General features: G+C 48.8%; 3 protein-coding genes and 1 non-coding gene across 4 annotated transcripts in view; 2 read left to right on the forward strand and 2 right to left on the reverse strand.

The window, feature by feature from the left end:
* Window positions 1-1,017: 1,017 nt before the first annotated feature.
* Window positions 1,018-52,677, forward strand: RIMS4 (regulating synaptic membrane exocytosis 4). Its single transcript, XM_038750728.1, has 6 exons — window positions 1,018-1,114; window positions 39,718-39,859; window positions 43,506-43,618; window positions 46,862-46,963; window positions 49,378-49,517; window positions 51,103-52,677. Exons 1-6 carry the CDS (start codon window positions 1,018-1,020, stop codon window positions 51,319-51,321), a joined length of 813 nt encoding a protein of 270 aa, XP_038606656.1. The 3' UTR covers window positions 51,322-52,677.
* A 13,995-nt stretch (window positions 52,678-66,672) lies between these two features.
* Window positions 66,673-83,835, reverse strand: CCN5 (cellular communication network factor 5). The gene is made up of 4 exons (XM_038750614.1): window positions 83,778-83,835; window positions 78,275-78,491; window positions 70,251-70,523; window positions 66,673-67,628 (listed from the first exon to the last, which is right to left on the reverse strand). The coding sequence occupies exons 1-4, from the start codon at window positions 83,823-83,825 to the stop codon at window positions 67,399-67,401; spliced, it is 768 nt and encodes a 255-aa protein (XP_038606542.1). The 5' UTR covers window positions 83,826-83,835; the 3' UTR covers window positions 66,673-67,398.
* On the reverse strand, window positions 79,454-79,591 carry LOC119931861. The gene has a single exon (XR_005452168.1). It is a non-coding gene; the product is annotated as a small nucleolar RNA SNORA7 (small nucleolar RNA).
* A 37,827-nt stretch (window positions 83,836-121,662) lies between the features above and the next one.
* The window catches only part of ADA (adenosine deaminase), a 32,009-nt gene continuing 9,492 nt past the window's right edge, over window positions 121,663-144,179 (forward strand). Inside the window, exons 1-5 of the mRNA XM_038750509.1 lie at window positions 121,663-121,740; window positions 130,165-130,226; window positions 134,134-134,256; window positions 136,817-136,960; window positions 138,364-138,479. Coding sequence (XP_038606437.1) covers window positions 121,717-121,740; window positions 130,165-130,226; window positions 134,134-134,256; window positions 136,817-136,960; window positions 138,364-138,479 — 469 coding nt within the window. The 5' untranslated portion in view covers window positions 121,663-121,716. The remainder of the gene's footprint in view (window positions 121,741-130,164; window positions 130,227-134,133; window positions 134,257-136,816; window positions 136,961-138,363; window positions 138,480-144,179) is intronic.

Here is a 144,179-nt window from a genome sequence, read left to right on the forward strand (position 1 = left end):
TGGATGGATGGATGGATGGATGGGTGGAGGGAGGGAGGGAGGGAGGGATGGCTGGATTGGCGGATGTCTGTCTGTCTGTCTGTCTGTCTGTCTGTCTGTCTGTCTGTCTGAGTGAGCCCCCTCCCCCGCTCCGCCCCCCGAAGCCCCCCGGATTGGCTGACCCACTGATGGATGGATGGATGGATAGATTCGTGGATAGATGGATGGATGGGCGGTTGGGTGGATGGATGGAGGGATGGAGGGATGGATGGGTTGGTGGATGGATGGAGGGAGGGATGGAGGGAGAGAGAGAGGATGGCCGGCTGGCTGGCTGAATGAGTGAGCCCCCTCCCCCGCTCCGCCCCCCGAAGTCCCCAGGATTGGCGGGCCCGCTGATGGATGGGCGGATGGATGGATGCATGGGTGGATGGACGGATGGATGGATTGGTGGTTGGATGGAGGGAGGGATGGAGGGGGAGAGGGAGGGATGGCTGGCTGGTTGGCTGGCTGAATGAGTGAGCCCCCCTCCCCCGCTCCGCCTCCCGAAGCCCCCCGGATTGGCGGCCCCGCTGAAGGATGGGCGGATGGCTGGATGGATGGATGGGCGGATGGCTGGAGGGCTGGCTGGCTGGCCGGATTGGCGGCCGGCCGACTGTCTGTCTGTCTGTCTGTGTGAATGAGTGAGCCCCCTCCCCCGCTCCGCCCCCCGAAGCCCCCCCGGCTAGGAGGAGCGTCGTAGCGGCTGGCAGAGCCCGCCCCGCGCCCGGGCCCCGCCGCGCCTGGCTCAGCCGGCCTCGCCAGCCCCCGCGCCCAGCCCCGCGCCCAGCCCCGCGCCAGCCCCGGCCCCAAGCCCCCCGCCTCCGGCCGCCCCCTCCCCGGACCCCCACCCAGCCCCCCGGGCCGGACAGGGCCCCCCACCCCCTCGCCAAGACGCCGCGCGCAGTGCTGCGCGTCAAAAATGGGGCGGCCAAGCTGGGCAAGCACCCCCCCGCGCCCCCCCCGGCCGCCCCCGCCGACGGGCCCCCCGGGGGGCTCTTCATGGAGAGGTCCCAGAGCCGGCTCAGCCTCTCCGCCTCCTTCGAGGCCCTCGCCATCTATTTCCCCTGCATGAACTCCTTCGACGAGGAGGACGCCGGTGAGTGAGGCTCGGCCCCATCCCCCGCTCGGGGGAGGATGGAGGGGGCTGGGGGAGAAGGGGGGGTGGCCCGAGGGTCATTCACGCATTCATTCAATCGCATTTAGTGAGCGCTTAGTGTGCGCGGAGCACTGGACTAAGCGCTTGGGAGTACCCGTTGGCAACATCCAGAGATTGTCCCTACCCACCAGCGGGCTCACAGTCTAGAAGGGGGAGGCAGACGACGAAACATATTAACAAAATCAAATAAATAGAAGAAATATGTACAAGTAAATTAAATAGAGCAATAAATATGTACAAACAGGTGCTGTGGGGAGGGGAAGGAGGTAAGGCGGGGCGGGGAGGGGAGTCGGGGGAGACCCAGGGCAGGGATGGAGAGGAGAGAGAGACGGAGAGGCGTGGGAAAATTGCCTTTTTATTACTGGGATTGTGATGGATAGCGTTTACGGGGTGCAAAACGCTGCGCTGAGCGCTCGGGGGAGGACTCCAGAACGGCAAACGCAGCCCCTGTCCGCCACGGGCTCAAGGGCTGGAGGGATGAAGGGGGAGGGGGCGGGATGGACCAGAGGGAGGGAGGATGAAGGATGGAGGTAGGAAGACTGGGAGGGACCGGGAGGGACCCCCCCCATTCCCCCCAGGTGACCCCAAAGGGGTCCTGACCGGGAAAGAGGGGGACAGAAGGGTCGACCCTAAACCCCCAGTCACCCTCCCTTAGGCTGGAAGGGGAGACAGGGCCTGGAGGCGGTCAGAGAGGAGACCCTGCCCCTATTTCCCCACTGGCTTTTCAGATTTCTCAGGCTCGTGATCACCGGTGACATTTGATTAACTCATTCATTCATTCATTCGATCGTATTTACTGAGCGCCTACTGTGTGCAGAGCACTGGACTAAGCGCTGAGGAAGTCCAAGTCGGCAACATACAGAGACGGTCCCTCCCCAACAACGGGCTCACAGTCTAGAAGGGGGAGACAGACAATAAAACAGAACATGGAGACAGGTGACTTTTGATTAACTAAAGGCAGGGGGTGGGGGGGACCCCTAGATAAGGCATATTTGGGGGAAGCGGGGGGCACGCCTTTGCAACGGTTCTGGGGAGAAAATTCGCAGCTAAGGGGGAAAGGTTGGAGAGCGAAGAATCGGTGCCTTGGGCCGGAGAGGAAAGGCCTGGGTTTGGAGTGAATTAAATCAGTGGGATTTTTTTTTTTTTTGAGAGCCAGGGTCGTATTTGTGAAGTTCTTACTGTGTGCCAAACGCTGGGGTAGATACGAGATGGTTGGGCACCTTTCCTATAAGGGGCTCACTGGCTAAGTACAAGAGAGAACAGGTACCCCACCCTTAAGGCGCCTACGATTTTGTGCAAGAGACATATAAGCGCTCAGTACAGTGCTCTGCACACAGTAAGTGCTCAATAAATACGATTGAATGAATATTCAAAAGGATTCTAGGTAGGCGAAGCTATAGGGTCTAAGGCTATGTACATTAGTGGTGTGTGTGTGTGTGTGTGTGTCTGTGTGTTTTTGGGGGGCGGGTATCAAATTGCTTCAGGGGTACAGATCCAAGTGCGAAAGGACACGCAAAATAGTGTGTCACACTTCTAGCCTGTGAGCCCGTTGTTGGGTAGGGACCGTCTCTATATTGCCAGTTGTCAGCTGTGTGATTCTGGGCAAGACACTTAACTTCTTTGTGCCTCAGTTCCCTCATCTGTAAAATGGGGATTAAGACTGTGAGCCCCCCATGGGACAACCTGATCTCCTTGTAACCTCCCCAGCGCTTAGTACAGTAGTAAGAGCTTAATAAATGCCATTATTATTATTATTACTGCTGACTTGTACTTCCCAAGCGCTCAGTACAGTGCTCTGCACACAATAAGCGCTCAATAAATACGATTGAATGAATGAATGAATAAGGGCCGAGGAGGCAGAAGGGTTTTGCTCTTCCCCTGCTCTCCCCGCCCCACAGCACTTGTGTATATATGTACATATCTATAATTCCATTTATTTATATTGATGCCTGTTTACTTGTTTTGATGTCCGTCTCCCCGCCTCTAGATTGTGAGCCGGTCGTGGGCAGGGATTGTCCCTCTTTATTGCTGTATTGTACTCTCCAAGCGCTTAGTACAGTGCTCTGCACGCAGAAGCGCTGAATAAATACGATGGAATGAATTGAATGAATGAATGAATGAAAGGGTTTGGGAATGGTTTTTCGGCCTTTAGTGGGGAAGGGCTTCTCTAGGAGCTGGATGGGGGAAGAGAACCACCTCGTTTGGAGAAGCGGCGTGGCTTGGTGGAAAGAGCCCGGGTTTGGGAGTCAGAGGACGTGGGTTCTAATCCCGGATCCGCCACTTGTCTGCTGTGTGACCTGGGGCAAGCCACTTCACTTCTCTGTGCCTCAGTTCCCTCACCTGCAAAATGAGGATTACGACTGTGAGCCTCACATAGGACAACCTGATGACCTTGTATCTACCCCAGTACTTAGAACAGTGCGTGGCACATATTAAGTGCCTAACAAATACCCTCATTATTATGATTGTTATTGTAGGGAAAGGGGTGAAGCCAGAAGACCTATTAGCTCTTTCCATTTCACTCGAGGAAGGGCAGGGAGAAAGGACAAAGGCAAATCTGCTGTGAAATAAGCTCTTGAAAACGTTTCCACCTGCCCATTTGGGATTATAAAGTTGTATGGAAATGTCTCTCGGGAGGGTCGGGGGCAAAGATGGGGATTCACTCATTCAGTCGCATTTATTGAGCACTTACTGTGTGCAGAGCACTGTACTAAGCGCTTATAATAATAATAATAATAATGGCATTTATTAAGCGCTTACTATGTGCAAAGCACTGTACTAAGCACCGGGGAGGTTACAAGGTGATCAGGTTGTCCCACGGGGGGCTCACAGTCTTAATCCCCATTTTACAGATGAGGGAACTGAGGCACAGAGAAGTTAAGTGACTTGCCCAAAGTCACACAGCTGATAATTGGCAGAGCAGAATTTGAACCCGTGGCCTCTGACGCCAAAGCCCGGGCTCTTTTCCACTGAGCCACGCTGCTTCTTTATAAGCTGTGAGGCTTATATAAAGTGGGGGTCGGGTGACAGACATCCCCGTTCTCGGGGGATGGGGCAAGAGAGTAGCCCAGTGTTAGGGCCCAAGCTGGGGCAGATGGACGCCCAAGGGTGCCGTCCCTATGGTTGGTTGGGTTGGTGGAGGAGAAGCAGCGTGGCTCAGTGGAAAGAGCCTGGGCTTTGGAGTCAGAGGTCATGGGTTCAAATCCCGGCCCCACCAATTGTCAGCTGTGTGACTTTGGGCAAGTCACTTCACTTCTCTGGGCCTCAGTTCCCTCATCTGCAAAATGGGGATGAAGACTGTGAGCCCCACATGGGACAACCTGATTACCTTGTAACCTCCCCAGCGCTTAGAACAGTGCTTTGCACATACTAAGCGCTTAAGGTTGGCGGCGGTTCCAAGTAGCTGGAAACACGGGTTTGGTACCCAGTTAGGGGAGACGGAGGAGGGTGCAGAGAGCCTCGTTACTCACTTCCAGGCCTGAGAGAGGGAAACGGGGAGGGGGCTGTTTTGTTTCCTTCCCTTGGGGGAGTGAATCTCCAGTAATGGCATGTTTGGCGATGGCCAAAACTGACCTCTGGGGAGGGTGACCCCACCACCGATGGGCGAGTAGGATGTTGGAGAGGGTGCCCCGTTCGGTCTTCAACCCTCCAAAGTGGCAGGGGGGCGAACTAGGGACCAGGAGAGGACGAGGACTCATGTGTGACCTTGGGCAAGTCACTTAACTTCTCTGTGCCTCAGTTATCTCAACTGTACAATGGAGATGAAGACTGTGAGGCCTGTGTGGCCCAGGGGCGGTGTCCAATCTGATTAACTTGTATTTATCCCAGCATTTACTACAGTGCCTGGCACGCAGTAAGCGCTTAACGATTATCATTAAAAAAAAACAGAAAAAGCGTTCAGTTGCAAAAGGGCAAGTGAGGGAGGAAACCGCGGAGTCCAGAGGCGAGGAAACTGACTCTCTCGCCGTTTTCTTGTTGTGCTCTTATAGAGCACGGGCCTGGGCGTCGGAAGGTTTTGAGTTCTAATCCCGGCTCCACCTCTTGTCTGCTGTGTGTGACCTTGGGCAAGTCACTTCACTTCTCTGGGCCTCAGTTTCCTCATCTGGAAAATGGGGATTGAGAGTGTAAGCCCCACATGGGACAGAGAAGCAGCGTGGATCAGTGGAAAAGAGCACGGGCTTTGGAGTCAGAGGTCATGGGTTCAAATCTCGGCTCTGCCAACTGTCAGCTGTGTGACTTTGGGCGAGTCACTTAACTTCTCTGGGCCTCAGTTACCTCATCTGTAAAGTGGGGATTAAAACTGTGAGCCCCCATGGGACAACCTGATCACCTTGTAACCTCCCCAGTGCTTAGAACAGTGCTTTGCACATAGTAAGTGCTTAACAAATACCATCATCATTATTATTATTATTTCAGAGACTGTGTCCAACCTGATTTTCTTGTATCCAACCCAGCGCTTAGTACAGTGCCTGGCACATAGCAAGCGCTTAACAAACGCCATAATCATTATTATTATTTTCACGGATGCCATATGGGTGGAGGGGGACAGAGAAGGAAAGAGTCGGGGGGAGGGCTTCGCCATCACCTCCCCGGGAGAGCATGTTACCCACCCTTCAGCTGCCTGTCCCGAGGCAGCAGGGAATGAGGGGAATCAGTTAAATTTTCCGAGCCTCGTGAGTAAAAACGTCGCCATAGCCCAAGGACCTGAATCAGAGCCAGCTCTTGGGGTATTGATGGAACCAAGACTTACTCCTCTGAAAAAGGCCCACCTGAAAAGGGGTCTGCCTAAAAGGGAATCCACGGTCCAGAGAGCTTAGTGGGGAGAAACTCGGGGTGGGGGGGTCCCCAAAAGGGTGCATAGTTGGCGGGTGATGGCAGGTTGCATGGGGTTTAGAGGAGGAACAGTTGCCTAGTGAATATCAGAAGTAATGGGACGCTTTTGTTCGATGCTCTCCACTGTCTTATTTTTTTTAAAGCGTGTTGGACTGAATAAAAAAATCCGAATCGAATTGTACCAGATTCGATCTAAAACAGCTCTTTTACCTGGGTTCAATTTTCTTAGGACTAAAATACCACTGATGGGGGGAGAGATTTTTTAAAATTGCAAACTGCAGTGTGCATTCATAAATGGCTTGGCTTCTCCTCTTCCCTTTCCTTAACATCATTTCATTTTAAATGGGTTCACCTAGAAGAGTCTGTTCCTGACCAGGTTTCCGGTTACGAAGGCCTCCTTCCCTGCCCTATTATCGCCACTTCTGAGTCATGTCGAGTGAATCTTTCCATAAAGTGGATCAGACCAGAAACCGCTTTGACAGTGAAAGTCCTTTCGTTCCGTCGCGCTAGCGTTTGCAATATATTGATGATGAATGTGGCTTCTCCAGCTCTCTCTGTCTCTCTGTTTCTCTTTTTCTCTTCTCCCCCATTTCTCTCTTCCTCTCTTTCTTTTCCCCTCTCTCGTTCTTTTACTCCCTCTCCTTGATTGTATTTGACAGTTCCAGAAACGATTACTCTTAATTGGACCAAATCTCTTATTTGGCAGTGCTCTGCGTACAGTAAGCTCTCGATAAGTACGACTGAATGAATGAGAACTCACTTGTTTTTGGGTCACACCCGCAAACACCAAGAAATAAAGCAGAAGAAACCAGCAAACCACCTCTCTTTTCCTCATTCGAACTTCCGATCCTTCCCGGAGGCTACTATCCCAGTTCTCTGGCTTCTGATCTCTGTGCAAGTCTAAACCTTGAATTATTTTTGCTCCTGACCCATTAGTACGTTTAAGTACTGTGAGAAGCAGCGTGGCTTAATGGATAGAGCACTGGCCTGGGAATCAGAAGGACCTGGGTTCTAATCCAGACTTTGCCACTTATCTGCTGAATGACCTTGGGCAAGGCACTTCACTTCTCTGCACCTCGGTTACTTCATCTGTAGAATGGGAATTAAGACCTTGAACTAGAAAAGCAGTGTGGCTCAGTGGAAAGAGCCCGGGCTTTGGAGTCAGAGGTCATGGGTTCAAATCCCGGCTCTGCCAATTGTCAGCTGTGTGACTGGGCAAGTCACTTAACTTCTCTGTGCCTCAGTTCCCTCATCTGTAAAATGGGGATTAAGACTGTGAGCCCCACATGGGACAACCTGATCACCTTGTAACCTCCACAGCGCTTAGAACAGTGCTTTGCACATAGTAAGTGCTTAATAAATGCCATTATTATTATTATTATTATTATTATTATGTGGGACATGGACTGTATCCAGCCTGATAAACTTGTATCAACCCTGGCGTTTAGTACTGGGCCTGGCACGTAGTAAATGCTTAACAAATGCCATAAAAAAAAGGATGGTGTTCCTTGGGCTTAGTTTACTTCCCCCAATCAGCTCTCCTGCCACAAAGATAAGATCGCTGTGAAATCTTCCTATACCTGGGAACACTTTACAGTTTTTTAAAAATAGTATTTGTTAAGCACTTACTGCATGTCAAACACCGTTCTAAGAGCTGAGGTAGGGACATGTTAAGTAGACCAGACACCGTCCCTGTTCCACATAGGGCTCACAGTCTAAGTAGGAAGAAGAATAGGTATATAATCCCTAAGTTATATTTGAGGAAACTGAGGCACAGAGAAGTGATTCACCCAAGGTCACACAGCAAGCAATTGACAGTGTCAGGATTAGAACCCGGGTCCCCTGACTCCCAGCCCTATGCTCTTTCCACTAGGACATGTGACTTCCCCAGTTGAAAAGCAAGCCAGTGTTCCGTCCGCCCTGGGAAGCAGTGGGATGAGAGGCACGGAGAGTTGGCTTGGATGTGATATCAAGTGCTCAATAAATATGATTGAATGAATGAATATCAGAGTAGGGGACAGAGCCCAGGGCCATGAGAAGCAGCATGGTCTAGTGGATAGAACTCGGGCCTGGAGTCAGAAAGACCTGGGTTCCAATACTGACTCCACCACTTATCTGCTGTGTGACCTTGGGCAAGTCACTCAGCTTCTCTGTGCCTCAGTTACCTCATTTGTAAAATAGGGATGAAGTCTGTGAGCCCCGTGTAGGACAGGGACTGTTTCCAGCCTGATTAACTTGTATCTCCCCCAGCGCTTAGTACAGTGCTTGATACATAGCAAGCTTTTAACAAAAACCATTAAAAGAAGTGCCTCGATCCCACTCTAGTTTCTCCGGAGATCCGATTCTGTCTCGCTCCCTGGGCTGGACTGCCAAACCTCTGCTTCATCTGTTGAACTTCTGGAGGGACCTGGCTCATCCCTGTCCTCCCTTTCCACCCTTCCTTGGCTTCCCAGATTCAAAAGGAGGTGATGGGGGGAGCACCCCCTAAACTTAATCCCCCTGAACTGCTTCCAGGGGCGGGCGAGCCCTGCCCCTTTCTCACGGAGCTGGACACTGATGATGATGATGATGATGATGGCATTTGTTAAGTGCTTACTATGTGCAAAGCACTGTTCTAAGCACTGCAGAGGATACAAGGTGATCAGGTTGTCCGACATGGGGCTCACAGTCTTAATCCCCATTTTCCAGATGAGGTAACTGAGGCCCAGAGAAGTGAAGTGACTTGCCCAAAGTCACACAGCTAGCAAGTGGCGGAGCCGGGATTGAAACCCATGATCTCTGACTCCCAAGCCCGGGCTTTTTCCACTGAGCCACGCTGCTTTTCACTGACCTGAAAACATAGGCCTCGGCTCAATCAGGGACCGCCTGGAATTGGGGGCTGAAGCCAGAGCTCCAGGTTAGGAATTGGGGAGGGGGCTTTCAGAGGCTGAGGCCGTGCGGGATAGCAGCCACTCCCAGGACCCTGGATGCCTCCTGTGAGAGAGGCGCCAGGATGCTCTACGCAAGAGGGAAGAAGTTTCCATGGCAACAGCCAGGCCATTTTGGTCCTTCTCTTGGCCAGAGCGGACTGCTCTTATCCGCTCCCAGGCATGGATGGGAGGCTCTCTCTCTGTCTCTCTCTCTCTTTCTCTGTCTCTCTGTCTCTCTGTCTCTCTCTCTCTCTCGGGAGCAGTTCCCTTGGGGGGCTCCCGGTTTCTTGCTTTTTGGGGCGACCCCCTATCCATCCACGCCTGCGGCTTAAGGAATCGGGCCGTGGGAGCGGAGGGGAAGATCAAGGATGGAGAAGCCTGCAGGACAAAGACAGAAGGGCTGGAAGAAATAACGGGCTTTGTTTGGGGAGAGGGGACCCCCAGACAGATTACTACCCTTAATTCTCCCCCCTTTTTTCCCCATCCGATGCCGGGGAAGCGTGGACAGTTGGGATCTGGAATAGGAGTAGACGATTTGGGATTCTCTCCCCCTCCTCGCGGAGGCTGTCCCTCACCATTTTTCGCCTCCAGTTTGGGGCCCAGTTTCCTTCCCCACCGGAACACGTGTTCGTTTTTTGTCCTTGACAAGTGAGCTGGAATTTTCCTGCAACAGCCGCCCGGCTGGACCCCCTGCCCGCGATAATATTGAGTAATTAATAATGACGGTATTTGTGAAGTGCTTACGAGGTGCCAGGCACCGTACTAAGCGCTGGGGGTGGATCCAAGCAAATGGTTGGATGGGATGTGAGGATGCCCCTTCCCCGCAAGAGACGGGAAGGTGGGGTGCGGACTAGCTGGGGGTGTCTCGCATCCCTCAGCCTCCAAGTCCTCCCGGGCTTTCTCTGGGGCCATTCGTTTCTTCGGAAGCAACATGGCCTAGTTGATACAGCCCGGGCCTTGGAATCAGAGGACGTGGCTCCACCCCTTGTCTGCTGTGTGACTTTAGGCAAGTCACTTCACTCCTCTGGGCCTCAGTTCCCTCATCTGTCAAATGGGGATGAAGACCGTGAGCCCCACGTGGGGCAACCTAATTACCTTGTATCTATCTCAGTGCTTAGAACAGTGCTTGGCACATAATAAATACTTAAAACATCACGTGGCTTTAACCACACCTCTAAATCGCTGATTCCACCTCCTCACCCTCAACCTCTAATTTAATCTACAATTCTGCAATTGCCTCAAAGGCATAGCTACTTGGATGTACTTAAACTCAGCATGTCAGAAGCTGAACTTTTCATCTTTCTTTGCCAAGATGAAGCAGCGTATCTCAGTGGAAAGAGCCCGGGCTTTGGAGTCAGAGGTCATGGGTTCAAATTCCGGCTCTGCCAATTGTCAGCTGTGTGACTTTGGACAAGTCACTTCAATCAATCAATCAATCAATCAATCGTATTTATTGAGTGCTTACTGTGTGCAGAGCACTGTACTAAGCGCTTGGGAGGTACAAGTTGGCAACATATAGAGACAGTCCCTAACTAACAGTGGGCTCACAGTCTAAAAGGGGGAGTCAGAGAACAAAACCAAATGTACTAATAAAATAAAATAAATAGAATAGATATGTACAGGTAAAATAAATAGAGTAATAAATATGTACAAACATATATACATATAGTACATATACATATACTTCACTTCTCTGGGCCTCAGTTCCCTCATCTGTAAAATGGGGATTAAGACTGTGAGCCCCCCGTGGGATAACCTGATCACCTTGTAACTTCCCCAGCGCTTAGAACAGTGCTTTGCACATAGTAAGCGCTTAATAAATGCCATTATTATTATTATTATACTATAAGTATTTATTATTATTATTTCTTCCCAGGCCCCTGTGCTCTCCCGAGAGCCTCCAAGCTCTGATGCTAGACAGAGATGCTCCAGCAGCGTGGCATAGTGGGATACAGCCCAGCCCTGGGAGTCTGAAAGTCATGGGTTCTAATTCCAGCTCTGCCACTTCTCTGCTGTGTGGCCTTGGGCAAGTCACTTCACTTCTCTGGGCCTCAGTGACGTTATCTGGAAAATGGGGATGAAGACCGGGAGCCCCAGGTGGGACAGGGATTGTGTCCAACCCAATTTGCTTCTATCGACCTCAGCGCTTAGTACAGTGCCTGGCACATAGTAAGCACTGAACAAATAACACAATTATTACACCTATTCCAGATCCCAATCGTCGACGCTTCCCCAGCATCAGATGGGGGAAAAACGGGGGGGAGAATTCATTCATTCATTCATTAAATCGTATTTATTCATTCATTCACTCAATCGTAGTTATTGAGTGCTTACTATGTGCAGAGCACTGTACTAAGCACTTGGGAAGTACAAATCGGAAACATAGAGAGACAGTCCCTACCGAACAACGGGCTCACAGTCTAGAAGGGGGATACAGACAAAAAAAAAAAAACCAAAACAAGGAATCAGGTGTCAATACCATCAGAATAAATGGAATTATAGCTATATACACATCATTAATAAAATAGAGTAATAAATATGTACAAATATACACAAGTGCTGTGGGGAGGGGAAAGGGGGAAAGGCAGAGGGAAGGAGGGGGGATGGGGAAAGGAGGAGGAGGAGGAGGAGGAGGAGGAGGAGGAGGAGAGGATGTTTCAGAATTTTCTCAGGTCGATTAGCGGAATTATAACCTCCCCGTTAGTTCAGAAGAAAACCCCACCATTCCACCTGGTCTCTGCACAGAGTAGGCGCTTAATAAATACCACTGATAGACTGATTGGTTTCCTTTGAGGAATTCGGACGGGTTTCCAAGCCCCATGTGGTTGCCTGACTCCAATCTAGAGAAAGCCAGGCTTTTTTCATTCATTCAATCGTATTTATTGAGCGCTTACTGTGTGCAGAGCACTGGACTAAGCGCTTGGGAAGTACAAGTTGGCAACATATAGAGAAGGTCCCTACCCAAAAATGGGCTCACAGTCTTTTGCCTGAATCAATCAATTAAATAATCAATCGTATTTATTAATGCCAGTCTCGCACTCTAAATTATAAACTCCTTATGGGCAGGGAACGTGTGGTAATGCCCTCTCCCAAGCGCTCAGTACACTGCTCTGCATACAGTAAGCACTCAATAAATGCCACTGATTGACTGAATACTTACTGCGTACTAAACACGAGGAAGAGTACAATACAAATAAAGTTGAGAAGCAGCATGGACCAGTGGGTAGAACTTGGGTTCTAATCCCGGCTCTGCCACCTGCCTGTGGTGTGACTTTGGGCAAGTCAACTTCTTTGTGCCTCAGTTATCTCATCTGTCAAATGGGGATGAGATAACTGTTATCGCTCCCTTTCAGACTGTGAGCCTCATGCGGGACAGGGACCCAGTTTGATTTGCTTTACCTCAGTACTTAGTACAGTGCTTTCCGCATGGTAAGCACTTAAACACCACAACTATTATCAACCAATAGTATTTATTGAGCTCTTAGGGCAGAGCACTGAACTATTACTCTATTTATTTTACTTGCACATATTTACTACTCTATTTTGTTAATGATGTGCATATAGCTATAATTCTATTTATTCTGACAATTTTGACACCCGTCTACATGTTTTGTTTTGTTGTCTGTCTCCCCCTTCTAGACCGTGAGCCCGTTGTCGGGTAGGGACCATCTCTATATGTTGCCGACTTGTACTTCCCAAGCGCTTAGTACAGTGCTCTGCGCACACACAGTAAGCGCTCAATAAATACGATTGAATAAATGAACAATAATGTAGGTTGACACAATCCCTGCCCACATGGAACTTAAAGGAGGAGTTATTTGGCAAGAAGAAGGTCACCGGTGACCTTAGAGAGGGCCGTATTTTTGGCAAGAATGGTATTTATTGAGCGCCTTATGTACAGGTTGCTGTACTCAGCACTTGGGAGATTACCATAGAGTTGGTAGACCGTAAGCCTCTGGACTCTAAGCTCCTTGTGGGTTGCTTAGTACAGTGCGCTGCACACAGTAAGTGCTCAATAAATTGATGGATTGTTTGACATGATCCTTGCCCTCAAGGAGCTTTGTGGCTCAGTGGAAAGAGCCCGGGATTTGGAGTCAGAGGTCATGGGTTTGAATCCTGACTCCACCCCATGACTGCTGCGTGACCTTGGGCAAGTCACTTAACTTCTCTGAGCCTCAGCTACCTCATCTGTAAAATGGGGACTAAGATTGTGAGCCCCACGTGGGGCAACTTGATCACCTTGTATCCCCCCCCAGCGCTTAGAACAGTGCTCTGCACGTAGTAAGCGCTTAACAAATGCCATCATTATTATTATTATTATTATTATTATGGTCCAGTGACTTTTAAGTTAGGCTGCCCTGACTAATCCATAAACTTCTTCTTGGCCACTCTAGGGTCATCTCTGCTTCCCCTTCTCACCACCCACCCTGCTCCTTTTGTGTAGATGTTAGGGGCTCTACGCCCCCTCTCCCTCCTACCACTCCTCTACAAACTTCTTGAGTGAGTTTGTCTACCGCCTCCACTTCCTCTCCTCCAGTTCTCTCCTCGATCCCCTCCAGTCTGACTCCACCCCAACCTTGCCAAAAATACGGCCCTCTCTAAGGTCACCAATGACCTTCTTCTTGCCAAATCTAATGGCCTCTACTCCAACCTACTCCTCCTGAATTTCTCTGCTGCCTTTTTTTTAATGGCATTTATTAAGCGCTTACTATGTGCATAGCACTGTTCTAAGCATGACATTGTGGACCATCCCCTTCTTCTGGAAACACGTTCTCACCTTCTGCTTCACTGACACTGTCTTCTCCTGATTCTCCTATCTCTCTGTCCGCAACTTTTCTGTGTCTTTTGCAGGCTCCTCTTCTCTAACTCTCTAAGCAGATGGTCCTTAAATCCACCTCTCCAGTTCCAACCTCTCTCCTTCTCTGTAGTCTTGCATTTTTTAAAAAATGGTATTTAAGTGCTAACTATGTGTCAAGCACTGCACTAAGCACTGGGGTAGCAAGTTAATCAGGTCAGATACAGTTCCTGTCTCACATGGGGCTCACAGTCTAAGTAGGAGGGGGAATAGAGATCGAATCCCCATTTTACACTTGTGGAAACTGAGGCACAGAGAAATGAAGTGACTTGCCCTTGGTCCCCAGCAGGGAAGTGGTGGAGTGAGGATTAGAACCCAGGTCCTCTGATTTCCCCTAGGCCACAATACTTCCCACAGGATGGCTACAGGATATCTCTACTTGGCTGCCCCACCGACTCCTCAGATTTAACATATCCAAAACAGAACTCCTCATCTTCCCATCTCTCTCCCTGACACTCCTATCATAGTAGACAACACTACTATCCTCTCTGTCTCAAAACCACATAGACCTGTCATTGTCTGTAACCTATCACCCTTATTCAACCCACATATTCAATTGTGTCACCAAATCCTGTTGCTGTACCTTTGCAAAATATTTAGAATAATAATAATAATAGCATTTGTTAAGAGCTTACTATGTGCAAAGCACTGCTCTAAGCACTGGGGAAGTTACAAGGTGATGGGTTGTCCCACGGGGGGCTCACAGTCTTCATTCCCATTTTACAGATGAGGTAACAGAGGCACAGAGAAGTTTAGTGACTTGCCCAAAGTCACACAGCTGACAGTTGGCGGAGCCGGGATTTGAACCCATGACCTCTGACTCCAAAGCCCGGGCTCTTTCCACTGAGCCACGCTGCTTCCCTAATCCCTTTCCTCTCCAAACTACTACCACGCTGATCCAAGCACTTATTCTATTTATAATAATAGTAATAATGATGGTATTTGTTAAGTGCTTACTATACGCTAAGCACTGTTCTAAGCGCTGGGGTAGAGACAAGGTCATCAGGTTGTCCACCTTGAGTACTGCATCAGTCTCCTCATTAACCACCCCCACCTCCTGTCTCTCCCCTTTCCAGTCCACATTTCATTCTGCTGCCTGCCTCATATTTTTTTTCTAAAAAAACCACTCAGTCCACATCTCCCCACTCCTCAAAAAACTCCAATGGCTGCCTATCTACCTCAGCATAGAACAGAAACTCTTTATCAACTGCTTTATCAACTGCACTCAATCACCTCTCCCCCTTCTACCTTATTTCTACCTGGTTACTTTCCCCCTTCTACCTTTCTTACAGTGATCTTCTACTGAAACCCAACCTACGCACTCCATTCCTCAAACGCCAATCTTCTCTCTGTCCTTCAATCTCTCTATCTCATCCCCAAATCCTTGCCTACGCCCTCTCTCTGATCTGGAATTCCCTCCCCTTTCAAATCCGACAGACCTTCTCACTTGCAAGGCCCTCCTAAAAATCCCATCTCCTCCAAGAAGCCTTCCTCGACTACAGCTGTCATTCCCCCTATCCACCCTTCCCTCTATGTCATTCATTCAATAATATTTATTGAATATTTCCTGTGTGCAAAGCACTATACTAAGTGCTTGGGAGTGTACTTTCCAAGCACTTAGAAGAGTGTTCTGCATACAGTTAGTGCTCAATAAATGATTGAACGAATGAATGAGTACAATAGAACAATAAACAGTTACATTCCCTGCCCACATCCACCTTACAGTCTAGAGAGGGAGACAGATATTGAAATAAAGTACAGATATGTACATAAGTGCTGTGGGGCTGGGAGGGGGGATGAATAAAGGGAGCAATCAGGGTGAGGCAGAAGGGAGTGGGAGAAGAGGAAAGGTGGGTTTAATCAGGGAAGGCCTCTTGGAGGAGATGGGCCTTCAGTAAGGCTTTGAAGGGGGAGGAGAGTAATTTTCTGTTGGCTACGTGTTTGGCTCTGTACCCTTCATTCATTCAATCCTATTTATTGAGTGCTTACTGTGTGCACAGCACTGTACTAAGCGCTTGGGAAGTACAATTCAGGAATAAATAGAGACAATCCCTGCCCACAATGGGCTGACAGTCTAGAAGGCATAAAGACAGGCAAAAAATAACAGGCAGAGGAAGAGAGAAAAGCTAAAGACGGAGACAGACGGGAAGGGAGAGAATAGGCAGAGGCATGAAAAGAGAGGAGAGACAGAAAGAGATAGGCAGAAGGGGGACAGAATCAAGCTGTCGATCATTGGCGTCTATTAAGTACTTACTGTGTGCAGAGCACTGTAAGCACTTGATAGTTACCCCAGCCTCAGCCCCACAGTGCGGATGTCCATATGCATCACTGATTTCAATGTCAGTTTCCCCCTCCAGACAGTCAGCTTTTCATGGGCAGGGATCATGTCTAGCAACTCTGTTATTCTGTATTTCTGTATTCTTTGTATATCGTACGTGAGAAGCAGTATGGCATAGTGGATAGATCACGGGCCCTGGAGTCACAAGGTCATGGGTTCTAATCCCAGCTCCGCCACTTGATAATGATGGCATTTGTTAAGAGCTTGCTCTGTACGAAGCACTGTTCTAAGCGCTGGGGGGGATACAAGGTGATCAGGTTTGTCCCACGTGGGGGCTCACAGTTTTCATCCCCATTTTACAGATGAGGTAACTGAGGTTCAGAGAAGTTGCAAGTCACAGAGCAGACAAGTGGCGGAGCCGGGATTAGAACCTCTGACCTCTGACTCCCGAGCCCGTGCTCTTTCCACTGAGCCACTTGTCTGCTGTGTGACCTTGGACAAGTCACTTCACTTCTCCGAGCCTCAGTGAGACTGTGAGCCCCACAGGGGACAAGCAGTTCGATTTGCTTGTGTCCACCCCAGCACTTAGCACAGCGCCTGGCATATAGTAAGCGCTTAACAAATACCATCACTATTATTATCATCTCCCAAGCCCTCAGTGCAGTGCTCTGCACACACTAAGCCCTCAATAAATGCCACCGACCGCCTGATTGATGCATCCACCGGGCCCTGTCCCACCTCAATCCCCCCACTCTTCCTGGTGAAGAGGAGAGTTGACCTCTTCTGCCCTCTCGGCTCCTCTCCTCCCGGCCTGTCAGGGCCCAGCTCCTCCTGCCTCTGTACCCGAATCTAGGCCAGTTCCGGATTATATTTAACGCTGTGCTATTTCGACTTGACAGGCAGCGAGCTCTCCCCCTCGCCCTCCTGAGCCAGCGGCACTGATTCACTCGGAAATTGACAGGGCTGATGTCAGTGCGTATTCTTAGCCCCGTAATTGTAACCGCTTTTAGCAGCGCGCTTCATTAACAGCTTCGGAAACAGCGGAGGAGTCGTGTTCTAGAGGAGCTGCTGTGCTGAGGGTTGGGGAGGAGAGAGAAGAAGGGAGTGGGAGGAGGGGAAAGATGGGTTTAATCAGGGAAGGCCTCTTGGAGGAGATGAGCCTTCAATAAGGCTTTGATGGGGGAGGAGAGTAATTGTCTGTTGGCTATGCGTTTGGCTCTCTACCCTTCATTCATTCATTAACTTGCTCATTTGATTCCCTGGGGATCCAACTAACTCACTGTACCTAGATCTTGTTGCTGACCCCTTGCCCGGTCCTGCCTCTGGCCTGGAACACTCTCCCTCTTCATATAATAATAATTATTAAGTGCTTACTATGTGTCAAGTATTATTCTAAGTGCTGGGGTAGATACGAGTTAACCAGGTTGGACACAGTCCCTGTCCCACATGACTGTGAGCCCGCTGTTGGGTAGGGAGCATCTCTATATGTTGCCAAATTGTACTTCCCAAGCGCTTAGTACAGTGCTCTGCACACAGTAAGTGCTCAATAAATACAATTGAATGAATGAATGAATGGGGCTCACTCTTAATCCCTATTTTTTGTAACTGAGGTAACTGAGGCACAGAGAAGTAAAGTGACTTGCCCAAGGTCATGCAGCAGACAATTGGTGGAGCCTGGATTAGAATCCATGACCTTCTGATTCCCAGGCCCTTGCTCTAGCCAGTACACCATGGACAGACAATTAATTTCTCCCGCTTCAAAGCCTTATTGAAGGTACGTCTCCTCCAAGAGACCTTCCCTGACTTAAGTCCTCCTTTCCTCTTCTCCCACCCCACTCTGTGTCTCCCCGATTTACTTGCTTTATTCATCTCCCCCTCCCAGCCCCTCAGCACTTATGTACATATGCATAATTTATTTATTTAAATTCATGTCAATGGATCAATCATTTTTAAATGCTTACTGTGTGCCGAGCACTAGACTAAGCGCTGGGGAGAGGACAATGAGACAGAGTTAGTAGAAACGTTCCCTACCCATGAGGAGCTTACAGTCTAGGGGGATGTGAACATGTTTATTCTATTTATTTTATTTTGTTAATGTGTTTTGTTTTACTTGTACATGTTTATTCTATTTATTTTATTTTGTTAATATGTTTTGTTTTGTTCTCTGTCTCCCCTTGCTAGACTGTGAGCCCACTGTTGGGTAGGGACTGTCTCTATGTGTTGCCAACTTGGACTTCCCAAGCACTTAGTACAGTGCTCTGCACACAGTAAGCGCTCAATAAATACGATTGAATGAATGAATAAATTAGAGAAACAGTGTGGCTTAATGGATAGAGCACTGCCCCAGGAGTCAGAAGGACCTGGGTTCTAATCCTGGATCCTCCCTGTCTGCTGTGTGACCTTGGGAGGGTCACTTCTCTGGACCTCGGTGACCTCATTTGTAAAATGGGGATTAGAAGCGTGAGCCCCATGTGGGAAAGGGACTGTGTCCAACCAATCAATCAATCGTATTTATTGAGCGCTTACTATGTGCAGAGCACTGTACTAAGCGCTTGGGAAGTACAAATTGGCATCACATAGAGACAGTCCCTACCCAACAGTGGGCTCACAGTCTAAAAGGGGGAGACAGAGAACAGAACCAAACATACCAACAAAATAAAATAAGTAGGATAGAAATGTACAAGTAAAATAAATAAATAAATAAATAAATAGAGTAATAAATATGTACAACCATATATACATATATACAGGTGCTGTGGGGAAGGGAAGGAGGTAAGACGGGGGGATGGAGAGGGGGACGAGGGGAGAGGAAAGAAGGGGCTCTGTCTGGGAAGGCCTCCTGGAGGAGGTGAGCTCTCAGCAGGGCCTTGAAGGGAGGAAGAGAGCTAGCTTGGCGGATGGGCAGAGGGAGGGCATTCCAGGCCCGGGGGATGACGTGGGCCGGGGGTCGATGGCGGGACAGGCGAGAGCGAGGTACAGTGAGGAGATTAGTGGTGGAGGAGCGGAGGGTGCGGGCTGGGCAGTAGAAGGAGAGAAGGGAGGTGAGGTAGGAGGGGGCGAGGTGATGGAGAGCCTTGAAGCCCAGGGTGAGGAGTTTCTGCTTGATGCGCAGATTGATCGGTAGCCATTGGAGGTTTTTGAGGAGGGGAGTAATATGTCCAGAGCGTTTCTGGACAAAGATAATCCGGGCCGCAGCATGAAGTATGGATTGAAGTGGAGGAGAGACACGAGGATGGGAGATCAGAGAGAAGGCTAGTGCAGTAGTCCAGACGGGATAGGATGAGAGCTTGAATTAGCAGGGTAGCGGTTTGGATGGAGAGGAAAGGGCGGATCTTGGCAATGTTGCGGAGCTGAGACCGGCAGGTTTTGGTGACGGCTTGGATGTGAGGGGTGAATGAGAGAGCGGAGTCGAGGATGACACCAAGGTTGCGGGCTTGTGAGACGGGAAGGATGGTAGTGCCGTCAACAGAGATGGGAAAGTTAGGGAGAGGACAAGGTTTGGGAGGGAAGACAAGGAGCTCAGTCTTCGACATGTTGAGCTTTAGGTGGCGGGCGGACATCCAGATGTAGATGTCCTGAAGGCAGGAGGAGATGCGAGCCTGGAGGGAGGGGGAGAGAGCAGGGGCAGAGATGTAGATCTGGGTGTCATCAGCGTAGAGATGATAGTTGAAGCCGTGGGAGCGAATGAGGTCACCAAGGGAGTGAGTGTAGATTGAGAACAGAAGGGGACCAAGCACTGAACCTTGGGGAACCCCCACAGTAAGAGGATGGGAGGGGGAGGAGGAGCCTGCAAAAGAGACTGAGAAAGAACGACCGGAGAGATAAGAGGAGAACCAGGAGAGGACGGAGTCAGTGAAGCCAAGGTCAGATAACGTGTTGAGGAGAAGGGGGTGGTCCACAGTGTCAAAGGCAGCTGAGAGGTCGAGGAGGATTAGGACAGAGTATGAGCCGTTGGATTTGGCAAGCAGGAGGTCATTGGTGACCTTTGAGAGCGCAGTTTCCGTGGAATGAAGGGGACGGAAGCCAGACTGGAGGGGGTCGAGGAGAGAGTTAGGAATTCTAGGCAGCGCGTGTAGACAACTCGTTCAAGGAGTTTGGAAAGGAATGGCAGGAGGGATATGGGACGATAACTAGAAGGTGAGGTGGGGTCAAGAGAGGGTTTTTTTAGGATGGGAGAGACATGGGCAGATTGTCTTGTATCTACCCTGGTGCTTAGAACAGTTCTTGGTACTTAGTAAGTGCTTAACCGGTACCATTATTATTATTATTATTATTATTATTATTATTATTATTATTATTATTATTATCATTATAAGTTTTGTGGGGCTAAGAGTGAGGTAAATAAAAGGTACAAATCCAAGTGCGAAGGTGTTGCAGAAGGGAATGGGAATAGAGGAAATGAGGGCTTAGTCGGGGAAGGCTTCTTGGAGTCGATGTGATTTTAATAAGGCTTTCTAGGTGGGGAGAGTGATGATCTGTTAGATATGAAGGGGGAGGGCGTTTCAGAGCAGAGGAGGACGTGGGCGAGACAGAAGAAATCAGGGTACAGTACGCGGTCTGGGTTGTAGTAAGAAATCAGCCCGGTAAGAGAGGAGTGGGCAAAGCGATTGAAGGCTTTAAAGCCAATGGTGAGGAATTTCGGTTTTATGCGGGGGTGGATGGGCAACCACTGGAGGTCCTTGAGAAGCGGGGAAACATGGACTGAACTTTTTTTAGAAAAAACGATGCAGGCAGCAGAATGAAATGTTGCCTGGAATGGGGAGAGACAGGAGGGGAATGGGAATATTTAGCTACTGGCAGATGCTGATGTGATTTTTAGCTAAGAACGGTGGATTCTAATAGAGGTGGTCTGGGGTAACTAGGCTTGGGATGGGCAGAAGATGTCAGGATGAGGTTAGTGGAGCTTCTGTTGGGTCCAAGGTTTTGGGAACCCATCTTTGAGACTGACTGTATGCTTACCCCACATGAACCTTCAGACACATTTCTCCCCCACCCCCATTTTTTAAACCGCACTTGGTAAGTATGAGGCACTGTACTAAGCTCTGGGGTAGAGACAAGTTAATTAGGTTGGACACAGTCCCCGTCCCACATAGGGCTCACAGTCTTAATCCCCATTTTCCAGATGAGGTCACTGAGGCCTAGAGAAGCAAAATGACTTGCCCAAGGTCACAAAGCAGACAAGTGGTGGAGGCAGGATTAGAACCCAAGTCCTCTGACTCCCAGGCATGGGCTCTTTCCACTAGGCCATGTGACTTCTCTTAAATAATAATAATAATAATAATAATGGCATTTATTAAGCGCTTACTATGTACAAAGCACTGTTCTAAGTGCTGGGGAGGATACAAGGTGATCAGGTTGTCCCACGGGGATCTTACACTCCTAATCCCCATTTTACAGATGAGGGAACTGAGGCCCAGAGAAGTTAAGTGACTTGCCCAAAGCCACACAGCTGACAATTGGCAGAGCCGGGATTTGAACCCATGACCTTTCACTCCAAAGCCCGTGCTCTTTTCCACTGACCCATGCTGCTTCCCTTAAAAAAAATTTGCTTGAAGGCCGAGTCACAGATTTTTTAAATGGTATTTGTGAAGTGCTTACTATGTGCCAGGCACTGCGCTAAACTCTGGGGTAGATACAAATTAATCACATTGGACACTGTTCATGTCCCACATGGGGCTCACAGTCTTAATCCCCATTTTACAGATGAGGTAACTGAGGCCCAGAGAAACAAAATGACTTGCCCAAGGTCACCTATCGGACGCCTGGTGAAGCCGGGATTAGAACCCAGGTCCTTCTGTCTCCCAGGCGCGGGGTATATCTGCTAGGCCACAGTGCTTCTCAAGCCACCATTTAAAAACATCCTGAAGGAGTTAGGCAGTCTCCCTCCACTTCCATCCAGGGTGTGAAAAATGTAGTTAGGAACGGGGCACTAGGGCCAATCCTCAACTCCACCTCCTCAACAAGCTCGTCGCCCCCGGCCCTGGATCCCGGCCACGGTCCACTTCCTCCGCTCCTGGGCCCGTGCGGCTGGCTGTTCGCGGCTGGCCGACATCCAGGCTACGAGTTCACTTCTGCCTTACAAATATACTCTTTCTTCCTAAAGCTCAACTCTATTTTCTGCTCGACAGCTCTACTACTCCTCCCTCGTCGCCTCTCACACCCACAACTCCCATCGACTTTTCCGGAGAAGCAGCGTGGCCTAGTGGAAAGAGCCCGGGCCTGGGAGACAGAGGGCCCGGGTTCTAATTCCGGCTCTGCCGCTCGTCTACTGTGTGACCTTGGGGAAGTCACTTCACTTCTCTGGGCCTCAGTTATTTCATCTGTAAAATGGAGACTAAGACTGTGAGCCCCACGTGGGACTGCGTCCAACCTGATTAGTTTGTATCTACCCCGGTGCTTAATTTAGTGTCGGCCAGGTAGTAAAAACTGAACAAATATAATTTTTTTTTTAAAAAGAGGACCTAGTGGTAATATAAAATCATCAGCCACCTCTAGCATTGATGTACTCATTTAAATAATAATAATAATAATAATAATAATAATAATAATAATAGCATTTGTTAAGTGCTTACTATGTGCAAGGCAGTTTTCTAAGTGCTGGGGAGGATACAAGGTGATCAGGTTGTCCCACGTGGGGCTCACAGTCTTAATCCCCATTTTACAGATGAGGTAAATGAGGCCCAGAGAAGTTAAGTGACTTGCCCAAAGTCACACAGCTGACAAGCGGCAGAGCCGGGATTAGAACCCATGACCTCTGACTCCCAAGCCCGGGCTCTTTCCACTGAACCACGCTGCTTCCCCTATCCATCCTTAGCACTTAAGCTTTTTCAAGTATTCATCTTGACCACTGTATTTGTAGATATTTCTGTCTCTCTCCCTTATTAGAGTGTTATATCTTTGTAGGCAAGCAAACAAATCACTTCTCTATATTTTGTTCTTCCCAGGGACTTAGTACAGTACAATGTACTGAACAAATTGCCAAATGCTGGGGTAGCTATGAATCAGTCAGTTACGATGATGAGTCTGTGATCTTATACTTTAACTCGGTGCTCAAGGGATGTTATCTTGGAACACAGCATGTAATGTAACATATCTAGCAGGGCCCAGACCCAGGCTAATCCGAAAGGGATCATGAATAAACTTGGTGCTTTTAGCTACCCTTAATGTTCTACCCGGCTCTCGACACCGTTTCTTGTATTTTCTCCCTGGGATTCATTCCCTGCCAGGGTGAGAATTTAAATATGAGAAGCAGAAGGTTTTCTATCACAAGGAAGAGATCTTCACAGGCTATTTATACCTCAGCCAGTAACATCAGCATTAATTTGCAGTTGCCTCTCCCTCTCCAGCACATAACCCCACCTCCCCACTGGTGACCTTGATTAATCTCCGCATTTGGTTGATGTGGGGTCATTAGTTCCCTGAAGTGTTCTTGGGTTCCTTTTGGCAGGCAAGTTCATTAATTTTCCTCAGCACTAAACGGGGATTTGGGTTCTTGGTTGCTATTTTAGGACCAATTAATCAATCAGTGGTATTTATTGAGCACTTACAGCAGGCAGAGCACTGTACCTTAGTACTTGGGAGAGTACAGTTATGTTGGGAGGCAGTGATCCCTGCCTTCAGGGAGCTTGCAACCTAGCAGACCCTGTTTCCTTGTTTTTTTAAAAAATAGCATTTGTTGAACGCTTACTATGTGCCAAGCACTGTTCTAAATACTGAGGTAGATACAAAATAATCAGGTTGGACACAGTCACTGCCCCACAGAGGGACTAAATACTGAGGTAGATACAGGAAAACCAGGTTGGACACAGTTGCTGCCCCACAGAAGGATCAGTCTAAATCAGAGGGAGGAGGATTTAATCCCCATTTTACAGATGAGGTAGCTGAAGCACAAAGTTAAGTGAATTGCCCAAGGTCATTCAGTAGACAAATGGCAGTGTCTGAACTAGAAGCCAGGCCCTCTGTCTCCCAGGTCTGTGCTCTTTCAACAAGGCCATACTGCTTCTCTATCTATAATTTATTTAAATGTCTGTCTCCCACTGTAGACTGTAAGCTCCTTGTAGACAGGTACCGTCTTCCAACTCTATTGTACTTTCCCAAGCGTTTAGAATAATGCTCTGTACACAGTAAGCACCCAAATATCATTGATTGATCGATTGGGACATGACCCCTGCCCTTGAGGTGGCTGGGAAACCCTTTGTGCATCTCACAAAATAATAATAATATTAACTATGCTATTTATTAATAATTGTGGCATTTGTTAAGCACCTACTATGTACCAAGCACTGTACTAAACGCTGGGATACATATAAGATAATCAGGACCCACACGGGGCTTACAGTTTAAGGAGGAGGGAGCACAGCTTTTGAATTCCCATTTTGAAGATGAGGGAACTGAGTCACAGAGAAGTGAAGTGACTTCCCAAAATCATACAGCAAACAGGTGCTGGAACCGGGAATAGAATCCAAGTCCTCTGGCTCCCGGGCCCATGCTCTTTCCAATAAGCCATGCTGTTTCCCTTAGTTAGTGCCAACCACTGTACTAAGTGCTGGGGTAAATACAAGAGAATCGGGTCTGACACAGTCCCTGTCCCACATGGGGAAACAGTCTAAAGGAGAAAACAGAACTTGCAAAGGTGGCGGGGGAGTGGCTGGTGAACCGATGAGCTGACAAGGTCCAAGATGAGGGAGATGCCACCTTTTAAGGGGTTCAGCGGAACTTTATCGCTTCAACTCGTTCTACAAGAGGGGATGGAATAGCAGGTATCTATCTGCTTAGATAGCAGATATCAGGTATTAGATATTATATATTAGGTATCAGGTATTAGATAGCAGGTATCTATCTGGCCCCTGCTTAGGAAGCTCTACGTTCAGCCGTCCTGCTGCATTGTGGAAGTCTGCATGCAGTTCACAGAGGGTCAAGGGCCTCTTCTGTTCTGTGGGTTCATCTCTGCTCTGGCTTCACTGGGTTCCTGGGCCGGACCACCCCCATTTTCAGCCTCAGCATTTTTCCTCTCCATATAGGGAGGAATATAGAAGCAGCATAGCTTCTCTTCTAGACTGTAAGCTTGTTGTGGGCAGAAAATGTGTCTATTTTTCTATTGTACTCTCCCAAGCGCTTACTGCAGTGCAGGAAACATTCAATAAGTACGATTGACTGACTGACTGATAGAGCACAGGCTTGGGAGTCAGAAGGGCCTGGGTTCTAATCCCTGCTCCTCCACTTGTCTGCTGTGTGACCTTGGGCGAGTGACTTCACTTCTCTGGGCCTCGGTTACCTCAGCTGTAAAATGAGGATTAAGATCATGAGCCCCATGTGGGCCATGGACTTTGTCCGGTCTGATTAGCTTGTATCTTCTTCAGTGCTTAGTGGCTCGGCCTTCCACAGTAAGTGTTTAATGAATACCATTAAAAAAAGATAGAGTGGGCCAGACATTTTGTAGAATGGACAAAGACAGAAGCCATCTGGCTCCCTTGCCAGGAAGGCAATGTCTGTTTATTAACAGATGATTATTATTAATATGTCTGTTTCTTGTTACATTATACTCTTCCAAGCGCTTAGTGCAGTGCTCTGCACACAGTAAGCACTTAATAATAATAATAATGGCATTTATTAAGCACTTACTATGTGCAAAGCACTGTTCTAAGCACTGGGAAGGTTACAAGGTGATCAGGTTGTCCCGCGGGGGGCTCACAGTCTTAATCCCCATTTTACAGATAAGGGAACTGAGGCCCAGAGAAGTTAAGTGACTTGCCCAAAGTCACACAGCTGACAATTGGCAGAGCCGGGATATGAACCCATGACCTCTGACTCCAGAGTCCGTGCTCTTTTCCACTGAGCCACGCTGCTTCTCTTAATAAATATGATTGAATGAAAAGGGGAGGTGGGGCTGATGGGGAAAAAGGGCTGATTTCAGTGGGCTCTCTGGTCTGCTCTGGGGCTGAGGAAGGGCTGGGTCAGCTGATAGAGTCCCTTATTGATTTGGACCTCAACGGTCCTAGTGGCTGCGGGGCTGTCCCTCCTGGGACCCTGGCTAGGCCTCATTCCTGCTTCTCCTCCATCCACATTACTCCCGCTACCCTCGCCCTCAGCCCTCCTCACTCAGCAGGAGCCCCGGGCCCTTCCCAACTCTCTCCTCTGCCAAAAAAGAGGCCATCCAGTCATCCTGGGATGAGTCGGGGCCTCCTTCCGGCTGAAGCCCAACTTGGGATTCATTAATTCAATCATATTTATTCATTCATTCATCATCATCATCATTAACATCATCAATCGTATTTATTGAGCGCTTACTGTGTGCAGAGCACTGTACTAAGCGCTTGGGAAGTACAAGTTGGCAACATATAGAGACAGTCCCTACCCAACAGTGGGCTCACAGTCTAAAAGGGGGAGACAGAGAACAAAACAAAACATACTAACAAAATAAAATACATAGAATAGATATGTACAAGTAAAATAAATAAATAAATAAATAGAGTAATAAATATGTACAAACATATATACATATATACAGGTGCTGTGGGGAAGGGAAGGAGGTAAGATGGTGGGGATGGAGAGGGGGACGAGGGGGAGAGGAAGGAAGGGGCTCAGTCTAGGAAGGCCTCCTGGAGTAGGTGAGCTCTCAGTAGGGCCTTGAAGGGAGGAAGAGAGCTAGCTTGGCGGATGGGCAGAGGGAGGGCATTCCAGGCCCCGGGGGATGACGTGGGCCGGGGGTCGATGGGGGGACAGGCGAGAACGAGGTACGGTGAGGAGATTAGTGGCAGAGGAGCGGAGGGTGCATGGTGGGCTGTAGAAGGAGAGAAGGGAGGTGAGGTAGGAGGGGGTGAGGTGATGGACAGCCTTGAAGCCCAGGGTGAGGCTTCAATCGTATTTATTGAGTGCTTACTGTGTGTAGAGCACTGTACTAAGGGCTTGGGAAGTACAAGTTGGCAACATATAGAGACGGTCCCTACCCAACAATGGGCTCACAGTCTAGAAGATGGAGACAGAGAGCAAAACAGAACAGGTAGATAGGTTTCAATACCATCAAAATAAATAGAATTATAGCTGTATACATATCATGAATAAAATAGAGTAATAAATATGTACAACTATACACAAGTGTGATGGGGAGGGGAAGGGGCAGGGCAGAGGGAGGAGTAGCAGGGGATAAGCGGGGGGGCTCAGTCTGGGAAGGCCTTCTGGAGGCTCCTGGAGATCCACCACTGGCCTGACTGGAGGGTCTCTGTGGGTCTGCAGGCCCTGGTTCTCCATGTTCTTGCTTTCCAACTCCATCAGCTTGGGGGTCCCAGCTCGGAGGGACTATGGATTAGCCATCTGCATTGATTCATGTGGTACATTAAGCTCTTGTCACAAATAGGTTCTGTGCTACCCAGCGGCCTAGATAATCGATACTAATCTTTCATTCAATACTAATTCATTCCCGAGGAACTGGTTGCATCATCCGGGGACTCCATATAGATTCTTGTTGAGGTTGAGCCAGGTAGTAATAATAATTGTGACAGTTATTAAGCACTTACTAAATGCCAGATACTGTTCTAAGTGCTGGGGTAGATACGAGATAATTGGGTTGGACACGGGGCGGAATGGAGGCGAGAAATGGCATGACACAGAAATGGAAGGGGAGAGAGAGAGAGGGAAAGAGAGAGAGAGAGAGAGAAAGAAAAAGGAGTAAGAGTGATGTGGTTTAGTGAAAATAGCATGGACGTAGGAGTCAAAGGACCTGGGCTCTAATTAATTTATTCAGTCCATTTATTAAGTGTCTACTATGTGCAGAGCACTGTACTAAGCACTTGGGAAATTACAATACAACAATAAACAGTGACATTCTCGGGCCACAACGAGTTCACAGTCTAGAGGTGGCATCAATACAAATCAATAAAATGACAGATAAATACATAAGTGGTGTGGGGCTGGGATGAAGGGGGGAAGAGCCAAGGGATCAAGTCAGGGTGACACAGAAGGGAATGGGAGATGCCTCTTAATCTTGCCTCTGCCATTTGCATGCTGTGTGACCTTGAGTGAGTCTCTCAACTTCTCTTTGATTCAGTCCCCTCATCTGTGAAATGGAGATTCAAAAACCTGTTCTCCCTCCTACTTAGACTATGAGCCCCATATGGGACAGGGTCTGTGCCCTATTTGCATATACTGTATTTATCCCAGTGCTTAGCACATTGCTTGGCACAGAGTAAGCACTTAAATTATTATTATGGTATTAAGTGTTTCTATGTGTCAAGCACTTCTCTAAATGCTGAGGCAAATACAAGATAATAATAATCATAATTTTGGTATTTGTTAAGTGCTTACTGTGTGCAAAACACTGTTCTAAGCACTAGGGAGGATACAGGTGATCAGGTTGTCCCATGTGGGGCTCACAATCTTAATCCCCATTTTACAGATGAGGGAACTGAGGCACAGAGAAGTGAAGTGGCTTGCCCAAGGTCACACAGCAGACAAATGGAGGGGCTGGGATTAGAACCCACGACCTCTGGCTCCCAAGCCCGTGCTGTTGTCACTAGGCCATGCTGCTTTTCATAATAATAATAATAATTCATTCATTCATTCATTCAATTGTATTTATTGAGCGCTTACTGTGTGCAGAGCACTGTACTAAGCGCTTGGGAAGTACAAGTTGGCAACATATAGAGACGGTCCCAATAATAATCATAAAGATAATCAGTCCGGTCACAGTCCCTTACCACTTGGGGCTCACAGTCTGAGGAGGACTGGTATTTAATCCCCATTTTACAGTTGAAGAAAGTGAGGCACAGAGAAGTTAAGTACCTTATTTAAGGTCACACAAGTGGTGGAACAAGCATTAGAACCCAGGTCCTCTGCCTTTCAACTTCATGCTCTTTCCATTAGGGCACAAGGCTCTTCAGGCTCTTCAATACCACAATTATTACTACTGATAATTATTAGCTGGAAATGAGTTCGCATGGGTACCGGAAGTCAGCTCGGAAGAAGGGGAAGTCTATTGGTGTGGGGAGGAACAAGGCAGCCGTGAGGAAAAGAGAAGGACAGGGTGGGGACCCAGCCATTAATGAGAGCCTAGCTCCTTCATGCTGACATTGAGAAAAAACTGGGGTCAGGTACAAGAACTGGCCTTGGGAGGAGGAGAGGGAAGGAATAGCCGATGTTCCCGTGTGTCTCTGCAAAATCTAACTCCACAGTTGGTTATTTTTGGTGGGGGAAGGGGGAGGTTTTACGTACCCAAGGCAAAGCCAGCCCTGGCTGGCTCTCAAGGGGAGGTAGATGAGGGTGGGTAGGAGGGTGGGAGGTCTGGGCTGCTTCCAGACAAGAAGGGAGGAGCACGCAAGGTTGGTCTCACCATGGCCAAGTTAGGCAGGGATTATGGACAAGTGACCATAGTGGCAGGTAACCCCCTCGTCCCCCAACCTACTACCAGGAGAGGCTCCGGTCCAGTGGTCAACCCAATAATAATCATAATTATTGAGGTATTTGTTAAGCACTTACTATATTCCAGGCAGTGAAATAAGCGCTGGGGTAGATACAATCAAATTGAGCTGGACACAGACCCTGTCCGATGGGGGCTCACAGCCTCAATCCCCATTTTACGGATGAGGGAACTGAGGCCCAGGGAAGTGAAGTGACTTGTTCAAGGTCACACAGCAGATGAGTAGTGGAGCCGGAATTAGAACCTATGACCTTCTGAATTCTAGGCCCTTCCTCTCTCCGTTAGGCCGTGCTGCTTCTCTAGGGGCCTGGGGCAGAAGGGACAAGAAGTGGGATTTCACACTTTCCCTGTGGTCCTACCTCTGTCCAGGCGTGTGGAGGAAGGTCGCAGAAGGAGTCAATCATTTTACCCCTTCTTACTTCACCTCGCTACTCTTCTACTACAAGCCAGCCCACACACTTCACTTTAATCCTCACCTTCTCACCGTAACTCGATCTCGTCTATGTCGCTGCGGACCTCTCGCCCACATCTTGCCTCTGGCCTGGAATTCCCTCCCTCCTCAGATCTGACAGACAATGACTCTCCCCGGCTTCAAAACCTTACTGAAGGCACATCTCCTTCAAGAGGCTTTCCCTAAGCCCTCTTTTCCCTTTCTTCAACTCCCGTCTGCGTTGCCCTGACTTGCTCCCTTTATTCATCCCCTCCCGCCCAGCCCCATGACACATATACTTATCTGTAATCCATTTATTTATATTAATGTCTGTCTCCCCGTCTAGACTGTAAGCTTGTGGGGGCAGGGAATGTGTCTGTTTATTGTTATATTGTATTTGTCCAAGCGCTTCATAAACTGCTTGCGCATATTTACTACTCTATTTATTTTGTTAATGATGTGCTTCTAGCTTTATTTCTATTCATTTTGATGACTTGACACCTGTCCACATGTTTTGTTTTGTTGTCCGTCTCCAAGCGCTTCATACACTGCTTGTACATATTTACTATTCTATTTATTTTGTTAATGATGTGCTTCTAGCTTTATTTCGATTTATTTTGATGACTTGACACCTGTCCACATATTTTGTTTTGTTGTCTGTCTCCCCCTTCTAGACTGTGAGCCCATCGTTGGGTAGGGACCATCTCTATATGTTGCCAACTTGTACTTCCCAAGCACTTAGTGCAGTGCTCTGCACACAGTAAGCCCTCAATAAATACGATTGAATGAATAAATACGATTGAATGAATGAATGAATGAATGAATACAGAGAGCGCTCGACAAATGCCATCGACCGACTGACTGACTGAGTCCACAGCTGCCTTGGGGGAGAGAATCCTTCCCCTTTTCTCCTGTCCTTCCCCTCTCCATCCTTCTCTCTTTGACCCCTTTCTGAGGTGACCTGCCATTTCCTCCCACAAAAAGGCTGCAGTGGGCGGTGAAAGGTTCCTGGCATGGGCCTTTTCCATGCCTTATTATGAAACCAGTGATAACCATCTCTGGAATCAATATATCTCGTCCCTGGTCAGGGCAGGCGTGCGGTCTCTGATTGCTCTGTGAGGATCCAGAGCTAGATGAGCTTCCTCTTGAGGCCTCTGCCAGCCGAGTGGAGTTCTGCCTCAGCTTCTGCCATTCCTCACGTCGGCCTCCTCTGCCCTCCAAGGGCTCCTCTCACTGACTAGCCCTGCCAATTTTATTGCCTAATTAGACAGCGCTCAGAAAATACAATCACTCTTCCTCCGGATGCAGCAAACAGCAGTAATAAGTGAAAACTTCCAGCCTTCCTGGGGAGAGATGGGCATTCAGGTCAGGGTGTCGATAAATATCGCTGCTACTGCTATTATGTGGACTCCCCGACGTTCAAACTGAAAAACAGACCTCACTGGGGTTTTCTCTTAGCTCCCTTTTCCAGACACTGATCTCCTTCTTTTTTTCCACACCTGCCTTTCTCTTCTTGCCACTGAATCTGTCCTTCACATGCTAGGTGTCATATACAGACCCGAGGTCCAGCCTAGTGAATTCCCACACCCTCCACAGCCTGTAAGCCTTCTTCACCCTCCCTGTTTCACAGGTAGAAACTTTCTACCTCAGCACAGTGCTCTGTTCACCATAGGTGCTTGATGAACATGATTGATTGATTGATTGATTGATTGGAAAAGAGGGCTCTGTGGCAGCATGGAGTGGTGAGACGCTCTCCCCTCACAGGGAAGCAGTGCAACCCAGTGGGAAGTAACTGGGAGTAACCCTGGGCAAGCCTCTTAACTTCTTTGTACCTCAGTTTCCTCATCTGTAAAATGGGGATTCAGTGGTTGTTCTCCCTGTTACTTAGACTGTGAGCCCCATGTGGGACAGGGACTGTGTTTGATCTTATTATCTTGTATCTAGCCCAGCGTTTAGATCAATACTTGGCATATAGTAGGCTCTTAATAAATGCCATAATTATCAATAATTATTACCTGGCTCCCTGCTTTGTAAGCCTAGGCAAATCTCTTCACTTCTCTGTGTCTCAGTTTCCTCATCTGTAAAATAGTGATTCAGTGGTTGTTTTCCTCCCTTATTTAAACCATGAGCCCCATTTAGGGACAGGGATTGTGATTGACCTTATTATCTTGTATCTACCCCCGTGTTTGGTACAGTACTTAGCATATGGAACAGTACTTGGTATGTAGTAAGCACTTAACAAATACGAGAATTGTTATTATTATATAGTAAGCGCTTAATGAATGCCATAATTATTATTAATTATTACCCATCCCCAATCTCACCTCTTTGAGATCCTGGGATAGGCATCGCTCCCCTCCCTTCCTAAGTCTAGAGGGGGGACAGACATTATTATAAATAAATAAATTACGGATTCATACATAAGAGGTGTGGGACTGAGAGCGGGTGAATAACGGGTGCACATTCATTCATTCATTCATTCAATCGTATTTATTGAGCGCTTACTGTGTGCAGAGCACTGTACTAAGCACTTGGGAAGTACAAATCAGCAACGTATAGAGACGGTCCCTACCCAACAACGGGCTCACAGTCTAGAAGGGGGAAAATCCAAGTGCAAGGCGACACAGAAGGGAGTGGGAGTAGAGAAAATGAGGGCTTAGTCAGGGAAGGTCACTTAGAGGAGATGTGCTCTTATTAAGGGTCTGAAAGTGGGGTGAGAGTGATCATATGACAGATATGAAAAGAGAGGGTTTTTCAGGCCAGACGCAGGATATGGGCAAGAGGACGATGATGAGAGATAGATACAGCGAGTAGGTTGGCATTGGAGGAATGATAATAATAATAATAATAATGGCATTTATTAAGCGCTTACTATGTGCAAAGCACTGTTCTAAGCGCTGATGTGCAGGCTGGGTTGTAATAGGAAAGAAGTGAGGTAAGATAAGAAGGGACAAGGTGACTGAGTACTTTAAAGCCGATGGTAAGGAGTTTCTATTTGATGCTGTCTGTTGACACAGATTTATATCCTCAGATCTGCCCTCCCTACCGATCTCAACTCCCTCGCTTCTCTGTCCTCCTGTCTATCTCGTACCATCGACTTGCAGCCCTGGATTACTTTCCCAGTTCATTTCCTCCACTCTTACGCACGAGCTGCAGAGTACGGCTGGAAAAAATCCGGACATCAGGCAGATCTCAGCCTCATCCTCACTTGCTCTAACACTGCTCTTTCTAACTCTGCCCAGCAACAGTACATCTCCATCTTTATTGACTCTCATGCCCATTGACTATGCCAGATGATTCAGATGTTTAACTCCTTCCTCAAGTCCCCTGCCTCCTCATCTCTCCCATTCCTTCCCCCTAATGACCTTGCCACAGATTTCATAAAGAAATTGAAATTGTCAGGTGTAATATCCCTAAAATCTTCCCTGCATCTCTCCAGTTGCACCAAATTTCTGCTCCCTCTTCAGCACTCTATCCTTCTCAGCAGTTTTGTCAGAGAAAATCTCCCATCTTCTCTTAAAATCTACCCTCTAACCTGGACCTCCAACCCGATCACTTCATGGCTTATTAAAACACTGCCCACTCCCTTCTTCCTTCCCTGACTGCCATCTTCAACTGCTCACTTTCCAGAGGCTCCTTTCCCACTGCTTTCAAACATGCCCACGATTCAGGTATCCTAAATAACCTCTCCCTAGACCGCACGGCTCCATCGGTTATTGCCCCATCTTTCTCCCACTTTTCTCTCCAAGCTCCTTGAGTGGGTTGTCTAAACCCTCTGCCTCCACTTCCTCTCTTCCAATTCCCTCCTCAATCCCCTCCAATCTGGCTTCTGCTCCCTTCACTTCACCAAAACTGTCCCCTCAAAGGTCACCAGTGATCTCCTTCTTGCTAAATCCAACAGCCTCTAATCTCTTCTGTTCCTCCTCGACCTCTCTGCTGTCTTCAACACTGTGGACCATCCAACCTTGGCTTCACTGACAATGTCCTCCTGGTTCTCCTCCCATCTCTCTGACTGCTCCTTCTCAGTCCCTTTCGTGGGCTCCTCATCTACCTCCCACCCCCTAACTATGGGGACCCCTCAAGGCTCAGTTCTGGGTCCACTTCAATTCCCCATCTAAGCTCACTCCCTCTGAAAACTCATTCACTTCCATGGCTTCAAGCACCTTCTCTATGCAGATGGTTCCTTAATCCATCTCTCCAGCCTTAACATTTCTTCTTCTCTCCATGCTTACCTCCTGCATAGTGGTAATTTCTACTGGGATATCCTGCCGACCACTCAATATTTCCAAAACAGAACTCCTCATCTTCCTGCTCCTCATCTACCTTCTCAAATCCTGTCCTCCCCAAGACATTCCCATAACTGTAGACAACACCACTGTCTTCTCTGTCTTACAAGTCCATAAACTTGGCATTATCCTCCACTCAACATCCTCATCATCATCAATGGAATTTGAATGCTTATTATGTGCAGAGCACTGTACTAAGCATTTGGTACAATACAACAGAGTTGGCGGACACGGTCTCTACTCACAATGAGTTTACATTCTAGAGGGAAATCTAGAACAGTCATTCAAGTCACATATTCAGTCTGTCACAAATCCTGTCGGTTCTACGTTCACAACATCTCTAGAATCCACTCCTCCCCCTCCATCCAAACTGCTACCAAGTTGATCCAAGCACTTATCATTTCCCACCTTGACTTTTGGATTGGCCTCCTCGCTGACCTTCCTGTCTCCTGTCTCTCCCCATTCTAGTCCATACTTCATGCTGCTGCCTCGATCGCTCTTCTGAAAAACTGTTCTGTTCATAACTTTCCACTCCTCTAATATCTCCAGTAGTTGCCCCTCTATCTCCGCATCAGACAGAAACTCCTTACTCTTGGATTTAATACGCTCAATCAGCTCTCCCCCTCCTACCTTACCTCGCTGACTTCGTACTATCACCCAACCGGCGTATTCGGTTCCACTAACAACCTACTCACTCTACTTTGATCTCATCTTTCGCACCATCCACCCCTTGCCCACGTCCTCCCTCTGAATTAAATATCTTACAGCCCACTACTCTCCTGATCTTCAGAGCCTCCCTAAAATCGCCTCTCCTCCGAGAGGACTTCCCTGGCTAAGTCCTCACTTCTCCATATTCACCCTCCCTTCTGTACGACCAATGTACATGGGTCTGTACCCCTTAAACCTTTTATTATTCACCCCAGCCCCTCAGCACTTATGTACATATCCACCTGTAATTTATTTTCACGTTTGTCTCCTCTAGTCTGTAAGGTCCTCGGGAGCAGGGATCATGCCTACCAACTCCAATGTATTGTCTTCTCCCAAGCACTTACTACAGTGTTCTGCACACAGTAAGCACTTAATAAATGCCATTGATGGTTGATTAATATTGGGGGTGGATTTTGTCCTGGGGCAGTCAGCGTATGGAAAGATGACTGGGACCTAGGTTCTAGTCTTGTCCACATCACTTGCCTGCTGTGTGATCTTGGGCAAGTCACTTAACTTCTCTGTGCCTTAGTTTCCTCATCTGTAAAATAGGGATTCATTATCTATTCTCTCTCCTACTTAGACTGTGAACCCTGTGTGGGACAGGGACTGTTCAATCTGCTTAGATCGGCCAATCTATCTCAGTGCTTAGTCCAGTGGTTGATGTAGAATAAGAACTCAAGAAATACCACAATTATTATTGTGAGCTTGTTATTTCCTCTCCTCCTAGAACAGCCGCAGGGATTTGTCTGACTTGGAGAAGGTGTGGGAGGGTCAGAGCCTTGGGTGAGTGGGAACACTGGTAAGGTTTGTTTACCAAAGCATCATTTTCCTTACTGGCAAGAAGCTACTGTTGGCAGTGCCATAATTCCCCTTCCTGGATCCCCCATAGCCCACTGGAGCCCACCTGAAAGTGTTGGTGAGGGGGTTGGCTTGTACTGCATTATTCACACTCTCTCACCCATTGTCCCTGAGTCACCCAAATGGTGCTTAAGTCTAGGGACGGTAGCTTTTGGCAAACGGGGTTGGCTGCTACAATAAGCAGCTGCTGGGCCCCAGTGTCATGATGACTTCTTGTCATCAATCAGTGGCATTTATTGAGCACACTGAACTAAATGCTTCAGAGAGTACAGTACTAGAAGCAGCTTAGTGGAAAGAGCTTGGGGCTGGAGCCAGAGGAAGGAGTATAGTGTAGCGGACCATACACGGGCCTAGGAATCAGAAGGTCATGGGTTCTAATCCCTACTCTGACATTTGCCTGCTGTGTCATGCTGGGCAAGGCACTTCACTTCTCTGTGCCTCAGTTCCCTCATCTGTAGAGTGGGGATAGAGATTACGAGCCCCATGTGGGACAGGGACTGTTTCCAACCTAGTTTGCTTATACTTAGTGCTTAGTATTGTGCCTGGCACACAGTAAGTGCTTAACAAAGACCATCATTACTATCATTCTAATCCTGGTTCTGCCACTTGTCTGCTGTGTGAAATTGGGTAAGTCACTCTGCACCTCAGTTTACCTCAATTGTAAAATGGGGATTAAGACTGTGAGTCCCCTGTGGGATATGGACTGCATCCAACCTTGTACAGCGCTTAGTACAGTGCCTGGCACCTAGTAAGAGCTTAACAAACACCATTTTAAAAAATTGAATAGAATTAGTGGACATGATCCGTGCCCTCAAGGATTTTGCAATCTAGTCATGGGATTACAGACTGAGGCCCATTTTTCCACATCTTCCCCTCCCTTCTGCTTCACCCTGACTTGCTCCCTTTTCTCTTCCCCCCTCCCAGCCCCAAAGCACTTATGTATATCTCTTTCATTTAATATATTTTTCTTGATGTCTGTCTTCCCCACTCTAGCCTGTGAGATCATTGCGGGCAGGGCCCTGGCCTCCTGGATTTGTTTTGTTCCAAAACAAATGTGATGGTAGTGTGATGATAATAGTAGTAGTAGTAAAGCTGCTTACTGAACATCCTCTGAGTGTGATGTACTGTACTAAGTGCTTGGAAAAGTATAGTAAAAACAGAAGAACCATTCCCTGAGCAACTGTAGAGTGTACCGTACAGTGGGAGACCGAGACATGCGGAATATTTACAAATAATGGGAGCGGGAGGCAGATAAAGCGTCCGATGGGGAGTGGAATGAATATACCAGGATAACAGACTGAATAAAGCAGAGCAAATCCTGGAATGTGTGATTGAATATACATAGATTCATAAGAGCCGAAGACAGTATAAATACACGGATGCTAGGGGTGGCGATCACACTGATATGACCCGAGATGCTGGGAATTAATTGGGCAAGGCTTGCTGGAGGAGGTGGGATTTTAGGATGACTTTGAAGATGGGGCGATCTAGATCCAATCACCTTGCCCCCTCTTACCTTACCTCACTGCTCTCCCTCTACAACCCAGCTGGCACACCTCGCTTTGCAAATGCCAACCTACTCACTGCACGTTGATCTCATCTATCTCGTCACCAACCTCTCGCCCACATCCTGTCTCCGGCTTGGAACACCCTCCTTCTGCGTATCTGACAGACGATCACTCACCCCACCTTCAAAGCCTTATTGAAGGCGCATCTCTTCCATGAGGCCTTCCTGACTAAGCCCTCCTTGCCTCTTTTCCCACTCCCTCCTGCATCAGAAGGTCATGGGTTCTAATCCCAACTCCATCATTCATTCATTCATTCAATCATATTTATTGAGCACTTACTGTGTGCAGAGCACTGTACTAAGCACTTCGGAAGTACAAGCACCTGGGAAGTGCAGACAAATACCACTTGTCTGCTGTGTGACCTTGGCTAAGTCTCTTCACTTTCTCAGTGACTCAGATATCCCATTCGTAAAATGAGGATTGAGAATATGAGTCCCACATGGGACAAGGACTGTGTCCAACTCGATTTGCTTGTATAATGATAATGACGGGATTTGTTAAGTGCTTACTATGTGTCAAGCACTGTTCTAAGCACTGGGGGGGATACAAGGTAATCAGGTTGTCCCACATGGGGCTCACAGTCTTAATCCCCATTTTCCAGATGAGGGAACTAAGACACAGAGGAGTGAAGTGACTTGCCTAAAGTCACACAGCTGACAAGTGGTGGAGCCAGAATTAGAACCCATGACCTCTGACTCCCAAGCCCGGGCTCTTTCCTCTTAGCTATGATACACTCCAGCGCTTAGTGCAGTACCTGGCACATAGTAAGTGCTTAACAAATACCATCTTTTTTTTTTTTAGTCTTCTAGGTGGTTAGTACAGTGCTCTGCACACAGTAAGCGCTTGATAAATATGGTTGATTGATTGGGTTGGGGGAGACGGATTAAGAGTCGTCACTAGAGGGACAGAATGATCAAGGACATAGATGGAGGTGAGTGTTCACATAGCAAGCAAGCAGCAGAACCAGGAATAGAACTCAGGTCCCCTGACTCCGAAGCCTGGGCTCTTTCCCCTAGGCCCCCCTACTTCATTCAAAGTATCAGGTTTCATTCATTCCTTCAATCGTATTTATTGAGCACTTACTGCCTGCAGAGCACTGGACTGAGCGCTTGGAAATTACAATTCGGCCACAGATAGAGACAATCCCTACCCAAAAACGGGCTCACATTCATTCATTCATTCATTCATTCATTCAATCGTATTTATTGAGTGCTTACTGCCTGCAGAGCACTGGACTAAGCACTTAGAAAGTACAATTTGGCCACAGATAGAGACAATACCTACCCAAAACAGGCTCACAGTCTAGAAGGGGGAGACAGACAACAAAACAAACCAAGTAGACAGGCATCAGGTTTTGAGTGTCTCACCCCCAGCATGGCCAGAGATGATCAGCTAGCCTCCTCCCATTTTCTCCTCCTAACCATCCCTAATCTTATCTCCATTTGCCTCCCTATCACCTCTATCTGCGCCCATGTCCTACCTCTGGCCTGGAATGCCTCCCGTCCTCAAATCCGAGAGACGATTACTCTCTTCCCCCTTCAAAGCTTTACTGAAGGCCCATCTCCTCCAAGAGGTCTTCCCTGACTAAGCCCTACTCCCCTCTTTTCCCTCTCCCTTCTGCGTCACCCTGACCTGTTCCCTTCATTCATCACCCTCCTCCCAGCCCCAAAACACTTATGATCATATCTGTCATTTATTTACTTATAGTAATGTCTGACTCCCCTACTAGACTGTAAGCTCATTGTGGGCAGGTTCAAATCCTGGCTCTGCCAATTGTCAGCTGTGTGACTTTGGGGAAGTCACTTTATATGTTGCCAACTTGTATCATCATCATCAATCATATTTATTGAGCTCTTACTGTCTGCAGAGCAATGTACTAAGTGCTTACTTGGGAACTTGTACTTCCCAAGCGCTTAGTACAGTGCTCTAGACACAGTAAGCGCTCAATAAATACAATTGAATGAATGAATGAATCCGTTACCTCGTCCGTAAAATGGGGATTAAGACTGTGAGCCCCCTGAGTGACAACCTGATCACCTTGTAACCTCACCAGTGCTTAGAACAGTGCTTTACACATAGTAAGCGCTTAATAAATGCCATGATTATTATTATTAATGAACATTAATACATTAATAAGCACTTGACACAGTAAGCACTTAATAAGTACGATTGAATGAATGTGTCTATTGTACTCCCCCAAATGCTTAACACAGTGCTCTGCACACAATAAGCGCTCAATAAATACAATTTAATGAATGAATATGAGTTCACTGTGGGCAGGGAATGTATCTGCCGACTCCTTTGTGCTGTGTGTACTCTCCCAAGAGCTTAGTACAGTGCTCTGCCCGTAATAAGTGCTCAGTATATCCCACTGATCGATTCCTCTCTCTGCCCACTCTCTTCCCAGAAGGGGACGGCCGGAGGCTGAAGGGAGCCATCCAACGGAGCACGGAAACGGGTCTCGCCGTGGAGATGCCCAGCCGGACGCTGCGTCAGGCCAGCCACGAGTCTATCGAGGACAGTATGAACAGCTATGGCTCAGAGGGCAAGTGAGTGAGAGGCGGCAAGAGCCCTCCTCTGGACCGTGAGCTCGTCTTGGGCAGGGAATGTGTCTATTTATCGTTCTAGTGTCCTCTCCCAAGCGCTTAGTACAGCGCTCTGCATGCAGTAAGCGCTCAATAAATAAAATTGAACGAACTGAATGAATGATTGCTTTGCCCTGCCCTGGGGCAGCCAGGAGCGCTTCCTGGAGGAAAGGAAGAAGGGCAGGCAGAAGGGATGGGGATGCAATGTATTAGCTGTGAGGAAACCTGGGACTGTGTTCTCTGCTGGGTCTCAGGAGCACTTCCAGGAGGAAAGGAAGAAGGGCAAGCAGAAGGGATGGGGATGCAACGTACAAGCCATGAGGAAACCTGGGACCATGTTCTCCGCCGGGTCTCAGCCAGCTGAGGTTTAGCCAGGCTTCCTGGATGACCCTCATGGACAGATAGGGGAAACTGAGGCCTAGAGAGGATGGGTGATTTGTCTAGCCTCACAGTAAATCAGAGAGAAAATGATCCAGCCTTCAGCTTCCTGGTTTGTCAGGCTAGTGATCTTCCCCTAATTGTGCCATTCTCCCTTTGCACTTGCTCTCTCTCTTTCTCTCTCTCCCTCCTCTGTGCATATTTTTCTGTTTCTTTTCCTTTCTCTCTGTTCCTTTGTTTGTTACTCTGCTTTTCTCTTTCTCTGTTTCTCTGGTTTTTCTGTTTATTATTCTTTCTCCTTCTTTCTCTCTTTCTCTGTTTTTTCTCTCTGTTTCTCCATCTGTTTATCTCTCTGTTTCTCTGGTTTCTCTCTCTGTTTTTTTCTCCCTCTGTTTCTCCGCTCTCTCCATTTCTCTGTTCTCTCTGTGTAGTAATAATAGTATTTATTAAGTGCTTCCTGTGTGCAGAGCTCTATCTCACTGTCTCTCTGTCCACTGCCTCTGTCTGCTGTGCCTATTTTTTGTTTTTCCCTTCTCACCCTCCCTCCCAGAAGGGGCTGAGTGACTCCAGTTCTCCGAACCTCAGCAGGATATTGGCATATATTACCGCTGTCCAAGCCATTCTCTGTCAACCTCTTAGTGAAGCTTCGTGGGGAAGATGAGAGAGAGGGAGGGAAGGAAGGAGAGAGGCCTTCTGCAACCTAGAAAAGTGGACAAAGAAGCGGCGTGGCCTAGGGGATAGAGAATGGACGTAGGAGTCGGAAGGAGCCATGTGGGACTGGGACGGTGTCCAACCTGATTTGCTTTTATCCTCCCCAGCGCTTAGTACAGTGCCTGGTACATAGGAAGTGCTTAACACATACCACAATTATTATTATTATTCTTTTGGAAATCTGGAACAATTGATCAGCCTGCCGGTCTCACCTCCGCAACATCGCCAAGATCTGCCCTTTCCTCTCTATCCAAACCGCTACCTTGCTGGTTCAATCTCTCATGCTATCCCGACTGGATTAGTGCATCAGCCTCCTCTCTGATCTCCCATCCTCCTGTCTCTCCCCGCTTCAGTCTATACTTCACGCTGCCGCCCGGATCATATTTGTGCAGAAACGTTCTGGGCATGTCACTCCCCTCCTCAAAAATCTCCAGTGGCTGACAGTCAACCTACGCATCAAGTAAAAACTCCTCACTCTCGGCTCCAAGGCAGTCCATCACCTCGCCTCCTCCTACCTCACCTCCCTTCTCTCCTTCTCCAGCCCAGCCCGCACCCTCCGCTCCTCTGCCGCTCACCTCCTCACTGTACCTCGTTCTCGCCTGTCCCGCCGTCAATCCCCGGCCCACATCTTCCCCCTGGCCTGGAATGCCCTCCCTCCGCAATCCGCCAAGCTAGCTCTCTTCCTCCCTTCAAAACCCTACTGAGAGTTCTCGTCCTCCATGAGGCCTTCCCAGACTGAGCCCCCTTTTTCCTCTCCTCCTCCCCATCCCCCCAGCCCTACCTCCTTCCCCTCCCCTCAGCACCTGTATATATGTTTGTACAGATTTATTACTCTACTTATTTTACTTGTACATATTTACTATTTATTTTGTTAATGATGTGCATCTAGCTTTATCTCTATTTATTCTGATGACTTGACATCTGTCCACATGCTTTGTTTTGTTGTCTGTCTCCCCCTTCTAGCCTGTGAGCCTGTTGTTGGGTAGGGACTGTCTCTATATGTTGCCAACTTGTACTTCCCAAGTGCTTAGAACAGTGCTCTGCACACAGTAAGCGCTCAATAAATACGATTGATTGATTACTAAACGCTTGGGAAGTACAAGTTGGCGGTCCCTACCCAACAGCGGGCTCACCTCCTGTCTTACTTCTCTTGTACTTTGCTATGTGCATAGCATAAGGCTTCTCACTCAGTAGACACTCATTAAGTACATGATGATTGATTGAGTAACAATTTGCAGGGTTGCAAGCAGAAGCAGCATCGCCTAATGGGTAGAGCAAAAGCTGGGTGTCAGAAGGACCTGGCTTCTAATCTCGGCTCTGCCGCTTGCCTGTTGAATGACCTTGGACAAGTCACTAAATTTCTCTCTGCCTCGCCTGTAAAATGGGGATTCAGTGCCTGTTGTCCCTCTGATATAGACTGTGAGTCTTAGAGTGTGTGAATCAGAGACTGTGTCTGACCCAACTATCTTTTGTCTACCCCAGGGCTTAGTGCAGTGCTTGGCATGGCATATTTTATTTGTACATATTTACTCTATTTATTTTATTTTGTTAATATGTTTGGTTTTGTTCTCTGTCTCCCCCTTCTAGACTGTGAGCCCACTGTTTGGTAGGGACTGTCTCGATATGTTGTCAACTAGTACTTCCCAAGCGCTTAGTACAGTGCTCTGCACACCATAAGCGCTCAATAGATATAATTGAATGAATGAATATAGTAAGCACTTATTATTATTATTATTATTATTAATAGAGAGCTAATAGTACAGTGCTAAGCACTTAGTACAGTGCTCTGCACACAGCAAGCGCTCAATAAATATGACTGAATGAATAGAGAAGCAGCATGGCCTAGTGGCAAGAGCCTGGGCTTGGGAGCCAGAGGTCCTGGGTTCGAATCCCAGCTCCTCCACTTGCCTGCTGTGTGAGCTTGGGGAAGTCACTTCACTTCTCTGGGCCTCTGTTACCTCATCTGTAAAATGGAGATTGAGACGGTGAGCCCCATGCGGGACATGGACTGTGGCCGACCTAATTACCTTGTATCTACCCCAGTGCTTAGAATAATAATAATAATAATTACAGCATTTGGTAGGTGCTTACTATGTGCCAGGCACTATACTAAGTGCTGGGGTGGATACAAGCAAATCAGGCTAGAACAGTACTTGGCACATAGTAAGTGCTTAACAAATACCGTAATAATAATAAGTAATAATGCCGTAATAATAATAATTCTAATCCCAGCGCTTAGAACAGTGCTTTGCACATAGTAAGTGCTTAACAAATACCACCATTATCAATTCTTATTATATGATTTTTAAGAGGGAGTCGTAGAGGGAATAATATTTACCGCTCCTTCCTTAGCCCCTTCTTGTAGAGGTGGTATTCCTTGGTCTGAGCGCAGACTCTTTTCTACCTTGTCTCTATATGTTGCCAACTTGTTCTTCCCAAGCGCTTAGTACAGTGTTCTGCACACAGTAAGCGCTCAATAAATATGATTGATTGATTGATTGATTGTCTTTTTGTCTTCCAGCCTCAACTATGGGGGAGTGTGCCTGGCCTCAGACGCCCAGTTCAGCGATTTCTTGGGTAGCATGGGACCAGCTCAGTTTGTGGGCCGCCAAACCTTGGCCACTACATCGATGGGTGAGTGTTGCGGCAGCCCTGGATGGGAATCTCAAGACCGCTCAGCAAGAGTGGCCTAGTGGATAGATAATAATAATAATGATGCCGTTTATTAAGCGCTTACTATGTGCAAAGCACTGTTTAAGCGCTAAGCACTGTTCTAACGGGCTTGGGAGTCAGAAGGACCTGGATTCTAACCCTGGCTCTGTCACGTGTCTGCCGTGTGACCTCGGGCAAGTCACTCCCCTTTGCTGTGCCTCAGTTCCCTCATCTGTAAAGCAGGGATTAAGATTGTGAGGCCTATGTGGGACGGGGACCGTGTCCGACCTGATTACCTTGTGTGTACCCCGGCGCTTAGTACAGTGCCTGGTGCATAGTAAGAGTTTCACAAATTTTAAGGGAAGCAGCGTGGCTCATTGGAAAGAGCCCGGGCTTTGGAGTCAGAGGTCGTGGGTTCAAATCCCGGCTCCGCCACTTGTCAGCTGGGTGACTTTGGACAAGTCACTTCACTTCTCTGGGCCTCAGTTCCCTCATCTGTCAAATGGGGATGAAGACTGTGAGCCCCCCGTGGGACAACCTGATCACCTTGTAACCTACCCAGCACTTAGAACAGTGCTTTGCACGTAGTAAGTGCTTAATAAATGCCATTAAAAAAAATACCGCAATTAATTGGGAATCCCTGACTAACCTCCCGAGTGGGCAACTATTTGGCTTCGCCTCCCTTCCCCCTCGTCATGCTTTCTTCCTAACAGGAAAGGAGGGGAAAACTGAACATTGTTGCCAATAACGGGTAGTCGTCAGCTGTGACTTCAGTCTCGGGGAGACAGCTGGGTTCTGTAGCAGACCTCTTGGGAGGGCTTGGGAATGCTGCTGCAAAGCGTTTGGGATGGGAATGCGGCTGCAAAGCTTGTGGAATGGGAATGCTGCTGCAAACCTTTTGGGAAGCGGCAGGCAACTGGACTTCTTTCTGTTGGCCTTCTTTAGGAATAAGGCATGCCCTGAGAGGCCCATCCTAAACTGGAAATAGTTCTGCCTGTCCCCACCTATATCCTGAGTCCATTAGAGAAGCAGCATGGCTCAGTGGAAAGAGCCCGGGCTTGGGAGTCAGAGGTCATGGGTTCTAATCCCCGCTCTGCCGCTTGTCAGCTGTGTGACTTTGGGCAAGTCACTTAACTTCTCTGTGCCTCAGTTCCCTCATCTGTAAAATGGGGATTAAGATTGTGAACCCCACATGGGACAACCTGATCACCTTGTATCCTCCCCAGCACTTAGAACAGTGCTTTGCACATAGTAAGCGCTTAACAAATACTAAAATTATTATTATTATCCTAGTGGAAAGAGCACAGACCTGGGAGTAAGAGGACCCGAATTCTAACCCCAGGTCCACCACTTGACTTCTGTGTAACCATGGGCAATCAATCGATCAATCAATGGTATTTATTAGGTGCTTGCTATGTGCAGAGCACTGTACTAAGTGCTTGGGAGAGTTCTGCCACATCTGCTGTGTGAGCTGGGGCAAATCACTTAACTTCTTTGTGCTTTAGTTACCTCATCTGTAAAATGGGGATTAAGACTGTGAACCCCACGTGGAACAGGGACTGTGTCCAACCTGATTTGCTTGTATTCACCCCAGCGCTTAGCACACTGCCTGCACATAGTTAGTGCTTAATAAATACTGTTATTATTATTGCTACTACAATAGAACAGAATTAGCAGACATATTCCCTGCCCATAATGAGCTTAGAGTGTAGAGGGGGAAACACATTAATATGAATAAATAATTGATAATATATCATTTAAAGATAAGTACCTAAGTGCTAATAATACTGTTATTATTATTACTACTACAATGGAACAGAATTAGCAGACATATTCCCTGCCCATAATGAGCTTAGAGTCTAGAGGGGGAAACACATTAATATGAATAAATAAGTAATTGATAACATATCACTTAAAGTACCTAAGTGCTAATAATAGTTATTATTATTACTACTACAACAGAACAGAATTAGCAGACATATTCCCTGCCCATAATGAGCTTAGAGTCTAGAGAGGGAAACACATTAATATGAATAAATAATTGATAATATATCATTTAAAGATAAGTACCTAAGTGCTAATAATACTGTTATTATTATTACTACTACAATAGAACAGAATTAGCAGACATATTTCCTGCCCATAATGAGCTTAGAGTCTACAGGGGGAAACACATTAATATGAATAAATAAGTAATTGGTAATATATCATTTAAATCAATCAAGCATATTTATTGAGCACTTACTGTGTGCAGAGCACTGTACTAAGCGCTTGAAGATATTTAAAGATAAGTACCTGAGTGCTGAGGGGTTGGGGATGGGGTGAATATCAAATGTCCAAAGGTCACAGATCCAAGTGCAAAGATGAGGCAGAAGGGAGAGGGAGCCGGGGAAAAAATGGACTTTATCGGGGAAGGCCTCTTGGAGGAGATGGGACTTGAATAATGCTTTGAAGGTGGAGAGAGTGGTTGCTTAATTTCTTTCTGCCTCCTTTACCTCATTTGTAAAATGGGGAGTCAATACCTGTTCTCCCTCCTACTTAGACCGTGAACTCTGTGTGGGAAAGGAACTGTGTCCGACATAATAATAATGATGGCATTTGTTAAGCGCTTACTATGTGCAAAGCGCCGGGGAGGATACAAAGTGATCAGGTTGTCCCACATGGGGCTCGCAGTCTTAATCCCCATGTTACAGATGAGGGAACTGAGGCACAGAGAAGTGACGTGACTTGCCTAAAGTCACAGAGCTGACAAATGGCAGAGCCAGGATTTGAACCCACGACCTCTGGCTCCCGAGCCCACGCTCTTTCCACTGAGCCACGCTGCTTCTCAGAATAATAGTGGCATTTGTTAAGTGCTTACTATGTGTAAAGCACTGTTCTAAGTGCTGGGGAAGATACAAGGTGATCATGTTGTCCCACGTCGGGCTTCCATCCTTCATCCCCATTTTACAGGTGGGGTAACTGAGGCCCAGAGAAGTGAAGTGACCTGTCCAAAGTCACACAGCTGACAAATGGTGGAGCCGGGATTTGAACCCACGACCTCTGACCCCCAAGACCGGGCTCCTTCCACTGAGCCACGCTGCTTCTCTAATGGTTATCTTCTACCTCCCATAGTGCTTAGTAGAGTTTTCGGCACATAGGAAGCACTTAATAAATACCGTAATTACCAGTCATTATTAGCGATGACCCTCTGATCTGTTCTCTCCCCTTCCTCATGCTCCGTAGGTGATGTGGAGATCGGGCTGCAGGAGCGGAACGGGCAGCTGGAAGTGGACATCATACAGGCCCGCGGGCTGACCGCCAAGCCTGGCTCCAAGACCCTCCCAGGTATCGCGGTGACTTGCTCTCCCCGAGTTCTTTCCCAGCAGAAACACCTGCTCTGAGACTTCAATCGATCGGTGGTAGTCATCAAGCGCTTACTGTGTGCAGAGAGCACTGTACAGTGCTTTGCACACAGAGAGCGCTCAGTAAATATGATTGAATGAATGAATGAATGAATGAGGCCTTCCCGGACTGAGCCCCCTCCTTCCTCTGCCCCTCCTCCCCCCGCGCATTACCTCCTTCCCTTCCCCACAGCACCTGTATATATGTATATATGTTTGTACTGATTTATTACTCTTTATTCATTTATTTTACTTGTACATATCTATTCTATTTATTTTATTTTGTTAGTATGTTTGGTTTTGTTCTCTGTCTCCCCCTTCTAGACTGTGAGCCCACTGTTGGGTAGGGACCGGCTCTATATGTTGCCAACTTGTACTTCCCAACTGCTTAGTACAGTGCTCTGCACACAGTAAGCACTCAATAAATATGACTGATTGATTGATTGATTTAATCTTATTTATTGAGCGCTTCCTGTGTGCAGAGCACTGTACTAAGCGCTTAATGAATGAATGCTAAGTGCTTGACAGACTACAGTATAAAGGAGTTGATGGACACATTCCCTGCCCTCAAAAAGCTTACAGTCTACAGTGGGAGAGGGATGTTAATATAAATAAATAAAGGACAGATATGGGCATAATAATAATAATAATGAAGGCATTTGTTAAGCGCTTACTATGTGCAAAGCACTGTTCTAAGCGCTGAATAAGTGTTGTGGGGCGGAGGGAGGGATGAATGAAGGGTGCAAATCCAAATGCAAGGATGACGTAGAGGCGGGTGGGAGGAGAGGAAATGACTTTACAGTAGGGCCTGTAGGTAAGACCTTTGGTCTCCATATGTGAGCAAACAAGGCCTCTCCTTCAGTCTCCATGACTCCCTTTCTACTTTCCAATCAGAGAGAGAGGGAGAGAGAGAGAGAGAGAGAGAGAGAGAAAATGAGAATAAGAATAACCAGGCCTCTTTGTTTATTGTTGATTTCTTGCCAGGTAGAGAAACATAGAAGCCCCGGGGCTGGGGGAGATGGGTGGTGGGATTAATAGTTTCTCAGGGCTTCTCCATGGTGAGGAGAGGAGTTTCCAAGACACAGAAGCCCCCCAGCTCCTAGTTCAGGTTTATCTCACCCATCATCCAACAAGTCTCCCCCTTTTAGAGTGCGAGCCCACTGTTGGGTAGGGACTGTCTCTATATGTTGCGAACTTGTACTTCCCAAGCACTTAGTACAGTGCTCTGCACACAGTAAGGGCTCAATAAATATGATTGATTATAAAAAGTTCAGCCCTCCATCCCTATCCCCCACTCCCCACCCCAACCACGTCACACTGACCGCTGACCTGAGACCAGTGACAACCTAGGCCAGGGGCATAATGGAGAGACCTGAGTTTCCTTATCCTCCCCCTGGGGAGGAGAGTGGGCTAGTGAAAAGCGAGGACGGGCTAGAAAATGATGATAATGGTATTTGTTAAGCGCTAAGTGCCAGGCACTGTACTAAGCGCTGGGGTGGATACAAAGCAAATCAGGTCGGACACAGTCCCTGACCCACGTGGGGCTCACAGTCTCAATCCCCATTTTGCAGGTGGGGTAACTGGGGCCCAGAGAAGTGAAGTGACTCGCCCAAGGTCACACAGCAGACGAGTGAAGCAGCGTGGCTCAGTGGAAAGAGCCCGGGCTTTGGAGTCAGAGGTCATGGGTTCAAATCCCAGCTCCGCCAATTTGTCAGCAGTGTGGCTTCGGGCAAGTCACTTAACTTCTCTATGCCTCAGTTATCCCATCTGTAAAATGGGGATTAAGAGTGTGAGCCCCCCGTGGGACAACCTGATAATCTTGTAACCTCCCCAGCGCTTAGAACAATGCTTTGCACATAGTAAGTGCTTAATAAATGCCATCATTATTATTATTATTATTATTAAGTGGCAGAGCGGGGATTAGAACCCATGACCTTCTGAGTCCCAGGCCCGTGCTTTAGCCAATAGGTCATACTGTTGCTACTTAGAAAAGCAAGGCTCCTTCCCAGCAAAACCGTTAGCTCATGTCGGAAATCCATCTGGCTCTGAGGGACGGATCCTGTCCGCCTCGCCGGCGAGGAGACAAGGAAAGAGGGGGCTGCGTAAGCTGGGTAATGATAATAATAATAATAATAATAATAATAATAATAATAATAGTCTATCAAGCGCTTACTACGTGCAAAGCACTGTTCTAAGCGCTGGGGAGGTTACAAGGTGATCAGGTTGTCCCACGGGGGGCTCACAGTCTTAATCCCCATTTTCCACGAGGGAACTGAGGCACAGAGAAGTTAAGTGACTTGCCCAAAGTCACACAGCTGACAGTTGGGTCACTCTGATTCTCCCGCCCTTCCTTTCCAGCCGCGTACATCAAGGCGTACCTGCTGGAGAACGGGGTGTGCATCGCTAAGAAGAAGACAAAAGTGGCTCGGAAGTCCTTGGATCCCCTGTACAACCAGGCCCTGCTGTTTGCAGAGAGTCCCCAAGGCAAGGTGCTGCAGGTGAGGATCGTTTCAGCCCGGGTTTGCTTGCATTTCAGATGAGAAGCTGCACGGCGTAGTGGACAGAGCATAACCGAAAGTCATGGGTTCTAATCCCGGCTCTGCCACTCAATAATAACAATAATAATAATAATGATGGCATTTATTAAGCGCTTACTAAGTGCAAAGCACTGTTCTAAGTGCTGGGGAGGTTACAAGGTGATCAGGTTGTCCCACAGGGGGCTCACAGTCTTAATCCCCATTTTACAGATGAGGTAACTGAGGCACAGAGAAGTTAAGTGATTTGCCCAAGCTGTAACAATAATAATAGTGATGGTATTTTTAAGCATTTACTATGTGCCAAGCACTGTTCTAAGAGCTGGGGTAGATGCAAGGTAATGAGGTTGTCCCACGTGGGGCTCACAGTTTTAATCCCCATTTTACAGATGAGGAAACTGAGGCACAGAGAAGTTAAGTGGCTTGCCCACGCTGTAACAATAACAATAATGATGGTATTTTTTAAGCATTTACTATGTGCCAAGCACTGTTCTAAGCAGTTTTAATCCCCATTTTACAGATGAGGTAACTGAGGCACAGAGAAGTTAAGTGGCTTGCCCACGCTGTAACAATAATAATAATAATGATGGTATTTTTTAAGCATTTACTATGTGCCAAGCACTGTTCTAAGCAGTTTTAATCCCCATTTTACAGATGAGGTAACTGAGGCACAGAGAAGTTAAGTGGCTTGCCCACACTGTAACAATAATAATAATGATGGTATTTTTAAAGCATTTACTACATGCCAAGCACTGTTCTACGCGCTGGGGTAGATACAAGATAATGAGGTTGTCTCACGTGGGGCTCACAGTCTCCATTTTACAGCTGAAGTAACCGAGGCCCAGAGAAGTTAAGCGACTCGCCCAAAGTCACAGAGCTGACAAGCGGCGGAGCCCGAATTAGAACTCTTGACCTCTGACTCCCAAGCCCGGGCTCTTTCCACCGAGCCAGGCTGCTTCTCGTCCCGGCCCCGTTGAATTTCATTCATTCATTCAATCGTATTTATTGAGCACTTACTGTGTGCAGAGCACTGTACTAAGCGCTTGGGAAGTCCAAGTTGGCAACATATAGGGACGGCCCCTACCCAACAACGGGCTCACAGTCTAGAAGGGAGAGATGGACAACAAAACAAGACACGTAGATGGGTGTCAAGTCGTCAGAACAGATAGAACTAAAGCTAAATGCACATCATTAACAAAATAAATAGAATAGTAAATATGTACAAGTAAAATAAGTAGTGATAAATCTGTACAGACATATATACAGGTGCTGTGGGGAGGGGAAGGAGGTTGGGCTGGAGGGATGGGGAGGAGGAGAGGAAAAAGAGGGGCTCAGTCTGGGAAGGCTGGACTGTGAGCCCGTTGTTGGGTAGGGACCGTCTCTATGTGTTGCCGACTTGTACTTCCCAAGCGCTTAGTACAGTGCTCTGCACACAGACGATTGAATGAATGAATGAATGAATGAAAAGTCCTTTTGGAGGAGGTGAGGGCTCAGTAGGGCTTTGACTGAGATTCAGTAGGGCTGAATGCCGCCTCCTCTCCCTCCACAGGTGATCGTGTGGGGCAACTACGGGCGCATGGAGCGTAAGCACTTCATGGGGGTCGCCCGGGTGCTGCTGGAGGAGCTGGACTTGTCGAGCCTGGCGGTGGGTTGGTATAAGCTCTTCCCCACCTCGTCCATGGTGGACCCGGCCACGGGCCCTCTGCTGCGTCAGTCCTCCCAGCTGTCCCTGGAGAGCACCACGGGCCCCTGCGGAGACCGCTCCTAGGGCCCGGCCCGGCCCCCCAGCTCGACTCGGCCGGACCCCGGACCCCTGGCCTCGCAGTCGGCCCCGCGCACGGGCCGCCCCTGGGGACGCCCACCTGGGCTTGGAGTTCTGGCCGGTGGGGCCCGACACCCGGTCAACCCTCCCACCCCCCCAGACACGATTCCCCCACCCCCACTTCGGGCCTAGCCCGAGAAGTCTCTGCCCCTCTCTTCCGGAATGAACGCTGGGCCCTTTCTACTCACCACTCTCCAAGGTCCATCCTAGGTGGGCACCTCGGGCGGGCGGCCTCGGGATCGGACCTTCTAAAGAGGGAGGGCAAAGGGGTCGCCAGCTTTTCTAAGACTTTTCACTCGTCGCCAAGATAACACAGCCCACCCAGCCTGCAGATTTTTCCCTTTGGGGGTCCGGGGCTGTTTCAGGGGCTGGTCTGGGGGCCTGCTGGGGGCCACCACCTACCCATCAGTGCCAAACCACCAGCAAGTGTCTTTCCCAGGGGGCTGGGCAGGGGACCGGGGATGCCTCCGGGACTCGGACACAAGCAAGGCGCATCTGAGGACCCCCGCCCAAAGAGGTGGTGGAGCCAGGGGCGATCTGTGTGAAGTCTGGGAGCTTTCGGGAAAGCCCCGAGAGTAGGCCTGAGTCTCCCAGCTTGCTGGCAAAGGGCACATCCCAGTTGGTCAGTCTGCCCATCTTTTGGTTGATGGTGGTGGTACCCTTTCTTCCCCTGGAAACTTGGGACTCTAAGCTGGCGAGGGAAGGAGCGGACTCTGAGGATGCTTAAGGCTCCTGTCAGGTGGATCGAATCCTCCAACACTGGGACGGAGGCCAGGGGATGGAGAGCGGCCCGAAGGCTCTCGCTCTTGACGGTTGGGTTGGGGCATGAGCGCAGTGAAAGCTACTTCCTCTCCGCTCCCCCTGGGGCGAGTATGCTGGCTGACCAGTAGCCCCAGCTTTTCAGAAACTGGGCAGGCCCTCTCCTTCCCTTCGCTCAACTTGTCTCCACCCAAGTTCTCTGCCACTCTGTACTTTCTGTGACTTTTCGAGGACCCCTCCCCCAGGAAGGAGATGGAGGTGACGGTCCTGGGGTCGGACAGAGACGGGAAGAGATAGGGTGGGTAGCGGCAGGCTGTGTTTTGGCTTGGGCTGGCAAGTTCTAATGGACGAGAACTCCCCCCACGTCCCCAGCCCCTCTCTCATTGCCGGGAATCATAGAGTTGGGAGCCGGAATTCTCTTAGGGGACTCAAGAGGGGTTGTCATCTCAGTAAGCTTCAGACACCCACTCCAGACCAAGGGGTGCCTGCCCTGTTCTGGGGGGTGGTATTTAGGGATAGAGCACCTTGGGGACCCTTTTTTTTTTTAAAAAAAATATTTAAAACAGTTCAGAAGTTGCTGCCAATACATCAGCAATATCTACTCTGAAAATATTGCTGGAGGGGGAGAGGGGGACGCCAACCCCCAACGGAGAGCCACTAAGGCCTTCTCTCCCAGGGCCCACCCCATTCTCTGGGCTACAGGAAGCCAGTTGCCTGCTGCCCTGGGGCATCGTGGCCCTTTTTAACAAAGCACACCCCCGGTCCTTCCTCAAGCTCCCTGTCTGTTCTCGGGATGTAGCCAAATCCCTCACCCCCTCATCCCCAAGTCCCTGCTCTGCAGGCACTAGGTAAGAGTAGGGAGGTAGACTGGATTGCACCAATGAGGGGGGAATGAAGGAGAGACACAAATACATTCCACAGGTGGGAACTGAGCAGCCGGAGGAAGGATGTCAGACTCTGGGTGCACTATCACCCTGGGGTCTGATTCCAAAGATCCCCATGGCAGAAAGGGGCAGGTCTTTCCTCCCCAACTTCACCCTGGGGTGGGCAGAGGAGCCCGGCAGCCTCTGCCCTCCTTCAAAGCCTGTGAGGCTGTTTTTTTGCCCCCCCAGCTCCAGACCATTACAAGATATTGCTCTGATTTATTACTGTTGTTACTGTTCTTAGGAAAAGGTATTTATTAAGCATCTGGGGCTCTGGGTCAAGGCTCAAACATAAAAGAAGGCAAGACCTCTCCCTCAGGGGGCTGCTTGGCTGGGCCAGGGCAGATGAGCAGGAAGATGAGCACGCTCTTGGGAGAAGGGTTTTAGAAAAACTCTCTCCCTAGTGCTCTGAGGGGGCAAGAGGTAGGGTCTTCTGTTGAATTTATGGGACTTCTGGGTCTGGATTGGAAAAGGGTCAAGTCTCCCACTCCCAGAGACTTTAAGTGTGAGGCCAGGGGCTCCAATCGGTTCGTGGTATTTATTGAGTGCCCACTGTGGGCCAAAAACTGTACTAAGCGCTCAGGCTCCCTTGGCGAGGGGCTGGCAGAAAGTGGAAATCCCTGGAAACAGGAAGCCGGCTCTCGTCTCCATTTCACAAGGACGGTGGGCCAGGGGTGGGGCTGAGCCAGCCCCTGTGTTCCCAAGAGGCTTCTTGGGGTTTTGCCTTCGCCGTGGCTTCCTTTTGGACTCGTGGCCTGCGGCTGAGCCGGGCCGAGGCCAAGAGTGGGACGCACCGGAGCCCCGCTCCCCAGGGTTTGTCATGGAAGGTCCTCTCTTATTCCATGTCCCCAAGAGGAGCAACCGGAGGCCAGAGGTCAGGCCTCTGGGGACCTCTGGAGAAAGAAGGGGCCCCAATCAGCAGGAACCCACGGCCCAGACTCCCTTTGATAGCTAAATATCCTTTTCCGCCCAACTCTCACCGTCCGCAGTCCTTGGAAGTGGTGGGAATCTTTCTCTTGAAAAGAAATTTATAAAGCGGGGAGGTGAGGAGAGATATCTCTGGCTGTGGACTCCGGGGGTCCTGGGTGACTGCCCTTCCCTTCCCCGGAATATTGTGCCCCTCCCGTGGGTCCTAGGGAAGATCTGCCCAGGGCCTGGGCGCAGAGAGACCCAACACAAGGGCTTTTTGCCAGACCCACTCAGATGGGGGGATGGAGACTGCTCGGTGGGAAAGGGAAGGGTGTGGGAGAGCTCTTCTCCCTTCTACTTTCTGAACAAACCCTTTCCGTAAGGGAGACCGGACCAGGTACGAAGCAATAATCCAGCTGGCGGTGGGAGAGGCTGCAATGGACTCTGGGAGCCCAGACTGTTTTCTCGTTCGGCCGTGTGTAGCCCCTTGGGACACGGGGGGAACCAAGACCCGATCACCTTCCTCCTCCCCTCTCCCACCTGAGCCCGGCCCACCCACCGACTGTCGTGTGTACGTGCGTGTGCGTATGTTTGCGTGCGTGTGTGAGTGGGCTCGCTCTGCATATTGTTGATCGTGTTTCGCCCCCTAAGAGGGGAAAAGTAGCTGCTTTCATCCCGCAACTGTAGTTCTGTCAAAGACTCCGCATTCGCTCTGCTGTCCACATGCCTCGCCCGCTCCCCCTTGGCTGTGGAAACAGAAGCCCCTCCACCGTCCCCTCCACAACAGGCCGGCTGGGTGGGTCGCGGCCTCTGGGATGGGCCCAGTGGGACCAAGTAGCAATGCTGTTTCTCCGGCCAAGAGAAAGGAATCGAGGGCTCCGAGGTGGAGGTTGAGGGGAGGTTGAGGGGAGGTCTCTGGGGAGTCTCTGAGCCGTGTCCTTTCCTCCCCCGAGGGCCCTGCTTGGGGAGTAGCCCGAACCCGCTCTGGAGTCTGGCTCCGCTGCCTTTGCGCGGACCCCACAGAGACGGCGTGTAGGCGTGGGCAAGGGCAGAGGACTAGTTCTGTTCCACTTCTGGCCACCATCTTCCGTTTCTCTCAATGTGGCCTCTCCCAGCCTTCTGGAAGCCCTATCCCCCACCTCCTTCTCCCTTCATCTTCCCATCCGGAGGCAGCTCACACAGACAGTCTGGGACCTCCCCCTTCTTGGCCTTTCCCTGTGGCACCGAGTTAAGCCGTTCCAAAGGGATCGGGAGAAGCCGGCTCGCCCCGGTGAACTTGGGAATGCCGCTGGCTTGGGCCAGACCAACTCACCTTGTCCCTAGGGCAGGGAGAAAATCGAGTTTCAGAGGGGCCTGGGCCCCAGGCAAGGGCCAAAGTCATCCACAGGTGGGACCTGCTTCCTCCTTCCCCACTCCTTTTGGGATGAAATTCCTCTCTGATCTTACTTCCCCCACCCGACTCGGGAGAGGTGGTGCAGGAAGGAAAGAATGTCAGATTGAGGTCCCAGATGAGCGGCTTTGACCCCCAGGGGAGAAGCAGAGTCTCGTGAAGCCCCTTTTTTATTTATTAAATACCAATTGTCCACCAATCCCAGAAAGTGGGGTGCCACCCAGTATTCTCCCTCGTCTTGAGCGGAGAATCCCCTGCTGGTGCCCGGCCTTTATTTCCAACCTTCCAACCCCACCTCGGGTGGGCGGCAGGGTCACCCCAGCCTCTACGGAGAGGGTGGGGCAACCGGCCACTTTGGGGGGAAGGGGATGGGGGGGGCGGGAGAGGGCTGGCTCCGGCCAAGGCGGCCGTTTGGGTCAGTGCGGCTGGTGGGATTGGCACGTCCTGTCTCAAACTCACACCGTTGTGGATGATGTTGAAAATTAAACTCTTCTTTTCTACCCTGGCCTGGAGCGCTTTCCCGACTTTGGACAGATTCTCTTCCCCTGTGGGGTCCAGGAAGATGTCCGCCGCTCCCCTGAAGGTTCCCCTGGCTGAGCTTCTCCCGGGGGCTCCCTCCGAGCGGGGTTCAGGAGGGCAGGGGCTGCTTGGAGGAGGAGCCTGGGGGTCCTGGCTGGGGTCCCTAGAAGCCCTAGCAGCAAGGTATTGGGGTGCAGTGAGTGTGTGTCCAGAAAGTGGGGTGTCAACCAAGTAGCAGCGTGGCCTAGTGGAAAGAGCTCGGTCCTGAGAGTCAGAGGACCCAGGTTCTATTCCTCTTTCTAGTTGGCCCTGCTGCCTCTGCCCCATTGTTCCCCCAAACCTTTGCCGGACTGCTTCTGGTGATTCCCGCAGGGAGCTGGCCCTCCTGGGTTTAATGTGTGTGGGGGGGAAAATCACCGGTTGCCATGGCAATGGCTCTGATGGTACAGATGTGGCACAGTGACTTCACCGCTGGATCAAAGTGGGAGTTGCCCGTTGGAGAGATGGATTGGCGGCGATGGATCATGGGGGAGAGAAAGGGGAGCCCACTTGCTTGGGGGCTTGGGGATGCAGTGTCCGAGGAAAATACACACATGAACAAACACACGCACACTCCCTAGCAATAATAATAATAATAATAACGGTATTTGCAAAGTGCTTACTATATGCCAGGCACTGTGGGCAAAGAGGGCCGGCTGTCCGCCCTCTCTGGCTCAGCCCTGATGGACTCCCCCACTTCCCCACCCTGCTTTCCTCTCCTTCCCCTCTCCCTATCTGCTTCTTTTTCTGCCTCGCTTCCAGGCTAACGTGTCAGAGAAGCAACTTGGCTCAGTGAGAAGCAGCCTGGCTTAGTGAACAGAGCAGGGGCCTGGGATTCAGAAGGACCTGGGTTCTACTCCCGGCTCTGCCACGTGCCTGTTGTGTGACCTTGGGCAAATCACTTCACTTCTCTGGGCCTCAGTTCCCTCATCTGAAAAATGGGGATTAAGAGTGTGAGCCCTGTGTGGGACAGGGACTGTGTCCAACCTGATTAACTTGTATCTACCTCAGCGCTTAAAACTTTGCTTGTCATGTAGTAAGTGCTTAACAAGTACCAAAATAATAATAATAATAGGGTGGATGAATAAGCACAGGCTTGGGAGTCAGAGGATGTGGGTTCTACTCCCGCCTCCACCACTTGTCTGCTGTGTGACCTTGGGCAAGTCACTTCTCTGGGCCTCAATTCCCTCATCTGTAATATGGGGAGTAAGACTGTGAGCCCCACGGGGGACAACCTGATTACCTTGTATTTACCTCAGCGCTTAGAACAATGCTTGGCACATAGTAAGTGCTTAACAAATACCATCATTATTTTTATTATAGTAAGCTCTTAACAAATACCATAAAAAAAGAAAAAAATAGGGATTCGGTGTCTGTTCTCCCTCCTACTCAGAGCCCCACATGGGACAGATTAACTGTATCTATCCCAGCTTTTAGAACAGTAACTGACACATAATAAAGGTTTAACTTAGTACAGTGCTTGGCACATAGTAAGCGCTTAACAAATACCATCATCATCATCATCAAAAAATATCGCAGCATGGCTCAGTGGAAACAGCCCGGGCTTTGGGGTCAGAGGTCATGGGTTCAAATCCGGACTCCTCCAATTGTCAGCTGTGTGACTTCGGGCAAGTCACTTGCCTTCTCTGGGCCTCAGTTCCCTCATCTGTAAAATGGGGATTAAGACTGTGAGCCCCCCGTGGGACAACCGGATCACCTGGTAACCTCCCCAGCGCTTAGAACAGTGCTCTGCACATAGAAAGCGCTTAATAAATGCCATTATTATTATTATTATAATCAAAGGGAGATTGAGGCAGTGGTGGGAGGGTATCTCACCTGCTTTGCACCCTTTCCTCCTGCAGAGGGCACTCTGCGCCCCACCGATGCAGCCATTCATTTGAATTTTATTTCTAAATTTTTCCTTTGAATGGTATTAATTAAGCGCTTACTATTCAGTCGTATTTATTGAGCGCTTACTGTGTGCAGAGCACTGGACTAAGCGCTTGGGAAGTACAATTTGGCAACATAGAGAGACGGTCCCTACCCAACAGTGGGCTCACAGTCTAGAAGTCACAGTGCGACCACGGGCAGGTGACTTCTCTTCTCTGGGCCTCGGTTACCTCGTCTGTTCAATGGGGATGGTGAGTCCTGGCTGGGACAAGGACTGTGTCCAAGCTGATTTATGTGTAACTACCCCAGCGCTTAGTACAGTACCTGCCACAAAGTAAGAGCTCAACAAGTACTGTACTTTTTTAAAAAAAAAAAAAAGCACCAGGTAAATACAAAATAATCCCATTTGGACACCAGGAGGGCTCACAGTCTGAGGGATAAGGAGAACGGGTATTTACTCCCTGTTGCACAGATGGGAATACTGAGGCCCAGAGAAGCAGAGTGACTTGCCCAAAGACACGCAGCAAGCGAGTGGAGCCGGGATTCGACCGGGGGATCTTCAAGGTTCGCTCCCACCCCCAAGACATTAACAGAACAGTGCTTTGCATAGTAAGCCCTTAATAAATGCCATTATTATTATTTATTATTGATAATAACGATGGCATTTGTTAAGTGCTTCCCGTGTGCCAGGCACTGGGGTGGATACAAGTTGATCGGTTTAGTCCCACGGGGCTCAAAAATCTTCCTCCCCCTTTTCCAGATGAGGTCACTGAGGCACGGGTCAATGAAGTGACTTGCCCAAGGTGACGCGCGGCAGACGAGGGGCAGGGCCAGGATTAGAACCCAGGTCCTTCGGACTCCCACGCCCGGAGGCCACGCGGCAGGGCAAACGTCGTGAACGCCTCCTTACTACACGCCAAGCACTGTCCTAAGTGCAGGAGAGATACAAGCTAATCAGGTTGGACACAGTCCATGTCCCACATGGGACTCACAGTCTCAATTCCCATTTTACAGATGTGGTAACTGAAGCCTGGCAAAGTTAAGAGACTGATCCAAGGTCACACAGCAGACAAATGGAAGAAGTGGAATTAAAACCCAGGTCCTTTTGACTCCCAGGCCTTTTAACTCTATTCACTAGGCTATGTTGCTTCTCACTAGGCCACCCTCCTTCTCAGGGTTAACCTGAAGCACGGCAATTATTTTGACGCCCCCGCAAAATTCAGTTAGGTTTGAACTCTGATGATGAGCTAAGGCTATGGGCTGACACCCGCAAAAACACCCTTCCTTCTTAATAATAATAATGATGATGGCATCTATCAAGCGCTTACTATGTGCAAGGCACTGTTCTAAGCACTGGGGAGGTTACAAGGTGATCAGGTTGTCCCACAGGGGGGCTCACAGTCTTAATCCCCATTTTACAGATGAGGTAACTGAGGCTCAGAGAAGTGCAGTGACTTGCCCAAAGTCACCCAGCTGACAAGTGGCAGAGCCGGGATTTGAACCCATGACCTCTGACTCCAAAGCCCGGGCTCTTTGAACTGAGCCACGCTGCTTCTCCATTAGCTTCTTCTTAGTGCCCTGTTTGCTCTTTCTCACCACCAGATCTCCAATTTTGCATGCATAGCTAATTGTCCTACTTACCAATTAGCTAAAGACTTGATGTAGGTGTATGTCCACACCCTAGCCACATTGTTTGCTTTATTTTATCAATCAATCAATGGTATTTTTTGAATGCTTACTATGTGCAGATCACTGTACTAAGCGCTTGGGAGGGCACAATGCAACAGAATTAGCAGATGCGTTTCCTGCGCACAATGGGCTTACAGTCTAGAGGAGGAGGGAAAGTGGTTCTAGACTGTGAGCCCTTCTAGACTGTGAGCCCACTATTGGGTAGGGACCGTCTCTATATGTTGCCAACTTGTACTTCCCAAGCGCTTAGTACAGTGCTCTGCACGCAGTAAGCGCTCAATAAATCCGATTGATTGATCGATTGATTGGATGAAGTGCCTTCACACTGCTTTCAGCCCTAGATGACATTCTCATGCTTTGTCATGTGTGCAAAAGCCTCGTTTCTTTAAAAAAGATGTTTGTTAAGCACTTACTATTTGCCAGGCATCATACTGAGCATTAGAGTAGATTCGTTTATTCATTAATTCGTTCGATAGTATTTATTGAGCACTTACTGTGTGCACAGCACTGTACTAAGCGCTTGGGAAGTACAATTCGGCAACAAATAGAGACAATCCCTGGCCACAGTGAGCTCAGAGTGTGTGGAAACAGCACAGGCTTGGGAGTCAGAGGAACTGGATTCTAATCCCGGCTCTGCCACTTGTCTGTTGTGTGACCTTGGGCAAGTCACTTCACTTCTCTGGGCCTCAGTTTCCTCATCTGTAAAATGGAAATTAAATACCCGATCTCCCTCCCCCATAGGCTGTGAGTCCCGTGAGGGACAGGGATTGTATCTGACCTGAATGTCTTGAATCTACCCAGCACTTAGTACAGTGCTTGGCACATAGTTAGTGCTTAATAAATGCCATGATCATTATGATTGTTGTTATTATGGTTACCACTATTAGTTATTATTAATATAAGATAATGTGGCAGTCCTTGTCCCACATCGGACTCACAGTCCTAATCCCCAGTTTGGGGATGAGGGAACTGAAGCACAATTAAGCGACTTACCCAAGGTCACAGAGCAGGTGAATGGTAGAGCCGGGATTAGAACCCAGGACCTTCTTACTCATTCATTCATTCATTCATTCAATCGTATTTATTGAGCGCTTACTGAGTTCAGAGCACTGTACTAAGCGCTTGGGAAGTACAAGTTGGCAACATATAGAGACGGTCCCTACCCAACAGCGGGCTCACAGTCTGGCCTGCTTTTCTAACATTTATTAGACTCCCACACATAGTCAGCACTTAATAGATACTATTACTGCTGAAAACCATAATAGTAATTGTGGGATTTGTTAAGTGTTTACTACATGCCAAGAACTGTGCTAAGTGCTGGGGTAGATGCGATCAGATGGGATGTAGTCCCTGCCCATCCCGAGGCACCTGGTGTAAACATCAGAATGAGCCACTCCTCCCCCTAAACCTCGGGCCCACATTCCACTTCCCGCCCAAATAGGATGTAGGATTTTCCAGAGGGCACGGGCCTGGATCCCTGACAATTGTGCTAACCTCAATTCCAGCTTCGGACTCCACAGGCGTTCTGAGGCCGGGCGCTTCCTGCTTGCAAAGCCACTGGCATCCCAGAAAGGAACGTTCCCTGCTCACAGAGGACTTTCCCTCTCGGAAACAGGGAAGAGGTCAGAGGGATATACTTCCAAAAGGGCAGACAGCTGCCCAACTACTCCCTCCCAGAATTCCTGCCCTCCAGCTGGAGCCAGCTGAAAGAGGGCTTCGCTTTCTTTCCCTTGGAACTACGCTGCAGATCTCCAACTGGATGTGGGAGAGGCCAAGAGCGGCAGGAAGGGTTGGTGAAAAAGAGGGAATTCCTTTAAGCTGATGCATCATGGTCTCATGGAAAAAGTATGGGTGACAAAGTCAGGAGATATAACATTCTGTCTTATTTTGTATGGTATTTGTTAAGCCCTTACTATGTGTCTTAACCGCTGGGATAGATATAAGTTATTCAGGTTGGACACGGTCCCTGCCCCACGTGGGGCTCACAGTCTTCATCCCCATGTTACAGATGAGGAAACTGAGGTTCAGAGGAAGTGAAGTGATTTGTGGGAAGTTACCAGGAAGACAGGTGGTGGAGCTGGAATTAAAACCTAGATCCTCTGGCTCCCAGGTCCCCCAGGGCTCTTTCCAGTAGGGCTTGATATTTGTTAAGCACTTACTATATGTCAAGCACTGTTCTAAGCCTTGGGGTAGATATTCATTCAATCGTATTTATTGAGCGCTTACTGTGTGCAGAGCACTGTACTAAGCGCTTGGGAAGTCCAAGTTGGCAACATATAGAGACGGTCCCTACCCAAGAGTGGGCTCACAGTCTAGAAGGGGGAGACAGACAACAAAACAAAACATATTAACACAATTAAATAGAGTAAATATGTACAAATAAAATAAATAAATAGAGTAATAAATACGTACAAACATATATACATATATCCAGGTGCTTTGGGGAGGGGAGGGAGGTAAGGTGGGGGGGATGGGGAAGGGGAGAGGAAGGAGGGGGCTCAGTCTGGGAAGGCCTCCTGGAGGAGGTGAGCTCTCAATAGGGCCTTGAAGGGAGATAGAAGATACAAGTTCATCAGGTTGGACACAGTCCCTGTTCCACATAGAGCTCACACTCTTATCCCCATTTTGCAGATGAGATAACTGAGTCACAGAGAAGCGAAGTGACTTGTCTAAGGTCACCCAACAGACACGTGCCGAAGGCGGGATAAGAATCCAGGCCCGTGGTCTATCCACTAAACCATGCTGCTTCTACCCCTTTGGGAATGCAGTGAGGGTAAAATGAATTAAACGTGGGGACAAGGCCTTGGAAAAATAAGTTCTGTATACATTTAGAAATCTGCAGGCATTCTGAGTTCTGGTGAGAAACATGATGTTTTTAAATTTACACCCTGTTTCAGCTTTACAACACATTGGTTTCAACTTTACAACAGTAGCCTCCTTTACAGCACTAGCTCTGGTGATGTGGGCAGTAGTGTGGGGGTCATGGGAGCCACGGCGAAAGGCTTTAAAAAGCTACAAGTTGGACAAGAAAAAGGGCAAAAACGAGAAACGAAGGGGTGGAGCAGAGTGGGAATGGCCAAGGACTAGGGAGGAGGGGAAGAGTCACCTGACTGGGTGGCCAGAGCCACCAGGGAGGGATTCATTCATTCAATCATATTTATTGAGCGCTTACTGTGTGCAGAGCACTGTACTAAGCGGAGGGATGACACATTCATTCTACTTCCGCAAAATTGAAGTTGGCTATCTTATCTCTCTGACTCCACCTGAGTACTTACTTGACCTGAGCACTGCACCAAGTGCTGAGGTAATAATACTAATAATTATGGCATTCGTTGAGCGCTTACTATGTGCCAAGCAATGTTCTAATCATTGGAGATACAAGATAATCAGATCCTATATGGGGCTTACAGTCAAGGGGGAGAACAGATATTGAATCCCCATTTTGCAGATAATAATAATAATAATAATAATGACATTTGTTAAGCGCTTACTATGTGCAAAGCACTGTTCTAAGCGCTGGGGAGGATACAAGGTGATCAGGTTGTCCCATGGGGGGCTCACAGTCTTCATCCCCATTTTACAGATGAGGGAACTGAGGCCCAGAGAAGTGAAGTGACTTGCCCAAAGTCACACAGCTGACAATTGGCAGAGCTGGGATTTGAACCCATGACCTCTGACTCCAAAGCCCGGGCTCTTTCCGCTGAGCCATGCTGAGGAACTGAGGCACAAAAAAGTCACACAGCAGACAAGTGAAGCACCTAGGTTTAGAACCCAGGTCCTCCCGGGCCCATGCTCATTCCACTAGGCCACGCTGCTCCTCTTGAGGATTGGGATCTTGTCTACGTACCCTATTCCTTCAGTCGTATTTATTGAGCGCTTACTGCATGCAAAGCACTGTACTAAGTGCTTAGCTACTCTCCCAAGTGCTTAGATCAGTGCTCTGCACACAGAAGGGGTTCAATAAAACCTTTGATTTCGGTGAAGTCTCTCTCAGCTCTCTCCCTACCCCCCCCCCCCCCGCCACCCCGCTCCATTTTTTGGTTTCTATTTCTTCATCCAGGAACATGTGATGAAAAAGGACCTGGCGTCGTTGGCTCTTTGCAGGGGCCTCGGGATCCTGTTTGTGTGTCCCAAGACCCAGAGCCAGGAGGACGGCCGGCTGTGGAATTTCCTGGGATTGGGAACTGCCCTGGCCGGGGTTGGGAGTGTGTGCATGCGGGGGGGAAGGCGGTTCTGTTAACACACGCAGATCTTCCCGAACTGGGACGGACCCTGGCACGAAGCCACCCCCGGGGGTCAAGTAGAAGAAGCAGGCCGGACACAGAGCACCCCTTCGGCCCTTCTGCTTCCAGCCCAGGCTGGGAGACCATCTCTGATCCCGGGTGGGGAGAGGGCAGGGCCGCCCCCCGACAATTTGGGGACCGGGCGGCGGCCCGAGGGCCCATCGCTTCGCTGGTTTGGCTCCCACGGCCCCGTGGGGCCTGGACCGCTGAGGCGTTGGCCTGTCCGCCGTTCCAAAACTCAGTCCGGCCAGAGGACGGCCAGCGGGTGGGCTGGGATGACTCGCCGGGTTTGCGGTTAGCCCAGCTGGCTATCCTTTTCGGACCTGGGGTTCTTTCGGGTGCGATGACCCCGGGGTTGGGACCGTTTCTAGTCGAGATCACGGGAAACCTATCCGCAGGGGTCTCCGTGGACGGCAGAGCAAAACCTCATGGTCGCCGTTGGCCACCACAGCGGGGCCCACCCCTCGTGGGGCTCCTTAGGTTTGGGGCCAGTCACATGGCCTAGTAGATAGAGCTCGGGCCTGGGAATCAGAGGTCGTAAGTGCTAATCCTGACTCTGCCGCTTGTCTGCTGTGTGACCTCGGGCAAGTCGCTTCACTTCTCTGGGCCTCAGTTCCCTCAGCTAGAAAATGAGGATTGAGACTGAGAGTCCCATATGGGATGGGGACTGTGTCCAACCCAAATTGGCTTGTATCCACCCCAGTGCTTAGTACAGTGCCTGGAACATAGGAAGCACTTAACAAATGCCATTATTATTATTATTATTATTATTATTATTATTATTGTTATTAAAACCCACCTACCACTTGTCAGCTGTGTGACTTTGGGCAAGTCACTTCACTTCTGTGGGCCTCAGTTACCTCATCTGTAAAATGGGGATTAAGACTGTGAGATGTGGGACAACCTAATTATCTTGTATCCCCCCACAGCACTTAGAACAGTGTTTTGCACATAGTAAGCGCTCAGCAAATGCCATCATCATCATCGTCATCATCATCCTTTACACTCCTGTAATTTTTTCCTAGTCTTTGCCTTTTTGTGTATCTGTACATTTTCATTAGCATGGCCTAGTGGAAAGAGCGTGGGCTTGGGAGTCAAAGGACCCGGATTCTAAACCTCGGCTCTGCTACTTGCCTGCTCTGTGACCTTGGATACTTAACTTTTCTGTGCCTCAGTTTCATTATTTGTAAAATAGGGATTAACACGTTCTCTCCTCCTTAGAATGCGAGCCTCATGTGGGTCAGGGACTGTGCTTGACTTGATTGTCTTGTGTCTAGCCCAGTGCTTAGTACAGTACGGAGTACTGTACTTAGTGCAGAGAAGCAGCGTGGCTCAGTGGAAAGAGCCTGGGCTTTGGAGTCAGAGGTCATGGGTTCAAATCCCGGCTCCGCCAATTGTCAGCTGTGTGACTTTGGGCAAGTCACTTGACTTCTCTGCACCTCAGTTACCTCATCTGCAAAATGGGGATTAAGACTGTGAGCCCCCCGGGGGACAACCTGATCACCTTGTAACCTCCCCAGTGCTTAAAACAGTGCTTTGCACATAGTAAATGCTTAATAAATACCATTATTATTGAGAAGCAGCATGGCTCAGTGGAAAGAGCCCGGGCTTTGGAGTCAGAAATCATGGGTTCAAACCCCGGCTCCGCCAATTGTCAGCTGTGTGACTTTGGGCAAGTCACTTCACTTCTCTGTGCCTCAGTTACCTCATCTGTAAAATGGGGATTAAGACTGTGAGTCCCCCGTGGGACAACCAGATCACCTGGTAACCTCCCCAGCGCTTAGAGCAGTGCTTTGCACATAGTAAGTGCTTAATAAATGCTATTATTATTATTACAGTATATAATACATAGTAAGCATTTAACAAATAACACAATTATCATTATTATTATTGTTCAGCAAATTCCCCCTTGGTCAAAGCCCTCTCCCACTTCTCCCCTCTCCCTAATACAATCTCACCAGAACAAGAGGCCGAGTCTTGTATTTGTTCTAGATCTGCTACCTAATAATTTCATTTAGTTTCAACCTTATTTCTTTTTGGTGTCTGGCACAGGTTAACTCATCTACTTTAAATTCTTGGCTGTTGCAGCCATGGGACGGATGACTAGAGTGGAGAACAGAGAGAGGGAAAGATAAGGGGATCGTTGTGGATGGGGGGCAAAGGGAGACAGAGAAAAGGAGAAAGGCAGACGAGGAGAAGGTCTAGGGATGAGGTGTTCGCTGATAGAAATGTCAACGCGCTTTTGAGCTCGTTGTGGGCAGGGAATGTGTCTATTTATTGTTCATTCATTCTTTCATTCATTTGTATTTATTGAGCACTCACTGTGTACAGACCACTGTACTAAGCACTTGGGCTTAGAGGAAAGAAGCAGCGTGGCTCAGTGGAAAGAGCACAGGCTTTGGAGTCAGAGGTCATGGGTTCAAATCCCGGCTCCGCCAACTGTCAGCTGTGTGACTTGGGGCAGGTCACTTCACTTCTCTGGACCTCAGTTCCCTCATCTGTAAAATGGGGATTAAAACTGTGACCCCCCCCGCCCCGTGGGACAACCTGATCACCTTGTAACTTCCCCAGCACTTAGAACAGTGCTTTGCACATCTTAAGCGCTTAACAAATACCATAAAAAAAAGAGCCCAGGCTTTGGAGTCAGAGGTCAAGAGTTCTAATCCCGACTCCGCCACTTGTTAGCTGTGTGACTTTGGGCAAGTCACTTCACTTCTCTGTGCCTCTGTTCCCTCATCTGTAAAATGGGGATTAAGACTGTGAACCCCACGTGGGACAACCTGACAATCTTAGCGCTTAGAACAACGCCTGGCACGTAGTAAGCGCTTAACAAACACTATCACTATAGCAAGCGCTTGACAAAGACCACAGTTGCGATGATGATGATGATGTTGATTATAATATTGTAAAATGCACACGAGTCAGGGCTACAGAAGCAAGAAGCCCAGGGTTCCTAGGCCCTGTGTTAAATAGGAACAGAACACCAGGGTGGTCAGGGCGAGAGGGACAAGGTGGGCACCAGAGAAGCCGCCCACTTCGCCACATCCAGTGCGAGGCTCCATCGTGTTCTGGACTTCGCTGGACTCTCCGGGTACCACCTTCATCTCCCAGACTGGTAGGAAGATGACCCCAGCCCTCAGCGGGGAGATAGCTGGTCTCTGGCGAGGCTCTCTTCATCCTATCAATAGCCCGGGCACCCGTGATTCTCTGGTCTGGAGACTTTCAGAAGTCAGCTCCACCTCCAGATTAAGCGCCTTCTGACCGGTGCCCTACCCGGGATTGGGTGGTGGCTAGTTGGGCCACCATGGTGGGGGGGATCTGGGGTTCTGGATCGTTCTAGGTCTGGTCCCGGTCTTTTCCCTGGAGGTCGCCGGGTGGTGTTCTTGCCGCGGTTCCCTCCGGCTGCTGAGCATGGTGTTCTTCCCCCCGGAGTGGTGGAAGAGGGGAGCGTGGGCTGGGCAACTGCTGCAGCGGCGGGTGGCGTGAGGAGGTCAGCGACCTTGGTGATGGGCCCTCGGGGTGACCAGGCCGGCCTTAGAGGCAGGGCGTTGACACCAGAGGAGCCGTTGCCCCGGGCGGAAGGCGCAGAGTTGGCTTGGCTCGGCCTCTGCCCCGGCTGCATCTAGAACGGGTCGCCCAGGGGGCCGGCGGCTGGCAGTGGGGACGATGGGCAGGGGCGCAGGTGGCACAGGCGGTGCTGGGGCTCCAAGCGGCAGTCGCGGTTCTGGTTGGTCAGGCGGGTGGCCACGCCGAGCCCACAGCTCGCTGAGCAAGGCCCCCAGGCCGTGCCCCACTCCTTACATTGCAGGCCGGGAAGCTGCGGGAGGGCCAGGCCCTGGGGTGGCCAGCCTCCTGGGAGGGAAGGAAGCAGGAGGGGGGCATCTCCGGGTCAAGCAGAAACTCCTCACCATCCTCACCAATCAGCTCTCCCCCTCTTAATAATAATAATAATAATGATAACATTGATTAAGCGCTTACTATGTGCAAAGCACTGTTCTAAGTGCTGGGGAGCTTACAAGGTGATCAGGTTGTCCCACGGGGGGGCTCACAATCTTCATCCTCATTTTCCAGATGAGGGAACTGAGGCACAGAGAAGTGAAGTGACTTGCCCAAAGTCACACAGCTGACAATTGGCCGAGTCGGGATTTGAACCCACGACCTCTGACTCCAAAGCCCGGGCCCTTTCCACTGAGCCACGCTGCTTCTCTTGACCTTACTGATCTCCTACCGCAACCCAGCTCTCACACTCCGCTCCTGTCATTCATTCACTCAGTTGTATTTATTGAGCACTTACTGCGAGCAAAGCACTGTACTAAGCACTTGGGAGAGTACAATATAACAATAAACAGGCACATCCGCCCCCTTGGTGAACTTACAGTTTAGAAGTAGCTTGCAATCTGCTCACCGTACCGCAATCTTGTCTCTCTCACCACTGACCCCTTACCCACGTTCTCCCTCCGGCTTAGAACTCACTACTCTTTCACATATGATTCCCCCACCTTTCCCCACCACCGAAACCCTCCCCAAAATCACATCTCCTCCAGGAAGCCTTCCCTGATTTGCCTCTCATCTCCCTACCCTGTCATCTCTCCCTTCTGAGTGAACCAGGCTCTTGAGGCCTGACCCCCATAGCACTTTGGTACCTCAACTTATGCTCCGCTGCCTCTCCTGTCGTCATTTATTTCAGTGCTTGTCTTCCCCCAGAAGAAAAACTCCTTGCGGACGGAGATTATGCCTGTCAACTCCATTTTATTGTGCTTCCCTAAGCGTTTTAGTACAGTGCTCGGCACACAGTGAGCGCTCAATAAATACCATGGACCGATTGGTGGTCTGAAGGGGAAGGAAGTTCAGTTCCGAGCAGACTGCAGTCGGTCAGGCACAACCAAAGCAACCTAATTTCCTAGCCTTTCTTTTCCCCACTTGCTCAAACCTCTCTACTTTCCCTGATGGGGCTTAGTGTAGAAGCAGCATGGCTTAGTGGACAGATCCCAGGCTTGGGAATCAGAAGGACCTGGGTTCTAATCCTGCCTCCGCCATATGTCTGCCATGTGACTTGGGACAAGTCCCTTTTCTCTGGGCCTCAGTGACCTCATCTGTAAAATGGGATTAAGACTGTGAGCCCCATATGGGACAGAGACTGTGTCCAACCTGATTAACTTGTATCTAATAATAATAATTATGGTATTTGTTAAGCGCTTACTACTTGTCAGGCACTGTTCTACGTGCTGGAGTAGATACGAGATAATCGGGTTGGACACGGTCCCTGTCCCACGGGGGGCTCACAGTCTTAATCCCCATTTTACAGATGAGGGAACTGAGGCACAGAGAAGTGAAGTGATTTGCCCAAGGTCACACTGCAGGCAAGTGACAGAGTGGGTTTAGAACCCACGACCATCTGACATGGCTCTATCTGCTAGGGTGGATAATGGATAGCGGGGAAGCAGCGTGGCTCAGTGGAAAGAGCCCGGGCTTTGGAGTCAGAGGTCATCGGTTCAAATCCCGGCTCTGCCACTTGTCAGCTGTGTGACTTTGGTCAAGTCACTTCACTTCTCTGTGCCTCAGTTCCCTCATCTGTAAAATGGGGATTGAGACTGTGAGCCCCCCGTGGGACAACCTGATCACCTTGTAAACTCCCCATCGCTTAGAACAGTGCTTTGCACACAGTAAGTGCTTAATAAATGCCATTATTATTATTATTATTAGGCCATTCATTCAATCGCATTTATTGAGTGCTTACTGTGTGCAGAGCACTGGACTAAGCGCTTGGGAAGTCCAAGTCGGCAACATATAGAGACAGTCCCTACCCAACAACAGGTTCACAGTCTAGAAGGGGGAGACAGACAACAAAATAAAACATGTAGACAGGTGACAAAACAAAACATGTAGACAAACCCTCCTTTCCACCCCTGGTCCCCCCTTAAAGACTGTTAGAGAAACCCTATTTCTCCCTGTTTCTTCTCAACTCTGTTGAGAAGCAGGGTGACGTACTGGAAAAAGCACAGGCCTGGGAGACGGAGGACCTGGGTTCTGATTCCGGCTCCACCATTTGCCTGCCGTGTGACCTCGGGCAGGTTGTTTAACTTCTCTGAGCCTCAAGCTACCTCGTCTGTAAAATGTGGACTCAAGCCCAGCTCCTCCAATTTGGACGGTGAGCCCCCATGTAGGAGAAGGGCTTTGTTCAGTCTGATGAATTGGAACCTACCCCAGTGCTTAGAACAGTGCCTGGCACATAGTAAGTGCTTAGACTGTGAGCCCACTGTTGGGTAGGGACTGTCTCTATATGTTGCCAATTTGTACTTCCCAAGCGCTTAGTACAGTGCTCTGCACATAGTAAGCGCTCAATAAATACGATTGATGATGATGATGATGATGCTTAGCAAATACCATAATTACTATATGGGGAGGGGCAAGCTTCCCTTCACCACCCCCATCGGGTTTGTGGCAACTCGGAGAGGGGTAGGGGATGGATATTACCTGTCCCGGGGACGGCCGGGAGGACCGTCTCTCCCCCCGTCCGGTCGCATACCCACTCCTGGCAGCACTTCCCGGGCACGGCTACCCGTCGGGGATGGGGGCAGTCCCAGCTGGGCAGCCGGACGTCCTCGCTGCAGAGGGGCACGCAGGTGAAGCCCCCTCCGGAGCAGCGGCACTGCAGCTTGCAACTAGGCCGGAACACCTCCCCGGCCCGGTAGATCCTCCCGTTCATCTCGCAGCCGCCGTCCGCATCCTCCGCCTCGTCCCCGTCGACTGGAGAGTCCGGAGTGGGGTGGGAAGGCGAGGCACAGGCACGTTAACCAGCCTGCCCTGGGGCCCTCCTCCTCCCCTGGACTGGCTAACCCATCTGCCTCCTTTATCTAATAATAGTCATAACTGTGGTATTTTTTTCAGCCCTTACTACGTGTCAGGTACTGTAGTAAGCACTGGGATGGAGACAAGAGAATCGGCTTGGACGCGGTCCCTGGCTTTTAGACTTTTAGTCTAAAAGTCTTTTAGACTGTGAGCCCACTGTTGGGTAGGGACTGTCTCTACATGTTGCCAACTTGTACTTCCCAAGCGCTTAGTACAGTGCTCTGCACACAGTAAGCGCTCAATAAATACGATTGATGATGATGATGATGTGGGGCTCACAGTCTCGATCCCCATTTTTACAGATGAGGGCACCGAGGCACGGAGAAGTCAAGTGTCTTGCCCCAAGTCACGCAGCAGACAAGTGGCTCCCCCTTCTAGACTGTGAGCCCGCTGTTGGGTAGGGACCGTCTCTATATGTTGCCAACTGGTACTTCCCAAGCGCTTAGTACAGTGCTCTGCAAACAGTAAGCGCTCAATAAATACCATTGAATGAATGAATGAATGAAAGTGACAGAGCTGGGATTAGAAGCCATGACCTTCTGATTCCCAGGCCCGGGCTCTATCCGCTAAGCTGTGCTGCTTCTCTGCTTTCCTTCTCTGATTCCCTCCACCTCGAACTCGTCTCTCCTGCTCCTCTTGATCACTGGAAGGGTGGTAGAGAAGCAGCGTGGCTCAGTGGAAAGAGCCCGGGCTTTGGAGTCAGAGGTCATGGGTTCAAATCCCAACTCCGCCAATTGTCATCTGTGTGACTTTGGGCAACTTCTCTGGGCCTCAGTTACCTCATCTGTAAAATGGGGATGAAGACTGTGAGCCCCCCATGGGACAACCTGATCACCTTGTAACCTCAGCACTTAGAACAGTGCTTTGTACTTAGTAAGTTCTTAATAAATGCCATTATTATTATTATTATTATTATAACCAGGGGGAGCGGGAGAAGGACAAAGCCATTCAGTCCACATCTCCCCTCTCCTCAAGAACCTCCAAAGGCTGTCCACCCACCTCTGCATCAAATACAAGCAGCATGGAGAAGGAGCATGGCAGCAGGATTAGAACCCATGGCATAGTGGATAGAACACAGGCCTGGGAATCAGAAAGTCATGGGTTCTAATCCTCGCTCTGCCACCTAATAAAAATAATAATAATAATGGCATGTATTAAGTGCTTACTACATGCAAAGCACTGTTCTAAGTGCTGGGGAGATTTCAAGGTGATCAGGTTGTCCCCACGTGGGGCTCACAGTCTCAATCCCCATTTTACAGATGAGGCAACTGAGGCCCAGAGAAGTGAAGTGACTTGCCCAAAGTCACATAGCTGACAAGTGGCAGAGCCAGGACTTGAACTCATGACCCCTGACTCTAAAGCCCATGCTCTTTCCACTGAGCCATGCTGCTTCTCTGCTGTATGACTTGGGCAAGTCACTTCCCTTCTCTGTGCCTCAATTACCTTATCTGTAAAATGGGGATTGAGATTGGGAGCCCCATGCAGGACATGGACTGTGTCCAACCTGAGTAACTTGTAACTTTTCCACCACTTAGAACAGTGCTTGGCACATAGCGTTTAATGAATACCACTTACAAAACCAAAAAAATCCCAGAAACTCCATTGCCTCGGCTTTAAAGCACTCCATTTTCTTGCCTCCTCCTACCTCAGCTCTTGTTCTCCCTCCTCCTAAGACTGTGAGCCCCAAGTGGGACAGGGGCTGTATAAAATAAATAAATAAATGATGGCATTTGTTAAGCGCTTACTATGTGTGAAGCACTGTTCTGAGCTCTGGGGGGAATACCAGGTGATCCGGTTATCCCATGTGGGATTCACAGTCTTAATCCCCATTTTACAGATGGGGTAACCGAGGATCAGAGAAGTGAAGTGGCTTGCCCAAAGTCACACAGCTGACAAGTGGCGGAGCTGGGATTAGAACCCATACTAATAATAATGGCATTTATTAAACGCTTACTAAATGCAGAGCACTGTTCTAAGCACTGGGAAGGTTACAAGGTGATCAGGTTGTCCCACAGGGGGCTCACAGTCTTAATCCCCATTTTACAGATGAGGGAACTGAGGCCCAGAGAAGTTAAAGTGACTTGCCCAAAGTCACACAGCTGACAAGTGGCGGAGCCGGGATTAGAACCCATGACCTCTGACTCCAAAGCGCGGGCTCTTTCCACTGAGACACGCTGCTGCTCTGTATCTGGCCTCATTCATTCATTCATTCAATCGTCTTTATTGAGCGCTTACTGTGTGCAGAGCACTGGACTAAGCGCTTGGGTGGTACAAGTTGGCAACATATAGAATCGGTCCCTACCCAACAGTGGGCTCACAGCCTGATCGTCTCCTTTCTACCCCAGTGCTTAGAACAGTGCTTGACACCGAGGAAGCCCTTAACAAATGCCATAAAAAATAAACTTACCGTCTAGAGGGGGAGGCAGACATTAATATAAATAAATAGTTTATAGTATACTATTTCCGGGCATACCTACCTCCTTACCTCATGTGTCTCCCAGCCCCCAGTCATCACTCCTCTAGTGCTAGTTTTATTCACCGCGAAACATCTCGCCAATATCATTCCTTCATTCATTCAATCGTATTTATTGAGCGCTTACTGTGTGCACAGCACTGTACTAAGCGCTTGGCTGCCGACACCTTGCCCCCATCCTCCCTCTGGCCTGAAACTCCCTCCCTCTTCAGACCCCCCACTCTTCCCACCTTCAAAGGCTTCAGCGTGGCTCAGTGGAAAGAGCCCGGGCTTTCGAGTCAGAGGTCATGGGTTCAAATCCCGGCTCTGCCAATTGTCAGCTGTGTGACTTTGGGCAAGTCACTTCACTTCTCTGTGCCTCAGTTACCTCATCTGTAAAATGGGGATTAAGACTGTGAGCCCCAGGTGGGACAACCTGATTACCTTGTATCCCCCCAGTGCTTAGAACAGTGCTTTGCACATAGTAAGTGCTTAATAAATACCATTATTATTATTATTAGCGCTTAACAAATACCACAATTAGAGGAAAGCAGCGTGGCTCAGTGGAAAGAGCCCGGGCTTGGGAGTCAGAGGTCATGGGTTTGAATCCCAGCTCTGCCATATGTCTGCTGTGTGACCTTGGGCAAGTCACTTAACTTCTCTGAGCCTCAGTTACCTCATCTGTAAAAGGGGGATTAAGATTGTGAGCCCCATGTGGGACAACCTGATCACCTTGTAACCCGCCCCACAGCTTAGAACAGTGCTTTGCATATAGTAAGTGCTTAACAAATGCCATTATTATTATTGTTATTATTATTAATAAGGTCATATCTCCTCCAAGAGGCCTTCCTTGATTAGACCTTCTTGTCTGTAGCTCCTTCTCCCTTCTGCATCACCTATGCACCTGGACCTTTGAGCCTTGCCCTCAGCCCCACAGCACTTACGTACGTATCTGTAAATAGAATACTATAAACTATTTATATTAATGTCTGCCTCGCCCTCTAGATTGTAAATTTATTTTTTTATGGTATTTGTTAAGGGCTTCCTGGGTGTCAGGCACTGTTCTAAGCGCTGGGGTAGATAGGAGATGATCAGGCCAGATACAGCATGGGGCTCACAGTCTTAGGAGGAGGGAGAACAAGTACTGAACACCCACTTTGCAGACGTGGGAACTGAGGCACAGAGAAGCTGAGTGACTCGCCCGAGTTCACACAGCAGACAAGTGGCGGAGCTGGGATCAGCGGGGCTCAGTGGAAAGAGCCTGGGCTCGGGAGTCTGAGGTCATGGGTTCTAATCCCGGCCCCGCCACCTGTCAGCTGGGTGACTTTGGGCAAGTCACTTCACTTCTCTGGGCCTTAGTTCCCTCATCTGTAAAATGGGGATGACGACTGTGAGCCCCCCGTGGGAAAATCTGATCACCTTGTAACCTCCCCAGCACTTAGAACAGTGCTTTGCACATAGCAAGCCACTTAATAAATGCCATTATTATTATTATTATTAATCCTGGCTCCGCCACTTGTCAGCTGGGTGACTTTGGGCAAGTCACTTCAGTTCTTTGGGCCTCAGTTCCTTCATCTGTAAAATGGGGATTAAGACTGTGAGCCCCATGTGGGACAACCTGATCACCTTGTATCCCCCCCGGTGTTTAGAACAATGCTTGGCACATAGTAAGTGCTTAACAAATGCTATTATTATTTTATTTTTATTATTATTATTATTATTATTATTATTATCAGAACCCAGATCCTCTGGCTTTATCCACGAGACCACACTGCTTCTCACGCTGCTTCCCACACTTACTGTGGACGGGAGCTGTCTCTATCGCATCTGTTGTATTGTACTCTCTGAAGCACTTAGTACAGTGTCTGCACATGGTAAGCGTGCAATAAATACCATCGCTTGCTAGATTGATTGACTGATCGATAAGGAGGGTAAGACTGCACGGGGCAATAACACAACAAGCCTTCAGAAGGGTGCCAGTTCCCGGAGCCAGCGTCTGAAGGCTGAAATTGTGAGCTAGCTACCCACCGAACGGGTAGCTCCAACCACCAAGGTGCTCAACCCCAGCCTCAGGGTTAAGGGAGGAGAGGAGGTCAGTCCCGGAATCATGGTGGAGAGGCAAAATCAATCAATCATCATCATCATCAATCATATTTATTGAGTGCTTACTATGTGCAGAGCACTGCACTAAGCGCTTGGGAAGTACAAATTGGCAACATATAGAGACAGTCCCTACCCAACAGTGGGCTCACAGTCTAAAATCAGTCAATCAATCAGTCAACCAATTGCATTTATTGAGTACTTCCAGTGTGAGGGGCACCGTACTAAACGCTTGGGAAAGCACAACAGAGATGTTAGAGAAATTCCCTGTCCACAATAACAACTCTGTTTTGTTTCGTTGTCTGTCTCCCGCTTCTAGACTGTGAGCCCGTTGTTGGGTAGGGGCCGTCTCTATATGTTGCCGACTTGTACTTCCCAAGCGCTTAGTACAGTGCTCTGCACACAGTAAGCACTTAATAAATATGACTGAATGAATATAGCTATAATTCTATTTATTCCAATGGTTTTGACGCCTGTCTACCTGTTTTGTTTTGTTGTCTGTCTCCCCCTTGTAGACTGTGAGCCTGTCGGTGGGTAGGGACTGTATATGTTGCTGACTTGTACTTCCCAAGTGCTTTGTACAGTGCTCTGCACACAGTAAGTGCTCAATAAATATGATTGAATGAATATAGCTATAATTCTATTTATTCTGGTGGTTTTGATGCCTGTCTACATGTTTTGTTTTGTTGTCTGTCTCCCCCTTCTAGACTGTGAGCCCATTGTTGGGTAGGGACCATCTCCATATGCTGCCGACTTGTACTTCCCAAGCGCTTAGTACAGTGCTCTGCACACAGTAAGCACTCAATAAATACGATTGAATGAATGAATGAATGAACTCTACGGCTGACAGCGCCATATTGCTCTGCGCTCCGACCATCTACAAGTGTGCCTGATGGGAAATCCGGAAAAGCAAGCCCTGTTGGAGAAGGTGTCTCTCTTTTACCTTTTGCAAAAGGCAATTGGCAGTAGAGGAGAGGCCAGATCAGGAATCAATCAATCTATCAATCAGTGGCATTTATTGAGTGCTTACTATGTGCAGAGCATTGTAGGAAGCGCTTGGGAGAGGACAACAGAATGAGCAGAAAAATCCCCTGTCCGTAACTAGCTTAAAGTCTAGAGGAATCCAGAGAAATCGTTGGAATGAACATGTCTTGAGAGGGTAATAACAATAATTATGGTATTTGTTAAGCGCTTACTATGTGTCAAGCACTGTTCTAAGCGCTGGGGTTGATGCAAGATAATGAGGTTGTCCCACGTGGGGCTCACAGTCTTAATCCCCATTTTACAGATGAGGTAACTGAGGCACAGAGCAGTTAAGTGACTTGCCCAAGGTCACGGAGCAGACAAGTGGAGGAGGCGGGATTAGAATCCATGTTCTCTGACTCCCAAGCCCGGGCTTTTTCCACTAAGCCACGCTGAAGAGCTCATCCAATGAAGAAGCCCCTGCATTGGAAGTGGCATAATAATAATAATGGCATTTGTTAAGCACTAACTATATGCCAAACATTGTTCTAAGCGCTGGAGTAGATACAAGGTAATCAGGTGTTCCCACATGGGGCTCACAGTCTTAATCCCCATTTTACAGGTGAGGTAACTGAGGCACAGAGAAGTTAAGTGACTCGCCCAAAGTCACACGGCAGACAAGTGGCGGAGCCAGGACTAGAACTCACGACCTCTGACTCCCAAGCACGTGTTCTTGTCACTAAGCCATGCTGCTTCTCTAGTAGCATAGCAAGCACTTAACAAATACCACAATAATAATAATGACAAATAATAATAATTGTGGTATTGGTTAAGTGCTTACTATGTGCCAAGCACTGTACTAAGCACTGGGCTCGATACAAGATAGTCAGATCCCTCATGGGGCTGGCAGTCTAAGTAGGAGAGAGAACAGATACTGAATCCCCATTTTGCAGATGAGGGAACTGAGAAGCAGCATGGCTTAGTGGGAAAAGCCTGGGCTTGGGATTCAGAGGATGTGGGTTCTAATCCCACCTTCTCCACTTTCATTCATTCAGTCGTATTTATTGAGCACTTACTGTGTGCAGAGCACTGTACTAAGCGCTTGGGAAGTACAAGTTGGCAACATACAGAGATGGTCCCTACCCAACAACAGTCACTTGGCTGCTGTTTGAGCTTGGAAAAGCTGCTTAACGTCTCTGTGCCTCAGTTACCTCATCTCTAAAATGGGGATGAAGACTGTGAGCCCCACGTGGGGCAACCTGATCACCTTGTATCTACCCCAGCGCTTAGAAAAGTGCTTGGCATATAGTAAGCGCTTAACAAATACCGTTAAATAAAAACAATAAACTGAGGGAAGTACAAATCGGCAACATATAGAGACGGTCCCTACCCAACAACTGTCACTTGTCTGCTGTCTGAGCTTGGGCAAGCTACTTAACGTCTCTGTGCCTCATTTACCTCATCTCTAAAATGGGGATGAAGACTGTGAGCCCCATGTGGGACAACCTGATCACTTTGTATATACCCCAGTGCTTAGAAAAGTGCTTGGCACATAGTAAGCACTTAACAAATGCCAATAAATAAAGACAATAAACTGAGGGAAGTACAAGTCGGCAACATATAGAGACAGTCCCTACCCAACAACATTCATTCATTCATTCATTCATTCAATCGTATTTATTGAGCACTTACTGTGTGTAGAGCACTGTACTAAGCGCTTGGGAAGTACAAGTTGGCAACATATAGAGACGGTCCCTACCCAACAACAGTCACCTGGCTGCTGTCTGAGCTTGGGCAAGCTACTTAACGTCTGTGTGCCTCAGTTACCTCATCTCTAAAATAGAGATGAAGACTGTGAGCCCCACGTGGGGCAAACTGATCACCTTGTATCTACCCCAGTGCTTAGAAAAGTGCTTGGCACATAGTAAGCACTTAACAAATAGCATTAAATAAAAACAATAAACTGAGGCACAGGGTTGTTAAGTGACTTGGCCAAGGTCTACGTGGCTGTGGATGTGACTGTGTGGTTTTGGCAGGGTGAACTCAGATCCCCTCTGTGGACTCCCTCTCCCCTCTCCCTCTGGCCCAGGGATGTTTCCACTCCCAGGCCGGGGTTTTCTATCAGCGGGCTTACAGTTGCAGGTGGCTCTTCTGCCCGCGAGAGTGGCACTGTGATCACAGACGAGCCCCTGGCTCCGGTCGCAGACATTGACCGGGTCACAGGGCTCCCCCAGCCTCCGCGCACACACTCTGCAGCATTGGCAGCCATCCAGGACCAAGGGGGCTCCAGGTGGGCAGTGAGGGGGCCTCCAGGGGCAGTGACATGGTCTCCGGCAGAACTGGGCACAAACCTGCAAAGACAGAGACCCCGTCCCCTAGAACCTGGTCCTGTTTTCTGCCGTCGAGTCGTCTCCGACCCATAACGATGCCATGGACACATCTCTCCCAGAACGGCCCACCTCCATCTGCAATCCTTCTGGTCGTGGAACCACAGAGTTTTCTTGGTCAAAATCTGGTCCTGTCTCTCCCCACTTCAATCCATACTTCACGCTGCTGCCCGGATCGTCTCTGTGCAGAAACGCTCTGGGCATGTTACTCCCCTCCTCAAAAATCTCCAGTGGCTACCAATCAATCTGTGCATCAGGCAGAAACTCCTCACCCTGGGCTTCAAGGCTGTCCATCACCTCGCCCCCTCCTCCCTCACCTCCCTTCTCTCCTTCTCCAGCCCAGCCTGCACCCTCCGCTCCTCTGCCGCTGATTTCCTCACCATTAGGCCTCGTTCTCACCCGTCCCGCCGTCGACTCCCAGCCCACGTCATCCCCCTGGCCTGGAATGCCCTCCCTCCACACATCCGCCAAGCTAGCTCTTTTCCTCCCTTCAAAGCCCTACTGAGAGCTCACCTCCTCCAGGAGGCCTTCCCACACCGAGCCCCCTCCTTCCTCTCCCCCTCCTCCTTCTCCCCATCCCCCCGCCTTACCTCCTTCCCCTCCCCACAGCACCTGTATATATGTTTGTATGTATTTATTACTCTATTTTATTTGTACATATTTATTCTATTTATTTTATTTTGTTAATATGTTTTGTTTTGTTGTCAGTCTCCCCCTTCTAGACTGTGAGCCTGCTGTTGGGTAGGGACCGTCTCTATATGTTGCCAACTTGTACTTCCCAAGCCCTTAGTACAGTGCTCTGCACACAGTAAGTGCTCAATAAATACAATTAAATGAATGAATGGAAGGGGTTGACCATTACCTCCTTCTGTGCAGTAAACTTGAGTCTTCCCTGTGCAGCTGCTGCCCAGCACAGGTGAGTTTTGACTTGTAACAGATGGCCTTCCACTCACTAGCCACTATTCAAGCTAGGAATGGATTGGGTAGGCCTCTGCTTGACTCTCCCTCCTGTAGTCGAGACTGGTAGAGGACTGGAAACTCTCCAGGTGAGACCCTGAGAGGGACCCTTAGCATCTAGGATAATAATAATAACTATGGAAGAGCTTACTATGTGCCAAGCACTATTCTAAGTGCTTGGGTAGATACGAGTTAATCAATCAATCAATTGTATTTATTGAGCGCTTACTGTGTGCAGAGCACTGGACTAAGCGCTTGGGAAGTACAAGTTGACAACATATAGAGACGGTCCCTACCCAACAGCAGGCTCACAGTATAGAAGGGGGAGACAGAGAACAAAACCAAACATATTAACAAAATTCAATAAATAGAATAGATATGTACAGGTTGGATATAATCCCTGTCCCATGTGGGGCTCACAGTCTTAACCCCCATTTTACAGATGAAGGAACTGAGACCCAGAGAAGTGAAGCGACTTGCTCAAGGTCACCCAGCAGACATGCGGCAGAGCCAGGATTAGAACACAGGTCCTTCTGACTCCAAGGCCCGGGCTCTTTCCACTAGGCTACGCTGCTTCTTCAGGAGAGCAGGTGGCCTGGCCTTCTCGGGAAAGAGGTTCATTCCATCCCTCTTCTCCCACCCAACTAGGCCGGGAGTCCCATGTGTGAGTATGTCTGGTCTCTATATGTTGCCAACTTGTACTTCCCCAGCGCTTAGTACAGTGCTCTGCACACAGTAAGCGCTCAATAAATACGATTGAATGAATGAATGAATCTCATTACCTTCGACCTACCTCGGTGTTTAGTTCGGTGTTGGTTGCATAGGAAGCTCACTGTGGGCTGGGAATGTGTCTGTTTATTGTTGTATTGCACTCTTTCAAGCACTTAGTACAGTGCTCTGCACATAAATACGATTGAATGAATTGGATGAATGAATGAATAGTAAGCGCTCAATAAATAGGATTGAGTGAATGAATGAATGAATGAATAGTAAGTGCCCCTCAAGACTGTAAGCTCACTGTGGATAGGGAACATGCCTTCCATCTCTGTTGTATGGTACTCTCCCAAGTGCTTAGTACAGCACTCTGGGCACAGCGAGCCCTCAATTAGTACAGTGCTTTGCACACAGTAAGTGCTTGATAAACATGATCAAATGAGCATTGATTAATTAACCAATATTATTGTTCTTATCATGTGTGGCTCAGTGGAAAGAGCCCGGGCTTTGGAGTCAGAGGTCACGGATTCAACTCCCAACTCCGCCAATTGTCAGCTGTGTGACTTTGGGCAAGTCACTTCACTTCTCTGGGCCTCAGTTCCCTCATCTGTAAAATGAGGACGAAGACTGTGAGCCCCCCGTGGGACAACCTGATCACCTTGTAACCTCCCCAGTGCTTAGAACGGCGCTTTGCACATATTAAGTGCTTAATAAATGCCATTATTATTATTATTATCATCATTATTACTTCAGAAAGAGAGAAAAAATGTCACCAGTCACCAGCTTAGTGGATAAAGCCCGGGCCTGGGAATCAAAAGGACCTGGGTTCTAATCCTGGCTCCGCCACTTTTCTGCCGTGGGACCTTGGGCAAGACATTTCACTTCTCTGTGTATATGTTAGTACATATTTATTACTCTATTTATTTATTTATTTATTTTACTTGTACATATCTATCCTATTTATTTTATTTTGTTAGTATGTTTGGTTTTGTTCTCTGTCTCCCCCTTTTAGACTGTGAGCCCACTGTTGGGTAGGGACTGTCTCTATATGTTGCCAACTTTTATTTCCCAAGCTCTCAGTACAGTGCTCTGCACACAGTAAGCGCTCAATAAATACGATTGATTGATTCTCTGGGCCTCAGTTACCTCAACTGAAAAATGGAGATTAAAACTGTGAGACCTTTGTGGGACAGGGACTGTGTCCAACCTGATTAACTTGTATCTACTCCAGCATTTAGTACAGTGTCTGGCACATAGTTAGCGCTTAGCAAATACCATTAAATAGCGACCTAAACTGTCGCTTCGTTTGGCATGAACGGTTGAGCTTGCCAGCGACTGACCACGGGCTCGGCCAGCCCGGAAACAGGAGGCCGGGCTCCGTCCGGGGAGAAGCTGGGCTCAGTCAGTCAGTCAGTCAGTCAGTGGTATTTGTTGAGCACTTGCTGTGTGCAGAGCACTGTATTAAGAACTTGGGAGAGGATAATAGAAGGATAGAACAGACACGGTCCCTGCCCAGCGGTTCTGCCGTTCCTGATGACCATGGCCTTTGGTCCCAGGGCGATGGTGGCCCAGCAGTTGCAGTCCTCGGGTTGTGGGTAGAGTTTCAAGGAAGCATGAAATTGCAATGATATCATGGCTTGTGGTGTGCCCAATTCCGGTGACTCCGGGAATGAGGAGGCAAGAAATTCCAGAGGCTGGAGGCATGGGAGGGGCTGGGATGCCCGGCACGAAGAGGCAGGGAGAGGAGGAAGTGCCGGCTCGTCTCTCCCAGCCAGCCTCGTTTCCATCGCCTCCAGTCTGCCCCATCAGCCCTGTCACATGCTCAATAAATACAATTGATGGATTGATTGACTGATTTCTCGCAGACCCTGTGGACAGTCGAATCGATCGGAGCATCTTCATTCATTCAGTCATATTTATTGAACACTGACTGTTTGCAGAGCACTGTATTAGGCGCTTGGGGGAGTACGATACAACAATAGACACATTCCCTGCCCACGATGAGCTTGCAGTCTGGAGCCGGGGGAGACAGACAACAATACAAAGAAATGTTGAGGATTTCTCCCCCTCCTCCCCCTCTCCACCCCCACCCCCCCCGCCTTACCTCCTTCCCTTCCCCACAGCACCTGGATATATGTATATATGTTTGTACGTATTTATTACTCTATTTATTTATTTATTTTACTTGTACATATCTATTCTATTTATTTTATTTTGTTAATATGTTTTGTTTTGTTCTCTGTCTCCCCCTTCTAGATTGTGAACCCACTGTTGGGTAGGGACCGTCTCTATGTGTTGCCAAGTTGTACTTCCCAAGCGCTTAGTACAGAGCTCTGCACACAGTAAGCGCTCAATAAATACGATTGATTGATTGATTGATTTCTCTTTTTTTATGGTATTTAAGTTCTTACTATGTTTCAAGCACTGTTCTAAGCTAACTCTCTCTATTCCTCTCTTTCTCTCTCACTCTCTATCCCTTTGTCTCTATCTCTCACTCTCTGTCCCTCTCTTTCTCTCTCTCTTTCTTTCTCCCTCTCTATCCCTCTCTTTCTCTCTCACTCTCTATCCCTCTGTCTCTTACTCTACCCCTCCTTCTCTCTAGGAGGGCACAAGGTAATCAGATCGGACACAGTCCATGTCCCATAGGGGCTCACAGTCTCCATCCCCATTTTACAGAGGAGGTCACTGAAGAACAGAGAATAATAATAATAATGACGGTTTTTGTTAAACGCTTACTATGTGCCGAGCACTGTTCTAAGCGCTGCGGTAGATACAAGGTCATCAGGTTGTCCCACGTGGGGCTCACAGTTTTACTCCCCATTTTGCAGATGAGGGAACTGAGACCCAGAGAAGTGAAGTGATTTGTCCAAAGTCACACAGCTGATAAGAGGCGGAGCTAGGATTAGAAGCCACTCCCAAGCTCGTGCTCTTTCCACTGATCCACGCTGCTTCTCAAACAGGGAAGTTAAGTGACCGGTTTAAGGTCACAGAGCAGAGTAGTGGCGAAGTTGGGATTAGAACCCAGGTCCTTCTGACTCGCAGGCCCGAGCTCTAACCATTAGTCCACGCTGCAGGGCCTGCAGGAGCAGCCAGAGACCCAGCAGCAGCTGCGGTTCCCCGTCCCTGGATCGGAGCATGGTGAGTAAGGCTGGTTCTGCCTGCCAAAGAGCACCAGATATGGGGTTTGCAGTTGCTGCCATTCGATTACACCCTGGTGAGATGCTACAGGTGGGTCTAGCCTCCACAGGGAAGGCACATATTAAATGCTACTATGTGCTAAGCACTGGGGTGGGTGCAAGATAACCCGATCAGACCAAATCCCCATCGCCCGCGGGGTTAACAAATTAGGAGGGAGGAAGGGCAAGTAACTCCCATTTCACAGAGGAGGAAATGAGGGCCAGAAGGGTAAGGAGACTTGACCGAGGTCACCCTGCGTGTCGGGGGTCAAGCTGGGGTGAGAACCCAGGGGTCCTGTCTCCCAGCCCCATGCCCTTCCCACCAGGGCATCTTGATTTCTTAGACTTTGAACCTGCAAAAGCACCGCAAGGGAGTTGGAGGCAATGCTAGACCGCTCCTTACCTTTGAGAGAATGCACAGGAGCGGGAAGGTGAGGAGTTGAATTCTCATCCTTTCCTCTGATCTCCAGCTCTACCATACCACCCTCCTGGCAGCCGGGAGTCCACGGTGAGTTTGCAGCTCTTAAAGTCTCTGAATCAAGTCCTGCTGGTGTTTATACTCTCGGTGCTGTGATGTCACTCACAGCCTCAACCCAAACATGAGGAGGTTTGGACCAGCCTCAAGATTCTTTCCAACCCCACATTCCAAGCTATTTCCATTCACCTCAAGGTGAGAACATCGAACCTACTGAGGATACGCACCAAAGGGAAGAAGACCCAGTTTTCCAAGCCATCGAAGGAGGAACAGGGGCTGAGTTGAGAGCAGCAGAGCAACAAAGGGTTTGAGGCAGTGGCTTCCCGGCTCCTGTTTAGGATGTTTTTGTTTGTTGCTGGTCCTTTGGCTGTCTCACTCACTCTTTCTCTCAGTCTCTCTATACCTCTGTCTCTTTCTCTCATGCTCTCTATCCATCTCTCTCTATCCCTCTCTCTTCCTCTCTCTCCCACTCTCTATCCTTGTCTCTTCCTCATTCTCTCTATCCCTCTGTCTCTTTCTCTATTCCTCTCTCTTTCTCTCTCACTCTATCCCTCTCTCTATTCCTCTCTCACTTTATCCCTCTGTCTCTTTCGCTCTCTATCCCTCTCTTTCTCTCTCACTATCCCTCTCTTTCTCTCTATTCCTCTCTCTCTATTCCTCTCTCTTTCTCTCTCACTCTCTATCCCTCTGTCTCTTTCTCTCACTCTCCGTCCCTCTCTTTCTCTATCACTCTCTCTTTCTCTCTCTCTATCCCTCTCTTCTCTCTATTCCTCTCTCTCTATTCCTGTCTCTTTCTCTCTCACTATCCCTCTGTCTCTCTCACTCTCTGTCCCTCTCTTTCTCTATCACTCACTCTTTCTTTCTCTCTCTATCCCTCTCTTTCTCTCTCACTCTCTATCCCTCTGTCTCTTACTCTACCCCTCCTTCTCTCTATTCCTCTCTATCTCTTTTTCTCACTCTTTTTATCCTTCTTTCTCTCAATTCCCCTCTCTCACTCTCTATCCCTCTCTCCCTTTCTCTCTTACTCTCTCTATTCCCCTCTCTCTCTATCCCTCTTTCTCTCACTCTTTCCATCCCTCTCTCTTTCTCTCTCACTTTCTATCCCTTTCTTTTCCCTTGCTCTCTATTCCTCTTTATCCCACTCTCTCACTCTCTATCTTTCTCACTCTGCATCACTTTCTTTCTCTCTCATTCTTTATCCCTTGCTTTTCCCTTTGCTCTCTATTCTCTTTCTCTAGACCACTGTTTTCTCACTTTCCATCCCTTTCTCTGTCTCACTATCTATCCCTCTCTCTCACCCTCACTCTCTCTCTCTTTGACATGCTCTCTTTCTCACTCTCTGCCACACTCTCTTTTTCACCCTCTGCCCTTCTCTCTCACTCTCTTTCTCTCTCTCACTCTCTTTCTCTCTCTCACACTATCTTTCTATTCCTCTCTCTCCCTCTCTCTGCTGGTCTGCATCAGAGTGTCAGAGTCAACATGAGTGGGATTCTCTGGTCCACTCCATTGCATGGTGTGAGCCCACTTTTAGGCTGTGAGCCCACTGTTGGGTAGGGACTGTCTCTATATGTTGCCAATTTGTACTTCCCAAGCGCTTAGTACAGTGCTCTGCACATAGTAAGCGCTCAATAAATACGATTGATGATGATGGTGGGAGCAGACACAATAGCTCGGTTGGTAAACTAGGAAAAGCTTCTTCCCTCCCCTCAGCCCCTTCATTCGTAACCTCTTGATCTCGGCACTCACCCCGGTTTCCTGGCGGCGATTTTGGAAGGCTGTATCCCAGAGGCGAGAAAACCAGCACAAAACATCCCTCGTTGCTACTAGCAACCAACATGTGACAGTCACTTTCTCCTGGTTTCCACCGGCCCCAGAGGCTTCTGGGAACCCGACTGAGACTGGGTTCATTTATTCATTCAATCGTATTTATTGAGCGCTTACTGTGTGCAGAGCACTGGACTAAGCGCTTGGGAAGTCCAAGTTGGCAACATATAGAGATGGTCCCTACCCAACAGTGGGCTCACAGCCTAGAAGGGGGAGATGGACAACAATATAAGACATATTAACAAAATAGAATAAATAGAATAGAATAAATATTCCTCAATAATAGAGAAGCAGCGTAGCTCAATGGAAAGAGCCCGGGCTTTGGAGCCAGAGGTCATGGGTTCAAATTCCAGCTCCACCAACTGTCAGCTGTGTGACTTTGGACAAGTCACTTCACTTCTCTGGGCCTCAGTTACCCCATCTGTAAAATGAGGATGAAGACTGTGAGCCCCCCATGGGACAACCTGCTCACCTTATAACCTCCCCAGTGCTTAGAACAGTGCTTTGCACATAGTAAGCGCTTAGCAAATGCCATTATTATTATTAATACATAACTTTAATATTAATATTAATATTAATACATAATATTATACATAATGTTATACATAATGTTGTACATAATACATAATATTAGTACATAATTTATACATATTTATTACTCTATTCATTTATTTTACTTGTACATATCTATTCTATTTATTTTATTTTGTTAGTATGTTTGGTTTTGTTCTCTGTCTCCCCCTTTTAGACTGTGAGCCCACTACTGGGTAGGGACTGTCTCTATATGTTGCCAACTTGTACTTCCCAAGCGCTTAGTCCAGTGCTCTGCACACAGTAAGCGCTCAATAAATACGATTGATGATGATGATGATTAATAATGAATAATTATGGTATTTGTTAAGTACTTCCTCTGTGCCAGGCACTGTACTAAGTACTAGGGCACTATACTAAGCGCTGGGGCGCTATACTGGGGTGATGGAGAAGCAACTTAGTGGAAAGAGCCCGGGCTTGGGAGTCAGAGGTCGTGGGCTCTAATCCCGACTCCGCCACTTATCAGCGTGTGACCCTGGGAAAGTCACAACTTCTCTGTGCCTCAGTTACCTCATTTTGTTTGGGGGCTGGCTTCTCCTCCTCTTTCTTCCAGTCCACCATCCAGCTGTTGACCTCCCTGTCAGACGTACCCCTCTGGGAAGACAGTGGAGAGGAAAGGAAGTCAAACTCAAATTGGTTTTTTGAGCGTCGCCCGGGTAGAAAGTTTGGGTAGTCATGATGATAATTGTGTTTCTCTTTATATTTGACAATCACTCTCTCCCACTTCAAAGCCTTGTTAGAGGCACATCTCTTCCAAGAGGTCTTCCCTGACTAGGCCCCCATTTCCTCTTCTCCCCCTCCTTTCTTCATCGTCCTCGTACTTAGATTTACACCCTTTATTCTCCTCACCCTCATCCCATGGCACTTATATACAGACACGAGAAGCAGCGTGGCTCAGTGGAAAGAGCCCAGGCTTTGGAGTCAGAGGTCGTGGGTTCTTGTCACACTTGTCAGCTGTGTGACTTTGGGCAAGTCACTTCATTTCTCTGTGCCTCAGTTACCTCATCTGTAAAATGGGGATTAAGACTGTGAGCCCCCTTCCTTCCTCTCCCCCTCGTCCCCCTCTCCATCCCCCTCATCTTACCTCCTTCCCTTCCCCACAGCACCTGTATATATGTCTGTACATATTTATTACTCTATTTATTTATTTATTTATTTTGCTTGTACATATCTAGTCTATTTATTTTATTTTGTTAGGATGTTTGGTTTTGTTCTCTGTCTCCCCCTTTTAGACTGTGAGCCCACTGTTGGGTAGAGACCATCTCTATATGTTGCCAACTTGTACTTTCCAAGCGCTTAGTACAGTGCTCTGCACACAGTAAGCACTCAATAAATACGATTGATTGATCGATTGATTGTGTCTTCCTCAGCACTTAAAACAGTGCTCGGCACATAGTAAGTGCTTACCAAATACCATAATTATTATTATTATATCTGTAATTATTTATTTATTTTAATAGCTGTCTCCCCCTCTAGACTGTAAGTTCAATCAATCAATCAATCAATCAATCAATCAATCGTATTTATTGAGCGCTTACTGTGTGCAGAGCACTGTACTAAGCACTTGGGAAGTACAAGTTGGCAACATATAGAGACGGTCTCTACCCAACAGTGGGCTCACAGTCTAGAAATTCATCTTGGGCGGGGAGTGTATTTACCATTCTCTTATACTGTACTCCACCAATTGTCAGCTGTGTGACTTTGGGTAAGTCACTTCATTTCTCTGTGCCTCAGTTACCTCATCTGTAAAATGGGGATTAAGACTGTGAGCCCCACGTGGGACAACCTCATTACCTTGCGTCTTCCTCAGCACTTAAAACAGTGCTCAGCACATAGTAAGTACTTACCAAATACCATAATTATTATTATTATATCTGTAATTTATTTATTAATTTTAATAGCTGTCTCCCCCTCTAGACTGTAAGTTCAATCAGTCAATCAATCAATTGTATTTATTGAGCACTTACAGTGTGCAGAGCACTGTACTAAGCTCTTGGGAAGTACAAGTTGGCAACATATAGAGATGGTCCCTACCCAACAGTGGGCTCACAGTCTAGAAATTCATCGTGGGTGGGGAGTGCGTTTACCATTCTTTTATACTGTACTCCTCCAATTGTCAGCTGTGTGACTTTGGGCAAGTCACTTAACTTCTCTGGGCCTCAGTTCCCTCATCTGGAAAATGGGGATGAAGACTGTGAGTCCCCCGTGGGACAACCTGATCATCTTGTAACCTCCCCAGCACTTAGAACGGTGCTTTGCACATAGTAAGCGCTTAACAAATACCATCATTATTATTACAGTTCTTGGAACATAGGAAACGCTTAATAAATATCATTATTATTAGTATTAGCAATAACGTATGGAAAACAGCACATTTGAGGTCAAGGACTGAAGAGGTGAAACAAAGTGTCTAATCAATAACGTGATGCAATAACCCAGCCGGAGAGACACTCAAGAGAAACATTTCATGATTTTGGTATAAAAGCTGAAATGTATTGAGTTAACATGGGCTAAGGACATTTTCCACTTAATGTATATGATCAGGCTCAACCTAATCCCCAATGACCTTTCCAGCTTTTCATATCTATTCACGAATCTCCCATGGAGTGGCAAAGCCGTTAGGAACCTGATCACCTTGTAACCTCCCCAGCACTTAGAACAGTGCTTTGCACATAGTAAGCGCTTAATAAATGCCATTATTATTATTATTATTATGTGCTGGAAGGGAGGATGAAAGAGGGGAGCAAGTCAGGGTGACGCAGAAAGTAGTGGGAAAAGAGGAGAGGAGGGCTTAGTTAGGGAAGGCGTCTTGGAGGAGATGGGCCTTTAATCAGGGTTTGAAGTGGGGGTGAGCAATTATCTGTCAGATATGAGAAGGGAGGCCGTTCCATCATCATCATCATCAATCATATTTATTGAGCGCTTACTGTGTGCAGAGCACTGTACTGAGTGCTTGGGAAGTACAAGTTGGCAACATATAGAGACCATCCCTACCCAACAGTGGGCTCACAGTCTAAAAGGGGGAGACAGAGAACAAAACCAAACATACCAATAAAATAAAATAAATAGAATAGATACGTACAAGTAAAATAAATAAATAAATAGAGTAACAAATATGTACAAACATATATACATATATACAGGTGCAGTGGGGAAGGGAAGGAGGTAAGATGGGGGGATGGAGAAGGGGACGAGGGGGAGAGGAAGGAAGGGGCTCAGTCTGGGAAGGCCTCCTGGAGGAGGTGAGCTCTCAGTAGGGCCTTGAAGGGAGGAAGAGAGCTAGCTTGGCGGATGGGCAGAGGGAGGGCATTCCAGGCCCGGGGGATGACGTGGGCCGGGGGTCGACGGCGGGACAGGTGAGAACGAGGTACGGTGAGGAGGTTAGCGGCGGCAGAGGAGCGGAGGGTGCGGGCTGGGCTGTAGAGGGAGAGAAGGGAGGTGAGGTAGGAGGGGGCCAGGGGATGGACAGCCTTGAAGCCCAGGGTGAGGAGTTTCTTCCTGATGCGCAGATTGATTGGTAGCCACTGGAGATTTTTGAGAAGGGGAGCAGCATGCCCAGAGCGTTTCTGGACAAAGACAATCCGGGCAGCAGCATGAAGTATGGATTGAAGTGGAGAGAGACACAAGGACAGGAGATCAGAGAGAAGGCTGATGCAGTAGTCCAGACGGGATAGGATGACAGCTTGAACGAGAAGGGTAAGGTTCCAGGCCAGTGACAGGATACAGGCGAGTGGTCAGTGGTGAGATAGACAAGATGGAGGGACAGTGAGAAGGCTGCCATTAGAGGAGCAAAATGAGTGGGCTGGGTTGGAGTAGGAGAGTAACGAGGTGAGACAGGAGGGGGTAAGGTGACAAAATGGGGCTAACTGGGACTAAAATACCAGATCTCCCTCCCCTTTAGACTGTGAACCCTGTGAGACAGGGTTTGAGTCCGCCCTGATGTTCGTGTATCTTCTCCACCGCTTAGTACAGTACTGGGCATATATTAAGCTCTTAACAGGTACCGCAGTGATTATTATAACTACTATTATTGTTAGATTCCTTCCCAGGACACTGGCGTCTGGGGCTTGGCTCTGAGGCTCAAGTCCCAGGAATGTGGACAGGAATCTCCCAACGCCCCCAGAGCAAGGGCCTTGAGCCCAGCCAGAACTGGGCCTTCCAACAGGGTGAGTTAACGCAGAAATCCCAGCTCTTTCCCCAAAGCCCTTCCTTCTGGGAAGGAATTCTGCTTGGGGCTTCCCAGGGGAAATGGCTCCAGCCCTTCCCAAAGGTGCCCGCCATGTTGATGGCAGATTATCATAATAATAACAATTATGGTACTTGTGAAGCGCTTACTATGTACCAAGCACTGTTCTAAGCACTGGGGGAGATCAGAGAAGCAGCGAGGCTTAGTGGAAAGAGCCTGGGCTTGGGAGTCAGAGGTCCTGGGTTCTAATCCCGGCTCTGCCACTTGTCAGCTGTGTGACGTTGGGTGAGTCACTTCATTTCTCTGAGCCTCAGTTCCCTCATCTGTAAAATGGGGACTAAGACTGTGAGCCCCACATGGGGCAACCTGATCACCTTGTATCCCTCCCAGCACTTAGAAGAGTGCTTTGCACATAGTAAGCACTAACAAATGACATCATTATTATTATTACAAGTAAATCAGGTTGGACACAGTCCCTGTCCCACCTTTGGGCTCACCCTCTTCTCCCCGTTTTACAGATGAGGGAACTGAGGCACAGAGAAGTGAAGTGATTTGCCTAAGGTCACCCAGCAGACAGGTGGTGAAGCCGGGATTAGAACCCAGCTCCCAAGCCCGGGCTCTAGCCACTAACTCATGCTGCTTCTCATATGGGCCACAGCTGAACTGGCCCCGAAACCCCTCCTTTCTGATCTCCCAGCCTCCTGTCTCGCCCTGTTTCAGTCTGCTGTCCGGATTATCTTTGTATAGAAACGCTCTGGGCATGTCACTCCTCTCCTCAAAAATCTCCAGTGGTTGCCTATCAACCTTCGAGTCAAGCAAAAACTCCTCACTCTGGGCTTCCAGGCTGTCCATCCCCTCGCCCCCTCCTACCTCACCTCCCTTCTGTCCTTTTCCAGCCCAGCCCGCACCCTCCGCTCCTCCACCGCTAATCTCCTCACCGTACCTCGTTCTCGCCTGTCCCGCCGTCGACCCCCGGCCAACATCCTCCCCCGGGCCTGGAATGCCCTCCCTCTGCCCATCTGCTAAGCTAGCTCTCTTCCTCCCTTCAAGGCCCTCCTGAGAGCTCACCTCCTCCAGGAGGCCTTCCCAGACTGAGCCCCCCTTTTCCTCTGCTCCTCCTCCCTTCCCTATCACCCTGACTCCCTCCCTCTGCCCTATCCCCTTCCCCACCCTAATAATAATAATAATAATAATAATGGCATTTATTAAGCGCTTACTATGTGCAAAGCACTGTTCTAAGCACTGGGGAAGTTACAAGGTGATCAGGTTGTCCCACAAAGGGCTCACAGTCTTAATCCCCATTTTACAAATGAGGGAACTGAGACCCAGAGAAGTGAAGTGACTTGCCGAAAATCACACAGCTGACAAGTGGCAGAGCTGGGATTTGAACCCATGACCTCTGACTCCAAAGCCCGTGCTCATGCCAATGAGCCACGCTGCTTCTCAGCACCTGTGTATATTTGTACATATTTTATTATTCTATTTATTTTATTAATGGTGTATATATATATATATATAAAATTCTATTTATCTATCCTGACGCCTGTCTACTTGTTTTGTTTTGTTATGTCTCCCCGTTCTAGACTGTGAGTCCATTGTTGGGGAGAGATTGTCTCTACCTGTTGCCGAATTGTACTTTCCATTCGCTTAGTACAGTGCTCTGTAATCAATCAATCAATCGTATTTATTGAGCGCTTGCTGTGTGCAGAGCACTGTACTAAGCGCTTGGGAAGTACAAGTTGGCAACATATAGAGACAGTCCCTACCCAACAGTGGGCTCACAGTGTAAAAGGGGGAGACAGAGAACAAAACCACACATATTAACAAAATAAAATAAATAGAATAGATATGTACAAGTAAAATAAATAAATAAAGAGAGTAATAAATATGTACAAACATATATACATATATACAGGTGCTGTGGGGAAAGGAAGGAGGCAAGGTGGGGGGGATCACTCAATAAAGACGATTGAATGAATAAATGAATAGAAGCATCTCTCCCTTCCCTCTCTTATTGCTGTCCGGGCGTCCTGGAGCCAGGTGTCCTGGAGTCCAGCACCGGGGAAGGGAGCAGCGGGGTGAAGCAGTGTGGTGCAATAATAATAATAATAATAATAATAATAATAATAAGAATGTTGGCATTTGTTAAGCGCTTACTATGTGCAAAGCACTGTTCTAAGTGCTGGGGGGGATACAAAGTGGTCAGGTTGTCCCATGTGGGGTTCACAGTCTTAATCCCCATTTTACAGATGCGGTAACTGAGGCTCAGAGAAGTTAAGTGACTTGCAATGGCTAGAGCAGTTTCCTCTTCCTCCGGCACGTTGAGCTGTTGTTCTCTAAAATGGGGATTGAAACTGGAACAGAAACTCTGTCTAACCTAATTATCTTGTATCTACTACAGTGCCTGGCCCATAGTAAGCACTTAACAAATACCACAATTATTATTATTAGGTGAGTTACCAAACCATTCTGGTGCCCTGCTTTTTTTTTTTAATGGTATTTGTTAAGCACTTACTATGGGCCAGGCACTGTACTGCTTCGGTAGAGAAGCAGCGTGGCTCAGTGGAAAGACCATGGACTTTGGAGTCAGAGGTCACGGGTTCAAATCCCAGCTCCCCCAATTGTCAGCTGTGTGACTTTGGGCAAGTCACTTTACTTCTCTGTGCCTCAGTTCCCTCATCTGTAAAAGGGGGATTAAGACTTTGAGCCCCCCGTGGGACAACTTGATCACCTTGTAACCTCCCCAGGGCTTAAAACAGTGCTTTGCACATAGGAAGCGCTTAATAAATGCCATTATTATTATTACAGCTGGGGTAGTTGCAGGATAATCAGGTAGATACAAGATAATCAGGTTTGACACAGCCCATGTCCCACTTGGGGCTCACAGTCTTAATCCCCATTTTACAGATGAAGGAATTGAGGCCCAGAGAAGCTAACTGACTTGCCCAGGGTCACACAGCAGACAAGTGGCGGAGCTGGGATTAGAACCCAGGCCCTTCTGGCTTCAAGGCCCACTAGGCCATGCTGCTTCTTGGGAGGTACTGGAGTCCAGTGGGACCCCTGCATCTTACCCCCAGGCCGGCTGCCTCCCCCAGCCCCCCTCACTCTGCCCCCTGAAATTGTCCCACGGTTCCCTAGAAAGCAGGATGTGGGTTGGGGGCTGGCAGAGGGCCACTCCCTCGAGTGCCCACGAGCCCACTGGACTATGGCTGCCCATGTGGACGGAGCCAAGGACATGACGGACGGCGCTGATTCAGACGCAGGAGAAGCAGCCTCCGCAATCACGGCGGGAGCGTAGCCCAGGCCCCGGACTCCGGCCGGGGAGCCCCTCACGGTCACTCCCACCCCACACGGTCACTCCCTCCCCTCCTGGCCACTTCTGCCCCTCTCACCACTCCCGTCCTTCACGGCCACTCTCGCCCCTCACGGTCACTCCCTCCCCATCTCTCCCGCCCTTCACGGACACTCAGCATCATCACTTAGTGCAGTGCTCTGCATACAGTGAGCAAGTCTTAATAATGGTACTTCTGTATGGCATTCAAAACTAACGTTTCAGAACTTCTGCTGATCTTAGCGGAACAATGGAGTCATTCACCTGTTCTTACCACCCAGGCTAGAAACCAATACCTCATATGCCTCCCCCAAATTGGGAGGGTCCTAGGAACCAATCCAAGAGCACTAGGAAAATACTGATAGTCTAGATAATAATAATGATGGCATTTATTAAGCCACTCTCACCCCTCTTGGCTACTCCTGCCTCTCTCATCACTCCCACCCCTCATGGCCATTCCCCCAACTCCCATGGCCCCTCCAAGCCCTCATGACCACTCTCACCCCTCTTGGTCCTTCTCACTCCTCACAGCCACTCTCATTCTCATGGCCACACTCTCCCCTCTCAAATATTCCCACCTTTTACGGTCACACCAACCCCTCGTGGCTACTCCTGCCTTTTATAGCCACTTCCACCCCTCACAGACACTCCCGCTGACCCGTGGGAATTGGCTTTGACCCTCAGAGAAGCTCCTGCCAGGGCTGATTCCTGGCCCAAAGTCTGGAGGGCAGGAAAGACGGCTACCAACTCCATAATATTGTACTCTTCCGAGGGAAGCAATGTGGTCTAAAGGACAGAGCCGGGGCCTGGAAATCAGAAGGACTTGGATCTTAATCCCAGCTCAGCTCACTTGTCTGCTGTGTGATTTTTGGCAAGTCACTTCACTTCTCTGTATCTCAGTTCCCTCATCTGTAAAATGGGGATTGAGATGGTGAAGCCCCTGTGGGACAGAAACTGTGACCAACCTTATTAGTTTGAATCTCCCCTGGCACTTAGTACAGTGCCTGACACTAAATAAGTGCTAACATATATCCATTGCAAAATGGTTATGCAGAGGGCTTGGATTCCCTGTGAAGCCCCCTCCCTGTGATCTCCGGGAACAGATAGCTGGAACCTAATTGTTTTCCAGGCAACAGGGAGAGTTCTTCCCAGGAAAATCTCCCTCCTGTCATCTCCCCAGTATGGTTGCATCAGAGAAGCAGCTTCAATCAATCAGTCATATTTATTGAGTGCTTACTGTCTGCAGGCCACTGTACTAAGCGCTTGGGCAAGTACAATGTAACAGAGTTGGTAGATGCATTCCCTGCGTGGAATTTACAGTCCAATTGTCAGCTGTGTGACTTTGGGCAAGTCACTTCACTTCTCTGTGCCTCAGTTCCCTCATCTGTAAAATGGGGATTAAGGCTGTGAGCCCCCCGTGGGACAATCCGATCACCTTGTAACCTCCCCAGCGCTTAGAACAGTGCTTTCCACATAGTAAGTGTTTAATAAATGCCATCATTATGATTATTATTATTAGAAGGGGAGACAGACATTAACAGAAGTAGATAAAATGACAGATATGTGAATAAGAGCTGAGGGGCTGGAAAGGGGGGATGAATAAAGGGAGCCAGTCAGGGTGACATAGAAGGGAGTTGAAAAAAAGGAAAAGAGGTCATGGGTTCCAAACCCGACTCCTCTGTCTACTGTGTGACCTGGGGTGAGTCACTTCACTTCTCTAAGCCTCAGTTCCTTCATCTGTAAAATGGGGATTAAGATTGTGAACCCCACAAGGGACAGAGACTATGTCCAGCCTGATTTGCTGGTATCCACCCCAGTGCTTAGTACAGTGCCTGGCACATAGTAAGCACTTAACAAGTGCCATTATTATTATTATTAGTCAGGGAAAGCCCCTTGGAGGAGACGGGCCTTCGATAAGGCTGGGGCTGGGGAGTGGGGCTTGGAGAGGGTGCCAGCAGCCCAGGACTGAATGTCCTCTGCCAGCAGAGAAAGTTCCGGGCCTGGGTCCAGACTTGCTGGGTTAGGGGTGAACAAAAGTTGTTGCCAACTTGTACTTCCCAAGTGCTTAGTACAGTGCTCCGCACGCAGTAAGCGCTCAATAAATATGATTGAATGAATGAATGAAAAGGGCACAAAATGCTGCTGAGAGTCCAGGCAGGGACCACCCCACCTCCCTGCTGGGCTACTGGGATATCATGTTTGGGTCCTGTCTCACCATCCTAGTAGGGACCCTCCCCTCCTCCTCCGCCACCCCGTCTGCCCTCACGGAGCCACTGGGAATGTCTGTTTATTGTTCTGGTGTACTCTCCTAGTGCTCTACACACAGTAAGCGCTCAATAAATCCCGTTGACGGACTGACTGCCTGGCAGATGTCGCACTCGGGTCCCGTCTCACTGGCAGTCCTAACAGGGACCTCGATGCCGTCTCCCCTCCCTGCCCTGCGGTGCTTCTGGGAATGTCTGTTGATTGGTATAGTTTCAGCTCCCGAGTGCTTAGTACAGTGCTCTGCACGCTGTAAGTGCTCAATAAATCTATTGGCTTGGGTCCTGTCTCACTGATAGTCCTGGCCACTCCGTCCGCCGCCCCCTCCGCTCCCCGCGGGGCGGCTGGGACGTTGAACTCGGGCCCTGTCGGGGAAATGTGACTGCTTTGAACTCACAGAGAGTGATTCCTGAGGTTTGACATCACGGCCTGGGATGGAGGACTCCTAGTGCCAGGGAAGTCAGGCGGGATTTCGGGGGGTGGATGGGGTGGAGAGGAGGGAGAGGGCCCTCAGCTCTGCTTCTCCTGGGATGCGGGTGAGACCCGGCTGGTGGGAGGCCAGCTCCACGGCTGGAAAACTGAAAAGCAATCAGCTAAAAGTGGCTAAAGGGAGAAGCTGTTTGGAGTTGGGGTTTAGTCAGGGAAGGCTTCCTGGAAGAGGTGACTTTTCAAGAGGGCTTTGTGGATGGGAAGGTCGAATACACATACCAAACTCCTGAGAGATTAGGAGCAAAAAGTCAGAATAATCTGGGTTCTAATCCCAGCTCTGCCATTTGTCTGTTGCGTGATCTTGGGCAAGTTGCTTCGCTTCTCCGTGCCTCAGTTACCTCATCTGGAAAATGGGTTAAAATCGTGAGCCCCATGTGGGACAGGGACTGTGTCCAACCCAATTATCTAGAATCTACCTCAGCGCTTAGTTCAGTGCCTGACACATAGTAAGCACTGAACAAATACATGGACTTCCACTGTTGGGTAGGGACTGTCTCTATATGTTGCCAACTTGTACTTCCCAAGTGCTTATTACAGTGCTCTGCACACAGTAAGCGCTCAATAAATACGATTGATGATGATGCTGATGATGGACTGTGTCCAACTCGATTATCTTGTATCTACCAGAACGTTTAGTACAGTGTCTGGCACATAGTAAGCTCTTAACAAACATATTAAAAAAAAGTTCCAAAGTGAAATCACCCGACCCCAGGTAACTGGTCATTCTGTAAGCTCACTATGGGTGGGGAATGTTTCTGTTATATTGTGCTCTGCCATGTGCTTAGTACAGTGCTCTGCACACAATAAGCGCTCAATAAGTACGATCCACTGACTGACTGCCCTCAGCTGTCCCATCTTGCCTCCTCCAAACTTCTAGTCTTGCCTAGTGGGTGGAGAAAGAAGGGGAAACAGGTATGAGAAAAGCTTTGCTCCACTCCCTGAAAAATTTAGGCTTGGAGAGCTCCCTAGAGGACTAGACTAGACGATTCATTCATGCAATCATATTTATTGAGCAGCGTGGCTCAGTGGAAAAGAGCATGGGCTTTGGAGCCAGAAGTCATGGGTTTGAATCCCACCTCTGCCACATGTCTGCTGTGTGACCTTGGGCAAGTCACGTAACTTCCCGGGCCTCAGTTCCCTCATCTGTAAAATGGGGATTAAGACTGTGAGCCCCATGTGGGACAACGTAATCACCTTGTATCCCCCCCAGCGCTTAGAACAGTGCTTTGCACATAGTAAGCGCTTAACAAATGCCATTATTATTATTGAGCACTTTTCATTCACTCATTCATTCAATCATATTTACTGAGCACTCACTGTGTGCAGAGCACTGTACTAAGCGCTTGGGAAGTACAAGTTGGCAACATATAGGGACGGTCCCTACCTAACAGTGGGCTCACGGTCTAGAAGGGGGAGACAGACAACAAAACGAAATTATTGTGCACAGAGCACTGTACTAAGCACTTGGGAGAGTACAATATAACGATAAATGGACACATTCCCTGCCCACAATGAGCTTACAGTGTAGAGGGGGAGACAGGCGTTAATAGAAATAAATAAATGGCAGATATGGATGAAAGTGCTGGGGGGCTGGGAGGGAGGATTAGACTGTCCTTTTTAGACTGTCTTAGACTGTGGGTTCACAGTCTGAAAGACTGTGAGCCCACTGTTGGGTAGGGACTGTTTCTATTTGTTGCCAATTTGTACTTCCCAAGCGCTTAGCACAGTGCTCTGCACATAGTAAGCGCTCCATAAATACGATTGATGATGATGAGGATGAATAAAGAGCTCATGTGGTGCTGTTATAAAGAGGCCCAGACTCCACAGGTCTTGGGGCGAGGGGCACAGCCCCACGTGTTGGGGCTACCATCACCCCCCAGCAGCATGTCTGGGGCTAGTGGAGAAGCAGCGTGGCTCAGTGGAAAGAGCCCGGGCTTTGGAGTCAGAGGTCATGGGTTCAAATCCTGGCTCCTCCAATTGTCAGCTGTGTGACTTTGGGCAAGTCACTTCACTTCTCTGGGCCTCAGTTGCCTCATCTGGAAAATGGGGATGAAGACTGTGAGCCCCCCATGGGACAACCTGATCACCTTGTAACCTCCCCAGCACTTAGAACAGTACTTTGCACATAGTAAGCACTTAACAAATACCATCATCATTATTATTATTATTACCCCAGGACTTAGAATAATGTTTGGCACATAGTAAGCGCTTAAGTACCGCAATTATGATTATTATTAGTGTTGGAGGCAAACACCGGGTGTGGTGTTGGAGGGTAAAGTGCTCTGGCACTTTGATCCCTTTCCCGCCCTTCTGTCCCACTGACCTTGGAAGCATCTTCAAGGAAATGGTGTGGAAGGAGTGTCAGGAAACCCTCGGTTTTCCTTGCTAAAATTGGAGGCTCTCAGACCTGCTTGCGGTGTCCAAAATAGCCAGGTGGGGAAACACTGCCGCTTCCTCTCTGCCACCTTCCCTGCCCATCGCGTGCTCTGAAGCGGGCACCAAACTTCCAGCCTCAGGAAGCCTGGCATCGGGCCCATTTCACCTTGAAGTTCTGCCAGCATCACCGTCTGGGAGATATATTATCCCAGGGGCAGAGGGAGGGAGGGAGGAAAGAAGGGAGGATGGAAGGAGGTTAGGTTCCAGTTCCATCTCACCAGGATGTGACTGACTTTCATCCGCTCGGCGTCTTAATTTAATCGGGGACTCATTTGGTGCAGAGTGCTGCTGTACTAGGGCTTCTTGTGGGAAGGGAATGTGTCTACCAAGTTTCTTACCGTTAACTCTCCCAATTGCTTTGTGCAGTGGCTTAGTGGATAGAGCTCGGGCCTGGGATGTGGGTAATAATAATAATAATAATAATGATGGCATTTGTTAAGTGCTTACTATGTGCAAAGCACTGTTCTAAGCGCTGGGGGGGATACAAAGTGATCAGATTGTCCCACGGGGGGCTCACAGTCTTAATCCCCATTTGACAGATGAGGTCACTGAGGCTCTGAGAAGTTAAGTGACTTGCCCAAGGTCACACAGCAGACATTTGGCGGAGCCGGAATTCGAACCCATGACCTCGGACTCGAAAGCCCATGCTCTTTCCACTGAGCCACGCAATCAATCAATCATATTTATTGAGTGCTTACTGTGTGCAGAGCACTGTACTAAGCGCTTGGGAAGTACAAGTTGGCAACATAAAGAGACGGTCCTTACGCAACAGTGGGCTCCAGTGTCTAGTACAGTGCTTGACACATAATGATGATGGCATTTATTAAGCGCTTACTATGTGCAAAGCACTGTTCTAAGCGCTGGGAAGGTTACAAGGCGATCAGGTTGTCCCACGGGGGTCACAGTCTTAATCCCCATTTTACAGATGAGGTAACTGAGGCCCAGAGAAGTGAAGTGACTTGCCCAGAGTCACACAGCTGACAATAGGCAGAGCTGGGATTTGAACTCATATTAGGGCCTTCACAGACACTCCCAAGCCCGGGCTTTTTCCACCGAGCCACGCCGCTTCTCCAGATGTTCCAGTGTCTAGTACAGTGCTGGACACATAATAAGGCCTTCACAGACACTATCGTTATCCTTACCGCGGGCCCGGCTCACAGCCCCCCTGCTCTCCAGAGACCACCCTTAAAATCTCCACCTGTCTTGTAAGGGGAAGCTTTCCATCGGCCCTGTGAAGAATTCATCTTCACCCAGACTGGCGCCGGGATTTGGGAATGACCGGGAGAGGAGCCAGGCAGCAGCAGAGACAGTTTTCAAAAAACCAAAATTGTTTTCTCCCGGTAATCTGTTTTCAATTTTTTTTTTCGTTCTCATTACTCCTCTCCGGCCAAGAACCAAAGGCACACGACAAGCCCTGTAGCCTGGCCTTGGGCGGGGAGGGACGCGACCAGTTTCCCTTCCCCAGCTGGGTCCTTCCATGGTCGGATTTCCCCTCATCATCATCATCATCAATCGTATTTATTGAGCGCTTACTATGTGCAGAGCACTGTACTAAGCGCTCGGGAAGTACAAATTGGCAACATATAGAGACAGTCCCTACCCAACAGTGGGCTCACAGTCTAAAAGGGGGAGACAGAGAACAAAACCAAACATACTAACAAAATAAAATAAATAGAACAGATAGGTGCAAGTAAAATAAATAAATAAATAAATAGAGTAATAAATACGTACAAACATATATCCATATATACAGGTGCTGTGGGGAAGGGAAGGAGGTAAGATGGGGGGATGGAGAGGGGGACGAGGGGGAGAGGAAGGAAGGGGCTCCAAGCCCCGACCTGGAGAGACCCTGTTCATTCACTCGTTCAGTCGAATTGATTCGTTCATTCAATCGTCTTTATTTATTGAGCGCTTACTGTGTGCGGAGCACTGTACTAAGCGCTTGGAAAGTACAACTGGGCAACAAAATTGTCGGCTGTGTGACTTTGGACAAGTCACTTCACTTCTCTGGGCCTCAGTTCCCTCATCTATAAAACGGAGATTAAGACTGTGAGCCCTGGGTGGGACAACCTGATCACCTTGTATCTACCCCAGTGCTTAGCACATAGTAAGCACTTAACAAATACCATCATTATTAAATAGAGACAATCCCCACCCAACAACGGGCTCACAGTCTAGAAGGGGGGAGCCAGACAGCAAAGCAAGTGGACAGGCATCAATAGCATATTAATAATAATAATAATAATGGCATTTATTAAGCACTTACTATGTGCAAAGCACCGTTCTAAGCGCTGAGGAGGTTACAAGGTGATCAGGTTGTCCCTCGGGGGGGCTCACAGTCTTAATCCCCATTTTCCAGATGAGGTAACTGAGGCACAGAGAATCAGTCAATCATATTTATTGAGCACTTACTGTGTGCAGAGCACTGTACTAAGCGCTTGGGAAGTACAAGTTGGCAACATATACAGACGGTCCCTACCCAACAGTGGGCTCACAGTCTAGAAGTTAAGTGACTCGCCCAAAGTCACACAGCCGGCAGAGCAGGGATTCAACCCCATGATCTCGGACTCCAAAGCCCGGGCTCTTTCCACTGAGCCACGCTGCTTCTCTTAATTGATTGTTGATTGTTATTGATTGTAGTGATTCTATTTATTGTACTGTACTAAGCACTCAGGAGAGTACAATCCACCAGTAAACAGGTACATTCCCTGCCCATGACGAGCTGACAGTTTAGAGGGGGGGATGGACGTGAATAGAGAGAAATAAATGATGGCTATGGACAGAAGTCCTGTGGGGCTGGGAGGGGGGAGATGAATAAAGGGAACAAGTTAGGGCGACGCAGAAGGGAGTGGGAGGATTGTTCAGGCTCCGCTGGCCGGGGATGGGAGGAACTGGCCCAGCTGACAGTGTTGCACAAGGTTCTTAGCACCGGAATATTTGGAGGGATTCGATGTTTTCTTTGCCCGGGCCCTCAGCCCTGGCTGGGAAGGGGCCACCTGAGACTCCCTCCTCCCTCAAATCTGCCAGACCACCGCTCTCCCCATTCATTCATTCATTCAATCATATTTATTGAGCTCTTACTTCATGCGGCTGCCTGGATTGTCTTTGTCCAGAAACGCTCTGGGCATGTTACTCCCCTCCTCAAAAATCTCCAGTGGCTACCAATCAATCTGTGCATCAGGCAGAAACTCCTCACCCTGGGCTTCCAGGCTGTCCATCCCCTCGCCCCCTCCTACCTCACCTCCCTTCTCTCCTTCTCCAGCCCACCCTGTACTCTCCGCTCCTCTGCCGCTAATCTCCTCACCTTTAGGCCTCGTTCTCGCCTGTCCCGCCGTCGACCCCCGGCCCCCGTCATCCCCCGGGCCTGGAATGCCCCCAATCCCTCTGCCCATCCTCCAAGCTAGCTCTCTTCCTCCCTTCAAGGCTCTACTGAGAGCTCACCTCCTCCAGGAGGCCTTCCCACACTCAGCCCCTTCCTTCCTCTCTCCCTCGTCCCCCTCTCCATCCCTCTCATCTTACCTCCTTCCCTTCCCCACAGCACCTGTATATATGTATATATGTTTGTACATATTTATTACTCTATTTATTTATTTATTTTACTTGTACATATCTATTCTATTTATTTTATTTTGTTAGTATGTTTGGTTTTGTTCTCTGTCTCCCCCTTCTAGACTGTGAGCCCACTGTTGGGTGGGGACTGTCTCTATATGTTGCCAACTTGTACTTCCCAAGCACTTAGTACAGTGCTCTGCACACAGTAAGTGCTCAATAAATATGATTGATTGATTGATTGATTGATTGATTACTGTGTGCAGAACACTGTACTAAGCACTTGGGAGAGTACAGTTTGGCAACAGAGACAATCCCTACCCAACAACGGGCTCGCAGTCTAGAAGGAATATTTCCCTTCATATTTGAATCCGTAAATGTTTTTCACATACGATTGTAAGATTCCACTGCCTCCCAAGATTGCTTGAAAATGAGTAGAATCCAGCTAATCAATGATATTTATAATTAATAATAATAATGGTATTTGTTAAGCGCTTACTATGCCAAGCACTGTTCTAAGCAATGGGGGAGATACAAGGTAATCAGGTTGTCCCACGTGGGGCTCACAGTCTTCACAGAGCTTAGAACAGTGCTTTGCACATAGTAAACACTTAATAAATGCCATCGTTATTATTATTATTCATCCCCATTTGACAGATGAGGTAACTGAGGCACAGAAAAGTGAAATGACTTGCCTAAAGTCACACAGCTGACAAGTGGCGGAGCCAGAATTAGAACCCACGACCTCTGACTCCCAAGCCTGGGCTCTTTCCACTAAACCACACTGCTTCTCTAATATTCTTCTAGACTGTGAGCCCACTGTTGGGTAGGGACCATCTCTATACGTTGCCAACTTGTACTTCCCAAGCGCTTAGTACAGTGCTCTGCACACAATAAGCACTCAATAAATACTATTGAATTAATGAATGAATATTCTCAGCACTCCTGAAATCCAAGTTCCTTAAGGAGACCCTTCCTGATTCATTTCTCATTCAATCAATCGTTCAATTAGAGAAGCAGCATGACGGAGTGGATAGAGCACGGGGCTGGGTGTCAGAAGGTCATGGGTTCTAATCCCGGCTCCGCCACTTGTCTGCTGCGTGACTTTGGGCAAATCATTTCACTTCTCTGGGCCTCAGTTACCTCATCTGCAAAATGAGGACTGTGACTGTAAGCCCCGCGTGTGTCCAACCTGATTTGCTTATATCCACTCCAGCGCTTAGTACAGTGTTTGGCACATAGTAAGCGCTTAACAAATACCACAATTATTATTATTATTCAATCAATGGTATATATTGAGCACTTACTATATGCATTCATTCATTCATTCAATCGTATTTATTGAGTGCTTACTGTGTGCAGAGCACTGTACTAAGCACTTGGGAAGTACAAGTTGGCAACATATAGAGACGGTCCCTACCCAACAGTGGGCTCACAGTCTAGAAATATGCAGAGCACTGTACTGTTCCTTACTCATTCATTCATTCATTCATTCAATCGTATTTATTGAGCGCTTACTGTGTGCAGAGCACTGGACTAAGCGCTTCGGAAGAACAATTCAGCAACAAAAGAGAGACCCTCCCTGTCCACAATGGGCTCACAGTCTACAAGGGGTGGGGGGGAGACAGACAGCAAAACATGTAACAGGCATCATTCGTTCTATTGTATTTATTGAGCACTTACTGTGTGCAGAGCACTGTGCTAAGCGGTTGGGAAGGACAATTCAGCAACAAAGAGAGACCCTCCCTGCCCACAGCGAGCTCACAGTCTACAAGGTGGGGAGACAGACAGCAAAACATGTAACAGGCATCATTCATTCTATCGTATTTATTGAGCGCTTACTGTGTGCAGAGCACTGTGCTAAGCACTTGGGAAGGACAATTCAGCAACAAAGAGAGACCCTCCCTGCCCACAACGGGCTCACAGTCTAGAAGGGGGGAGACAGACAGCAAAACAGGCATTAGAGAAGCAGCGTGGCTCAGTGGAAAGAGCCTGGGCTTTGGAGTCAGAGGTCATGGGTTCCAATCCCGACTCCGCCAATTGTCAGCTGCGTGACTTTGGGCAAATCACCTCACCTCTCTGCGCCTCAGTGACCTCATCTGTAAAATGGGGATGAAGACTGTGAGCCCCACATGGGACAACCTGATCACTTTGTAACCTCCCCAGTGCTTAGAACAGTGCTTAGAACAGTTTTTGGGACCTCAAAGATGTTTGAGCTACAAGGAACCAGGCCAGGAATTTAGTCAATCATCAGTATTTAATAATAATAATAATAATGATGATGGCATTTGTTAAGCGCTTACTAGGTGCAAAGCTCTGTTCTAAGAGCTGGGGGGATACAAGGTGATTCATTCATTCAATTGTATTTATTGAGCACTTACTGTGTGCAGAGCACTGGACTAAGCGCTTGGGGAGTTCAAGTCGGCAACATATAGAGACGGTCCCTACCCAACAACGAGCTCACAGTCTAGAAGGGGGAGACAGATAACAGACAGACAGAAGCAGACAGAAGCAGTGTGGTTCAGTGGAAAGAGCCGGGGCTTTGGAGTCAGAGGTCATGGGTTCAAATCCCGACTCCACCAATTGTCAGCTCTGTGACTCTGGGCAAGTCACTTAACCTCTCTATGCCTCAGTTACCTCATCTGTAAAACGAGAATTAAGACTGTGAGCCCCCTGTGGGACAACGTGATCACCTTGTAACCTCCCCAGCGCTTAGTACAGTGCTTTACACATAGTAAGCACTTAATAAATGCCATTAAAAACACACGTGGACAGGTGTCAAAATCGTCAGGACAAATAGAATTAAAGCTATATGCACATCATTAACAAAATAAATAGAATAGTAAATATGTACAAGTAAAATAAATAGAGTAATAAATCTGTACAAATATATATATACAAGTGCTGTGGAGAGGGGAAGGAGGTAGGGTAGGGGGATGGGAAGGAGGAGAGGAAAAAGGGGGCTTAGTGTGGGAAGGCCTCCTGGAGGAGGTGAGCGCTCAGCAGGGCTTTGAAGGGAGGAAGAGAGGTAGCTTGATGAGGGTGTACGGAGGGAGGGCATTCCAGGCCAGGGGTTGATGGCGGGACGGGCGAGAATGAGGCCTGGTGAGGAGGTGAGTGGCGGCAGAAGAGCCGAGAATGCGGGCTGGGATGGAGAAGGACAGAAGGAAGGTGAGGTAGGAGGAGGCGAGGGGATGGAGAGCTTTGAAGCCAATACTGAGACGCTTATTGAGCACTTACTATGTGCAAAGCACTGTACTAAGCTCTTGGAAGAGAACAGTACAAGAGCCCTGCTAACATAGGCTGAACGAAGACTGTTCTAAGCACTGTTCTAAGTGCTGGGGAGGTTACAAGGTGATCAGGTTGTCCCACGTGGGGCTCACAGTCTTCATCCCCATTTTACAGATGAGATCACTGAGGCGCAGAGAGGTCAAGGGTTCACTGGGCATCAGCAGGAGGAAATAGAGAAGGGACCTTGAGCCAATTAGTGGCCCGATATCGCAAGTGCCACCTGGTTCTGTGGCCACGTGACTGGGGGAGCCCTGATTCGGGCGGGACAGTCACGCCTTTTGGAGTTCTGGCCTGCCCTAACACCGTCCCGAGATTGACTTATCTTGGCGCAACCGAAACCCGGAGCTGAGAGCCAGATAAGCCGCAGAGAAGTGGCCAGATCAGAGTGAAATCGAGTGAGCGAACCCCTGAGCTGCCTGCTCCCACACAGTGCAGAGCAGGGATCAACAGATCCGTCCGGGCTCTGGGTGATTCAAACGGGGTGACTTCTGACTCCCCGCTCCTTCCCTTCCGAGGCCTTTTTTTTAAAAAAAAATTATTTTATGGTATTTGTTAAGCGCTGACTACGTGGCAAGCGCTGGTCTAAGCACTGAGTAGATAAAAGTTAATCAGGCCGGGGAACGGCCCCTCTCCCACGTGGGATACACAGTCCAAGTGGGAGGGAGAATGAGTATTGAATCCCCTCCTCCAACCCAGCTGCGCACTTCACTCCTCTCATGCCAACCTTCTTGCTGTCTCATCTATCTCAGCGCCGAACTCTCGCCCTCGTCCTGCCTCTGGCCTGGCAATCCCTCCCTCCTCATATCTGACCGTGACTCTCCCGGCCTTCAAAGCCTTATTGAAGGCCCATCTCTTCCAAGAGGCCTTCCCTGACTAAGCCCCCCTTTCCTCTTCTCCCACTCCCTGACTCGCTCCCTTTATTCATCCCTTCATTTCTAGACTGTGAGCCCACTGTTGGGTAGGGACCGTCTCTATATGTTGCCAACTTGTACTTCCCAAGCGCTTAGTACAGTGCTCTGCACACAGGAAGCACTCAATAAATACGACTGAATGAATGAATCCCCTTTCCCAGGCCCTCAGCACTTACGTCCATACTGTCATTCATTTATTTCTATTCATGTCTGTATCCCCCGGCAGACTGTTAGCTCGTTGTGGGCAGGGAATGGGCCTGCTTATTGTTACAGAGAACAGCGTGGCTCAGTGGAAAGAGCCCGGGCTTTGGAGTCAGAGGTCATGGGTTCAAATCCCAGCTCTGTCAATTGTCAGCTGTGTGACTTGAGCAAGTAAGTCACTTCACTTCTCTAGGCCTTAGTTACCTCATCTGTAAAATGGGGATTAAAATGGTGAGCCCCCCATGGGACAGCCTGATCACCTTGTAACCTCCCCAGCGCTTAGAACAGTGCTTTGCTCTTTATTAAGCGCTTAATAAATGCCATCATTATTATTATTATTTATTGATGTTATCTTGTCCTCTCCCTAGTGCTTCATTCATTCATTCATTCAATCGTATTTATTGAGCACTTACTGTGTGCAGAGCACTGTGCTAAGCGCTTGGGAAGTACAAGTTGGCAACATATAGAGACGGTCCCTACCCAACAGTGGGCTCACAGTCTAGAAGGGGGAGACAGAGAACAAAACAAAACATATTAACAAAATAAAATAAATAGAAAGTAAAATAAATAGAGTAATAAATCTATACAAACATATATACATATATACAGGTGTTGTGGGGAAGGGAAGGAGGTAAGGTCGGGGGGATGGAGAGCGGGAGGAGGGGGAGAGGAAGAAAGGGGCTCAGTCTGGGCTCATTCAATTGAGTGAATGAATTTCATGGTAGAGGAAACAGAGGTACAGAGAAGTGATGGTGGGTTCTAATTCCGGCCCCGCCACTTCTAGACTGTGATCTCACTGTTGGGTAGGGACCGTCTCTATATGTTGCCAACTTGTACTTCCCAAGCGCTTAGTACAGTGCTCTGCACACAGTAAGCGCTCAATAAATGCGATTGATTGATTGATTGATTGAAGTGACTTGCCCAAGATCACACAGCAGGCAAATGGCGGGGCTGGGGTTAGAACCCAGAGTACCTCACGTCGCACTCTCAGCCCATGACCGTCAACATGGCAGGGAAGCTTGAGTGACTGTCTGCTCTGTGGCTTCCACTTCTCCATTGCTGGGATCCAGCTCAGTTCACAGCCTCTTCCCTGAGATGGAGGAAAGGACCATATAATAATAATAATAATAATAATAATCATGGTATTTGTTAAGCGCTTACTATGTGCAGAGCACTGTTCTAAGCGCTGGGGTAGATATAAGGTAATCAGGTTGTCCCATGTGGTCCTCACAGTCTTAATCCCCATTTTACAGTTCAGGGAATTGAAGCACAGAGAATAATAATAATAATAATGATAGCATTTATTAAGCACTTACTATGTGCCAAGCACTGTTCTAAGCACTGGGGAGGTTACAAGGTGATTAGGTTGTCCCATGGGGGGCTCACAGTCTTAATCCCCATTTTACAGTTCAAGGAATTGAGACCCAGAGAAGTGAAGTGACTTGCCCAAAGTCACACAGCTGACAAGTGGCGGAGCCAGGATTTGAACCCATGACCTCTGACTCCCAAGCCCAGGCTCTTTCCCACTGAGCAACGCTGCTTCTCATAAGTTGGCAACATATAGAGACGGTCCCTACCCGACAGCGGGCTCACAGTCTAGAAGGGGGAGACAGACAACAAAACAAAACATATTAACAAAATAAATAGAATAAATATGTACAAGTAAAATAAATAAATAGCATAATAAATATGCACAAACATATATACATATATACAGGTGCTGTCAGACAGTGAGCCCCGTGTGCAGCAGGGACTGTCTTGTCTGATTGTCCTGGATCTAACCCAGTGCTTATCACAGAGTAGGCACAAACTGTCATAATTAAGCAAGCAATGCAGTGGACTTTCCCAGGGGTTGAAGTCAAATGCTCCTCCCTTTTAGTTATTTATTTTTTAAGGTATTTGGATTCTAATCCCGGCCCCACCACTTATAATAATAATAATGGTATTTGTTACGCATTCACTGGGTGCCAAGTACTGTTCTAAGTGCTGGGGTAAATACAAGGTCATTAGATTGTCCCACGTGGGGCTCACAGTCTTCATTCCCATTTTACAGATGAGGGAAGTGAGGCCCAGAGAAGTGACTTGCCCAAGGTCACACAGCAGACAAGTGGTGAAGCCAGGATTAGAACCCACGCCCTCTGACTCCCAAGCCCAGGCTCTTGTCAGACAAGTGGCGAAGCCAGGATTAGAACCCACGCCCTCAGATTCCCAAACCCGGGCTCTTGTCAGACAGGTGGCAAAGCAGGATTAGAACCCACACCCTCTGATTCCCAAGCCTGGGCTCTTGTCAGACAAGCGGCGAAGCCAGGATTAGAACCCACGCCCTCTGATTCCCAATCTCGGGCTCTTCCCACTAGGCCATGCTGCTGCTCACATCTGCTGTGTGACCTTGGGCAAGTCACTTCACTTCTCTGGGCCTCAGTCACCTTATCTGTAAAATGGGGATTAAGAACTGTGAGCCCCCGTGGGACAACCTGATCACCTTGTATCTCCCCCAGTGCTTAGAACAGTGCTCGGCACAGAGGAAGCGCTTAACAAATACCATCATTATTATTATTATGCCATTTTTTTCATGGTATTTGTCGAGCGCTTACTCTGTGCCAGGTACTGTTCTAAGCGCTGGGGTAGATAATAATAATAATGATGGCATTTGTTAAGCGCTTACTATGTGCAAAGCGCTGTTCTAAGCACTGGGGAGGTTACAAGGTGATCAGGTTGTTCCAACCGGGGGGCTCACATTTTACAAATGCACAGAGGCCCAGAGAAGTGAAGTGACTTGCCCAAAGTCACACAGCTGACAGTTGGGGGAGCCGGGATTTGAACCCATGACCTCTGGCTCCAAAGCCCGGGCTCTTTCCACTGAGCCACGCTGCTTCTCATTAGATACAATCTAATCAGGTTGGACCCAGTCCATGGCCCCCGTGGGGCTCGCAGTCTTAATCTCCATTTTACAGAGGAGGGAAGTGAGGCCCAGAGAAGGGAAGGGACTTGCCCAAGATCACCCAGCTGACAAGTGGCGGAGCCGGGATTAGAACCCAGGTCCTTCTGACTCACAGGCTCAAGCTCTACCCACTAGGCAGTTCCTTGTGGGCAGAGAACGTGCCTACGGACTCTGTTGTACTGGTCTCTCCCAAGCGTTTAGTACAGTGCTGTGCACACAGAAAGCGCTCAGTAAATACCTTCAAACCAGCGCCTTCCATGATCAATCAATCAATCAATCGTATTTATTGAGCGCTTACTGTGTGCAGAGCACTGGACTAAGCGCTTGGGAAGTACAAGTTGGCAACATATAGAGACAGTCCCTACCCAACAGCGGGCTCACAGTCTAAAAGGGGGAGACAGAGAACAGAACCAAACATACTAACAAAATAAAATAAATAGAATAAATGATGATGATACTGGTATTTGTTAAGGGCTTACTATGTGCCAATAGCTATTCTAAGCACTGGGGTAGATCATCATCATCAATCGTATTTATTGAACGCTTACTATGTGCAGAGCACTGTACTAAGCGCTTGGGAAGTACAAATCAGGTTGGGCAAAGTCCCTGTCCCACACGGGACTTTTTCCTCTTGGCTGGTCATCGCAACACTATGTTAGGAAATATTTGGACAGTGTTAACAGCCACTGGAAAACGTTTAGTACATATTTACTGTTCTTTTTATTTTGTTAATGATGTGCTTATAGCTTTAATTCTATTTGTTCTGACGATTTGGACACCTGTGTACATGTTTTGTTTTGTTGTCCAGTCTCCCCCTTCTAGACTGTGAGCCCATTGTTGGGTAGGAACTGTCTCTATGTGTTGCCGACTTGTACTTCCCAAGCGCTTACTACAGTGCTCTGCACACAGTAAGCGCTCAATAAATACGATTGAATGAATGAATGAATGGCTCCCAGTTTAAGCATGACTTCATTCATTCATTCAATCGTATTTATTGAGCGCTTACTGTGTGCAGAGCACTGGACTAAGCGCTTGGGAAGGACAAGTGGACAACGTATAGAGACCGTCCTTACCCAAAAGCGGGTTCACAGGCTAGAAAGGGGAGACAGACAACAAAACAAAACATATTAACAAAATAAAATAAATAGAATAAATATGTACAAATAAAATAAATAGAGTAATAAATACAGAGAAGCAGTGTGGCTCAGTGGAAAGAGCCCGGGCTTGGGAGTCAGAGGTCATGGGTTCGAATCCCGCCTCTGCCAACTGTCAGCTGTGGGACTTTGGGCAAGTCACAGCTCTTCTCAATTCCCTCATCTGGAAAATGGGGATTAAGACTGTGAGCCCCCCGTGGGACAACCTGATCACCTTGTAACCTCCCCAGCGCTTAGAACAGTGCTTTGCACACAGCAAGCACCCAATAAATGCACTATTATTATTATTATTAATAATAATAAACTCAAATGGACTTAATGGTTGAGCACGTGCCTAGGAGTCAGAGGTCATGGTTTCTAATCCCGGCTCCGCCACTCGTCTGCTATGTAACCTGGGGCAAGTCCCTTCACTTAATAATGATAATAATAATAATAATAATAATGGCATTTGTTAAGCACTTACTATGTGCAAAGCACTGTTCTAAGCGCTGGGGAGGTTACAAGGTGATCAGGTTGTCCCATGGGGGGCTCACAGTCTTCATCCCCATTTTAAAGATGAGGGAACTGAGGCACAGAGAATAATAATAATAATAATGATGGCATTTATTAAATGCTTACTATGTGCAAAGCACTGTACTAAGCACTGGGGGGAGGTTACAAGGTGATCAGGTTGTCCCGTGGGAGGCTCACAGTCTTAATCCACATTTTACTGATGAGGTAACTGAGGCCCAGAGAAGTGAAGTGACTTGCCCAAAGTCACACAGCTGACAATTGGCGGAGCCCGGATTTGAACCCATGACCTCTGACTCCAAAGCCCGGGCTCTTTCCATTGAGCCACTCTGCTTCTCTGTGCCTCGGTTCCCTCATCCGTAAAATGGGGATTAAGACTGTGAGCCTCACGTGGGATAGGGACTATGTCCAACCCGATTACTTTCTATCTAACCCGATGCTTAGAACAGTGCCTTGGAGAAGCAGCGTGCCTCAGAGGAAAGAGCCCGGGCTTTGGAGTCAGAGGTCATGGGTTCAAATCCCGACTCTGCCAACTGTCAGCTGTGTGACTTTGGGCAAGTCACTTCACTTCTCTGTGCCTTAGTTCCCTCATCTGTAAAATGGGGATTAAGACCATGAACCCCCCGTGGGACAACCTGATCACCTTGTAACTTCCCCAGCGCTTAGAACAGTGCTTTGCACATAGTAAGCACTCAACAAATACCATCATCATCATCATCATGATAATGATAATGGCACTTAACATCATTTATCATTTATCATGATAACATCACTTATCATCATTAACAGATACCATAATTATTATTAAGTAGGTGGGAGAATAAGTATTGAATCCCAGTTTTATAGGTGAGGGAACGAAGGCCCAGAGATGTGAAGTGACTTGCCCAAATTCACACAGCGGGCAAGAGGCAGAACTGGAATTAAAGCCCCCAGGCCTTTTCTCCTTCCACTGGGCCGCATTGCTTCTCATTTCACCATTAGCTTCAAACAACAAGTGGGGCCTAAAAAAAAGAACATGGAAACCCCCCCGGTTTAGAGTCCCAGCCCCACCAATGGATTTGGGCCACTCATTTAACCTCCCGAGGCCTCAGTTTTCTCATCTGTAAAGTGGAGGATGTGATTCCTGTTCTACCTACATCTTAGACCGTGAACCCCGAGTGCAACAGGGACTGCATTATCTGACTGTCTTGGATCTAACCCGGTGCTTAACATACAGGAGGCCCAAACTACCATAATTAAGCAGCGGATGGGTGGCTCTCGGGTCAATCAATCAATCAATCAATCAATCAATTGTATTTATTGAGCGCTTACTGTATGCAGAGCACTGTACTAAGCGCTTGGGAAGTACAATGCCTTAGCTCTGGGCAGGGCCTGACTGGAATATCTCAGTGGACCAGCATGAGCCATGTCAGCTGTTTGGCTTAGAGCAAGCAAATCAATCAATCGTATTTATTGAGTGCTTCCTGTGTGCAGAGCACTGTACTAAGCGCTTGGGAAGTACAAGTTGGCAACATATGGAGACGGTCCCTACCCAACAGTGGGCTCACGGTCTAGAAGCAAAGAGTGGCACTAGATCACTAGATTGAAACGTCCTGAGGGCAGGAACGTGTCTTTATTGTGCTTAGAACCGGGCACAGCTCAAAGAAAGTGCTCATTAAACACCACGGATTGATGGGTTTTTTTTTTTAATGGCATTTTATTAAGCGCTTACTATGTGCAAAACACTGTTCTAAGCGCTGGGGAGGTTACAAAGTGATCAGGTTGTCCCACGGGGGGCTCACAGTCTTCATCCCCCTTTTCCAGATGAGGAAACTGAGGCACAGAGAAGTTAAGTGACTTGCCCAAAGTCACACAGTTGACAACTGGTGGAGCCGGGATTTGAACCCCTGACCTCTGACTCCAAAGCCTGTGCTCTTTCCACTGAGCCATACCGATGATGATGATGGCATTTATTTATTAAGTGCTTACTATGTGCAAAGCACCGTTCTAAGCGCTGGGGAGGTTACAAAGTGATCAGGTTGTCCCGCGGGGGGCTCACAGTCTTCATCCCCATTTTACAGATGAGGGAACTGAGGCCCAGAGAATAATAATAATAATAATTTTGGTATTTGTTAAGCGCTTACTACATTCAAAGCACTGTTCTAAGCACTGGCACTGAAGTGAAGTGACTTGCCCAAAGTCACCCAGCTGACAACTGGTGAAGCCGGGATTTGAACCCCTGACCTCTGACTCCAAAGCCCGGGCTCTTTCCACTGAGCCACGCTGCTTCTCTAACCCCTTCTCCGCCACTTGTCCGCTGGGTGACCTTGGGCAAGTCACCTCACTTCTCTGGGCCTCAGTTGCCTCATCAATGAAATGGGGATTGAGGCTGCGAACTCCACGGGGGACTGTGTCCAACCCGATTTGCTTGTATCTACCCCAGCGCTAAGTACAGTGTTTGGCACATAATAGGAGCTTAATGAATCAATCAAACGTATTTATTGAGCGCTTACTGTGTGCAGAACACTGTACTAAGCGCTTGGGAAGTACATATCATTATTATTATTATTGGGCTGGTTGGAATGGCCCGCAGCCTGAAGGAGGGTCCTTTCCTTGGCCTCCTGAATCTTCACAGACCAGACGTTCTTCTTAAATATTATCAGGACTCCTAGAAACGCAGCTGTCCGACATGCCCACTGCCCACTAGACCACTGGCCCACCAGACCACTGAATTAGCTCAATCAATCAATCAATCGTATTTATTGAGCGCTTACTGTGTGCAGAGCACTGTATTAAGTGCTTGGGAAGTACAAATTGGCAACATATAGAGACAGTCCCTACCCAACAGTGGGCTCACAGTCTAAAAGGGGGAGACAGAGAACAAAACCAAACATTATATAACATATGTTATATGCTTATATGTAGCCAACCTGTACTTCCCAAGCGCTTAGTACAGTGCTCTGCACACAGTCAGCGCTCAATAAATACGATTGACTGATTGCTAGAATTGACCAAATCCTCTTGCGGAGTTTTTTGAATCGGACCTCCTGTCGGGGGCAACTTGAGCAGCGTGGCTCAGTGGAAAGAGCCCGGGCTTTGGAGTCAGAGGTCATGGGTTCGAATCACAGCTCCACCACATGTCTGCTGTGTGACCTTGGGCCAGTCACTTCACTTCTCTGAGCCTCAGTTCCCTCATCTGTAGAATGGGGATTGACTGTGAACCCCACGTGGGACAACCTGATCACGTTGTATCCCCCCACCCCAGGGCTTAGAACAGTGCATTGCACATAGTAAGTGCTTAACAAATGCCATTGTTATTATTATTATTATTATCCTGGTGGGATTCATCATCATCATCATCATCATCATCAATCGTATTTATTGAGTGCTTACTATGTGCAGAGCACTGTACTAAGCGCTTGGGAAGTACAAATTGGCAACATAGAGAGACAGTCCCTACCCAACAGTGGGCTCACAGTCTAAAAGGGGGAGATAATAATAATAATTTTGGTAGTTGTTAAGCGCCTACTATGTGCAAAGCACTGTTTTTAGCGCTGGGGAGGATACAAGGTTGTCCCACGGGGGCCTCACAGTCTTAATCAGGGACCGTCTCTATATAATAATAATAATTTTGGTATTTGTTAAGCACTTACCATGTGCCAAGCACTGTTCTAAGTGCTGGGGAGGAATTCAGGCCCGGGGGGAGAGGGGCGTTTTCCACTAGGTCTCCGGCCAGCACTCGGCCTTCTCACACTGTCCTCTCAGACCGGCTGGACCTTCCTGGACGCCCCTTATCAGCCGAGCAGGCCGGGTGGCATGGGCGATTGACGGCGCGCTGACCCTCTATCTCTTCTCTGACGTCCATCCCCGGGCGGTGGGGCCCCCTGCCCTCCCGGATAATAATAATGATAATAATGACGGCATTTATTAAGAGCTTACTACGTGCAGAGCACTGTTCTAAGCGCTGGGGAGGTTACAAAGTGATCAGGTTGGCCCACGGGGGGGCTCACGGTCTTCATCCCCATTTTCCAGATGAGGTAACTGAGGCCCAGAGAAGTGAAGTGACTTGCCCAAAGTCACACAGCTGACAAGTGGCGGAGCCGGGATTTGAACCCATGACCTCTGACTCCCAAGCTCGTGCTCTTTCCACTGAGCCAAGCTGTTTCTCCCGGATCTCGCCGTCCGCCCGGCCCCTGCGTCTTCTAGACCGTGAGCCCGCTGTTGGGTAGGGACCGTCTCTATATGTTGCCAACTTGGACTTCCCAAGCGCTTAGTACAGTGCTCTGCACACAGTAAGCGCTCAATAAATACGATTGATTGATTGGGTCCCGATGGCCACTAGCAGTAAAGCCCCTGAGGGGCAAGGACGGAGTCCAATTTCCACCCGTTAACTCTCTCCCAAGAGCTCAGTACACTACTCTTCCCACAGTAAGTGCATAATAATAATAATAATAACGGCATTTGTTGAACACTTACTATGTGCCAAGCATTCATTTATTCATTCAATTTATTTACTGAGCGCTTACTGTGTGCAGAGCACTGTACTAAGCACTTGGGAAGTACAAGTTGGCAACATATAGAGACAGTCCCTACCCAACAATGGGCTCACAGTCTAGAAGGGGGGAGACAGACAATAATAATAATAATAATGATGGCATTAGTTAAGCGCTTACTATGTGCAGAGCACTGTTCTAAGCACTGGGGCGGGGGGGGGGATACAAGGTGATCAAGTTGTCCCACGTGGGGCTCACAGTCTTAATCCCCATTTTACAGATGAGGTAACTGAGACTCAGAGAAGCTAAGTGACTTGCCCAAGGTCACACAGCAGACATGTGGTGGAGTCGGGATTCGAACCCATGATCTCTGACTCCAAAGCCCGGGATCTTTCCACTGAGCCACGCTGCTTCTCACAGAGAACAACAAAGACAACAAAACAGAACAAGTAGACAGGGGTCAAAACCGTCGGAAGAAATAGAATTATAGTTTGGGACCTCTGAACCAAGCACTGTTCTAAGCACTGGGGGGGATACAAGGTGATCGGGTTGTCCCACACGGGGCTTATAGTCTTAATCCCCATTTTCCAGATGAGGTAACTGAGGCCCAGAGAAGTGAAGTGACTTGCCCAAAGTCACAAAACGGACAAGTGGCGGAGGCGGAATTAATAATAATAATAATCATAATGGCATTTATTAAGCTCTTACTATTTGCAAAGCACTGTTCTAAGCGCTGGGGAGGTTACAAGGTGATCAGGTTGTCCCACATGGGGCTCATAGTCTTAATCCCCATTTTCCATATGAGGTAACTGAGGCCCAGAGAAGTGAAGTGACTTGTCCAAAGTCACAAAACGGACAAGTGGCAGAGGCGGAATTAATAATAATAATAATAATCATAATGGCATTTATTAAGCTCTTACTATGTGCAAAGCACTGTTCTAAGCGCTGGGGAGGTTACAAGGTGATCAGGTTGTCTCACATGGGGCTCATAGTCTTAATCCCCATTTTCCAGATGAGGGAACTGAGGCCCAGAGAAGTGAAGTGACTTGCCCAAAGTCACAAAACGGACAAGTGGCAGAGGTGGAATTAATAATAATAATAATAATGGCATTTATTAAGCACTTACTATGTGCAAAGCACTGTTCTAAATGCTGGGGAGGTTACAAGGTGATCAGGTTGTCCCACGGGGGACTCACGGTCTTAATCCCCATTTTCCAGATGAGGTAACTGAGGCCCAGGGAAGTTAAGTGACTTGCCCAAAGTCCCACAGCTGACAATTGGCAGAGTTGGGATTTGAACCCATGACCTCTGACGCCAAAGCCCGGGCTCTTTCCACTGAGCCACGCTGCTTCTCTTCTGTACTAAGCGCTTGGGAAGTCCAAGTCGGCAACAGGTAAGGATTCAACTTAACCCCTTTCCTCAGCAGCCCAGTTTCTCTTCTCTCTCCACCCCCTTCTAGACTGTGAGCCCGTTGTTGGGTAGGGACCGTCTCTATTTGTTGCCGACTTGGACTTCCCAAGCGCTTAGTACAGTGCTCAGCACACAGTAAGCGCTCAATAAATACGATTGAATGAATGACAGGCTGGCAAGTTCCCCCTGACATTCTTGAGGAACTGGAAAACTGCTGCCTTGGCTATTTTTCTGATGACTCTGGGGGGTGAATGGGAGGATGTGTGACTCAGTATCTCTCTCCTACCCCGTGCTCTGATCAATCAATCAATCAATCAATCAATCAATCGTATTTATTGAGCGCTTACTGTGTGCAGAGCACTGTACTAAGCGCTTGGGAAGTACAAGTACAAGTCATCAGCTCACAAAGAGGGATTTCCAAGGTTCCAGCCTCCACACAACATTCCCTGTTGTGGGCAGGGAATGCCGGAAGGGCCTGGGTTCTAATCCTGCCTCCGACACTTGTCTGCTGTGTGTGACCTTGGGGGAGTCACTTCACTTCTCTGGGCCTCAGTTGCCTCATCTGTAAAATGAGGATTTAGACTGTGAGCCCCACGTGGGACAGGGAATGCGTCCAACCCACTTACCTTGCGCCTGCTACAGCGTTTAGTACAGTGCCTGGGACGTAGTAAGCGCTTAACAGATACCACAAAAAAGTGTCTATCAACTCTGTTAAAGAGTATTCATTCATTCATTCAATCGTATTTATTGAGCGCTTACTGTGTGCAGAGCACTGGACTAAGCGCTTGGGAAGTACAAGTCGGAAACACATAGAGACGGTCATTCATTCATTCAATCGCATTTATTGAGCGCTCACTGTGTGCAGAGCACTGTACTATTCATTCATTCATTCATTCAATCGTATTTATTGAGCGCTTACTGTGTGCAGAACACTGGACTAAGCGCTTGGGAAGTACCAGCTGGCAACGTATAGAGGCGGTCATTCATTCATTCAATTGTATTTATTGAGCACTTACTGTGTGCAGAGTACTGTACTATTTATTCATTCATTCATTCAATCATATTTATTGAGCGCTTACTGTGTGCAGAGCACTGGACTAAGCGCTCGGGAAGTACAAGTTTGCAACGTATAGAGATGGTCATTCATTCATTCAATCGTATTTATTGAGCGCTTACTGTGTGCAGAGCACTGTACTATTCATTTGTTCATTCATTCAATTGTATTTATTGAGCACTTACTGCTGTGTGCAGAGCACTGTACTAAGCGCTTGGGAAGTACAAATTGGCAACATCTAGAGACGGTCCCTACCCAACAGTGGGCTCACAGTCTAGAAAGGGGAGACAGAGAACAAAACAAAATATATTAACAAAATAAAATCAACAGAATAAATATGCACAAATAAAATAGAGTAATAAATTTGTACAAACATATATACATATATACAGGGAGCATACTTTCCGAAGCACTTAGTACACTGCCCTGCACACGTTAGGCACTCAATAAGCACCTTATTAGAGATGCAGCGTGACTCAGTGGAAAGAGCCCGGGCTTTGGAGTTAGAGGTCATGGGTTCAAATCTCGCCTCCACCACTTGTCAGCTGGGTGACTTTGGGCAAGTCACTTCACTTCTCTGGGCCTCAGTGATCTCATCTGTCAAATGGGGTTGAAGACTGTGAGCCCCCCGTGGGACAACCTGATCGCCTAACCTCCCCAGCGCTTAGAACAGTGCTTGGCACATAGTAAGTGCTTAATAGATGCCATCATTATTATTATTATTAAGGGCCCATCTCCTCCAAGAGGCCTTCCCTGACTGAGCCCCCCTTTCCTCTTCACCCACTCCTTTCTGCATCGCCCCGACTTGCTCCCTTGGTTCATCCTCCCTCCTAGCCCCACTTATCTATACTTTATTTATTTATAGTAATGTCTACCTTCTTCTCTAGACTGTAGTAATCTCCTTGTGGGCAGGGAATGTGTCTGTTTATTGTTCTGTTGTGCTCTCCCAAGCGCTCAGTACAGAGCTCTGCAGTGAGTGCTCAGTAAATACGATCGACTGAATGAATGAATGGAAAGGGCTCCCTGCCCCTGCAGTGGCCCTCCCCCTCTCCCCGCAACGAGTAATAATAATGATAATAATAATAATGATAATAACAACAATAATAATAATAGCATTTGTTAAGCCTTATGGGCAAAGCACTGTTCCAAGCGCTGGGAAGAGATAATAATAATAATAGATAACACTATTTGTTAAGCGCTTACTACGTGCTAAACACTGTTCTATACCTCCACCACCACCCCCACGCCACCCCCCAGCCCATCCCGGTTCCCACACCTCCCCACCCGGAGCCCTGCAGCCCCTCTCAATCTCTCCGGGATTGCCTTTCCAGGAATTCAGGAATTATTTATTATTATTATTATTGCTATTATTATTAATTCAGCACCTGGGAGGTGGGAAAACTCTGGACTGTGGGCCCATCACTGGGTAGGGGCCGTCTCTATTTGTTGCTGAAATGCCATTATTATTATTATTATTGTTATCTGTTGGGTAGGCACTGTCTCTAAATGTTGCCAACTTGTACTTCCCAAGTGCTTAGTACAGTGCTCTGCACACAGTAAGCGCTCAATAAATACGATTGATTGATTGATTTTGTTGTCTGTCTTCCCCTTGTAATAATGATAATAATAATAATGGCATTTATTAAGCGCTTACTATGTGCAAAGCACTGTTCTAAACGCTGGGGAGGTTACAAAGTGATCAGGTTGTCCCACGGGAGGCTCACAGTCTTAATCCCCATTTTACAGATGAGGTAACTGAGGCCCGGAGAAGTGAAGTGACTTGCCCAAAGTCACACAACTGACAATTGGCGGAGGCAGGATTTGAACCCGTGACCTCTGACTCCAAAGCCCGGGCTCTTTCCATTGAGCCACGCTGCTTGTAGACCGTGAGCCCGCTGTTGAGAAGGGACCGTCTCTAATGTTGCCAACTTGTACTTCCCAAGCGCTTAGTATAGTGCTCTGCACACAGTGAGTGCTCAATAAATACGATTGAATGAATGAATAGCAGCCAATCGGGCTGAACACAGTCCCCGTCCCACCCCCATTTTACAGATGAGGTCACTAAGGCCCAGGGAGGTGAAGTGACTTGCCCAAGGTCACACAGCCCGCCACCAATCTGCTGGGTGACCTTGGGTAAGTCACTTCACTTTACTTTCCCGGGCCTCTGTGACGGGGGGCGGGGCTCTGATAGGCGGATCCTCGAGGAGGGGGCGGGGCCTGCAACGGGAACAGGGCTCTGATAGGCGGGTCCGGGGAGGGGGCGTGGCCCAGGGGCTGGAGAGGGGCTCTGATAGGCGGATCCTGGGGAGGAGGCGTGGCCTAGACTGGGGGCGTGTCCGTGGTCTGGAGCGGGGCTCTGATAGGCGGGTCCTCCCTCGCGGTGGTGGGCGTAGCCGGACCCGGGCTCTGATAGGCGGGTCCTCAAAGAGGGGGCGTGGCCTGAATCTGGAGCGGGGCTCTGATAGGCGGGTCCTCAAAGAGAGCGCGTGGTCTGAATCTGGAGCGGGGCTCTGATAGGTGCGTCCTGGGGTGGGGTCGTGGCCTAGAGTAGGGGCGTGTCCGGGGGGCTGGAGCGGGGTTCTGATAGGCGGGCCCTCGAGGAGGGGGCGTGTCCGGGGTCTGGAGCGGGGCTCTGATAGGTGCGTCCCCGGATGGAGGCGTGGCCTAGAGAAGGGGCGTGTCCCGCGTCTGGAGCGGGGCTCTGATAGGCGGGTCCTCAATGAGGGGGCGTGGCCCGCGTCTGGAGCGGCGCTCTGATAGGCGGGTCCCGGGGAAGGGCGTGACCTGGAGAGGGGGCGTGTCCGGGGGCTGGAGCGGGGATCTGATAGGCGGGTCCTCAAAGAGGGGGCGTGGCCCGCGTCTGGAGCCGCGCTCTGACAGGCGTGTCCCGGGGTGGGGCGTGGCCTGGAGAGGGGGCTTGTCCGGGGATCTGATAGGCGGGTCCTCAGAAAGGGGGCGTGGCCTGCATCTGAAGCAGGGCTCCGATAGGCGGGTTTTCGAGGAGGGGGCGCGTCCGGGGCTGGAGCGGCGCTCTGATAGGCACGTCCTCGAAGATGGGGCGTGGCCTAGAGAGGGAGGCGTGTCCGGGGTCTGGAGCGGGGCTCTGATAGGCGGGATCGGGCGTCGGTGGGCGGGGCCTGCAGAGGGGGGCGGGGAGCCCGCACGGCCGAACCATTAAGAGTGGGGGCGGCGCCGGCCAGCGGACACCCATCGATCCGCCCATCGATCCATAGATCGATCGATCGATCGATCGCCATGGCCACGTTCGACAAGCCCAAGGTGAGTGACGGCCGCGGGTGGGGGATGGGGACCGGACACAGCCCTTACTTCCCCTCTTGTCACTCGGTCCTACTTACTGAGCGCCCGCAGGGCGCGCGGCGCTGTGCTGAGCGCTCGGGACGGGGCGACGGAGCAAGGCAGCGTTCATTCAGCCATTGCAGCCTATGTATTGAGCGCCCACAGGGCGTACAGCGCTGTACTGAGCGCTCGGGACAGGGCGACGGAACAGTGCAGCGTTCATTCAGTCATTCAGTCGTATTTATTGAGCGCTTACTGTGTGTGCAGAGCACTGGACTAAGCGCTTGGGAAGTCCAAGTTGGCAACCTAGAGAGACGGCCCCTATTCATTCATTCAATCATTTATTGAGCGCTTACTTTGTGCAGAGCACTGGACTAAGCGCTTGGGAAGTCCAAGTTGGCAACATAGAGAGACGGGCCCTCATTCATTCATTCAATCGTATTTATTGAGCGCTTACTTTGTACAGAGCACTGGACTAAGCGCTTGGGAAGTACAAGTTGGCAACATAGAGAGACGGCCCCTATTCATTCATTCAATCGTATTTATTGAGCACTTACTGTGTGCAGAGCACTGGACTAAGCGCTTGGGAAGTCCAAGTTGGCAACATAGAGAGACGGCCCCTATTCATTCATTCAGTCGTATTTATTGAGCGCTTACTGTGTGCAGAGCACTGGACTAAGCGCTTGGGAAGTCCAAGTTGGCAACATATAGAGACGGTCCCTCACTCATTCAATCGTATTTATTGAGCGCTTACTTTGTGCAGAGCACTGGACTAAGCGCTTGGGAAGTCCAAGTTGGCAACATAGAGAGACGGCCCCTATTCATTCATTCAGTCGTATTTATTGAGCGCTTACTTTGTGCAGAGCACTGTACTAAGCGCTTGGGAAGTACAAGTTGGCAACATAGAGAGACGGCCCCTATTCATTCATTCAATCGTATTTATTGAGCGCTTACTGTGTGTGCAGAGCACTGGACTAAGCGCTTGGGAAGTCCAAGTTGGCAACCTAGAGAGACGGCCCCTATTCATTCATTAATCGTATTTATTGAGCGCTTACTGTGTGTGCAGAGCACTGGACTAAGCGCTTGGGAAGTCCAAGTTAGCAACATAGAGAGACGGCCCCTATTCATTCATTAATCGTATTTATTGAGCGCTTACTTTGTGCAGAGCACTGGACTAAGCGCTTGGGAAGTCCAAGTTGGCAACATAGAGAGACGGGCCCTCATTCATTCACTCAGTCGTATTTATTGAGCGCTTGCTGCGTGCAGAGCACTGGACTAAGCGCTTGGGAAGTACAAGTTGGCAACATTCATTCATTCAATCATATTTATTGAGCGCTTACTGTATGCAGAGCACTGGACTAAGCGCTTGGGAAGTCCAGGTTGGCAACATAGAGAGACGGTCCCGCATTCATTCATTCATTCATTCAATCGTCTTTATTGAGCGCTTACTTTGTACAGAGCACTGTACTAAGCGCTTGGGAAGTCCAAGTTGGCAACATAGAGAGACGGCCCCCATTCATTCAATCGTATTTATTGAGCGCTTACTGTGTGCAGAGCACTGGACTAAGCGCTTGGGAAGTACACGTTGGCAACATCTAGAGACGGTCCCTCACTCATTCATTCATTCAATCGTATTTATTGAGCGCTTACTGTGTGCAGAGCACTGGACTAAGCGCTTGGGAAGTACACGTTGGCAACATCTAGAGACGGTCCCTCACTCATTCATTCATTCAATCGTATTGAGCGCTTACTGTGTGCAGAGCACTGGACTAAGCGCTTGGGAAGTCCAGGTTGGCAACATAGAGAGACTGTCCCTATTCATTCATTCAATCGTATTTATTGAGCGCTTGCTGCGTGCAGAGCACTGTACTAAGCGCTTGGGAAGTCCAAGTTGGCAACATAGAGAGACGGCCCCTATTCATTCATTCAGTCGTATTTATTGAGCGCTTACTGTGTGTGCAGAGCACTGGACTAAGCGCTTGGGAAGTCCAAGTTGGCAACATAGAGAGACGGTCCCTATTCATTCATTCAATCGTATTTATTGAGCACTTACTTTGTACAGAGCACTGTACTAAGCGCTTGGGAAGTCCAAGTTGGCAACATAGAGAGACGGCCCCTATTCATTCATTCAATCGTATTTATTGAGCGCTTACTTTGTGCAGAGCACTGGGCTAAGCGCTTGGGAAGTACAAGTTGGCAACATAGAGAGACGGTCCCTCATTCATTCACTCGTATTTATTGAGTGCTTACTTTGTACAGAGCACTGTACTAAGCGCTTGGGAAGTCCAAGTTGGCAACATAGAGAGACGGCCCCTATTCATTCATTCAATCGTATTTATTGAGCGCTTACTTTGTGCAGAGCACTGGACTAAGCGCTTGGGAAGTACAAGTTGGCAACATAGAGAGACGGTCCCTCATTCATTCAATCGTATTTATTGAGCGCTTACTTTGTACAGAGCACTGGACTAAGCGCTTGGGAAGTACAAGTTGGCAACATAGAGAGACGGGCCCTCATTCATTCATTCATTCAATCGTATTTATTGAGCGCTTACTTTGTACAGAGCACTGGACTAAGCGCTTGGGAAGTCCAAGTTGGCAACGTAGAGAGACGGCCCCCATTCATTCAATCGTATTTATTGAGCGCTTACTGTGTGTGCAGAGCACTGGACTAAGCGCTTGGGAAGTACAAGTTGGCAACATCTAGAGACGGTCCCTCACTCATTCATTCATTCAATCGTATTTATTGAGCACTTACTGTGTGCAGAGCACTGGACTAAGCGCTTGGGAAGTACAAGTTGGCAACATAGAGAGACGGCCCCTATTCATTCATTCAGTCGTATTTATTGAGCGCTTACTGTGTGCAGAGCACTGGACTAAGCACTTGGGAAGTCCAAGTTGGCAACATATAGAGACGGTCCCTCACTCATTCAATCGTATCATTGAGCGCTTGCTGTGTGCAGAGCACTGGACTAAGCGCTTGGGAAGTCCAAGTTGGCAACATAGAGAGACGGCCCCTACCCAACAGTGGGCTCACAGTCTAGAAGGGGGAGACAGAGAACGAAACCAAACATATTAATAAAATAAATAGAATAAATATGTACAAATAAAATAGAGTAATAAATATGTACAAACATATATACATATATACAGGTCACTTAACTTCTCTGTGCCTCAGTTCCCTCATCTGTCAAATGGGGATGAAGCCTGTGAGCCCCCCGTGGGACAACCTGATCACCTTGTATCCCCCAGCGCTTAGAACAGTGCTTGGCACATAGTAAGCGCTTAACAAATATCATCGTTATTATTATTATTATTATTAACAATACCATCATTATTATGAGGTGCTTTCTATGTGCCAAGCACTGTTCTAAGCGCTGGGGTAGAAAGAGAAGCAGCGTGGCTCAGTGGAAAGAGCCCGGGCTTTGGAGTCAGAGGTCATGGGTTCAAATCCCGTCTCCGCCAACTGTCAGCTGGGTGACTTTGGGCAATCACTTCACTTCTCTGTGCCTCAGTTCCCTCGTCTGGAAAATGGGGATGAAGACTGTGAGCCCCCCGTGGGACAACCTGATCACCTTGTAACCTCCCCAGTGCTTAGAACAGTGCTTTGCACACAGTAAGCGCTTAACATCTTGCGTTTAGAGGGCGCCTTTATTCCCCTAGCCCGCCCATGTTTTTGACCATCTATTGCTGTATTGTACTTAACCAAGCGCTTAGTACAGTGCTTTGCACACAGTAAGCGCTTAATTTTGTTAGTATGTTTGGTTTTGTTTTCTGTCTCCCCCTTTTTAGGCTGTGAGCCCACTGTTGGGTAGGGACTGTCTCTATATGTTGCCAACTTGTACTTCCCAAGCGCTTAGTACAGTGCTCTGCACACAGTAAGCGCTCAATAAATACAATTGATTGATTGATTAACAAATACCATCATTGTTATTCTTATTATTAACAAATACCATCATTATTATGAGGTGCTTTCTATGTGCCAAGCAGTGTTCTAAGCGCTGGGGTAGATACAGGGTAATCAGGTTGTCCCAAGGGGGGCTCACAGTCTTCACCCCCATTTTACAGATGAGGGAACTGAGGCCCAGAGAAGTGAAATGACTTGCCCAGGGTCACGCAAGCAGACAGGTGGCGGAGGGTAGATTAGAACCCACTTCCTCTGTCTCCGAGGCCCGGGCTCTTTCCTCTCTGACGTGTGGTGATTGCCTCAAATCGGGGAGACTTCTACAGGAGACCAAACCGCAAATGAATATATATATATATATATATATATATATATATATATATATATATATATATATATAGCGTAGTATAGTGCAGTACAGTGCTCTGCACGCAGTAAGCGCTCATGAATATATATATATATATATATATATATAGTGTAGTATAGTGCAGTACAGTGCTCTGCACGCAGTAAGCGCTCAATAAATGCGATTGATGATGATGATGATGTTTGTACATATTTATTCTATTTATTTCTTTTTGTTAATATGTTTTGTTGTCTGTCTCCCCCTTCTAGACTGTGAACCCACTGTCGGGTAGGGACCGTCTCTATACGTTGCCACCTTGGACTTCCCAAGCGCTCAGTACAGTGCTCTGCACACAGTAAGCGCTCAATAAATACGATTGAACGAATGAGTGAATAGTAAGCATTTAATAAATGCCATCACAGTCTTTTAGACTGTGAGCCCCCTGTTGGGTAGGGACCGTCTCTATATGTTGCCAATTTGTACTTCCCAAGCGCTTAGTACAGTGCTCTGCACATAGTAAGCGCTCAATAAATACGATTGATGATGATGATCATTGTTGTTATTATTATTATTAAGTGAAACGACTTGCATAAGGTCACACGGCGGGCAAGTGGTAGAGTCAGGATTAGAACACAGGCCCTTCTGACTAACAGCCCCCTGCTCCATCTACTAGGACACGCCTCTCTGGACCTCAGTTTTCCCTTTCTTAAAATGGGGATGAATTCCCTGTTCTGTCTTCCCCTTTGACTGTAATCACCGTGTGGGATAGGAACTGGGTCCAACTGATTATCTGGTATCTCCGTGGGACAACCTGATCACCTTGTAACCTCCCCAGTGCTTAGAACAGTGCTTGGCACATAGTGAGCGCTTAATAAATGCCAATAATGTATTATACCTCAGCACACAACACAGTGTTTGGCACGTAATAAGTAGGGAAGCAGTGTGGCTCAGTGGAAAGAGCCCGGGCTTTGGAGTCAGAGATCATCGGTTCAAATCCCGGCTCTGCCACTTGTCAGCTGGGTGACTTTGGGCAAGTCACTTCACTTCTCTGGGCCTCAGTGACCTCATCTGGAAAATGGGGATTAAGACTGTGAGCCCCCCGTGGGACAACCTGATCACCTTGTAACTTCCCCAGCGCTTAGAACTGTGCTTTACACATAGTAAGCATTTAATAAATGCCATTATTATTATTAACAAATGCTAATAATATAATTCATTCATTCAGTTGTATTTATTAGAGAAGCAGCGTGGCTCAGTGGGAAAGAGCACAGGCTTTGGAGTCAGAGGTCATGGGTTCAAATCCCTGCTCCACCAATTGTCAGCTGTGTGACTTTGGGCAAGTCACTTAACTTCTCTGGGCCTCAGTTACCTCATCTGTAAAATGGGGATGAAGACTGTGAGACCCCTGTGGGACAACCTGATCATCTTGTAATCTCTCCAGCGCTTAGAACAGTGCTTTGCACATAGTAAGCACTTAATAAATGCCATCATTATTATTATTATTATTATTATTTATTAAGCATTTACTTTGTGCCAAAAACCGTACTAAGCACTTGGGAAAGTACACCAATAAACGGCGACATTCACTGCCCACAATGAGGTCATCATCTAGAGGACAGGAGCAGCGAGGCTCAGTGGAAAGAGCCCGGGCTTGGGAGTCAGAGGTCACGGGTTCTAATCACTTGTCAGCTGGGTGACTTCTCTGGGCCTCAGTTCCCTCATCTGTAAAATGGGGATGAAGACTGTGAGCCCCCCGTGGGACCACGTGGCTCAGCGTGGCTCAGTGGAAAGAGCCCGGGCTTTGGAGTCAGAGGCCATGGGTTCAAATCCCGGCTCTGCCAATTGTCAGCTGTGTGACTTGGGGCAAGTCACTTCACTTCTCCGGGCCTCAATGACCTCATCTGTAAAATGGGGATGAAGACTGTGAGCCCCCCGTGGGACCGCTTGGCTCAGTGGAAAGAGCCCGGGCTTTGGAGCCAGAGGCCATGGGTTCAAATCCCGGCTCCGCCAATTGTCAGCTGTGTGACTTGGGGCAAGTCACTTCACTTCTCCGGGCCTCAGTGACCTCATCTGGAAAATGGGGATGAAGACTGTGAGCCCCCTGTGGGACGACCTGATCACCTTGTAATCTCCTCAGCACTTAGAACAGTGCTTTTCACATAGTAAGCGCTTAATAAATGCCATTATTATTATTATTATTACCTTGTATCCCCCCAGTGCTTAGAACAGCGATTGGCACATAGTAAGCACTTAACAAACGCCATCATCATCATCATTATTATTATTAGATGATGATGTCATCAATCAATCAATCAATCGTATTTATTGAGCGCTTACTGTGTGCAGAGCACTGTACTAAGCGCTTGGGAAGTACAAGTTGGCAACACATAGAGACAGTCCCTACCCAACAGTGGGCTCACAGTCTAAAAGATAATGATATGTGCAGAGCACTGTTCTAAGCGCTGGATACAAGGTGATCAAGTTGTCCCACATGGGGCTCACAGCCTTAATCCCCATTTTACAGATGAGGTAAGTGAGGCTCAGAGAAGTTAAGTGACTTGCCCATGGTCACACAGCAGACATGTGGCAGAGTCGGCATTCGAACCCATGACCTCTGACTCCCCCGGCCTCTCTCAGAGCATCCCCCCTTCTTACCTCCTTCCCTTCTCCGCAGCACCTGTATATATGTGTATATGTTTGTACATATTTATTACTCTATTTATTTTACTTGTACATAGCTATTCCATTTATTTTATTTTGTTAGTATGTTTGGTTTTGTTCTCTGTCTCCCCCTTTTAGACTGTGAGCCCGCTGTTGGGTAGGGACTGTCTCTAGATGTTGCCAATTTGTACTTCCCAAGCGCTTAGTACAGTGCTCTGCACATAGGAAGCGCTCAATAAATACGATTGATGATGATGATGATGACTCCTAACGCTGCTCCTGTAAGGTAATCAGGTTGTCCCATTATTATTAGTAGTAGTAGTAGAAGGTGATGATGCTTCCCAGAAGGGTGTGAGCTGGAAGGAATTTCTCAGGGGATAGAGCCGCGCTTTTCCCTGCCTCCTCCCACCCTTTCCTTCCCTGGCGCCGTCGCCCTCCGTGACCCCCACGGAGAAAGCGATCCGATGGCGCTGACCCCAGGCCTTCCCTCTTGAGTCCCGCTCTGAACCTGAGATTTTTGGCTCCAGAGGGAACCTAGGAGACGATCTGTGTTGTGTTCCTCAACCTCCGGCCCATCCCTTCCTTCCCGTGCCTTGCCTGCCCCCCGTCCCCCTCCCCGAAAGCCCCTGACGGCGCCGTCCAGAGTCCCACGAGAGCCAAGGAGATCAGGCAGGCCTGGTCAGTGGGCAGAATCAATCAATCAATCAATCGTATTTATTGAGCGCTTACTGTGTGCAGAGCACTGGACTAAGCGCTTGGGAAGTCCAAGTTGGCAACATAGAGAGACAGTCCCTACCCAACAGTGGGCTCACAGTCTAAAAGGGGGAGACGGAGAACGAAACCAAACATATTAACAAAATAAAATAAATAGAATAGATATGTACAGCCCACTGTTGGGTAGGGACTGTCTCTAGATGTTGCCAAATTGTACTTCCCAAGCGCTTAGTACAGTGCTCTGCACACAGTAAGCGCTCAATAAATACGATTGATGATGATGATGATGTACAAGTAAAATAAATAGAGTAATAAATATGTACAAACATATATACAGATGCTGTGGGGAAGGGAAGGAGGTAAGATGGGGGGATGGAGAGGGGGACGAGGGGGAGAGGAAGGAAGGGGTTCAGTCTGGGAAGGCCTCCTGGAGGAGGTGAGCTCTCAGTAGGGCCTTTCTTTGTTTCCTCTTCCCCTGGTGGCTCCCAGCCAAACGCAGCTCAGATTTGGGACTAATCCCCTTCCAAGGCTTTTCCCCCTGGACTTTGATTCCCGTTTTTCTCCCACCTGGGGGGCAGAGAGCCGAAGCCGGATAGGCCCCCCCTTCCCTGCTCTCAGGGCTGGGGCAGCCAAGTCAGTCCTGTGTTTTCTGGCTTCCCCGCTGCCCTCCTCAAAGCGTGGACCACCCATCCCAGCTGGAGCTTCTTCCATCTCTCGCTGGGCCGAGCCGGGGGGGGCTTCAACCTCCGTCGGTGGGTCGCCGACGGCCTCTTTTCTCCAACAGGTCGAACTTCACGTCCACCTGGATGGAGCCATTAAGCCAGAGACCATTCTCTACTTCGGCAAGTAAGTGGCGGCGGTGAGAGAGATTGGGGAGGGTCCCGAGCCAGATAATAATAATAATCAATCAATCAATCAATCAATCATATTTATTGAGCGCTTACTATGTGCAGAGCACTGTACTAAGCGCTTGGGAAGTACAAATTGGCATCACATAGAGACAGTCCCTACCCGATAGTGGGCTCACAGTCTAAAAGGGGGAGACAGAGAACAGAACCAAACATACCAACAAAATAAAATAAGTAGGATAGAAATGTACAAGTAAAATAAATAAATAAATAAATAAACAGAGTAATAAATATGTACAACCATATATACATATATACAGGTGCTGTGGGGAGGGGAAGGCGGTAAGGCGGGGGGATGGAGAGGGGGACAAGGGGGAGAGGAAAGAAGGGGCTCAATCTGGGAAGGCCTCCTGGAGGAGGTGAGCTCTCAGCAGGGCCTTGAAGGGAGGAAGAGAGCTAGCTTGGCGGATGGGCAGAGGGAGGGCATTCCAGGCCCGGGGGATGACGTGGGCCGGGGGTCGATGGCGGGACAGGCGAGAGCGAGGTACAGTGAGGTACAGTAATAATGATATTATAATGATATAATAATGATAATGACGGCATTTATTAAGCGCTTACTATGTGCAAAGCACTGTTATAAGCACTGGAGGGGGTACAAGGTGATCAGGTTGTCCCACTGGGGGCCCACAGTCTTAATCCTCATTTTAGAGATGAGGTAACCGAAGCGCAGAGAAGTGAAGTGCCTTGGCCAAAGTCACACAGCTGACAGGTGGCGGAGGCAGGATTTGAACCCATGACCTCTGACTCCAAAGCCCGGGCTCTTTCCACTGAGCCACGCTGCTTTTGTCCCCCAGATGGGGGGAGAGATTGCCCCCCTCTCCCTGCGAACCAACGCAGGTTACTGGGGCTGGGGGGAAGCGGGCGAGGGCGATCTCCGTGAGCCCAGAGAAGGGCCGAGCCCTTATCTCCACAAACAGGAATCGTGGCGGAAATCCCTCCCCGCCGTCAGGCCTGGTCTGGGCACAGATTTCATCATCATCATCATCAATCGTATTTATTGAGCGCTTACTGTGTGCAGAGCACTGTACTAAGCACTTGGGAAGTCCAAGTTGGCAACATCTAGAGATGGGCCTTACCCAACAGTGGGCTCACAGTCTAAAAGGGGGAGACAGAGAACAAAACCAAACATACTAACAAAATAAAATAAATAGAATAGATATGTACAAGTAAAATAAATAAATAAATAGAGTAGCAAATATGTACAAACATATATACAGGTGCAGTGGGGAAGGGAAGGAGGTAAAATGGGGGGGTGGAGAGGGGGACGAGGGGGAGAGGAATTTGGGATTAGACCCAGGTGTCCCCTCCTCCCTCTCCCTTCCAGTCATTCATTCGATCGCATTTATTGAGCGCTTACTGAGCACAGAGCACTGCACTAAGCGCTTGGGAAGTACGAGTTGGCAACATAGAGAGACGGGCCCTACCCGACAACGGGCTCACAGTCCAGAGAAGCGGCGTGGCTCAGTGGCAAGAGCCCGGGCTTGGGAGTCAGAGGTCGTGGGTTCTAATCCCTGCTCCGCCACTTGTCGGCTGGGTGACTTTGGGCAGGTCGCTTAACTTGTCTGTGCCTCAGTTACTTCATCTGTAAAATGGGGATCAATCAAGCAATGGTATTTATTGAGCGCTTACTGTGTGCAGAGCACTGTACTAAGCACTTGGGAAGTACAAGTTGGCAACGTATAGAGACAGTCCCTACCCAACAGCGGGCTCACAGTCTAAAAGATGAAGACTGTGAGCCCCACATGGGACAAGCTGATCACCTTGTATCCTCCCCAGCGCTTAGAACAGTCCTTGGCACACGGCAAGCGCTTAACAAATGCCATCATCATCATTATTATTATTAGAAGGGGGAGACAGACAACAAAACAAAACATGTGGACAGGTGTCAAGTCATCAGAATAAATACAAATAAAGCTTGATGCACATCATTAACAAAATAAATAGAATAGTAAATATGTACAAGTAAAATAGAGTAATAAATCTGTACAACCATATATACAGGTGCTGTGGGGAGGGGAAGGAGGTAGGGCCGGGGGGGATGGGGAGGAGGAGAGGAAAAAGGGGGCTGAGTGGGGGAAGGCCTCCTGGAGGAGGTGAGCGCTCAGTAGGGCTTTGAAGGGAGGAAGAGAGCGACCTTGGAGGATGTGCCCCCTTCCCGGCACACCCTCTTTGGTAAAGCCACAAGTAACCCCTCCACCCCCAAACCCAAGTCCAATCAATCATCATCATCATCATCAATCGTATTTATTGAGCGCTTACTGTGTGCAGAGCACTGTACTAAGCGCTTGGGAAGTACAAGTTGGCAACATATAGAGACAGTCCCTACCCAGTGGTTGCCGCAGCAGGAACTCAGAGAAGCTGGCTTCTGCCTGCCCTCGCTGGGCTTTCTCCCACTCAGATCGCTCAATAGAATGTAGTGAGCGCTTACTCCGGGCAGATTACCGTACTAAGCGATTGGGAGAGTATCCTAAGAGGCAGCGTGGCTCACGGTTTTTCCCTCCACCTCCCCAGATGTCCTCAGCCGGTCCCCCCCCCCGTCAGGACGATGCTTTCCCGGCTCCCCCACTTGTCAGCTGCGTGACCTTGGGCAAGCCACCTAACTTCTCTGTGCCTCAATTCCCTCATCTGTAAAATGGGGATTAAGACTGTGAGCCCCAAGTAGGACAACCTTAGGACAAATAGCTTTATTTGTGTTAAGCACTTAGTACAGTGCTCTGCACACAGTAAGCGCTCAGTAAATATGCTTGATTGATTGATTGACAACCTGATCACCTTGTAGCCCCCCCAGTGCTTAGAACAGTGCTTTGCACACAGTAAGTGCTTAACAAATACCACCATTATTATTATTATTATTATTATTATTATTATTGTTCCCCCACAAGGAGATAATAATAATTATGGTGTTAAGCGCTTACTATGTGCCAGACACTGTATTGAGCGCTGGGGTGGGTGCAAGCAAATCGTGTTGGACCTGGTCCCTGTCCCATGAGAGGCTCACAGTCTCAATCCCCATTTTCTAGATGAGGGAACTGAGGCCCAGAGCAGTGAAGTGACTTGCCCCAGGTCACACAGAAGAGAAGCGGCAGAGCCGGGACTAGAACCCGTGAATGATGATGATAGTGATGATGATGGCATTTGTTAAGCGCTCACTATGTGCAAAGCACTGTTCTAAGCGCTGGGGAAGTAATGAGGTGATCAAGTTGTCCCACAGGGGACTCACAGTCTTAATCCCCATTTTACAGATGAGGGAACTGAGGCTCAGAGAAGTTAAGTGACTTGCCTAGACTCACACAGCTGACAATTGGCAGAGCTGGGATTTGAACCCATGACCTCTGACTCCAAATAATAATAATAATAATAATAATAATTATGATGGCATTTACTAAGTACTTACTGTGTGCAAAGCACTAAGCGCTGGGGAGGTTACAAGGTGATCAGGTCCCACGGGGGGCTCACAGTCTTAATCCCCATTTTACAGATGAGGTCACTGAGGCCCAGAGAAGTTAAGTGACTTGCCCAAAGTCACACAGCTGACAAGCGGCGGGGCAGAGATTTGAAACCCATGACCTCTGACTCCAAAGCCCGGGCTCTTTCCACTGAGCCACGCTGCTTCTCAATTACCGCTTCCACTGTGCCGTGCTGTTATGTTGCCGACTTGTACTTCCCAAGCGCTTAGTATAGTGCTGTGCACACAGTAAGCGCTCAATAAATCCGATTGATTGATTGATTGTTTCCGCAGATGCAACTTCTTCCGGGGACCAAGATGACTCCGGAGTGGGAGGCGGGGGGAAGGGGCAGAGGGGTTAGCCCACTGCAACCTTGGTTCCACTTTCTTCTGCTTCCAGGAAGAGAGGGATCCCTCTTCCTGCGGAAACCCCCGAGGAGCTGCGGGACATCATCGGGATGGACGAACCTCTCAGCCTTCCGGAATGCTTAGCCAGATTTGACTATTACATGCCGGTTATTGCGTAAGTGCCTCCGCTCTCCTCTCTCCCCCACCCATCCCTTCCACATCCTCAGTCGACATATCCATCGGCCCATCCGAACAAACCCGGGAGTTCTCTGGGTCTGTATGTATCTATATATGTTTGTACATATTGATTACTCTATATTTATTTTACTTGTACATATCTATTCTATTTATTTGATTTTGTTAATATGTTTGGTTGTGTTCTCTGTCTCCCCCTTCTAGACTGTGAGCCCATTCATTCATTCATTCATTCATTCATATTTACTGAGCGCTTACTGTGTGCAGAGCACTGTACTAAGCTCCCACTGTTGGGTAGGGACTGTCTCTATATGTTGTACTTCCCAAGCGCTTAGTACAGTGCTCTGCACACAGTAAGCGCTCAATAAATACGATTGAATAATTGATTGATTCTCTCCCGTCCAGTGTCGCCCAGCACCGGGGAGAGCTTCCTGCCCCCTCCGGTTCACCCCCTTCCCACACTAGCCCCCCGACTTGTTGTCTCTATATGTTGCCAACTTGGAGTTCCCAAGCGCTTAGTACAGTGCCCTGCACACAGTAAGCGCTCAATAAATACGATTGAATGAATGAAGGAAAGTGGCGGAGCCGGGATTAGAACCCATGACCTCTGACTCCCAAGTCCGGGCTCTTTCCACTCAGCCACGCTGAGTTGCCCCTTTCACCCTGGTGCCCTGCCCTCTGTTTCCTTGCCCTCTAATAATAATAATGATGGCCTTTATTAAGCGCTTATTATGTGCGAAGCACTGTCCTAAGCGCTATGGGGGGATACAAGGTGATCGGGTTGTCCCACGTGGGGCTCACAGTCTTCATCCCCATTTTACGGATGAGGTCACTGAGGCTCAGAAAAGTTAGGTGACTTGCCCAAAGTCACACAGCTGACAATCCCAGCTCCGCCACTTGTCAGCTGTGTGACTTTGGACAAGCCACTTGGCTTCTCTGTGCCTCAGTTGCCTCATCTGTGAAATGGATATTAAGACTGTGAGCCCCACGTGGGACAACCTGATCACCTTGTAACCTCCCAAGCGCTTAGAACAGTGCTCGGCACATAGTAACCGCTTAATACATGCCATTCTTATTCTTCTTATTATAAATACCGTTGATTAATTGATTGATTTTTGGGCAACTACTGCTCTGAAAAAAGGAAAGTCCCCATGCTTAGATACCTAGCATATGCATATCCAGAAAACTGGGTTACCAAATTTTTGGTTGTGATAAACATTTATAGGGATGTGCTATTTATATTCAAGTCACTATGTATATATGTTTGTACATATTCATTACTCTATTTTTTAATTTATTTTACTTGTACGTATTTATTCTATTTAGTTAATGTGTTTTGTTTTGTCGTCTGTCTCCCCCTTCTAGACTGTTAGCCCGCTGTTGGGTAGGGACTGTCCGTATATGTTGCCAACTTGGACTTCCCAAGCGCTTAGTACAGTGCTCTGCACACAGTAAGCGCTCAATAAATGTGATTGAATGAATGAATATCCAGAAAAGTGGGTTACCAAATATTTGGTTGTGATAAACATTTAGAGGGGTGTGCTATTTATATTCAAGTCACTATGTATATATGTTTGTACATATTTGTTACTCTATTTTACTTGTACATATTTATTCTATTTATTTTATTTAGTTAATATGTTTTGTTTTGTTGTCTGTCTCCCCCTTGTAGACTGTGAGCCCGCTGTTGGGTAGGGACCGTCTCTAGGTGTTGCCAACTTGGACTTCTGAAGCGCTTAGTACAGTGCTCCGCACACAGTAAGCGCTCAATAAATACGTTTGGTTTTGTTCTCTGTCTCCCCCTTCTAGACTGTGAGCCCACTGTTGGATAGGGACCGTCTCTAGATGTTGCCCAGTTGAACTTCCCAAGCGCTTAGTCCAGTGCTCTGCACACAGTAAGCGCTCAATAAATACGACTGATTGATTGATTGAATAAATACGATTGAATGAATGAACATATATAGACGGTCCCTACCCAACAGCGGGCTCACAGTCTAGAAGGGGGGAGACAGACAACAAAACATATTAACAAAATAAAATGAATAGAATAAATATGTACAAATAAAATAGAGTAATAAATACGTACAAACAGATATACAGGTGCTGTGTGGAGGGGGAGAGGAAGGAGGGGGCTCAGTGTGGGAAGGCCTTCTGGAGGAGGTGAGCTCTCAGTAGGGCTTTGAAGGGAGGAAGAGAGCGAGCTTGGCGGAGGAGGTGAGCTTTCAGTAGGGCTTTGAAGGGAGGAAGAGAGCTAGCTTGGCGGATGTGCAGAGGGAGGGCATTCCGGGCCAGGGGGAGGACGGGGGCCGGGGGTCGATGGCGGGACAGGCGAGAACGAGGCCCGGTGACCCGGACTGGGCAGGGAACGCCAGAGGGGAAGAGTCCCTTCAGACCCACCACTAATCGCCAAGAGCCCCAAACCCGCTGGACGGCTCGTCCTCAGACTCGGGGAACCCGGGGCGGGCCGGGGGGAGCAGGCCGAGCCGCTGACCCTTTCGGCACTGGGCCCGACCCCCTTTGGCCGGCCCTCTCGTTTCCAGGGGCGACCGGGACGCCGTGTACAGGATCGCCTACGAGTTTGTGGAGATGAAGGCCCTGGAGGGCATGGCCTACGTGGAGGTGAGGTACAGCCCACATTTGCTGGCCAACGCCAAGGTGAAGCCCATCCCGTGGAACCAGGAAGAGTGAGTAGGGGTAGGGCTGTGGCTGGGGGAGGCGGTTCATTCACTCGGTCGTATTTATTGAGCGCTTACTGTGTGCAGAGCACTGTACTAAGCGCTTGGGAAGCCCAAGTTGGCAACATATAGAGATGGTCCCTACCCAACAGTGGGCTCAAAGTCTAGAAGCAGCGTGGCTCAGTGGAAAGAGCGCGGGCTTTGGAGTCAGAGGTCATCATCAATCGTATTTATTGAGCGCTTACTGTGTGCAGAGCACTGTACTGAGGTCATGGGTTCAAATCCCGGCTCCGCCAATTGTCCGCTGTGTGACTTTGGGCAAGTCACTTCACTTCTCTGGGCCTCAGTTCCCTCATCTGTAAAATGGGGATTGAGACTGTGAGCCCCCCGTGGGACAACCTGATCGCCTTGTAACCTCCCCAGCGCTTAGAACAGTGCTTTGCACATAGTAAGCGCTTAATAAATGCCATTATTATTATTATTATTCGAAGGCGGTGGCCTGCATGGGCCGACTCATCCACCAGCCTTGGGTTTGAAATGCGGGTGGGATCAGGGTCCGGCCCAAGCCAGATCCTTTTCATCAAGTGCTTAGTACAGTGCTCTGCACACAGTAAGCGCTCAATAAATACAATTGAATGAATCCCCTCCAAGCTCTGGCAAGAGGAGGAAGTGAGCACAGGTGAGTGGTTTGGAGGGGGCGTCTCACTCTTGTCATATTTTGGAGCGGGGCCGAGGCAGGAAAGATAGAGAAGGGGAGACGGGAAGGGGGGCAGGGGACAAGTGGAAAGGGAAATGGGGCGGCAAGAACCCTTCTAGACTGTGAGCCCGCTGTTGGGTAGGGACCGTCTCTAGATGTTGCCAACTTGGACTTCCCAAGCGCTTAGTACAGTGCTCTGCACACAGTAAGCGCTCGATAAATACGATTGAATGAATGAATGAAGACCCCAAATGACCACTGAGCTGCTTGTGGGTCCGGGGAGGGCGGGGGTGGTCTCGCACCCCCTGGCTGGGCCACGCCATCCTTCCAGCCGGGCTCCCGGAAAACTGGCGTCCAACCACGTTCTGGTGACCCAAGGTGGGCTGTGCAACAGGAGGAGGAGGAGGAGGAAAAGGGCAGGTGGGATTCCAAGGTCCTCTTCTGCCGGTCTGGCCCAAAGCAGAATCCTAAAATCTCTGTTGAGGGTGAGATGGACTCCCCTCCCCCCAAAATGCAGCCCAGCGTGGGCTGTCTGATTACGTGAGGCGTATCTGAGACTTGGGGTTGGGGAGCGGAAGTCCGAGGGGAGCACCCCTGGACCCTTGAACACCCGGGCCGGGTGAGGCGGTGTCTAAATCCCGCCGGCCGGGTTTCCCCTCTCGCGAAGGAACGGCCGGGGCTGATGGCTCTCCCGGGGCGTCTCTCTCCCGGACAGAGGTGACCTCACACCTGACGAAGTGGTGAAGATTGTGAACGAAGGACTGCAGGCCGGGGAGCGCGATTTCAAAGTCAAAGTCAGGTCTATTCTATGCTGCATGCGCCATATGCCAAGTAATGTATTCCAGCCTCCACTCCCTCTCCCTTGTCCCTCTCTGCTCTCTCCTAGGGCTCAGGGAAGCCCCGACTTGGCCGGCGTGGTGGGTGGGAGGGCCGTTTTGGCCCCTGGGAATGGCCCTCCTCCCCTCCCTCCTCCCAGGCGAGGCATACTTCCTTCGTGATCGTATTTCTTCCTTCCCTCTGCCAAATGGAGAACCGCTGTCTTCCCCTGCCGTCACCCAGGGCTACGGGCAAGAGAGAAATGTGTCTCCCCGAGTGGTGCTCGCTGCTCCTTGGCTACCCAGGGGGAGGGCTGGCCGGCCCGAGAGATGCCTACAGCGGTTGACTTGAGTTTCACTGTGGTGATCCTTAAGAAGCAAAACGTCAAGCAGCCCAGCGCATGAAATCCTCGCTTACTCACCGTCCCTTGCGGGCAACGGCTCCCAGAATCATAATTGTGGTATTTGTTAAGCGCTGATTATGTGCCAGGCCCTGGACTAAACGCCGTAGTAGACGCAAGGCCATCGGGTTGGACGCGTTCCCTGCCCCCACCCAGGGCTCACAGTCTGAACCCCCATTTTCCAGATGAGGTAACTGAGGCCCAGGGAAGCGAAGTGGCTTTCCTGAGGTCACACAGCAGACGAGCGGCAGAGCCGGGATTAGAACCCGGGCCCTTCTGTCTTCCGGGCGTATGCTCTAGCCACTAGGCCACGCTGCTTCTCCGAGGGACAGGAGTTGGGGATTTTGTTTTTATTCCCAGCGATTACCAGGAAAGGAGGTGTTTTTCCCCTCACCCCACCCACCCTCCTTCCTCCCTGAGCCTCCAAGAAGGGCGGGAGCAGGGATGAGCGAAGAACTCAGCCGGGCTGAAATTAGCCCCCCCGGGCCAGGGCTGGCCGTCCTGGACCCCGCTCTGCTCCTAAATTGCTGGGTGACGTAGGCAAACGTACTTAACCTCTCTGAGCCTCAATTTCCTTGCCTAGAGTGGGACCCCACCCCCACTCCACCTCCAAGCAGAGACTGGTTTAGCCTGCTCGCTTTGGTGTCAGTTCCGGCGCGGCCTTATAATCCCTCTGGGCCTTGGGCATTTCCCAGAGAACAAGCACGTGGCTCAGTGGAAAGAGCCCGGGCTTTGGAGTCGGGTCATGGGTTCAAATTCCGGCCCCACCAATTGTCAGCTGTGGGAGTTTGGGCAGGTCACTTCACTTTAGAGGCCCCTTCCTTCCTCTCCCCGTCGTCCCCCTCTCCATCCCCCCCCATCTTACCTCCTTCCCTTCCCCACAGCACCTGTATATATGTATATACGTTTGTACATATTTATTACTCTATTTATTTATTTATTTTACTTGTACATATCTATCCTATTTATTTTATTTTGTTAGTATGTTTGGTTTTATTCTCTGTCTCCCCCTTTTAGACTGTGAGCCCACTGTTGGGTAGGGACTGTCTCTATATGTTGCCAATTTGTACTTCCCAAGCGCTTAGTACAGTGCTCTGCACATAGTAAGTGCTCAATAAATATGATTGATTGATTGATTGATTTAGAGGAGAGCGTGGCTCAGTGGAAAGAGCCCGGGCTTTGGAGTCAGAGGTCATGGGTTTGAATCCCAACTCCCCCACCTGTCTTCTGTGTGACCTTGGGCAAGTCACTTAACTTCTCTGAGCCTCAGTTACCTCATCTGTAAAATGGAGATTAGGACTGTGAGCCCCACATGGGACAACTTGATCACCTTGTAACGCCCCCAGCGCTTAGAACAGTGCTCTGCACATAATAAGCACTTAACAAATGCCATTATTATTTATTATTATTATTATTATTCTCTGGGCCTCAGTTCCCTCATCTGTCAAATGGGGATGAAGACTGTGAGCCCCACGTGGGACAACCTGATCCCCCTGTATCCCCCCTCAGCGCTTAGAACAGTGCTCGCCCCATAGTAAGCGCTTAACAAATTCATTCATTCAGTCGTATTTATTGAGCGCTTGCTGTGTGCAGAGCGCTGTACTAAGCGCTTGGGAAGTCCAAGTTGGCAACATCTAGAGACGGTCCCTACCCAACAGCGGGCTCACAGGCTAGAAGGGGGAGACAGGCAACAAAACCTATTAACAGAATAAAATAAATAGAATAAATAGGTACAAGTAAAATAATAAATAGAGTAATAATGCTATCATTGTCATTAAAACTGGATAAGCAGAGGGTCCCCAGCACTGGCCCTTTAAAAGCTAAAGAGGAAGAAGCCCCAGCTGCCTCTCCGCGCTCCCCTCGGCCCCCCACCCTCCTGCCCTTGTGGTCTTCCTGCGGCTCAGCCTCTTCCCTTGAGCTGAAGTGCTTGCGTGGTTGCATCCGGGTGAAAAGCTTCTTGCAAGCAAACTCTCCCGGGCACAGCTCGGAGGCGGCGGGGGTGGCGCTCAATAAATACGATGGATTGATTGATTGAGACTGATGAAACGGGAGGGAGGGAAAAGAAATTGACATCAGATCAATATTGCTGGTAGTACTCTTCTAGACTGTGAGCCCACTGTTGGGTAGGGACCGTCTCTAGATGTTTCCAACTTGTACTTCCTAAGCGCTTAGTCCAGTGCTCTGCACACAGTAAGCGCTCAGTAAATATGATCGATTGGTGGTTCATTCATTCATTCATATTGAGCGCTTACTGTGTGCAGAGCACTGGACTAAGCGCTTGGGAAGTACAACTGGGCAACAACTGGCCAAGCGCTTAGTCAATCAATCAGTTGTATTTATTGAGCGCTCACCGTGTGCAGAGCACTGGACTAAGCGCTTGGGAAGTCCAAGTTGGCAACCTATAGAGACGGTCCCTACCCAACAGTGGGCTCACAGTCTGGAACAGCACAGTCTAGTCCAGTGCTCTGCACACAGTAAGCGCTCAATAAATACGATTGAATGAATCATCATCATCAATCGCATTTGTTGAGCGCTTACTGTGTGCAGAGCACTGTACTAAGCGCTTGGGAAGTACAAGTTGTCAACATATAGAGACAGTCCCTATGCAACAGTGGGCTCATAGTCTAAAAGGGGAAGACAGAGAACAAAACCAAACATACCAACAGAATAAAATAAATAGAATAGATATATACAAGTAAAATAAATAAATAGAGTAATAAATATGTACAAACGTATATACATATATACAGGTGCTGTGGGGAAGGGAAGAGAGGGTCCTCTCCCCAACAAAGGGCTCACAGTCTAGAAGGGGAAAGAACTGTATTTAACAGATGCAAATACATTTTTCCTTTCACTTCCCAAAGTTCCTTAGTTCAGACAATTAACCTCAGAATTCACTAAATGGAATCCTGCTACGGTTTAAAAGCTTTAAAACAAAGTTATGCCTTTTAGCGGGAACAAAATATCCAGAACATAAGACAGCAATGTAACTGTGTGAATTCAAAGAGGCTCATGACAGACTCAAAATTTAAGCCAATACTCCACTTACAGGGCTGTGGCTAAGGGTGTTGCTTTTCCTTTGCAGAAGGGTCCGATACAGGCGTGTTTTGGGGGTCGGGACTTTCGGCACTCTTGGGGTAATAATAATAATGATAATGATAATAATGGCATTTGTTAAGCACCTACTATGTGCAAAGCACTGTTCTAAGCGCTGGGGGGATACAAGGTGATCAGGTTGTCCCGCGTGGGGCTCACAGTCCTCATCCCCCTTTTTACAGATGAGGGAACTGAGACTCTGGGAAGTTAAGTGACTTACCCAAGGTCACACAGCAGAAATGGGGCGGAGCGAGATTCGAACCCACGACCTCTGCCTCCAAAGCCTGGGCTCTGTCCACTGAGCCACGCTGCTTCCCCCCCAAAGCCGGTTGCCCTGGGCTGCCTGGTTTTGCCCATGACTGTCTTCGGATCAGGCATCTTCAGAGCCTTAGCCTGAGGCCCAGGTTGGCTGCTTTTCCCAGGGGAGCGTGGCTCAGTGGAATATATGTATATTCCTGTATATATGTTTGTATGTATTTATTACTATATTTATTCTATTTATTTTATTTTAATATGTTTTGTTTTGTTCTCTGTCTCCCCCTTCTAGACTGTGAGCCCGCTGTTGGGTAGGGACCGTCTCTATATATTGCCAACTTGGACTTCCCAAGCGCTTAGTACAGTGCTCTGCACACAGTAAGCACTCAATAAATACGCTTGAATGAATGAATGAATGAATGGAAAGAGCCCGGGCTTTGGAGTCAGAGGTCATGGGTTCAAATCCCAGCTCCGCCAGTTGTCAGCTGGGTGACTTTGGGCAAGTCACTTCACTGCTCTGGGCCTGTTACCTCATCTGGAAAATGGGGATTAAGACTGTGAGCCCCTCGTGGGACAAACTGATCACCTTGTAACCTCCCCAGCGCTTAGAACAGTACTTGGCACATAGTAAGCGCTTAATAAATGCCATCATTATTATTATTCTCCATCCCAGCTCTCCCCCACTGCTCCTAGGGGAGCAGAGACCCCCCCAGCTGAGCCCGGCGGGGACTTTGGAGGGAAGGCTCTCCCTTGGCCTTGCCTTAACCGGGGCCCGAGGGGGCCGCGGAGGGGCCGGGCTGGGAGGAGGCGCTTGCCTGGTGTCCGTCTCTTCCGCTTCCCGGCCCCCACGGCATTCCTGGAGCCCTCTCACTCCAGACCACGGCAGCCCCAGCCTCAACGGCAGCAGCCAACAGAGCTGTTGGGGCAGACCAGAGCCCCCTGCCCCCACCCCCTCACCCTTCAGAGAGCCTGGGGGGGCCTCCCCCGCCCCCCAAAACCTGCAGCTGGCATGGGGCTGTGATCCCTCATTCATTCCATCGTACTTATTGAGCGCTTACTGTGTGCAGAGGACTGGATTAAGCGCTTGCGAGAGTAGGGAAGCAGCGTGGCTCAATGGAAAGAGCCCAGGCTTGGGAGTCCTTCTAGACTGTATGCCCACTGTTGGGTAGGGACCGTCTCTTATATGTTGCTAACCTGTACTTCCCAAGTGCTTAGTACAGTGCTCTGCACACAGTAAGCGCTCAATAAATATGAATGAATGAATGAGGCAGAGGTCATGGGTTCAAATCCCGACTCCGCCAACTGTCAGCTGTGTGACTTTGGGCAAGTCACATCAATCAATCAATCATATTTATTGAGCGCTTACTGTGTGCAGAGCACTGTACTAAGCGCTTGGGAAGTACAAGTCGGCAACACATAGAGACAGTCATCATCATCATCAATCGTATTTATTGAGCGCTTACTGTGTGCAGAGCACTGTACTAAGCGCTTGGGAAGTACAAATTGGCAACACATAGAGACAGTCCCTACCCAACAGCGACTTCACTTCTCCGGGCCTCAGTTACCTCATCTGGAAAATGGGGATGGAGCCTGTGAGCCCCCCGTGGGACAACCTGGTCACCTGGTATCCTCCCCAGCGCTTAGAACAGTGCTTTGCACAGAGTAAGCTCTTAACAAATGCCATTATTATTGTTATTACAACAGACACGTTCCCCGCCCGCAAGGAGCTTCCGGTCTAGAGGACGTTCCTGGCCCCCGGGCTTGCACTGGCCCATGGAAGGAGCCTAGGCCAGTGCCCGGCGCTGGGGCAGGAAGACAGTAAGGGTGGCACCAGTTTCAAAGCCAGAGGCTGCCACCTCCACTAGGACCCCGGGGGTGGCGGATGGGTCTGGGTAGATTGTGGTGGGGGTCCGGGGGGGCTTCCTGAATGGAAGCCTTCGAGGCTGGGCCTTTCCGGGGGCGGG

This window comes from Tachyglossus aculeatus, chromosome 8 (assembly GCF_015852505.1).
Source record: "Tachyglossus aculeatus isolate mTacAcu1 chromosome 8, mTacAcu1.pri, whole genome shotgun sequence".
Taxonomy (NCBI): domain Eukaryota; kingdom Metazoa; phylum Chordata; class Mammalia; order Monotremata; family Tachyglossidae; genus Tachyglossus; species Tachyglossus aculeatus.

Bases quoted from the DNA above. Each gene is read 5' to 3' on its own strand.
- RIMS4 (XM_038750728.1), top strand. From the start codon at position 1,018: ATGGAGAGGTCCCAGAGCCGGCTCAGCCTCTCCGCCTCCTTCGAGGCC. The intron at 39,860-43,505 runs GTGAGTGAGAGG...TTTGTCTTCCAG, and splicing joins AGCTATGGCTCAGAGGGCAA to CCTCAACTATGGGGGAGTGT. The intron at 43,619-46,861 runs GTGAGTGTTGCG...CATGCTCCGTAG, and splicing joins CTTGGCCACTACATCGATGG to GTGATGTGGAGATCGGGCTG.
- CCN5 (XM_038750614.1), bottom strand. From the start codon at position 83,825: ATGAGAATTCAACTCCTCACCTTCCCGCTCCTGTGCATTCTCTCAAAG. The intron at 78,492-83,777 runs GTAAGGAGCGGT...CTGTCTTTGCAG, and splicing joins TCCTGTGCATTCTCTCAAAG to GTTTGTGCCCAGTTCTGCCG. The intron at 67,629-70,250 runs GTAATATCCATC...CTTCCCTCCCAG, and splicing joins CCCGGCCGTCCCCGGGACAG to GAGGCTGGCCACCCCAGGGC.